The 144,179-nt window shown below is 45.9% G+C and overlaps 2 pseudogenes; both read left to right on the forward strand.

Annotated features, from left to right (window-relative positions):
- The first annotated feature begins 1,963 nt into the window (after nt 1–1,963).
- Nucleotides 1,964–80,751, forward strand: LOC124696810 (annotated as a pseudogene).
- Nucleotides 80,752–89,357: 8,606 nt separating this feature from the next.
- Nucleotides 89,358–117,306, forward strand: LOC124696811 (annotated as a pseudogene).
- Nucleotides 117,307–144,179: the final 26,873 nt, after the last annotated feature.

Raw genomic sequence — 144,179 nt, forward strand, 5'->3', positions numbered from 1 at the left:
CCCGAGCCTCAATGGAGAACTACTCCCTCTTCATGGGAGCAGCAGCGGTGATGAAGATGGCGGTGGAGATGGCAGCGGTGTCGATGGAGAAGCCTTCCGGGGCACTTCCCCGCTCCGGCAGGGTGCCGGAACGAGACTCCGTCCCCCAGATCTTGGCTTCGCGATGGCGGCGGCTCTGGAACTTTTCTCGTATCGTGGCTTCCTCCGTAAGGGTTTTCGATGCAGGGGCTTTAAATAGGCGAAGAGGCGGCGCAGGAGGGTCAAAGGGGCGACCACACCATAGGGTGGCGCGGGCCCAGCCCTGGCCGCGCCACCCTGTCATCTGGGCCCACCAGGGCCCCCTCCGCGGCTCTCGGGTGTTCCGGATGCTTCCGGGCAAAATAGGAACCCGGGCGTTGATTTCGTCCAATTCCGAGAATATTTCGTTACTAGGATTTCTCGAAACCAAAAACAGCAGAAAACATGAACCGGCACTTCGGCATCTTGTTAATAGGTTAGTTCCAGAAAATGCACGAATATGACATAAAGTGTGCATAAAACATGTAGATATCATCAATAATGTGGCATGGAACATAAGAAATTATCGATACGTCGGAGACGTATCACTGAGCGCCGAGGACCTCCTCTGCACCTACGTGGAGCGCCGGGTGATCCCGCTCCAGGGCCGTGTCCACAAGATCGGGCTTATGTCCGGCCGGCTGGATCCGACCCGGACGTCGAGGATAGCGCTCACCAAGGCCCAAGTCGCTCACCGGGTGAACAGCTTCACCAAGGCCAACCTGCCGGAAGACTGGGCGTGGGGGCTGCCGCCTTACGACCGGGCCGCGCCGCCTGAACGGGTAAGTTGTGTTTTTAGCTTGCGCTTTTCGACTTGCGGCTGCGTGGCTCGCTTGTTATTCATCTGTTGTTTTCTAGATCTTCCCCCGCCAAGAGATCGAGGACAGCGACTTGGCGCACAAGATCTGGACGGCGGATCTCGTGGATCCGGCTGACCAAGCCGGCGACCAAGCCGGCGATGACGACCTGCCGGCGGTGCCCGACCAGGGTGACCAAGGGGAGCACAACCCGCCGCCTTCGCCGGAGCAGCGGGAGGAGGAGGAGGCGGAGCCGGCTACGTCCACCACGGGGCCGACTCCGATCCGGGCGGTGCCTCTACGCATGAGGCCGCCTGCCGCCTCGGCGACTTCCGCGCCGAAGAAGAAGAAGCGGGCCGCCGGCGGTAGCACGGCCAGGCTGGAGGGCCAGGCCAAGAGACAGCGCCAGCAAGGGCCCAAGAAGGTCCCTGAGATGGCCGGGTAAGTCTTTTTTGTTTTCTTCGTTGTTTGATTCCTTTTCTTTCCTTGCTTTGCACTGAACTTCCTTTGTTTGTTCGACTAGGGCCGCCATAAAGTTCACCCAGGGCGGTGCCTCTGGGCCGGCTGCTCGTGTTGCGCCGCCGTTCCGTCGGCAGAGGGAGCCGACGCCGCCGCCTTCGACACGTGCGCGCACGCCGCCCGTTGTCGTCGTGCCGCCCGTGGCTACGCCGCCTCCCGCGGGGGCGTCTTCTTCGGCTGCGCCTCCTTCAGCGCCACGGCGGGGCGCCCAGGGCGAGTCGGTCCAAGGGCCTACCCTAGGCGACCTGTTTCCGCACCGCGCGCCGCTGCTGGGGCCGACTGCTGGAGCCGGCCGCGGTGTGCCACCGGCGGCAGGAGCTGGAGCCGGCGGAGCTGCGCCGCCTGAAGAGCCAGAGGTGGTTCCCACCGGGCCAGCCGCGCCGCCTCCGGCTTCGGAGCCGCCGAGGGCGGAGCCTGCTGGGAAGGGGCCGTAGCGGGAGGAGCCGGCGCGTGCCAGGGACGCCGACTCCCAGGCGTTGGTGAGGTCGAAGGGCCCGGCGGTGTCGCCCACTGGTCTTCACGTGGCCAAGGGTGCCCGGTTGGTGAGCGTGCCGTCCGCCTCGGACTCCAGCTTCGGCTCGGCTGGCACCATGGAGAAGGCCTGGAACCAGGCGGACTCCTGCGAGATAATCAGCCGGGAGGGGCAGCCTGGCACGGCGCCCTTGAAGATGCTTTACTCCGGCTACCGCGCCAGCCTCAAGAACAAAGCCGCCGAGGCCATGGCCCAGCTGGCGACGCTGGAGGAAGCTGATAAGGTGGGTGGCGTCTCAGCTTGTTTTCTACGATTTTGTTGTTATCTTGGTAGCCCTCCGAGGCATGGGCCGGCTGCTCGGAGCCGGCCCAGGTTTCGCCTAAACGATTGACTCTTTTTCCAGATGGTCGACGAGCGGCGCACCGTCTTGTACAACAAGGTGGTGACCAGCTACCACAAGGCCAAGATTGAGCGGGGCACCTTGGCTCGTGAGCTGGAAGCCGTCAAGGGTAAACTCTTGTTTCTTTTGGCTCAATGTTTTCCTTCTTTTGTCTCTGTTGGCTGACATTTCTTTCCGGCTGCCTCGCAGTTGAGGCCGCCAAGGTCCCGCAGCTGGAGAGGGACCTCCGGGTTGCTCGCGCTCAGTGCGCCGAGAGCGAGGAGGCGGGCCGCGCTGCAGCCGCCAAGCTCAAGGTAGCCGATGGGGAGTTGACGCGGCTGCGCCAGCTGGAGAAGAACCATCTCGCCGAGCTCGCCTCCCTTAGGACGGCAGAGAAGGAGAAGGTGGATGATCTGAGCCGGCGGCTGGACGAGGTGGAGAGGCAGCGGCTTGCGCTCCAGAAGGAGGTCACCGCCAAGTCCACGGAGCTGACGGCTACTGCCAAGCACTGGACGGACCTGATTGGCGCGATCGATCGCGGTTTTTCGGGTGAGTGTCTATGTTTCCTTCCCCTTTGCCGGCTTTCGGCTGTCGGCTGCCAGCCTCCGTTGGTAGCCGGCTGCAGAAACTTATCTTTTTTCGCTATCGCCATCTTCGGGCTGGGGGCAGTCGGCTCGTGCCGGCTGCCGCCAGTCTTTTTCTTTTATCCTTCGAAATCTCCATCTTCGGGCTGGGGGCAGTCGGCTCGTACCGGCTGCCGCCAGTCCTACCTTAGAGCTTCGGAATCTCCATCTTCGGGCTGGGGGCAGTCGGCTCGTGCCGGCTGCCGCCAGTCTTACTTTAGGACTTCGAAAATTTGCGTTTTTCAGCTTATTTCGGCCTTTATGACTTCTGACATGCTTCCTTCTTGCAGCGGCCTTCCCGGAAACGCAGGACGTGGCCTTGGAGGCCGTTGGCGCTGCGCGCGAGGCCAGGGGGCGGGCGACTGGCGAGGGCAGCTCGGAGAGCTTCACCATGGAGGACCACATGTCGTCCCTGGCTGCCCGCGTCGAGCCCATCACCAAGTTTGGCTGGGAGCTCCGGAAGGCGGCTGAGGAGCTGGTGCCGATGCTGTGGCCCGGCAAGGAGGCGCCGCAAGACATCTCCAGCCTCACCTCTTTTATCGAGCAGGCGCCGGAAAGCTTCATCGAGTGGAAGGGGTCTGCCACGCGCGTTGGCGCCGACATGGCGCTGTCTTTTGTCCTCTCCTGGTACAACGAGGTGGACCTGGGGCAGCTCGAGTATCGGCGAGCCGGCGTGGAAGAGGGGCTCTCGGCCGAACAGAAGGCCGCCCGGCTTGCCCGAGCCAGCGCCATCGCCGACTTCGTCGACAAGCGCGTCTTCATCGCAGATCCGAACCCTCACTCTGATGAGGAGGAGGAGCTTGAAGACGAAGGGGTCGAGATGGATTCTCCGCCGCCTGCTGTTGATCCGGCTGTTCCTCCTCCAGCCGGTGCCTAGGCTTTCCTGTTCATGTAGCCTTGCTTTTGCCAAAACAGATTATTAAATCCCCGGAATGCCGGGTGCTTATGTAAAGACAATATTATCGCCCTTTTTTATTATGATGCACTTTAGTGTGTTTGTTAATCATTTGTGTGCCGGCTTGCTTTCTTCCAACTTGTTCGCTTTTTCCCATCCGCCCCACTCTTTGGCTGTGCCCTTGCCGGTCGTACGTCCGACTTGCGGTCCGTCGTCGGATCAAGAGCGTGCCGCTGGGTGAGGCCGATAGTATTTCGGCCGAACGAGTCGATTTCGGCAGTCCGACACTTTTATGAAAGGTTGCAAGTCAACTCGCTTTTACTCTTTCCTTAGTCGTTTTTCGCGTGTTTGTTCCCTAGGCCTTACTCCCGCCAGCCGGACAGCCGGGTTGCGGTCTGTAGCTGGTCGGAAGCCGGCTGTCGGAAATCAGATCACGTTACTAAGCCGTCGCGTGAAAGGGTTCAAGCCAATTGGCGAAACGAAATAGAGTGCGCGAAAAACTTGTCGGAAACGGCGCTCTTGGCGCATGCCTTTTCATAGCTTACAAAAGGGATACAAGGGATACATACATTCCTGCTCTCAAGTGTAAAATGGTCGAAGCAACCTGACATTCCAGGGACGTTTTGTCTCCTCGTCGCCTTTGCTCGCCTTGTTCTTTTTGGCCTCTTGGGCATCTATGAGATAGTAGGAATCATTGCCTACTGCCTTGCTCACGATGAAGGGACCCTCCCATGGGGATGCTAGTTTATGCTGTCCGGCTGTCCGTTGGATCAGCCGGAGCACTAGGCCTCCTTCTCGGAATGCTAAGGACTTGACCTTCCGGCTGTGATAGCGACGGAGGCTTTGCTGGTATACGGCGGACCTGGATTCGGCCATCAGCCGGACCTCTTCAACCAGGTCGACTCCATCTTCGCGAGCTTCTTTGGCTTCAGCTTCTGTGTATAGCTTGATCCTTGGCGCGTCGTGCTCGATGTCAGTTGGCAGGACAGCTTCAGCCCCGTATACGAGGAAGAAGGGTGTGAAGCCGACTGAGCGGTTTGGTGTCGTGCGCAGGCTCCACAGTACGCTGGGCAGCTCTTCAATCCAGCAGCCGGCTGAGCGCTCAAGCGGCTCCACCAGCCGAGGCCGGATGCCGGCTAGGATCAAGCCGTTTGCCTTCTCCACTTGGCCGTTGGTCTCCGGGTGTGCTACGGATGACAGGTCCATTCGGATCCCCATCTCCCCACAATAGCGCTTGAAAATGCCTTCGGCGAAGTTGCTGCCGTTGTCGGTGATGATGCTATGCGGGTAGCCGTATCTCACGATTATCTCCTTGAGGAAGGTGACGGCTGTGGAGCCATCCAGCTTCTTGATCGGCTTGGCCTCGATCCACTTAGTGAATTTATCAGTCATCACCAAGAGATGTGTCATGCCGCCTCGGGCTGTCTTGAATGGGCCCACCATATCCAAGCCCCATACGGCAAACGGCCAGGTAATGGGGATGGTTTTTAGGGCGGAAGACGGCGTTTGCCTTTGCTTTGCGAAGCGCTGGCAGCCGTTGCACTTCTTCACCAAGTCTTCTCGCGTCTCTCGAGCGCAGTCGGCCGAAAAAACCGTGCCGGAAAGCTTTGGCCACTATGGCTCGGGAGGAGGCGTGATGGCCGCACTCTCCCTGGTGGATTTCCCGTAGGAGTTCAATCCCTTCAGCCGGCTCGACGCACCGCTGGAACACCCCACTTACGCTGCGTTTGTACAGCTCGTGGTTGATGATTGTATAGGCCTTGGCCCTTCTCTCAATCTGCCTGGCTTGAACCATGTTATCGGGCAGCACACCATCGGTGAGGTAGGAGAGCAATTCTTGTGCCCATGATGGTACGCATTTTATTTCAAACACGCTAACCACCAAGGCCTCCATCTTCGGAGCTTCCGGTTTCGACTGCGTGGTCGCCGGGTTCGGCCGTGAAGCCGGCGGGTTTGGCTGATAAGCCCCCGAGTTTGGCCGAGAAGCCCCCGCGTTGGACCGATAAGCCCCCGGGTTCGGCTGAGAAGCCGGCGGGTTTGGCTGATAAGCCCCCGACTTGGGCAATGAAGCCCCCGGGTTCGGCTGAGAAGCCCCCGGGTCAGCCGGCACGAATATGGAATCCGAGTCCGGTGACGCGTATGATGGACGGTTTCTTGAGAATCGCCGGGCAACGCCCGGCGGAATGGCTTGCCGGGTCGAGCCAATCTTGGATAGGGCATCCGCCGCCTCATTGTTTGCTCGTGGCACATGTTGGAATTCACAGCCATCGAAGAAGCCGGATAGCTGCCGGACGTGGAAGCGGTATGAGGCCATGTTGGCGTCCTTCGCGTCCCGGCCGCCCGATGCTTGCTGTATAACCAAGTCGGAGTCGCCGAAGCAGAGGATGCGACGCACGCCAATCTCCTTGGCCAGCTTCAGCCCATGGATGAGCGCTTCATACTCCGCCACATTGTTGGATGCGGCGAAGTGGATCTGCAGGGCATAGTCCAGCCGATCTCCCTTGGGGGAAGTGACGACGATGCCGGCTCCCAAGCCGTTTCGCATCTTCGAGCCGTCAAAGTGCAGCTTCCAGTGCGTGGAGTCAGGCACAGGCGGCATTGCATCTCGGCCCAGTCGACGAAGAAGTCCGCGAGGATCTGCGACTTGATGGCTGTACGTGGCTCGTAGAGGATGGTGTGGGCGGCTAGCTCCAGGGCCCACTTGGCAACCCGGCCGTTGGCATCCTTGCTGCCGATGATTTCCGCCAAGGGTGCTGTGGCTACCACCCTAATGGGGTGCTCTTGGAAGTAGTACTTGAGCTTCTTGGCCGCCATGTACACGCCGTAGGTGACCTTCTGGTAGTGGGGGTAGTTCTGCTTCGACTGGGACAGCACCTCGCTGAGATAGTAGACTGGGCGCTGAACCAGCCGCTCCCTCGTTGGCTGCTTCTTTGCGCTCCACCACCAGGACAACGCTAACCACTCGGTTGGTGGCTGCGATGTACAACAGCATCGGCTCCATTGAACCTAGCGTTGCAAGGATTGGCGCGGTTGAGAGCACGCGCTTTAAGTCACGAAAGGCTTCATCCGCCTGCGGTGACCAGACGAACTTGTCCGCCTTCCTCATCAATTGATACAGGGGCAGTGCCTTCTCCCCCAGCCGGCTGACGAAGTGGCTCAAGGAGGCCAGTGCATCCGGTGAACTTCGGACGTCCTTGAGGCACCGCGGCAGCTCCATCTTCTCAATGGCACCGATTTTCTCCGGGTTGGCTTCGATTCCTCGCTGAGAGACGAGGTAGCCCAGGAGTTGGCCGGCCGGCACGCCGAACGTGCACTTGGCCGGGTTGAGCTTCATCCGGAATCTTCGCAGATTGGTGAAGGTTTCTCTCAAGTCATCAAGGAGGGTAGGCATCTCCTTGGTTTTTACAACGACATCATCCACGTATGCGTGAACATTTCTGCCGATTTGATCCTGCAAACACTTTTGCATGCACCTTTGGTAGGTGGCGCTTGCATTTTTCAAGCCGAATGGCATAGTCGTGTAGCAGTAAGCCCCATACGGGGTAATGAACGAAGTCTTTATTTGATCAGCCGGATTCAAAGGAATCTGGTGGTAGCCTGAGTAGGCATCTAGAAAAGACAACAGTTCACAGCCGGCAGTCGAGTCTATAACTTGATCTATGCGCGGCAGGGGGAAAGGGTCCTTCGGGCACGCCTTGTTGAGGCTGGTGTAGTCGATACACATGCGCCAGGAGCCGTTCTTCTTCAAAACCAGGACCGGGTTCGCCAACCAGTCCGGGTGCAGCACTTCCATGATGAAGCCGGCAGCTAGGAGCCGGGCAATTTCTTCACCGATGGCCTTCCTTCGTTCTTCGGCGAAGCGCCTGAGAGGCTGCTTCACCGGCTTGGCTTCAGGCCTGACGTGGAGGTGGTGCTCAGCCAACTCCTCGGTACACCCGGCATGTCCCTTGGAGACCATGCGAAGATGTCCCGATTCTCACGGAGGAAGCCGGTGAGCTCGCTTTCCTATTTGCTGCTCAGCCGGCACCGATGGTGACGTACTTGTCCGGCTGGGCCGGGTCGAGCAGGATCCTCTTGGTGTTGTCGGCCGGCCGGAAGTGAGTCGTCCCAGCCGGGTTGCCCACAGCCCGGCATGTCCGCTCGCGCGGCCTTGGCTAAGGCAACGGCGTCGTGGATGAGCTGCTTCTCGGTGGCGATAACCAGCGTCTGGGCCATCTTGGAGCTCTGCGTGGCGCAGTCCATGGAGCGGCGGTAGTCGCCGACTACGGTGATGACCCCTTTAGGGCCAGGTAGCTTCATCTTCAGGTACCCATAGTGGGGCACCGCCATGAATTTGGTCAGGGCCGGCCTGCCCAGGAGCGCGTGGTAGGGACTCACGAGGTCCACCACCTCGAACTCGATGTTCTCCGTGCGGAAGTTGTCCGGCTTGCCGAACATGACCTCCAGGGTGATCCGGCCGATCGGCTGGCAGCAGTGGCCTGGCACGATGCCATGGAAGACGGTGGGGGTGGGGCGCAACTCGGCCTCCCGGATGCCCAGCTTGCGGGCGGTGTCGCGGTAGAGGATGTTGATGCTGCTGCCCCCGTCGATGAGGACACGCGAGAAGCGCACGCTGCGCCGGGTTGTGCCGATGGTGGGGTCGAGGACCATGGCGTAGCTGCCCGGCTTTGGCAGGACAGCCGGAGTGTCGCGGCGATCAAAAGTGATGGCCTGCTCTGACCAGTTTAGGTACTGGGGGACCAGCGGCATGACCGCGTTGACTTCGAGGGAACGGTGCTGCTGGCTCGTCTTGTCCTCGGGCTCGGAGGTGAAGATGATGTAGGTGGCATCCTCAGCCAGGTACCGGCCACCATGGTGCACTTGGTTAGCCTCGTGGTGCTCGAGGTTGTTGGCTTCTGCGCCGGCTTGGCCGCCCGGCCCGCCGGCTGGTGGAGGTGGGGGTGGAGGCGGAAGGGGCTCGCCGCTCATCAGCCGCTTCATGAAGTGGCAGTCGCGGGTGGAGTGGTTGGAGGGGTTCTTGCCGCTGTGGTACTTGCACGGCGAGTCGAGCATCTGCTCGAAGGTGGACTTCGGCTTCCTGTGGCCGGTCCGTCCGCTTCGGCGCCGGCTTCCGCCAGCCGCCGCGTGGTCTGACACGGCTGCCACGTGGGCCGAGCCGTACCGGCGGTCCGGCTGGTCGCTGTGCCTCTTGCCGCGGTAATTGTCCCGCCGGCTGCCATGGTGGCCGCCCTCGGCCGGCTTGTTGTTGTCCCTCCTAGATGGAGCCGGCGAAATCTCAGCCGGCGTGCTGCTGGTTCCTTCAGCCAGCGCATACTTGTCTGCGATGGCCATCAAGGCAGCCATCGTCTTGGGTTCACTGCGGCGCAGCTTGTGCCACATCATGGTGTTTTGCCGGCAGCCGGCCATGAAGAAGCCGACTCGCTCGGATCTCGTGCACTCCCTCGCAGGAGTTGCGCATCTCGCACCGGCCGCGTCGGTGCATGCACGGTCCGTCTCGTCCGCGCCCCGCTTGCACATCTCAAGCTGTTGGGGCGACCCGGCCGGCGGTAGGTGCCGGTGAAGTTGCTGATGAAAGCCGCCTCGAAGTCGAGCCAGCCGTTGATGCTGCCGGCTGGCAGGTTGTTGAGCCATGTGCGGGCGGAGCCGAGCAGCATGAGGGGGGAGTAGCGCACGGCCCAGCGCTTGTTGCCCTTGGCGATGTCGACTGCAGTGGAGTAGTCCTGCAGCCAGTCCTCCGGCTTGGCCGTGCCGTCGTACTTGGGCGTGTCACGGGGGAGCTGGAAGCCGTCGATCATGGGCTCGTTGATGATCCGCGGCCCGAAGCACTTGGGGCCGGCTGGCCCTTCTTCCTCCGCGATGCGGGATTCGACCAGCCGGTCGAGGCGATCCCTGGCGTCTGCCGGCTCGACGCGCGGGCCCAGCCGGGAGCGGGCCGGCTGGCGCTGGCCGCTGGCCTCTGGAGCCGCGCGATGCTTGATGGTCGATGGCCTCTCGTACTCGTACTCTTCGTCGTCGTGCCGGCTTGAAGGTAGCCGGCTGCGGCCGCTGTTGCCACTGGGCGGCCGGCTTGTGCGGCTGGAACTTGCGTGGGTGTTCCGGCTGTCGGCTCGCCGGCTTGGTGCGGGGGAGGTGGACTCGGCCGTGTCCCTCGGACCGTCTCGGTCGTTGCCTGCAGCGCCACGAGCATGAGAAGCTCTGGGGGCATGGGCGTACCTGGGGTCCTTGGTCAGCCGGTTGGCCGCCTTCAGCAGCTCAGTCACCCGCTCAGTTTGGCGGCGTAACTCTGCGCCTTCGAGGCGGTGCAGCTCTTCCGCGGCAGCTTCAGCCGCGAGCATGTTCTTGTCGGGGGTGTTGTAGATGGGTAGCTCCGCAGACGGAGCCGGCGATGCTGCGCCGTCCCGGGCGATCTCTGCGCCCAGGCCGCCTCCTCTTCGGCGGATCTGGCCGGCTCGGCTTGGGTTGTCGCCGGCGGGCGTGAGGCCGTGGGCGCGGTTGAACTCGCGCTGGGAGATCTCCCACTGGCGCTTTGCAGCAGCCAGCTCTTCTGTTTGCTTGAGGAGGAGCTGGCGGTGCTCCTCCAGGTCCTTCTCGATGGTGGTGGGGTCGGCGCCAGGCGTGAGCGGAGTGCTCAGCTTTGCCCGGACTTCCTCCAGCCGGGACGGTGGTGGTGGCGCCTTTGCGCCCGAGGCGGATGCGCCGGTCTCCTTGTTGCGCTCTAACTCAGGACCGCGGACGCGCGTGGACTTGCCTCCGGCGTCGTCGCCGGTGGCCATGACCTCCTGCATGATGCAAGGGCCGGCGGTGGTGAGGCTGGCGCCGGCTCCAGGGGGAGGGCTTGCACATCGCACGATCTCGCGCGGGTAGCGCGGTGGTGCGACGGTGGCGACGTAGACGTCGAAGCCGCCGAAGCTGATGATGTTGCCGCCGGCAGGGAATGGCCGGTCGGCGAAGCAGCCAGCATTGTCGCTGACGCAGTCGAGGGAGCCGAATCTCCAGACCAAGCCTGAAGCGACCCTCTCGCCGGTGGTGGTGAGGCCCGTCCGGATGGAGACACCGGCCGCGGACGCTGAAGGCCCCACGGTGGGCGCCAAATGTCGTGGTATCGTCATGACATATGCCATAGGGTGGCTAATCGAGGTGGTTCCTAGTGGTCTCACGGCGGTATCCGGATGCGGGTATGGGCACGAGTGACACAGCGACGTACCTGTGTTCGAGGCCCTCCGATGGAGGTAACACCTCTACTCCTCGCTATGAGTGTATATGATGATCACACAGTACAATGGTGCTCCTTGAGCTGTATGACCGGCTGCTCCGGGGAGGCTAAGGTAGACGAAGGTCTCTCTCACGCAGGCAGCTCTAAGACTAGTGAATGAGAACTGATCGATCGTCCCCCGCACGAGGGGGGTAGCCCGGCTTATATAGGCGCCGGTACTTTACATATAAGTCCCTAAGGTCTACTGGCCAGCATGGCCGGCTTCGGCTCCCGTCCCTTCCCGAGGCGCTGACGCCAGGGAGCCGTTGAGCGTAGTGGCACGTCCCATCCGCCTGCTCAGGTCAGCGGCGTGGGAGGTGCTGTCGTTGTCGTCATCATGCTCTGTAGCGCGTACGGCTCGACGTACGCCATGATGGCCTGTCTGGAGCGTGGCACTGCTGCTCCACAGTGCCCCGTACTTTACGGGAGATGAGGTCAGCGTGGACCTTTGAACCCGGCTCACCTACCCAGTTCCTTCCAGTGCAAGACTCGCCAGCCTCGAGTCGGTCTAAGGTACAAACCCCAGTCGGATATGGCTTGTGGAAGCCGGCCCAGCTACAGCGTCGAAGGCCGCAGCCGGACCGACTAGGACTTAGAGCCAGCCGGCTTCCGAGGCAGCCGGCCACGGCTCCAGCCGGCTGCTCCTCAGCCGGCCTTTGCCGCGAGCCGGCCGTCCTCAAGCCGGCCGCTCCGCGTCCATTGCCCTACCCGGGGTCTTCCCCCCGACACTGGATACTTGTACATACTTGTTTAGTCTCTAGAGTGGTTTTCTAATGAGAGGGAGATGATATTTGGGGAAGTGCTGTCCAAAAACAGATTCTGGGCTGTTACCAAAAAAATTCGTGCGCACAGCCAGAACGTTATTTTGAGTTGCCAATTTTTGAGCATGTTCCCCAGATTGTTATCTAACTTTCATTAGTTGAACACTTTTTGGTCTGAGCAATGGAAGATTTTTGTTAATTTCGATTTCTGTACTGCTGTCAGGATTTGGCAGATTTCTGTCATCCTGCTTTTCTGTGTTTCCGTTAGTTTGCATTCTTTTGTTTTCGCTTTGTTTCTTTCCTAAAACACAAAAATACCAAAAATATTTCTGTTGTTTCTCTTCACCATTTGTTTATTTGGTTCCTTGCTCTTAGTTTACTTTATTTGCTATCGTTAGTTTGCTATGAGAAATCCAAAAAGATTTTGCTTTGTTTTCTTGTTTCTTTTGTTCTTGTTTCCAATTCGAAAACACCAAAAATATTTGCTGTTCTTCTTTGGTTTGTAAAGTTCATCATGAGTTCAATGGTCTTCGGTGGCTGGAGCGCGGTTTTCATTTCATATTATCCAAGCTACACAAGTGAAAAGGCAATAATGACGATCTACGACAATCTGATTATGGTGAGAGGCTGGTATGAACTCTATTTGTTTTCATTTTTCTACATATACTCATCCATATGAGCATGCTTAGTTGGTTCATGTGAGGTATATGTTATTTGAGAAATTCTAGTAGTTCATGATCTCTCATGTTTAGTTCCAATTTATTAATATGAGTAGCATGTCATGGATGTTTGCTTGCATTGTTTTATTCATAAGTAAGTATGGCATTGTGGTATCCTCCTCTGAATAATTCATTTATATCGACTTGGCACATGCTCACGCATGCATATGACTGAACAAAAAGTCAATTAAGCCTCGATGATTTATATTGCTTCGCAGTTATTGTATCACTTTTATGCCTCCATTAATTTATTTTGCCGCAAGCATGATTATGACAATTCATCGCTCTCTTGATTTGTCGCTCCCTAGTCTTTTGCTAGCCTTCACTTGTACTGAGCGGGAACGCCGCTCGTGCCTCCAAACACCTGAAAACCAAGTTGTTCCAAAAGTGTCCACCATAAATACCTATGCATGGCATTTCGAACCATTCCAAGTAAATTCTCATGCGCTACCTTTAAAACTTTCAAAATGCTTCTCAATTTGTGTTAATGTTTCATAGCTCATGAGGAAGTATGTGGTGTTTAGCTTTCAACCTTGTCATTTAGTTTTGACGGACTCTCATATGGACTAGTGGCACATCCGCTTATCCAATAATTTTGCAAAAAGAGCTGGCAATGGGATTCCCAGTCCCGTATTAATTAACTTAAATAGACACTCCTCCATGGTTTGTGATTGTTGGACGGCACCCGAAGGATTCGGTTAGCCATGGCTTGTGTAAGCAAAGGTTGGGGGGAGTGTCATCATCATAATAAAACTTAAATAAAAAGGCACTCCTTCATGGTATGTGATTGTTGGCAGGCACCCGAGGATTCGGTTAGCCATGGTTTGTGAAAGAAAGGTTGGAAGGAGTGCCAACCAAAAATAAATAAAATGGGAGCCGCTCTTGGGAGTCCGGTTGATGAGGTAGTTAGTGTACCCATTACCATTCGTTGACAACAACAAACACCTCTCAAAATAATTTTACTCCTCGCTTTACAAATGAAAAGCTCTAGCGCATGTTAATCCCTCGCTTCCCTCTCGCGAAGGGTCAATCTTTTACTTTTATGTTGTGTCTCCATTCTTTCTTTGAGCACTATCTTGAGAGCACAACTGTCATTCTTAGTATAATATGCTTGTCTCAAAATATGATTGATTGTGGTATAACTTTGATGCTTTTATCTTTGACAATCACTACTTCTAGTCTTTCTATGAACTCCGTAGGTGCCTCGGCATTTATGTTTTGCCGATCAAATACGGGCAAGCAAGATACCACTTTATCATATTCTCTTATGAACATTGCAATCCTGCTTATATACATGATTCATGGTGCTTATTATTAATTGTTGGTACCTCTCCATGATTGACATAGCTGTTGGATGATCTTATTTGCATGTATCTCATTATGAACTGCTTAAGTATTAGCCATAGCATGAGAATATATACATCATATGAGCAAATGTGTTCGTGAAAGTTCTTTTATCGCTCGCTTGTTAACCGAATTGCTTGAGGACAAGCAATAAGCTAAGCTTGGGGGAGTTGATACGTCCAAAACGTATCTACTTTCCCGAACACTTTTGCTATTGTTTTGCCTCTAATTTGTGTATTTTGGATACAACTAACACGGACTAACGCTGTTTTCAGCAGAACCGCTCTGGTGTCTCGTTTTTGTGCGGAAATCCAACTTTCGGGAAAATCCTCGGAATTTATGCGAAGGCCCTATTTTACCAGAATATTGACGGAGCCGTAAGGGCAAGAGAGGTGGAGGCCCGAGGGCCCCACACCATAGGGCGGCGCGGCCCGGGGGGCCCGCGCGGCCCTATGGTGTGGCCCCTCGGCTGGCCTCCGACGCCCCCTTCGGACTACTTATCGGGTTCGACCTAAAAACGCACGGAGAGAAGTCGAAGTCGCCGTAAACCCTCCGGAGAGCCGCCACATCGCGAAACTCCGTCGCGGGAGCCGGAAGTCTCCGTTCGGGACTCCGCCGGACGGGGAATTGGAGGAGATCTTCACCGCCATCACCGCCAACGCCCCTCCATCGACCAGCCATGTTTCCCCCATCCATGTGTGAGTCATTCCCCCGCTGTAGGCTGATGGGGATGGTAGGGATTGGATGAGATTGGTCATGTAATAGTCATAAGATTGTTAGGGCATAGTGCCTAGTATCCGTAGATGTCACTTTTATGATATTGTTGCAACTTGTTATGCTTAATGCTTGTCACTAGGGCCCGAGTGCCATGATCTCAGATCTGAACATGTTATTGATTCATGAAGATATTCGTTGTTTATGATCTTACCCTGCAAGTTGTATACACATGTCGCTGTCCGGAACCAATGGCCCCGAAGTGACAGTAAATCGGGACAACCGGAGGGAATGGTAGCGATGTGAGGATCACATGTGTTCACGGAGTGTTAATGCTTTGCTCCGGTACTCTATTAAAAGGAGTACCTTAATATCCAGTAGTTTCCCTAGAGGCCCGGCTGCCACCGGCTGGTAGGACAGAAGATGTTGTGCAAGTTTCTCATTGCGAGCACGTACGACTAAATATGGAACACATGCCTATTGATTGATTATTACTTGGATACCATTTTATTATTATCTGCAAATCCCCTGCTTTGATTGTTACATGAGTTTCTCTCATCCATGCAACGCCCGTTAATCCGTCCCTGTGCTTACAGTATTTTAATCCTGCTGTTTACTATAATCACTACTGCTGTCTTTATTTCACCGCTGCTGTTATTTCACTATTCCTACCGCCATAAAGCTGTTACTACCTGATAAACTCTTGCGAGCAAGTCTCGTTTCCAGTGTGCAGCTGAATTGACAACTCCGCTGTTAAGGCTTACAAGTATTCTTTGTCTCCCCTTGTGTCGAATCAATAAATTGGGTAATACTTCCCTCGAAGACTGTTGCGATCCCCTATACTTGTGGGTCATCAAGTCTCCACTTCCAATCTCTTTACTTTGTTTTTGTCTTGCTTTATTTTATTTACTACTTTGTTTGCTGCACTTAAACAAAACACAAAAAAATTAGTTGCTAGCTTTACTTTATTTATTGTCTTGTTCTCTATATCAAAAACACAAAAAAATTAGTTACTTGTCTTTACTTTATTTGCCTAGTTTACTTTATTACTGCTATAATGGGTACTCCTGAAAATACTAAGTTGTGTGACTTCACTAGCACAAATAATAATGATTTATATGTACTCCTATTGCTCCACCTGCTACTACAGCAGAATTCTATGAAATTAAACCTGCTTTACTGAATCTTGTTCTGAGAGAGCAATTTTCTGGTGTTAGTACTGATGATGCTGCTGCCCATCTTAATAATTTTGTTGAACTTTGTGAAATGCAAAAGTATAAGGATATAGATGGTGATATTATAAAACTAAAATTGTTTCCTTTCTCATTAAGAGGAAGAGCTAAAGATTGGTTGCTATCTTTGCCTAAAAATAGTATTGATTCATGGACTAAATGCAAAGATGCTTTTATTAGTAAATATTATCCTCCTGCTAAGATTATATCTTTGAGAAGTAGCATAATGAATTTTAAACAATTTGATAATGAACATGTTGCTCAAGCATGGGAGAGAATGAAATCTTTGGGAAAGAACTGCCCAACCCATGGACTGACTACTTGGATGATCATCCAAACCTTTTATGCAGGATTGAATTTTTCCTCGAGGCCTATTGGATTCAGCTGCTGGAGGTACTTTTATGTCCATCACCCTGGGCACCGCGACTAAATTACTTGATGATATGATGATCAATTACTCTGAATGGCACACTGAAAGAACTCCTCAAGGTAAGAAGGTAAATTCTGTTGAAGAAACCTCTTCTTTGGGTGATAAGATTGATGCTATTATGTCTATGCTTGCAAATGGTAGATCTCATATTGATCCTAATAATGTTCCTTTAGCTTCATTGGTTGCTCAAGAAGAAAATGTTGATGTGAATTTCATTAAGAACAATAATTTCAACAACAATGCGTATAGGAATAATTATGGTAACAACAACTTTAGGCCATATCCTTCTAATAATGGTAATGGTTATGGTAATTCTTATGGTAATTCTTACAATAATAATAAGAGTGTACCCTCTGGTCTTGAAGTGATGCTTAAAGAATTTATTAGTACACAAAATGCTTTCAATAAAACTGTTGAAGAAAAGCTTAGTAAAATTGATATTCTTGCTTCTAAGGTTGATAGTCTTGCTCTTGATGTTGATCTTTTAAAATTGAAAGTTATGCCTGAAGAAGTTCAAGATGCTAGGTTTGCTAAAACAAATGCCATCCAAGTTCGAATTAATGATAATATTAGATTGTTGGCTGAATTGCATGCTAGGTGGGATAGAGAAGAAAAAGAAAAACTTGCTAAAGAGAATAATGTAGCTAAAGTATGGACTATTACCACCACTAGTAATGTTGATTCTTCACATGTTGCTGCACCTCCTACTATCAATGGTAAAATAATTAGTGTTGGCAATGTTTCTACTCCTAGTGCAAAGCGCACAAAATTGCCTGAAACTGCTGTTTGTGATAAAACTGCTGAAATTTTTCAAAATATTGGTGACAATGATTCCATTGCTGTAGAACATAATGGTTTAGACTTTGATGATTGTCATATTACTGAAGTTATAAAGTTCTTACAAAAACTTGCTAGAAGTCTCAATGCTAGTGTTATGAATTTAGCCTTTACAAAACATATTACAAATGCTCTCATTAAAGCTAGGGAAGAGAAATAAAAACTTGAAGCTTCTATTCCTAGGAAATTAGAAGATGGTTGGGAGCCCATCATTAAGATGAAATTTAATGACTTTGAGTGTAATGCTTTATGTGATCTTGGTGCAAGTATTTCTGTTATGCCTAAAAAGATTTATGATATGCTTGACTTGCCACCATTGAAGAATTGTTATTTGGATGTTAATCTTGCTGATAACGTTAAAAAGAAACATTTGGGGAGGATTGATAATGTGCGCATTATAGTTAACAATAACCTTGTCCCCGTTGATTTTGTTGTCTTGGATATCGAATGCAATGCATCTTGTCCTATTGTGTTGGGAAGACCTTTTCTTCGAACCGTTGGTGCTGTTATTGATATGAAGGAAGGTAATATTAAATATCAATTTCCTCTTACGAAAGGTATGGAACACTTCCCTAGAAAGAGAATGAAGTTGCCTTTTGATTCTATTATTAGAACAAGCTATGATGTTGATGCTTCTACTCTTGATGTTACTTGATTTGCACTTTCTGCGCCTAGCTGAAAGGCGTTAAAAAAAAGCACTTCTTGGGAGATAACCCATGTGTTTATTTTACTACAGAAATTTTTATTTTGTTGAGTCTTGGAAGTTGTTTACTACGGTAGCAACCTCTCCTTATCATGTTTTTGTGCCAAGTAAAGTTTCTATGCTAAAGTTGATGTTATATTTGGGATCGCTGCGCAGAAACAACATTGCTGTCTGTCACGAATTCTGGCACAAGTCTCTGTAAGAAAATCGAAAAAATCTGCAAATTTACGAGCGTGATCCTCAGATATGTACGCAACTTTCATTAGTTTTGAGTTTTTCCATTTGAGCAAGTTAAGTGCCTCGTCCAGATGCATCTTTACGGACTGTTCTGTTTTTGACAGATTCTGTCTTTTATTTCGCATTGCCGCTTTTGCTATGTTGAATGAGTTTCTTTGTTCCATTAACTTTCAGAAGCTTTGTGCAATGTCCGAAGTGTTAAGAATGATTGTGTCACCTCTTAATATGTGAATTTGTGGTTATGCACTAACCCTCTCATGAGTTTGCTTGAAGTTTGTGTGAAGGAAGTTTTCAAGGGTCAAGAGAAGAGGATGATATACTATGATCAAGAAGAGTGAAAGGTCTAAGCTTGGGGATGCCCCGGTGGTTCATCCCTGCATATTTTAAGAAGACTCAAACATCTAAGCTTGGGGATGCCCAAGGAATCCCCTTCTTCATCGACAACATTATCAGGTCACTTCTAGTGAAACTATATTTTTATTCCATCACTTCTTATGTTCTTTACTTGGAGCGTCGGTTTGTTTTTATTTTTGTTTTGTTTTGAATAAAGTTGGATCCCGCCATTTTTATATTGGAGATATTACGCTCCGCTTTTTCATATGGAACACTTGTGTTCTTAATTGTGCTTTAATGTTCATGGCAAAAGCTATTTGCTTCGTTAAATTTCTATTTGGTTGGAATTGGAAAATGCTGCATATGGTTTGGCAATTTGGCAATTGTTTGAGCTCTCATAGATCATGTTTAAGCTCTTGCATCATGTAGTTTAATCTATTAATGAAGAACTACTGTAGAGCTTGTTTAATTTGGTTTGCATGATTGATCTCTCTAAGTCTAGATATTTTCGGGTAAAATGTTTGAACAACAAGGAAGACAGTGTAGAGCCTTATAATGCTTGCAATATGTTCTTGTGTGAGTTTTGCTGTACCTGTTCATACTTGTGTTTGCTTCAAACAACCTTGCTAGCCCAAACCTTGTACTGAGAGGAAATGCTTCTCGTGCATCCAAACACCTTGAGCCAAAATCCATGCCATTTGTGTCCACCATATCTACCTACTATGTGGAATTTTTCTGCCATTCCAAAGTAAATTACTTGAGTGCTACCTTTAAAATTTCATTCCTCTACCTTTACAATATATAGCTCATGGGACAAATAGCTTAAAAACTATTGTGGTGATGAATATGTAGTTATGTGTCTTAATTTTTATAAGTTGCTTGTTGAGCGGTAACCATGTTTTCTGGGGACGCCATCAACTTTATCTTTGTTTGATATCATGTGAGATGCTATGCATGTTCGTCTTGTCTGAAGTAGTGGACTTCACGATCAAATGGTTTGAGTATGCATATGTTAGAGAAGAACATTGGGCCGCTAACTAAAGCCATGTATCATGGTCGAAGTTTCAGTTTGGACATACAACCCCAATCTCTTATGAGAATATTAACTATTGTTGAATGCTTAAGCATTAAAAAGAGGAGTCCATTATCTCGTTGTCTATGTTGTCCCTGTATGGATGTCTAAGTTGAGAATAATCAAAAGCGAGAAATCCAATGCGTGCTTTCTCCTTAGACACTTGTACAAAGCGGCATAGAGGTACCCCTTTGTGACACTTGGTTGAAGCATATGTTATGCGATGATAATCCGTGTTTCCGAGATAGTAGGACAAGGTGCGAGCACTATTGGTACTCTATGCATGAGACATGAAACTTGTAGGAAGTATTATGCATAGCACATATGAATTATTACTACCGTTGACAAAATTGTTTCTATGTTTTCAAAACAAAAGCTCTAGCACAAAAATAGTAATCAATGCTTCCCTCTGCGAAGGGCCAATCTTTTACTTTATGTTGAGTCAGTTTACCAATTCCCTTCTATCTTAGAAGCAAACACTTGTGTTAACTGTGTGCATTGATTCTTACATGTTTACTTATTGCACCTGTTATATTACTCTATGTTGACAAATATCAATGAGATATACATGTTACAAGTTGAAAGCAATTGCTGAAACTTAATCATCCTTTGTGTTGCTTCAATGCATTCTACTATGAATTTATTGCTTATGAGTTAGCTCTTATGCAAGTCTTGTTGATACTTGTTTGAAAGTACTATTCATGAAAAGTTTTGCTATATGATTCATTTGCTTAGTCATTATCTTTGTTAGCAATCTTTTGTTCAGATCACTCCATTCATCTCATATGCTTTACAATAATGTTGATCAAGATTATGTTGGTAGCATGTCACTTCAGAAATTATTTGTGTTATCGTTTACCTACTCGAGGACGAGTAGGAACTAAGCTTGGGGATGCTTGATACGTCGCAAACGTATCTATAATTTCTTATGTTCCATGCTACTTTTATTACAATACTTGAATGTTTTATACATACTTTACAACATTATTTTACATTTTCCCGGCACAAACCTATTAACAAGATGCCGAAGTGCCAGCTTGTCGTTTTTCTCGCTGTTTTTGGTTTCGTAAATCCTAGTAAGGAAATATTCTCGAATTGGACGAAATCAACGCCTGTGGGCCTATTTTTACACGAAGCTTCCAGAAGACCGAGGGAGGTACGAAGTGGGGCCACGAGGCGCCGACACAACAGGGCGGCACGGCCTGGCCCCTGGCCGCGCGGCCCTGGTGTGTGGGGCCCTCGTGCCGCCACTTGACCTACCCTTCCGCCTACAAATAGCCTTCGTCGCGAAACCCCCTGTACCGAGAGCCACGATACGAAAAACATTACTGAGAGGCCGCCGCCGCCAATCCCATCTGGGGGATTCAGGAGATCGCCTCCGGCACCCTGCCGGAGAGGGGAATCATCACCGGAGGGGCTCTACATCATCATGCCCGCCTCCGGATTGATGCGTGAGTAGTTCATCCTTGGACTATGGGTCCATAGCAGTAGCTAGATGGTTGTCTTCTCCGCTTGTGCTTTCATTGTATTAGATCTTGTGAGCTGCCTAACATGATCAAGATCATCTATTTGTAATGCTACATGTTGTGTTTGGCGAGATCCGATGAATAGAGAATACTATGTTAAGTTGATTATCAATCTATCATATATGTGTTGTTTATGTTCTTGCATGCTCTCCGTTGCTAGTAGATGCTCTGGCTAAGTTGATACTTGTAACTCCAAGAGGGAGTAATTATGCTTGATAGTGGGTTCATGCCTCCATTAAATCTGGGACAGTGACAGAAAGTTCTAAGGTTGTGGATGTGCTGTTGCTACTAGGGATAAAAGATTGATGCTTTGTCTAAGGATATTTGTGTTGATTACATTACGCACCATACTTAATGCAATTATCTGTTGTTTACAACTTAATACCGAAAGGGGTTCGGATGATAACCTCGAAGGTGGATTATTTAGGCATAGATGCATGCTGGATAGCGGTCTATGTACTTTGTCGTAATGCCCTGATTAAATCACATAGTAATCATCGTTGATATGTATTGAATCTTTATTTGTCAATTGCTCGCCTGTAATTTGTTCAACCATCATGTTAGTTATCTTATTGGAGAGACACCACTAGTGAACTGTGGACCCCGGTCCATTCTTTTACATCTGAATACATTCTACTTTACTGTTCTTTGCAAACAACCACCATCTTCCACTCGATACGCTTAATCCTTTGTTTTCAGCAAGCCGGTGAGATTGACAACCTCACTGTTACGTTGGGGCAAAGTATTTTGATTGTGTTGTGCAGGTTCCACGTTGGCGCCGGTTTCACTGGTGTTGCGCCGCACTACATTCCTCCACCAACAACCTTCACGTGCTTCTTGGATCCTACTGGTTCGATAACCTTGGTTTCTTTCTGAGGGAAAACTTGCTGCTGTGCGCATCATACCTTCCTCTTGGGGTTCCCAACGGACGTGTACATCTACGCGCATCAGCTCTCACCATTTCTATTTTGTCATACTAGCAAAGTGGCCCTCGCAAATGCGAGGGCATCATCTTTACCAGGTTAAAGATCATGTGATGATATAAATTTATGGTGTCATAGATAACAGAAATTTGAAATTGTCCCACAAAATTATATAAGGTAAAACATCACATTTGTGATATTATTTTTGAATAATTTTTGTTTGTCAAGAATAGATACCATGACATTTCCAATAATACCATGTCACATATTCTACAATTTCTATTTTTTTGGTAACTAAATGTCCACCGAATTTTTGAGTCGATATTGAAGGTTTAACCTTGCATTAGTAGATTTTTATCATGAGAATCAAACATATTGTTATTCCTCCTCTTACACTTGCATCATTGTTCTCTCTAATAATAGACCGACGAACCACCTCCATGTATATATTATTCTTACTATATTTTCTGTTTGATCAGACTATGCTAACGGATTTCTTATGTATCACTAAGTTTGATTCCAAATAAGAACTCCAACGTTCTTCACATGATCTTTCTAAAACTAACTCTTGAGGCACATGGATCACTTTTCTCTTGATTCTATATCATTACGCAAGTGTGGAAATTTTGATAAAACAACATAAATCCACGCAAAAGAATATTAAAATAATAATTAATGACAAATATGAATATAATAATTGTTTATTTTACTGCGTCATACGCTCTCACCCGAAGTCTGAACCAATATAACCATAAGTTTGTGTGGATGGGGCTTAGAAGTTGGACATGTCTATCTTGAAATTACCATGTGAATTTTTTTGTAACCAAACATAGGGGTGAGTTTTAAATCCAAAATCATAAAATAAATTATTTTTAATTATTTTTACAAAGCTTTTTTCTAACATGTTTCTTTGAAATATTGCAGTCTATCGAATATAATTTATCTAACACATGGCTTATCCACTCCTCGGAACCAATTACACACTTTCCTCATAATAACTGATAAACAATGAGTTGTGATAAACCCCATGGCATGTATGTGCATTGTACACACGGTATCAGGCACTCACCATGCATGAGTGTGTGCGCTTAGGGAAATGACCGATCGTATATTACCTAAAATTATGGAGAATGACTTGTATCCAACACTTCAAGCTAAGTAATTGCGGAGCAAGATTCGTGTGCGATATTTATGGATAATATTATTTTTGCATATTATATATACATGTGCTCTACTTTGCACTACCTCTATCCCGGAAAGGATGCTATAATTTTTTTCTAATTTTAAACATATCTATACACTATTTAATCTACAAATACATCCGAGTTTAGAAAAATATTCTACATCCTTCTCAAGAGGGAGGGAGTAATTTTTTCTTCCGATCAGTACAGTATAAATCACTTTACACTATTTATCATAATGTCCACCATCGTCTTCTGGGCTGCCGAGCTCAACGGCGGGACGACGGCAGCAGCTCGACGCACAACACGTCCTCCTCGCCGCACTCTCCCTCAGCTCCTGTGGCGTGGCCTATGACGCATGTGCTTACCAAAAAAAAAACTGAATTCTAATTTCAGTATGTTTCATGTCCTACTCTAAAGATAGTGTAATGCACGTATGCTTTCCTCAGAAATTTACACACGACACGTCTCTTGGATAGTAGACGAACAACTCATCTAAACTTTTTAAAAAATTGGTCTAAACGGGATAAGGAAATAGGCACGTACCAGACGTGATTAAATAGGACCCTTACAGGTTTTTCTTTAAAAGAAGCAACGCCATCTACTCGTATAGGAAAGAGACTCAGGTTTCATGTTTTTTCCTTAAGCTACAATTGTACGTGCCTTGACTTCCCGTGTTACTACTTTTTTTCCATAAAATCCCATCCATAAGTAACAAACCTAACCGTGGTGGTCTGGATATTTTGCCATGACAAAATAGATCGTGTCAAATTCACGTCCGTGTTACACATGTGCACGTTACATAAATACTCATCTCTTATTAAATCCTGACCATGCATTACATATCCAATGATATATAATAATTTAGATGATGTGGATTAACCTCGTGTCTCTATTTAACATCCCTTATTTTGCTTTTAGTATATAATAGATTCGAGTTTTCCTTTTTTTCCAAAGTAGCCCCCGAGCATTTGGGCAAAAACTTGTATTTGATCAAAGGCTCTCGAAATAATCAATAATCTTCTGCTGTCGACATTCTTATTAAGCTTCATAGTCGAGTTTTTCTCTTGCTAAGGTGACATCATTGCTGATGATAGCCACGATTACTGTATCGGGAACATGCGAGAACTGCTTCTCTCTCTGTCTCATGGGCCCAAATTTCCTATCAAGTTGACACGTCGTGCAAGTGGGGGACACACGTCCTCCACTTTTTCTGGCGCACGTACTGTAGGTCCTGTTTTTTCTCGTCTGAATGAAATTACTTTTTACCCCTTGTACACGTGTACACCATCTATTCCGCAATCTCTTCATCCAATGGTGCGTCGTTTCACCGCACCTTTATTTAAGGTCTTCGTCTTCCTCCGTCAATACTTTCACTCACGCCGCACCTATGTTCTTCTGCAAAAAATTCTCCACTGCTCCCATTGCCTCTTGCGCTCAACCACGCTCGTACCTTTCTTCTCCACTCTAGTTGATGCCACCACGCGCGCGGCTCACCAGGCATAGCACTCCAGAATCCAAGATGGCCACCGAAGATCTGGAGTGGGAGAGATCCAAGATCTCCAACCAGGATATGAACCTACTGAAGAAGATGGGGTTCACCAAGAAGGAGAACGCGCTGCGCTTCCCCAAGGAGGAGAGCTATCCATCACCTCCAATGGAGTACCGGGTCATTTTTGTTGACCATCTCATCCGCGGTCTTTCTCCCCCTAAACACGAGTTTCTTCGAGGTCTTCTCTTTGTCTATGGGCTTCAGCTTCATCAGCTGACGCCCAATTCTATCATGCACGTGTCGATTTTTATCACATTGTGTGAATGCTTCCTCGGAGTCCAGCCTAATTGGGCTTTGTGGAAGCGCATCTTCTGCCTCCGCCGTAATGGCTCCCACGGCGTCGCCTATAACATCGGCAGCGTTGTTATCTGTGTTCGTTCTGACATCGAGTATTTCGACGTCCAATTTCCCGACTCCGTCCAAGGGTGGCGCAAGAAGTGGCTCTATGTACACGAAGAGAGCTCTGATTCAGTGGAGTACAACATTGCTTCTTTTGATGGAAGAGCCAAGATTCTTCGCCGCCAATCCTGGGACGCTGAAGCTACCGAAGAAGAGAGATCAGCTACAGAAGCGCTGATGACTCGCATCCATGAGCTCCAGAACACCCGTGGCAAGGAATTATCGGGTATCCAGATCACAGCCTACTTTCTTAGGATTAGAGTGCAGCCTCTGCAAGCTAGCAAAAATCCCCTTTGGATGTATGCTGGTGATGAAGATGTCGAGAGGCTCTCCAAGGATCTCCCTGTGAAGGACTTGGAGAAGTTGATTCGAAGAATTTCAAAGCTTAACAAGAAGGACACCATTCCATCTTCTTGCCATGTTAAGCCATTTGGTAGCACCAATCCCCTTCCCGAGGTAATTTTTCCTCCTCCATATTAGGTGAGTTGGGGACACAAGAGACTTCTTGTATCTTAATTGCAGGGTTGCTTGAGAGGGATATCTTTGACCTCTACCTCCCTGAGTTCGATAAACCTTGGGTGATTCACTTAAGGGAAACTTGCTGTCTGTTCTACGAACCTCTCGCTCTTGGAGGCCCAATACCGTCTGACGTGGAATAGAAGCGTGTGTAGACATCAAGCTATATATTTTCTGGCGCCGTTGCCGGGGAGGTAAGGTAAAAGGTATTCACATCCTCCGACTACTAAGCTATTTCCTAGCACTGTTGCCGGTGTGTGAGTGCTCGCAGTTATTTCCTTTAGATTCTGCAATTGCATCTTTTTGTTTCTTGTTTTTATTTTTCACTAGTTAGGCTTAATGGAAAACAACAAAAAAATTAGAGATCTTTATGAACTTTATATTGAATTAGGACATGATGTGTTTGAAGAGAGAATTAAAAAAACCCATGGAACTTTGTTTGCAAAATAGTTGTAGCAATGTTTTTAGCATGAATTCTTTGAACACTACTATTTTTAATGCTATGGAAAAGTCAAAGCTTGGGGAAGCTGGTTGTGATATTTTTAGTCCTCCAAGTTTTGAGGAGAAAATTTTCTTTGATGATACTTTGCCTCCCATTTATGATGATTATAATGATAGTGGTATTTTGGTACCACCTACTATGGAGGATAAAGTTTATTATGATTATACCATGCCTGCAATTTATGATGATTACAATAATGGTTGTGATAGTTTTACTCCCACTATTACTAATAAAATTGATTATGCTTATGTGGAGAGTAATGATACTTTTATGCATGTGGATCATGATAAGCATGCTATATGTGATAGTTATATTGTTGAGTTTGTTCATGATGCTACTGGAAATTATTATGAGATAGGAAAGTATGGTTGTAGAAATTTTCATGGTACTAAAACACCTCTCTACATGCTGAAAATTTTGAAGTTACTCATGTTTTATCTTCCTATGCTTGTCACTTTGTTCTTCATGAATTTATTTTTGTACAAGATTCCTATGCATAGGAAGTGGGTTAGTCTTAAATGTGTTTTGAATTTGCTTCTTGATGCTCCTTTTGCTCCATTTTCTATTTTCATGTGAGCATCATTAAAATCTTCTGCGCCTAGCTGAAAGGCGTTAAAGAAAAGCGCTTATGGGAGACAACCCATCATTTTTATTTTCTGTTATTTTTTATTTTCTTTTTGTTTTGAGTCAATGTGCTTGTTACTTCTGTAGCAATACCTTTGTATCTTTATTTTCTTGCATTGTTGTGCCAAGTAAAGTCTTTGATAGAAAGTTGATACTAGATTTGGATTTCTGCGCAGAAACGGATTTTTAGCTGTCACGAATTTGAGCTTTTCTCTCTGTAGAAAAATCTAAAAATTCTGAAAAAATTCATGAGTAATCCTCAGATATGTACGCAACTTTCATTGAACTGGAGCTTTTCCATCTGAGCATTTTAAGTGCCTCGAAAAAATTCTTCTTTATGGACTGTTCTGTTTTGACAGATTCTGCCTTTTATTTCGCATTGCCTCTTTTACTCTGTTTGAGTGGATTTCTTTGCTCCATTAAATTTCAGTAGCTATGGGTAATGTACAGAAGTGTTGGTAATGATTGTGTCCATGCAGAACATGTGAATTTTTGATTATGCACTAACCCGCTAATAAGATTACTTCGAGTTTGGTGTGAAGGAAGTTTTCAAGGATCAAGAGAGGAGGATGATATAATATGATCCAGAAGAGTGAAGAGCCTAAGCTTGGGGATGCCCCCGTGGTTCACCCAAGCATATTTCAAGAAGACTCAAGCGTCTAAGCTTGGGGATGCCCAAGGCATCCCCTTCTTCATCAACAACTTATCAAGTCACCTCTAGTGAAACTATATTTTAATTCCGTCACATCTTATGCACTTTACTTGGAGCGTCTGTGTGCTTTTATTTTCGTTTTTTTATTTTCATTCTCTGAATAAATCGGATCCTAGCATGCTTGTGTGGGAGAGAGACACGCTCCGCTTTTTCATTTGAACACTTGTGTTCTTCGTTTTATCTTTCATGTTCATGGCGAAAGCTGAAAGCCGCATCACTTATACTTATTGTTATTTGGTTGGAAACAGAAAATGCTTCATATTGTCTTGAATAATTTGGTACTTGTCAATTGTTTTGAGCTCTTAAGTAGATTATGTTTAAGCTCTTGCATCATGTAGTTTAAACCTATTAGTGGAGAACTACTATAGAGCTTGTTGAAATTTGGATTGCATGATTGGTCTCTCTAAGGTCTAGATATTTTCTGGTAAAAGTGTTTGAACAACAAGGAAGACAATTGTACGGTCTTATAATGCTTGCAATATGTTCTTGTGTAAGTTTTGATGTACCGGTTTATACTTGTGTTTGCTTCAAACAACCTTGCTTGCCAAAGCCTTGTACTGAGAGGGAATGCTTCTCGTGCATCCAAAACCTTGAGCCAAAACCTATGCCATTTGTATCCACCATAACTACCTACTATGTGGTATTTTTCTGCCATTCCAAAGTGAATTGCTTGCGTGCTACCTTTAAAAAAATTCATTCTTTTTTTTGCAATACATAGCTCATGGGAAAGTAGCCTAAAAACTATTGTGGTAATTAATATGTCGCTTATGTATCTTAGTTCTTTTAAGTTGCTTGTTGAGCGGTAACCATGTGTCGTTGGTTAGTAGACGGTACCTCGGAGGAGGGATCCTCACGATGGGGGAAAGAAGTAGGGGCCATAGGGCGGAGTGTCCTCGGGACGGTAGTACGCGAGTTACCCAGCTTCGGAACACCTGCACGATGACAGGGCCTACTGCTGCTTGTCTGGAATTATCTGGGTGCTTGCGCGTTGTTACAATGGTTGTGGTTGTGCCTCTAGGGCTCCCGGGATCCGGCTTATATAGACGCACGGATCTAGGGTTTACATGGAGAGTCCTAGCCGGAATACAAGTTGCCTAACTACGGTACAATATCTTGCCGTGTACGTCAAGGATCCGCCTTCCATCTTGGTCGTGCTGGATCCGGATACTTTAAGGGCTTCCACGGATCCGGCCTCCTTCGTAGGTCGGTTGAGATCTGGCTCCTTGTTCCTGGGCTGGACTTCATCCTTCTCGATCAATAGCAACTGGGCCGCCCGATGGGCCACATGCCACCATCACCATCTGTGGGCCACCCGGGCTTGCCGGATCCAGGCCATGTTGTTGATATACCCATAAAGTATACCCACAACACCATGTTTCTGGGGACGCCATCAACCTGTCACACCTTTGTTGAATATCATGTGAGTTGCTATGCATGTTCGTCTTGTCTGAAGTAAGGGAGATTTTCCATGAGTTGAAATGGTTTGAGTATGCATGTTGTTAGAGAAGAACATTGGGCCGCCAACCAAAGCCATGTATCATGGTGGAAGTTTCAGCTTGGACATTAATCCTCGAATCTATTATGAGAATATTATTGTTGTTGAATGCTTAAAGCATAAAAGAGGAGTCCATTATCTGTTTTCTATGTTGTCCCGGTATGGATGTCCTCAAGTTGAGATCTATCAAAATCGAGAAATCAAATGTGATTTATCTCCTTGGACCTTTGTACAGGTGGCATAGAGGTACCCCTTTGTGACACTTGGTTGAAACATATGTAATGCGATGATAATCCATGGAAATCCGAGCTAATTAGGACAAGGTGCGGGCACTATTAGTATTCGATGCATGAGGCTTGCAACTTATAGGAAGTTTTATACATAACCCATATGAATTATTACTACCGTTGACACAATTGTTTCCATGTTTTCAAAATAAAAAGCTCTAGCACATGAGTAATCCCTGCTTCCCTCTGCAAAGGGCCTTTCTTTTACTTTATGTTGCGTCAGTTTATCTACTCCTTTCTATCTTAGAAGCAAACACTTGTGTCAACTGTGTGCATTGATTCTTACAAGCTTGCTTATTGCACTTATTATATTACTTTGTGTTGACAATTATCCATGAGATATGCATGTTGAAGTTGAAAGCAATTGCTGAAACTTAAAACTTCCTTTGTGTTGCTTCAAAACCTTTTATTAAGAATCTATTGCTTTATGAGTTAACTCTTATGCAAGACTTTTTGATGCTTGTCTTGAAAGTACTATTCATGAAAAGTTTTTGCTATATGATTCAGTTGTTTAGTCATTATCTATTTGTTAGCAAACTATAGACCATTGTTTTGAGTCACTTCATTCATCTCATATGCTTTACAATAGTATTGATCAAGATTATGTTGGTAGCATGTCACTTCAAAAATTATTCTTTTTATCGTTTACCTACTCGAGGGCGATTAGGAACTAAGCTTGGGGATGCTTGATACGTCTCCAATGTATCTATAATTTCTGATGTTCCATGCTAGTTTTATGACAATACCTACATGTTTTGTTCACACTTTATATCATTTTTATGCATTTTCTAGAACTAACCTATTAACAAGATGCCGCAGTGCCAGTTCCTATTTTCTGCTGTTTTTGATTTCATAAAAGTTAGTTTACAAATATTCTCGGAATTGGACGAAACAAAAGCCCACGGCCCTAGCTATTTTCCACGGAGTCCTCTGCTGGCGTGTAGTCGACAACTTCCTTGTGATGGTAAAGCACACGTCCGTTGGGAACCCCAAGAGGAAGGTATGATACGCACAGCGACAAGTTTTCCCTCAGAAAGAAACCAAGGTTATCGAACCAGTAGGAGCCAAGAAGCACGTGAAGGTTGTTGGTGGAGGAGTGTAGTGCGGAGCAACACCAGTGAAACCGGCGCCAACGTGGAACCTGCACAACACAATCAAGATACTTTGCCCCAACGTAACAGTGAGGTTGTCAATCTCACCGGCTTGCTGAAAACAAAGGATTAAGCGTATCGAGTGGAAGATGGTGTTTGTTTGCAAAGAACAAGTAAGAACAAGTAGAATGTATTCAGATGTAAAAGAATGGACCGGGGTCCACAGTTCACTAGAGGTGTCTCTCCAATAAGATAACTAACATGCTTGGGTGAGCAAATTACAAGCGGGCAATTGACAAATAAAGATTCAATACATATCAATGATGATTACTATGTGATTTAATCAGGGCATTACGACAAAGTACATAGACCGCTATCCAGACATGCATCTATGCCTAAATAATCCACCTTCAGTGTTATCATCCGAACCCCTTCCGGTATTAAGTTGTAAACAACGAGATAATTGCATTAAGTATGGTGCGTAATGTAATCAACACAAATATCCTTAGACAAAGCATCGATGTTTTATCCCTAGTAGCAACAGACACATCCACAATCTTAGAACTTTCACGTCACTCGTCCCGGATTCAATGGAGGCATGAACCCACTATCGAGCATAATTACTCCCTCCCGGAGTTACAAGTATCAACTTGGCCGAGCCTCTACTAGCAACGGAGAGCATGCAAGAACATAAACAACACATATATGATAGATTGATAATCAACTTAACATAGTATTCTATATTCATCGGATCCCGCCAAACACAACATGTAGCATTACAAATAGATGATCTTGATCATGTTAGGCAGCTCACAAGATCTAAACAATGATAGCACAAGCGGAGAAGACAACCATCTAGCTACTGCTATGGACCCATAGTCCAAGGATGAACTACTCACGCATCAATCCGGAGGCGGGCATGATGATGTAGAGCCCTCCGGTGATGATTCCCCTCTCCGGCAGGGTGCCGGAGGCGATCTCCTGAATCCCCCGAGATGGGATTGGCGGCGGCGGCCTCTCAGTAATGTTTTCCGTATCGTGGCTCTCGGTACAGGGGGTTTCGCGACGAAGGCTATTTGTAGGCGGAAGGGTAGGTCAAGTGGCGGCACGAGGGCCCCACACACCAGGGTCGCGCGGCTAGGGGCCAGGCCGCGCCGCCCTGTTGTGTCGGCGCCTCGTGGCCCCACTTCGTACCTCCCTCGGTCTTCTGGAAGCTTATGTAAAAATAGGACCCTGGGCGTTGATTTCGTCCAATTCCGAGAATATTTCCTTACTAGGATTTCTGAAACCAAAAACAGCAGAAAATATCAACTGACACTTCGACATCTTGTTAATAGGTTAGTGCCGGAAAATGTATAATAATGTTGTAAAGTATGTATAAAACATTCAAGTATTGTAATAAAAGTATCATGGAACATAAGAAATTATAGATACGTTTGCGACATATCAAGCATCCCCAAGCTTAGTTCCTACTCGCCCTCGAGTAGGTAAACGATAACACAAATAATTTCTGAAGTGACATGCTACCAACATAATCTTGATCAACATTATTGTAAAGCATATGAGATGAATGGAGTGATCTGAACAAAAGATTGCTAACAAAGATAATGACTAAACAAAGAAATCATATAGCAAAACTTTTCATGAATAATACTTTCAAACAAGTATCAATAAGACTTGCATAAGAGCTAACTCATAAGCAATAAATTCAAAGTAGAATGCATTGAAGCAACACAAAGGATGATTAAGTTTCAGCGAATGCTTTCAACTTGTAACATGTATATCTCATGGATATTTGTCAACATAGAGAAGTATAACAGGTGCAATAAGTAAACATGTAAGAATCAATGCACACAGTTAACACAAGTGTTTGCTTCTAAGATAGAAAGAAGTGGGTAAACTGACTCAACATAAAGTAAAAGATTGGCCCTTCGCAGAGGGGAAGCATGGATTACTATTTTTGTGCTAGAGCTTTTGTTTTGAAAACATAGAAACAATTTTGTCAACGGTAGTAATAATTCATATGTGCTATGCATAATATTTCCTACAAGTTGCAAGTCTCATGCATAGAGTACTAATAGTGCTCGCACCTTGTCCTACTTAGCTCGGAAAACACGGATTATCATCGCATAACATATGTTTCAACCAAGTGTCACAAAGGGGTACCTCTATGCCGCATGTACAAGTGTCTAAGGAGAAAGCACGCATTGGATTTCTCTCTTTTGATTATTCTCAACTTAGACATCCATACCGGGACAACATAGACAATAGATAATGGACTCCTCTTTTAATGCTTAAGCATTCAACAACAGTTAATATTCTCATAATAGATTGAGGTTGTATGTCCAAACTGAAACTTCCACCATGATACATGGCTTTGGTTAGCGGCCCAATGTTCTTCTCTAACATATGCATACTCAAACCATTTGATCATGAAATCGCACTTACTTCAGACAAGACGAACATGCATAGCATCTCACATGATATCCAACAAAGGTAAAGTTGATGGCGTCCCCGGAAACATGGTTACCGCTCAACAAGCAACTTATAAGAATTAAGACACATAACTACATATTCATCACCACAATAGTTTTTAAGCTATTTGTCCCATGAGCTATATATTGCAAAGATAAAGGAATGAAATTTTAAAGGTAGCACTCAAGTAATTTACTTTGGAATGGCAGAAAAATACCACATAGTAGGTAGATATGGTGGACACAAATGGCATGGGTTTTGGCTCAAGGTGTTTGGATGCACAAGAAGCATTTCCTCTCAGTTACATCTGGGCATGGGCAGCCCGGCCCGGACGACCTGGCCCGACCCGGCCCGAAAATCCCGGGCCGGGCCGGGTCGGGCTTGCACTTCGGGCCGGGTTCGGGCCTGTATTTTGAGCCCGAACGTCGGGCCGGGCCGGGCTCGGGCTTGAAATTTTTGCATTTTAGGCAGGTTCGGGCCAGGCTTCTCGGGCCGGGCCGGGCTTTTTACCTATTCGGGCCGGGTTCGGGCTTAATTTATAGGCCCGACGGCCGGGCCGGGCCGGGCTCGGGCTTGGCATTTTACGTTCGGGCTTTTTTGGGCTTGGCCCGAAGCCCGGCCCGGCCCGAGTTTTGCCCAGGTGTACTCTCAGTACAAGGTTTGGGCTAGCAAGGTTGTTTGAAGCAAACACAAGTATGAACAGGTACAGCAAAACTTGCACAAGAACATATTGCAAGCATTATAAGGCTCTACACTGTCTTCCTTGTTGTTCAAAACACTTTACCCGAAAATATCTAGACTTAGAGAGACCAATCATGCAAACCAAATTAAACAAGCTCTACAGTAGTTCTTCATTAATAGATTAAACTACATGATGCAAGAGCTTAAACATGATCTATGAGAGCTCAAACAATTGCCAAGTTAATCCAAACCATATGCAGCATTTTCTGATTCCAACCAAATAGCAATTTAACGAAGTAATTTCAGCCTTCGCCATGAACATTAAAGCACAATTAAGAACACAAGTGTTCCATATGAAAAAGCGGAGCGTAATATCTCCAATATAAGAATGGTGGAATCCAACTTTATTCAAAACAAAACAAAAATAAAAAGCAAACCGACGCTCCAAGTAAAGAACATAAGATGTGATGGAATAAAAATATAGTTTCACTAGAAGTGACCTGATAATGTTGTCGATGAAGAAGGAGATGCCTTGGGCATCCCCAAGCTTAGATGCTTGAGTCTTCTTAAAATATGCAGGGATGAACCACCGGGGCATCCCCAAGCTTAGACCTTTCACTCTTCTTGATCATAGTATATCATCCTCTTCTCTTGACCCTTGAAAACTTCCTCCACACAAACTTCAAGCAAACTCATTAGAGGGTTAGTGCATAATTACAAATTCACATATTCAGAGGTGACACAATCATTCTTAACACTTCTGGACATTGCACAAAGCTTCTGAAAGTTAATGGAACAAAGAAACTCATTCAACATAGCAAAAGCGGCAATGCGAAATAAAAGGCAGAATCTGTCAAAAACAGAACAGAACGTAAAGATGAATCTGGCAGGGGCACTTAACTTGCTCAAATGGAAAAACTCAAAACTAATGAAAGTTGCGTACATATCTGAGGATCACGCTCGTAAATTTTCAGATTTTTTTCGATTTTTTTACAGAGAGCTCTGCGACAATTCGTGACAGACAGCAATGCTGTTTCTGCGCAGCAATCCCAAATATAGCATCAACTTTAGCATAGAAACTTTACTTGGCACAAAAACATGATAAGGAGAGGTTGCTACAGTAGTAAACAACTTCCAAGACTCAACAATACAGTAAATAAAATAAAACATGGGTTATCTCCCAAGAAGTGCTTTTCTTTAACGCCTTTCAGCTAGGCGCAGAAAGTGCAAATCAAGTAACATCAAGAGATGGTGCATCAACATCATTATTTTTCTTACAAACACCATTTATTGCAGAGGGTACCTTAGATGCTCCATTATCTAAATTTCCTATGGTGGTGCTAGGGGTTTTATCAATTTTAGGCCTATAATAATTCTTTTGTTTAGGCATCTTAGAGGCATACATGAATTTTTGCTCTTTACCCACCATAAGCTTTCTCCTTATACTTAAGAGAAGAAAAAGTTGAACCCAAGGTTCCCATAACTTTTTCAAGTTCATCAATCCTATTGGTTTGATTATCACGGACAACACAAGTTCCTAGGACACTAATTCTTTCATCAATTCCTCCTAAGGATTTATCAAGTTCATTAGTTTTATCAAGTAACATTTCCAATTTAGTTTCAATACTTGGAAAAATTTTCTCTATGGTTTCCAATTTTTTCATAACATCCTCAATAGAGATTTCAATTTTAACTTCATTAACAGGTGGTATTCCAACTAGACTCTCAATGATGCAACTAGCTTCTAAAGCGGGAGTACCTAGGAAATTCCCTCCCGAAAGAGTATCAAGAACATACCTATTCCAACTAGATAAGCCAACATAAAAGTTCCTAAGAAGGATAATAGTGGAGTGTTTCTTAATGCACCTATGATGAGCATTACTAATTCTGTACCAAGCATCTTTAAAACTTTCTCCACCTTGTTGCTTAAAAGAACGAACTTCAACTTCAGGATTACTCATTTTAGTAGTAGTAAAGTAAACTAAGCTAATAAAGTAAAGACAAGTAACTAATTTTTTTGTGTTTTGATATAGAGCTAGTAAATAAGACAATAAGTAAAGTAACTAATTTTTTTGTGTTTTTAGTATGAAGCAAACAAGACAGTAAATAAAGTAAAGCAAGACAAAAACAAAGTAAAGAGATTGGAAGTGGAGACTCCCCTTGCAGTGTGTCTTGATCTCCCCGGCAACGACGCCAGAAAAAGAGTTGCTGGCGTGTAGTCGACAACTTCCTTGTGACGGTAAAGCACACGTCCGTTGGGAACCCCAAGAGGAAGGTATGATGCGCACAGCGACAAGTTTTCCCTCAGAAAGAAACCAAGGTTATCGAACCAGTAGGAGCCAAGAAGCACGTGAAGGTTGTTGGTGGAGGAGTGTAGTGCGGCGCAACACCAGTGAAACCGGCGCCAACGTGGAACCTACACAACACAATCAAGATACTTTGCCCCAACGTAACAGTGAGGTTGTCAATCTCACCGGCTTGCTGAAAACAAAGGATTAAGCGTATCGAGTGGAAGATGGTGTTTGTTTGCAAAGAACAGTAAGAATAGTAGAATGTATTCAGATGTAAAAGAATGGACCGGGGTCCACAGTTCACTAGAGGTGTCTCTCCAATAAGATAACTAACATGCTGGGTGAACAAATTACAGGCGGGAAATTGACAAATAAAGATTCAATACATATCAATGATGATTACTATGTGATTTAATCAGGGCATTACGACAAAGTACATAGACCGCTATCCAAGCATGCATCTATGCCTAAATAATCCACCTTCAGGTTATCATCCGAACCCCTTCCAGTATTAAGTTGTAAACAACAGATAATTGCATTAAATATGGCGCGTAATGTAATCAACACAAATATCCTTAGACAAAGCATCGATGTTTCATCCCTAGTAGCAACAGCACATCCACAACCTTAGAACTTTCACATCATCGTCCCGCATTCAATGGAGGCATGAACCCACTATCGAGCATAATTACTCCCTCTTGGAGTTACAAGTATCAACTTGGCCAGAGCCTCTACTAGCAACGGAGAGCATGCAAGAACATAAACAACACATATATGATAGATTGATAATCAACTTAACATAGTATTCTATATTCATCGGATCCCGCCAAACACAACATGTAGCATTACAAATAGATGATCTTGATCATGTTAGGCAGTTCACAAGATCTAAACAATGATAGCACAAGCGGAGAAGACAACCATCTAGCTACTGCTATGGACCCATAGTCCAAGGATGAACTACTCACGCATCAATCCGGAGGCGGGCATGATGATGTAGAGCCCTCCGGTGATGATTCCCCTCTCCGGCAGGGTGCCGGAGGCGATCTCCTGAATCCCCCGAGATGGGATTGGCGGCGGCGGCCACTCAGTAATGTTTTCCGTATCGTGGCTCTCGGTAAAGGGCGTTTCGCGACGAAGGCTATTTGTAGGCGGAAGGGTATGTCAAGTGGCGGCACGAGGGCCCCACACACCAGGGCCGCGTGGCCAGGGGCCAGGCCGCGCCGCCCTGTTGTGTCGGCGCCTCGTGGCCCCACTTCGTACCTCCCTCGGTCTTCTGGAAGCTTCGTGTAAAAATAAGACCCTGGGCGTTGATTTCGTCCAATTCCGAGAATATTTCCTTACTAGGATTTGTGAAACCAAAAACAGCAGAAAACAGCAACTGGCACTTCGGCATCTTGTTAACAGGTTAGTGCCGGAAAATGTATAATAATGTTGTAAAGTATGTATAAAACATTCAAGTATTGTAATAAAAGTAGCATGGAACATAAGAAATTATAGATACGTTTGCGACGTATCATCCTCCAGAACACCGAAGGAGAGACGAAGGGGGGGCCACGAGGCGGCCACACCATAGGGGGGCGCGGCCCCACCTCCTGGCGCGCCGCCCTATGGGGTGGGCCCCTCGGGACTCCACCGACGCCGCCCTTCCGCCTATATATTCTCCCAGAAGTAAAAACCCTAGAGGCACGAGTCATATTCCACCAAGGGTTCCGCAGCGCCGCCGCCATCGATGACAAGTTTCGGGGGACAGAATCTCTGTTCCGGCACGCCGCCGAGACGGGGAATTGCCCCCGGAGTCATCTCCATCGACACCACCGTCATCGCCGCTGCTGACTCCCATGATGAGGAGGGAGTAGTTCTCCCCCGAGGCTGAGGGCTCTACCGGTAGCTATGTGGTTCATCTCTCTCTCCCATGGTGTGATCTTTATGTGATCATGAGCTTTGTAATCTAGTTGAATATGTAGATTTTACTCTTGTCTATTATGCACTCTAGAGGTTACGTTAATATGAACTCCGCAGTCACTCTCCACGGTGTGATGGTGACAGTGTGTGCATCGTGTGTGATTCCTTTATGAAGTTGTGGAGCTTGTTTACTCCGGCTTGAGGTGTGCTTTTGCAGACCTACAGAATGAATGGTGTTTGTTATCCAACAAGAGAGTGTTTGAGAGTAGCATTTATTTATTCAATTATGTGACCATTGTTGAGAGTATCCACTAGTGAAAGTATGATCCCTAGGCCTTGTTTCTAAGCATTGAAACACCGTTTCCAACAAGTTCTGCTACATGTTCGCTTGCTGCCATTTTTATTTTAGATTGCAATTGCTACTTATAATCATCCATATTACTTGTATTTCACTATCTCTTCGCCGAACTAGTGCACCTATACATCTGACAAGTGTATTAGGTGTGTTGGGGACAAAAGAGACTTCTTGTATCTTAATTGCAGGGTTGCTTGAGAGGGATATCTTTGACCTCTACCTCCCTGAGTTCGATAAACCTTGGGTGATTCACTTAAGGGAAACTTGCTGCTGTTCTATGAACCTCTGCTCTTGGAGGCCCAACACTGTCTACAGGAATAGAAGCGTGTCTAGACATCAGTATTGAGCATCAAATTGAATTGATCCCCGGCGCCTCGCTGCCCAACAGGGCGCCATATAGGATGAACCCTGAAGAGACGAAGTAAATTCAGAAACAAGTACAAGCGCTACTCAACAAAGGTTATATCCGCATAAGCCTTAGTCCTTGTGTTGTTCCTGTTATTTTAGTTCCTAAGAAAGATGGTAGCGCATGTGTGTAGATTGTAGAGCGATAAACAATATTACTATTCTGTATCGTCATCCTATTCCCCGCCTAGAGGATATGTTAGATGAATTGAGTGGTGCTGTTGTTTTCTCTAAAATTGATTTGCGTAGTGGTTATCATCAAATTAGGATGAAAGAGGGCGATGAATGGAAAACAGGCTTTAAAACAAAATTTGGTTTATATGAGTGGTTAGTAATGCCTTTTGGTTTGACTAATGCACCTAGCACTTCCATGAGACTGATGAACCATATTTTGCGTGATTTTATTGGAAAGTTTGTGGTTGTGTACTTTGATGATATAATAATCTACAGCTGCAATGAATCTGATAATACTATACACATTCGACATATTTTGCAAGTGTTGCGTGATAATAAACTCTATGGTAATCTTGAGAAGTGCACATTTTGCAAAGATAAGGTCATATTTTTGGGTTATGTTGTCTCTAAGATGGAGTAGAAGTAGATGTGTCTAAAATTGAAGCAATTCAAAATTGGCCTACTCCCATGAATGTGAGTCAAGTAAGAAGTTTCCATGGTCTTGCTGGGTTTTATCAATGTTTTGTGCCCAATTTTAGTACTATTGTTGCACCTTTGAATGAACTGACTAAAAAGGGTGTTGCATTTGAGTGGGGCGTCGCCCAAGATCATGCTTTTGATGAACTAAAAAGATTGTTAACTTCTGCACCGTTGCTTGCACTTCCTAATTTCAATAAGCAATTTGAGATTGAATGTGATGCTAGTGGTATTGGAATTGGTGGTGTGTTGATGCAAGAGGGTCGCCCAATTGCATATTTTTCTAAGAAATTTTCTGGTGCTAAGTTGAACTATCCTATCTATGATAAAGAATTGTATGCTTTACTCTACTAGAAAACAGGCAATCAGTGGCGCACCACTTTTTGCTATCAGTGGCGCACTAGTGGTGCGCCACTACTATCACGCCACTGCTAACTATTAGCAGTGGCGCACTGCTGGTGCGCCATTGGTAATCCAAACACTTGTGGCGCACCCCTGATGCGTCACTGCTAACAATGACATGTGCGCCACTGCTAACATAACATGTGCGCCACTGCAGTACACTTAGGGATGCGCCACTGCAGTACAGTTAGGGTGCGCCACTGCTCGTTGAATAAAATAAAAAATAAAAAACGGACCACATGGGCCTGGATGTGGCAGCCGGCGGATTTGACCATCATTTATTACACAACCTTAAAGGAATACAAGTCCCTAACTCGGAGGATTTGACCATTATTACCAGAGTTATTACAGAACCTTAAAAGAAACAAATCCCTAACTTTACAACTAAAACCCTACAAAAAGTAAAAAAAGCAATCGGGTCCTTCATCGGATGGAGCCGCCAGATCCTGCAACCGCCGGCCGCCACCGGAGCATGCGCTTGACGGTGGCGTTGCTCTAATCGCAGACCGCCGCCACTGCGTTCATCGCCGCCATCTCCTCCTTCATGCAGGTCGCCGAGGGGATGCGCTGCATGAAGTAGGGTGGCACGGTGACGACCCTGTCCCGCACGGGCAGGCCGACGTGCGCGTCCTCGACGAGGTCGTTGTCGGCGGATCTCCTCGACGAAGTAGGCCTGGCCATTGTCTACGCGAACCGCGGCAGCACGGCACGCAACCTCGACGAGGTCGTAGGGTAGGAAAAGCGGATCCACAGAGGACAAACTCGGAAGAAGGCGAGGAGGCCGGCATGGTGAAGATCTGAGGGAGGCGGCGCAGGGATTTGAGGGAGGAGACGAGCGGGTGGTCGGCGGCGGCTCGCGGGTGGCGCAGGCTGCGGCGCATGACGGCGAGTACCGTGCTGGCCTCGGTGGAGATGGCGCAGGCGAGGGCGGCGGGGTCGTGGTAGGTGGCGGCGGCGCGCGGCGGGTGCGGCTCCTCGGCGATTGGGTCGATGCCGCCGCCGGCGCTGAGCATCCTGGGGCGGCCCATTCTGGGGGTGGGGGGAAGGCCGGGTGCAGGGGCTAGGTAGGGCCCGGCATGGGCATGGGAGGTGGATCTGGGGAGGAGATCGGAATGGCGGAGGCAGGGAGGAGACGGCGATAAGAGGGGGAGTGAGGAGTTCGTGCGTGCGTGCCTGTGTGAGTTGGATGAGTTGGGAGCTGTGTGGGGATTTTCGGAGGAGATGTGTGGTGGGTGGGGACAGGGGACGTAGTGCGTGTGCTGGTGGAGGGTGTACTGGCGGTGGATGTACTGGTCGAGGGGGTCAGGATACACAAACTCGTGTCCAACCCGCGTGCACAGTGGCGCACCGCATGCACTGCGCCATTGCAATTTGCAACAAGGTGGCGCACCACATATAGGTGCGCCATTGCTATTTAAATAGCAATGGCCACACATATATGTGGTGCGCCACTGTTATCCCTACATCTATCTATAATTCAGTTCCAAAATTAGTAGTGGCCTACCAGTATACTAGTGCGCCACTGCTATGTTTTTATCAGTGGAGCACCAGTTTTTGGTGCGCCACTGCTAACTAGTAGTGGCGCACCAAAAAAGGTGTGCGCCACTGATAGCAATCTTACGGCTAGGCTTTTTCCTAGTAGTGATTAATTAGAGTTCTTGAGGTTTGGCAACATTATTTGTGGCCAAAAGAATTTATCATACATTCTGATCATGAAGCTTTGAAATATCTGAAAGCTCAATCTACCTTGCATAGGCGTCTTGCTAAGTGGGTTGAGTTCATTGAGTCTTTTCCATACATTATTAAGCATAAGAAGGGAAAAGATAATATTGTTGCTGATGCTCTATCTAGGAAAAATATGCTCTTAACTCAACCTGATGTTGAAATTCCTGGATTAGAAGTACTATGTGATTTGTATGCCACTAATCATGATTTTATTGAACCATATCGCTTGTGTGCTATTGGTAACGCATGGGAAAAATATCACATACATGATGGATTCTTGTTTAGAGCTAACAAACTATGTGTTCCAGAATCGTCTGTGTGTTTGCTCTTATTGCAGGAATCACATGCTTGAGGTTTAATGGGTCACTTTGGGCGTGAGAAGACGCTACTCATGCTCGCTGATCACTTTTATTGGCCAAAGATGAGGTGGGATGTGGACAGGTATGTGAAGAGGTGCATTACTTGCAACAAGTCCAAGTCCAAGCTGAAGCCTCACGGTTTGTATACTCCTTTACCGGCACCTACTACACCATGGGTAGATATTAGTATGAATTTTGTGTTGGGTTTGCTGCGTACTAAAAGAGGCCATGATTCTATATTTGTGGTAGTGGATAGATTCTCTAAGATGTCACACTTTATTGCCTGCCACAAAAGCGACGATGCGTTGCATATTGCAAACCTGTTTTTTAGGAAGATTGTATGTCTACATGGAGTCCCGAAGACTATTATTTCTGTTCGTGACGTGAAGTTTATGAGCTACTTTTGGAAGACACTTTGGGGAAAGCTGGGGACAAAGCTACTTTTCAGCACTACTTGTCATCCCCAAACTGATGGTCAAACTGAGGTGGTGAATAGAACATTGTCACAACTATTGAGATCCATGATCAAGAAGAACTTGAAGAAGTGGGAAGATTGTTTGCCGCATGTGGAGTTTGCTTACAACATGGCGGTACATTCTACCACAGAGCTGTGTCCGTTTGAGGTGGTGTATGGTTTCAAACCCATTACTCCTCTTGACTTGTTGCCTCTACCCATACATGAGAGAGTCAATATGGAGGCATCAAAGAGGGCAGATTTTGTACGGAAGATACATGTGAAGACTAAAGAGCTGATCGAGAATAAAGGCAAGAGCAATGATGCAACGGTGAACAAGAAGCGCAAGGAGATGTTGTTCAAGCCTGGTGATATGGTCTGGGTTCATTTTCGCAAGGACAGGTTCCCGAAGCTACGGAGGTCCAAGTTGCTTCCTCGTGGTGTTGGTCCTTACAAAGTGCTTGCCAAGATCAATGATAATGCCTACTCTATAGATCTTCCAACTGATGAGTTTGGTGTCAGTAATTCTTTCAATGTGGCCGATTTGACACCATATGACGGAGAAGACCTTGGAGCGTCGAGGTCGACGCCTTTTGAAGGGGGGAGATGATGAGGACATCCCTACCGAACCACTACCTCCGTCATTACAACATGAAGACGATGCTGCTGTAAAGCTCAAGTCCAATGAAGTTAGGATTGGACCTATGACAAGAGCTCGTGCGAAGCTACTCAAACAACAGGTGAACTTGTTCCTAAATGATACTTTTATCGATGAGAACTTTATACTGCCTAAGTCCTTCTACTTATGTATGATCAGGTACGAAGAGGGATCTAGCATCGCACGAGGAGAACATGAGCAGCTGGACGTGAAGCTGTACATGGAGCTTGATACGTCTCCAACGTATCTATAATTTCTGATGTTCCATGCTAGTTTTATGACAATACCTACATGTTTTGTTCACACTTTATATCGTTTTGATGCATTTTCCGGAACTAACCTATTAACGAGATGTCGAAGTGCCAGTTCCTGTTTTGTGCTGTTTTTGGTTTCAGAAATCCTACAAAGGAAATATTCCCGGAATTGGACAAAATCAACGCCCAGTATCTTATTTTTCCCGGAAGCTTCCAGAGCACCGAAGAGGGGCCAGAGGGGAGCCAGGGGGCCCCCACCCCACAAGGCGGCACGGCCAAGGGGGGGCGCCCCCCTATGGTGTGGCTGCACCAGGACTCCCCCGAGGCTGCCCTTCCGCCTATATAAAGTCTCCGTATCGAAAACCCTAAAAACATAAGCCACGGGACGAGAAAAGTTACGCAGCCGCCGCCATCGCGAAGTCAAGTTCGGGGGACAGAAGTCTCTGTTCCGGCACGCCGCCGGGACGGGGAATTGCCCCCGGAATCCATCTCCATCGACACCACCGCCATCTTCATCGCCGTTGCTGTCTCCCATGATGAGGAGGGAGTAGTTCTCCCTCGAGGCTGAGGTCTCTACCGGTAGCTATGTGGTTAATCTCTCTCTCATGTACTCCAATACAATGATCTCATGAGCTGCCTTACATGATTGAGATCCATATGATGAGCTTTGTATGACTATTAATATATGTGCTACTCTAGTGATGTTAGTAAAGTAGCCTATTCCTCCTTCATGATGTGATGGTGACAGTGTGTGCATCATGTAGGACTTGGCATAGGTTATGATTGTAATCTGTTGTAGATTATGGAGTTAACTATTACTACGATAGTATTGATGTGATCTATTCCCCCTTTCATAGTGTAATGGTGACAGTGTGTATGCTATGTTAGTACTCGGTCTAAATTACAAAGATCTATTATGCTCTAAAGGTTACTTAAATATGAATGTTGAATGTTGTGGAGCTTGTTTACTCCGGCTTGAGGGAGCTCTTGTAGCCCTACACAATGAATGGTGTTTGTTATCCAACAAGAGAGTGTATGTAGCACAAGTGAGGAGAAGTTATTAATTTATTATGTGATCAATGTTGAGAGTGTCCACTAGTGAAAGTATGATCCCTAGGCCTTGTTTCCAAATACTGCAAACATCGCTTGCTTACTGTTTTACTGCATCTTCACTTCCTGCAATATTACCACCATCTATACCACCTGTGTTTCACTATCTCTTCGTCGAACTAGTGCACCTATACATCTGACAAGTGTATTAGGTGTGTTGGGGACACAAGAGACTTCTTGTATCTTAATAGCAGCGTTGCTTGAGAGGACTATCTTTGACCTCTACCTCCCTGAGTTCGATAAACCTTGGGTGATTCACTTAAGGGAAACTTGCTGCTGTTCTACAAACATCTGCTCTTGGAGGCCCAACACTGTCTACAAGAATAGAAGCACACGTAGACATCAAGCTATTTTCTGGCGCCGTTGCCGGGGAGGTAAGGTAAAAGGTATTCACATCCTCCGACTACTAAGCTATTTCCTAAGACTCGTTGCCGGTGTGTGAGTGCTCGAAGCTATCTCCTTTAGATTCTGCAATTTTATCTTTTTGTCTCTTGTTTTTATTTTCACTAGTTAGGCTTAATGGAAAACAACAAAAAAATTAGAGATCTTTATGAACTTTATCTTGAATTGGGACATGATGTGTTTGAAGAGAAAATTAAAAACCCCATGGAACTTTGTTTGCAAAATAGTTGTAGCAATGTTATTAGCATGAACTCTTTGAACACCATTATTGCTAAAGCTATGGAAGAATTTAAGCTTGGGGAAGCTGGTTGTGATATTTTTAGTCCCCCAAGCATGGAGGAGAAAATTTACTTTGATGATACTTTACCTCCTATATATGATGTTTGCAATGATGAATATGATATTTTCAGTCCACCTACTATTGAGGGGAAAATTAAATATGATTACAATATGCCTCCTATATTGTTGGAGATATGCCCAAGAGGCAATAATAAAGTGGTTATTATAATATCTTTGTGTTTATGATAAATGTTTATATACCATGCTATAATTGTATTAACCGAAACATTGATACATGTGTGTTATGTAAACAACAAGGAGTCCCTAGTAAGCCTCTTGTATAACTAGCTTGTTGATTAATAGATGATCATGGTTTCGTGATCATGAACATTGGATGTTATTAATAACAAGGTTATGTCATTAGTTGAATGATATAATGGACACACACCCAAATGAGCGTAGCATAAGATCAAGTCATTAAGTTCATTTGCTATAAGCTTTCAATACATAGTTGTCTTAATCCTTCGACCATGAGATCATGTAAATCACTTACACCGAAAGGGTACTTTGATTACATCAAACGTCATTGCGTAAATGGGTGACAATAAAGGTGGGATTAAGTATTTGGAAAGTGTGAGTTGAGGCATATGGATCAACGGTGGGATTTGTCCATCCTGATGACGGATAGATATACTCTGGCCCTCTCGGTGGAATGTCATCTAATTAGCTTGCAAGCATATGAATAGTTCATAAGAGATCACATACCACGGTACGAGTAAAGGGTACTTGTCGGTAACGAGGTTGAACAAGGTATGGAGATACCGATGATCAAACCTCGGACAAGTAAAATATCGCGAGACAAAGGGAATTGGCATCGTATGTAAATGGTTCAATCGATCACTAAGTCATCGTTGAATATGTGGGAGCCATTATGGATCTCCAGATCCCGCTATTGGTTATTGCTCGGAGAGGAGTCTCGACCATGTCTGCATAGTTCGCGAACCGTAGGGTGACGCGCTTAAGGTTCGATGTCGCATAAGTAGATTTGAGTATGGTATGGAGACGAAGTTTGTTCGGAGTCTCGGATGTGATCCAGGATGTCACGAGGAGGTCCGGAAGAGTCCGGAGAATAAGATTCATATAAGGGAAGTTGATTTCTGGGTTTTCGGAAATGTTCGGGACTGTTCCGGTGTTGACTGGAAGGTTCTAGAAGGTTCTGGAAGGTTCCACCATGGGGCCCACGACCCGGGAGGCCCACCGTGGGCCGAGGGGATGCTCCCTGGCCTAATGGGCCAGGGGCACTTGGCCCCCAAGGCCCAGGCCGGCCAACCCCCTAGGGTTTCCCTGGGGGGGGATCAACTTGGGGGAGGGGAAGCCCCTCTCCCCCTTGGCCGCCGCCCCCTAACCCTAGATGGGAAGGGGGCCACCCTGGCCGGCCAGCCCCCTATATAAAGAGGGGAGGGGGTGGCCGGCCACCCCATCCTCCCATTGCCTCCTCCTCTGGCCGCCTCTCCCTCCACCATACGCTGCCCGGGCTTAGGCGAAGCCCTGCAGTTTTCTTCCTCCACCACCACCACCACGCCGTCGTGCTGCTGGACGTTGGAGGAGATCTACCACACCTCCGCTGCCCGCTGGAACGGGAGAGGAAGGAGCTTCATCGACACCGTACGCGCGACCGAGTACGGAAGTGCTGCCGGATTGCAGCACCGGGGACGATCGTCTACACCAACAACGAGATTAATCTCGTAGGCTTTGGAATCTTCGAGGGTTAGTCTCATCTCCATCTCGTTGCTTAGATCTAGTAGATTGGATCTTGGGTGTTCCATAGATTAGATCTGTTGGTTTTATTCGCTTTGCGGTAGGAAAATTTTTGTTTTCTATGCAACGAACCCCATCGAGTGGTATCAGAGCCACGTCTATGCATAGATCTGTTGCACGAGTAGAACACAATGGTTTGTGGGCGGTGATGCTTTTGTTGCTTTAGTTTGTGTACTTTGCTTCTTGCGGGATGGTGGGATGAAGCGGCCCGGGCTAACTTTACATGACCGCGTCTCATGAGACTTGCTCCACGCTTGACATGCAACTTGTATTGCATAAGTGGCTTTGCGGGTGTCTGTCTCTCCCACCATAGTGAAGATTGTAATTTGCACTTCTATTGTCAACACTAGTATCACCGTTGTGGTTCATGTTCGTAGGTAGATTGGATCTTACTCGAAAACCCTAAACCACGTAAAAGATGCAAACCAAATTAGAGGCGTCTAACTTGTTTTTGCAGGGTTTGGTGATGTGATATGGCCATTATGTGATGATGATTATATTCGATGTATGAGATGTTCATTGATGTATTATGGCAACCGGCAGGAGCCTAATGGTTTTTTTTTAATTTTTGTTAAAGACCTGCGTGTCTATTCATCATGTAATAGCTTTATTCCAAGTAGTTGTTATAGTAGCTATAAGTGATGGACAACCATGAAGCGGCGCCACTGACCTTGACGCCATGCTGGTGATGATGGAGATCATGTCCGTGCTTTGGAGATGAAGATCAAAAGCACAAGAAGAAAGGCCATATCATATCACACATTATGAATTGCATGTGATGTTAATCCTTTTATGCATCTTATTTTGCTTAGATCGCGACGGTAGCATTATAAGATGATCCCTCTCACTAAATATCAAGATAATAAAGTGTTCATCCTTAGTATGCACCGTTGCTAAGACTTGTCGTTTCGAAGCATCTCGTGATGATCGGGTGTGATAGACTCTACATGTGCATACAACGGGTGCAAGCCAGATTTGCACACGCGGATACTAAGGTTGCCTTGACGAGCCTAGCATGTACAGACATGGTCTCGGAACACGGGATACCGAAAGGTAGAGCATGAGTCATATGAATGATATGATGAACACTTTGAGTGTTCGCCTTTGAAACTACATCTTTTCTCGTGAAGATCGGACTTGGTGTAGTGGATTTGGTTCGTGTAATCACTAAGACAATGCGAGGGATGTTGTTTTGAGTGGGAGTTCACCTAGTTAATCTAAGAATTAAAACTGAACTCATTTTATCATAAACTTAGTCTAAACTCTTTGCAAATATGTTGTAGATCATGGCGCCCCCCTCCATCAATTTTAACCAGTTCCTAGAGAAAGAAAAGCTTAAGGGCAATGGTAGCAACTTCACTGACTGGTCCCGTCATGTGAGGATTTTCCTCACTGGCGTGAGCAGGCATTTTGTGCTCGAAGCACCGCTAGGTCCCCCACCACCTCCTGCAGTGTCCGAGGACATAAAGAATGTTTATGAGACTCGGGTAACTCAGTACTCCGAAATTCAGTGTGCCATCCTGTGCAGTTTAGAGGCAGAGCTCCAAAAGCGTTTTGAGCACCACGACCCATGTGAGATGATGCGTGAGCTCAAACTTATCTTTGAGACTCATGCAGCCGTGGAGAGCTATGAGGCCTCGAAACAGTTCTTTAACTGCATGATGGAAGAGGGTAGCTCCGTTAGTGAGCACATGTTCGCCATGTCCGGACATGCGAAGAAGCTCAGTGACTTGGGGATTGTGATCCCTAACAAGCTGGGTATTCATCGTGTCCTCCAATCACTGCCACCAAGTTACAAGAACTTCGTGATGAACTACAACATGCAGAACATGAACAAAGAGTTACCCGAACTCTTCTCCATGCTCGAAGTCCGTCGAAGTAGAAATTAAGAAGGAGAACCAAGTGTTGATGGTCAACAAGACCACCGAGTTTCAAGAAGCAGGGCAAGCCTAACAAGGGCAACTTCAAGAAGGGCGGCAAGAAAGTTGCAGCGCCTCCGAGAAGCCTAAGGCTGGTCCTAAGCCTGAGACTGTGTGCTACTACTGCCAGGGGAAGGGGCACTGGAAGCGGAACTGCCCCAAATACTTGGCCGATCTGAAGAGCGGCCATGCCAAGAAGAAAGGTATATTTGATATACATGTTATAGATGTCTATCTTACTGGTTCTCGTAGTAGTGCCTGGGTATTTGATACTGGTTCGGTTGCTCACATTTGTAACTCGAAACGAGAACCGCGGAATAAACGAAGCCCGGCAAGGGACGAGGTGACGATGCGCGTTGGAAATGGATCCAAGGTCGATGTGATCGCCGTCGGCACGCTCCCCCTACATCTACCTTCGGGATTAGTTTTAAACCTCAATAATTGTTATTTGGTACCTGCGTTGAGCATGAACATTATATCTGGATCTTGTTTAATGCAAGACGGTTATTCGTTTAAGTCTGAGAATAATGGTTGTTCGATTTATATGAATAATGTCTTTTATGGCCATGCACCTGAGATGAATGGTTTATTCTTGTTAAATCTCGATAGTAGTGATACACATGTTCATAACATTGATGCTAAGCGAATTAAATTGAATGATAATTCTACTTATATGTGGCACTCGTCGTCTTGGTCATATTGGAGTGAAGCGCATGAAGAAACTCCATTCCGATGGACTTCTTGAGTCACTTGACTTTGAGTCACTTGACAGATGCGAAGCATGTCTAATGGGAAAAATGACTAAGACTCCATTTTCTGGCACAATGGAGCGAGCTACAGACTTATTGGAAATCATACATACCGATGTGTGCGGACCAATGAGTGTAGCATCGCGCGGTGGTTATCGTTATGTTCTAACCTTCACGGATGATCTGAGTAGATATGGGTATATTTACTTTATGAAACACAAGTCCGAGACTTTTGAGAAGTTCAAGGAATTCCAAAGTGAAGTAGAAAATCAACGTAACAAGAAGATTAAGTTTCTGCGTTCTGATCGCGGAGGCGAATATCTGAGTTATGAGTTTGGCATGCATTTAAAGAAATGCGGAATACTTTCACAGTTGACACCGCCGGGAACACCACAGCGCAATGGTGTGTCCGAACGTCGTAATCGAACTCTCTTAGATATGGTTCGTTCTATGATGTCTCTTACCGATTTGCCATTATCGTTTTGGGGCTATGCTTTAGAGACAGCCGCATTCACTTTAAATAGGGCACCATCTAAATCCGTTGAAACGACACCGTATGAATTATGGTTTGGGAAGAAACCTAAGCTGTCGTTCCTTAAAGTTTGGGGTTGCGATGCTTATGTAAAGAAGTTACAACTCGACAAGCTAGAACCCAAAGCGGAGAAATGCGTCTTCATAGGATACCCTAAAGAAACAATTGGGTATACTTTCTATCACAGATCCGAAGGCAAAATCTTTGTTGCCAAGAACGGATCCTTTCTTGAGAAGGAGTTTCTCACTAAAGAAGTGACTGGAAGAAAAGTAGAACTCGACGAGGTTGATGAACCTTCTCTCATAGATCAGAGTAGCGCAGTACCGGAAGAAGTTCCTGTGCAGCCTACACCGATAGGAGAGGAAGCAAATGATGATGATCATGAAACTTCGAACGAGGAAGCTATCGAACCTCGCAGATCGACGAGGGAACGTACCACTCCCGATTGGTATGATCCCTCGTCTAAATGTCATGATTGTGGACAACAATGATGAGGACCCGCGACGTATGAAGAAGCGATGATGAGCCCGTATTCCAACAAATGGCAAGATGCCATGAAATCCGAAATGGGATCCATGTATGATAACAAAGTATGGACTTTGGTAGACTTACTCGATAGCCGCAAGGTCAGTCGAGAATAAATGGATCTTCAAGAGAAAAACAGATGCTGATGGTAATATTACTGTCTATAAAGCTCGACTTGTCGCAAAGGGTTTTCGACAAATTCAAGGAGTTGACTACGATGAGACTTTCTCACCTGTAGCGAAGCTAAAGTCTGTAAGGATTTTGTTAGCAATAGCTGCATTTTTCGATTATGAGATTTGGCAGATGGATGTCAAAACGGCGTTCCTTAATGGTGACATTGAGGAAGAGTTGTATATGGTACAACCCAAAGGTTTTGTCGATCCTAAAAATGCCGACAAGGTATGCAAACTTCAGCGTTCCATTTATGCATGGACCGAAGCAAGCATCCCGGAGTTGGAACCTACGCTTTGATAGAGTGATCAAAGATTTTGGTTTTATACGGACTCATGGTGAGGCCTGTATTTACAAGAAAGTGAGTGGGAGCTCTGTAGCGTTCCTAATATTATATGTAGATGACATATTATTGATTGGGAATGATATAGAACTTTTAGGCAGCATTAAAGGTTATTTGAATAAGTCTTTTTCAATGAAAGACCTCGGTGAAGCAGCATACATTTTAGGCATCAAGATTTATAGAGATAGATCAAGACGCCTAATAGGCCTTTCACAAAGTACATATCTGGACAAGATTCTAAAGAAGTTTAGAATGGATGAAAGCAAGAAAGGGTTCTTGCCTATGTTGCCAGGTAAGGTCTTGAGTAAGACTCAAGGTCCGGCTACGACAGATGAAAGAGAGAGGATGAGCAAGATCCCCTATGCTTCGGCGATAGGGCTCTATCATGTACGCCATGCTCGTGTACTAGACCGGATATCGCACATGCTCGTTAGTTTGACCAAGCAGATATCAAAGTGATCCAGGAATGGAACATCGGACAGCGGTCAAGAATATCCTGAAGTACTTGAAAAGGACTAAGGATATGTTTCTTTGTTATGGCGGTGACCAAGAGCTCGTTGTAACCAGTTACACCGATGCAAGTTGGAACACCGATCCCGATGACTCTAAGTCTCGGTCCGGGTACGTGTTTATATTGAATGGTGCGGCGATAAGCTGGAGCGAGTTCCAAGCAATGCACGGTGGCGAAATCTTCAACGGAATCTGAATATATAGCGGCTTCGGAGGCTTCATCGGAAGCGGTATGGATGAAGAGGTTCATTGTTGAGCTTGGTGTGGTTCCTAGTGCATTGGACCCGCTAGTCATTTACTCGTGACAACACGGGTGCCATCGCCAATGCAAAGGAACCAAGGTCACACAAGAAGCTGAAGCATATCAAGCTGCGTTTCCATTCGATTCGCGAGTACATCGAAGATGGTGAAGTAGAGATTTGCAAAGTACACACGGATCCGAATGTTGCGGATCCGTTGACTAAAGCTCTCCCAAGGGCAAAGCATGACCAACACCGGAATGCCATGGGTGTTAGGTACCTTACAATGTAATCTAGATTATTGACTCTAGTGCAAGTGGGAGATCTGTTGGAGATATGCCCAAGAGGCAATAATAAAGTGGTTATTATAATATCTTTGTGTTTATGATAAATGTTTATATACCATGCTATAATTGTATTAACTCGAAACATTGATACATGTGTGTTATGTAAACAACAAGGAGTCCCTAGTAAGCCTCTTGTATAACTAGCTTGTTGATTAATAGATGATCATGGTTTCGTGATCATGAACATTGGATGTTATTAATAACAAGGTTATGTCATTAGTTGAATGATATAATGGACACACACCCAAATGAGCGTAGCATAAGATCAAGTCATTAAGTTCATTTGCTATAAGCTTTCAATACATAGTTGTCTTAATCCTTCGACCATGAGATCATGTAAATCACTTACACTCGAAAGGGTACTTTGATTACATCAAACGTCATTGCGTAAATGGGTGACAATAAAGGTGGGATTAAGTATTTGGAAAGTGTGAGTTGAGGCATATGGATCAACGAGTGGGATTTGTCCATCCCGATGACGGATAGATATACTCCGGGCCCTCTCGGTGGAATGTCATCTAATTAGCTTGCAAGCATATGAATAGTTCATAAGAGATCACATACCACGGTACGAGTAAAGAGTACTTGTCGGTAACGAGGTTGAACAAGGTATGGAGATACCGATGATCAAACCTCGGACAAGTAAAATATCGCGAGACAAAGGGAATTGGCATCGTATGTAAATGGTTCAATCGATCACTAAGTCATCGTTGAATATGTGGGAGCCATTATGGATCTCCGGATCCCGCTATTGGTTATTGCTCGGAGAGGAGTCTCGACCATGTCTGCATAGTTCGCGAACCGTAGGGTGACGCGCTTAAGGTTCGATGTCGCATAAGTAGATTTGAGTATGGTATGGAGACGAAGTTTGTTCGGAGTCTCGGATGTGATCCAGGATGTCACGAGGAGGTCCGGAAGAGTCCGGAGAATAAGATTCATATAAGGGAAGTTGATTTACGGGTTTTCGGAAATGTTCGGGACCTGTTCCGTGTTGATTGGAAGGTTCTAGAAGGTTCTGGAAGGTTCCACCATGGGGCCCACGACCCGGGAGGCCCACCGTGGGCCGAGGGGATGCTCCCTGGCCTAATGGGCCAGGGGCACTTGGCCCCCAAGGCCCAGGCCGGCCAACCCCCTAGGGTTTCCCTGGGGGGGATCAACTTGGGGGAGGGGAAAGCCCCTCTCCCCCTTTTGCCGCCGCCCCCCCTAACCCTAGATGGGAAGGGGGGCCACCCTGGCCGGCCAGCCCCCTATATAAAGAGGGGAGGGGGTGGCCGGCCACCCCATCCTCCCATTGCCTCCTCCTCTGGCCGCCTCTCCCTCCACCATACGCTGCCCGGGCTTAGGCGAAGCCCTGCAGTTTTCTTCCTCCACCACCACCACCACGCCGTCGTGCTGCTGGACGTTGGAGGAGATCTACCACACCTCCGCTGCCCGCTGGAACGGGAGAGGAAGGAGCTTCATCGACACCGTACGCGCGACCGAGTACGGAAGTGCTGCCGGATTGCAGCACCGGGGACGATCGTCTACACCAACAACGAGATTAATCTCGTAGGCTTTGGAATCTTCGAGGGTTAGTCTCATCTCCATCTCGTTGCTTAGATCTAGTAGATTGGATCTTGGGTGTTCCATAGATTAGATCTGTTGGTTTTATTCGCTTTGCGGTAGGAAAATTTTTGTTTTCTATGCAACGAACCCCATCATATATATGATGATTATGGTGATGAGAATAATAATGATAGCTATTTTATTGAATTTGCTCCCACTACAACTAATAAAATTGATTATGCTTATGTGGAGAGTAATAATTTTATGCATATAGCTCATGACAAGAATGCTTTATGTGATAGTTATATTGTTGAGTTTGTTCATGATTCTACTGAAAGTTATTATGAGAGAGGGAAACATGGTTATATGCATCTTAATAATATTCAGTTTCCCCTCTTTATGTTGAGAATCTTGAAATTGCGCTTGTGTAGCTTTTCTATGCTTGCCACTTTGTTCTTCATGAATTTATTTGTGTACAAGATTCCTTTTCATAGGAAGTGGGTTAGGCTTAAATGTGTTTTGAATTTGCTTCTTGGTGCTCCTTTTGCTTCATTTTCTATTTTCATGAGAGCATCATTGAAATTACTGAGCCCATCTTAATGGCTATAAAGAAAGCACTTCTTGGGAGATAACCTATGTGTTTATTTTGCTACTGTTTTGTTGAGTCTTGGAAGTTGTTACTACTTTAGCAACCTCTCCTTATCATGTTTTTGTGTCAAGTAAAGTTTGTATGGAAAAGTTGATACTAGATTTGGATTACTGCGCAGAAACAGATTTGATGTCTGTCACGAATTTGCGTAGATCTATCTGTAGAAAAACCAAAAAAATCTGCCAATTTACGTGCGTGATCCTCAGATATGTACGCAACTTTCATTAGTTTTGAGTTTTTCTGTTTGAGCAAGTTAAGTGCCTCTGAAAAATTCGTCTTTACGGACTGTTCTGTTTTGATAGATTCTGCCTTTTATTTCGCATTGCCTCTTTTGCTATGTTGAATGGAGTTCTTTGTTCCATTAACTTTCAGTAGCTTTGTGCAATGTCCAGAAGTGTTAAGGATGATTGTGTCACCTCTGAACTGTAGGTATTCGTAGCATAGAAAACAAAAAATTTCCTACCGCAAGAACGAAAACACAAGCCAAGATCTAATCTAATAGATGGTAGTGATGGCGTGTAACTCACACGTTCGTTGGGAACCCCAAGAGGAAGGTATGATGCGCACAGTAGCAAGTTTTCCCTCAGAAAGAAACCAAGGTTTAATCGAACCAGTAGGAGCCAAGAAGCACGTTGAAGGTTGATGGTCGCGAAATGTGATGCGGCGCAACACCAGGGATTCCGGCGCCAACGCGGAACCTGCACAACACAACCCAAGTACTTTGTCCCAACGAAACAGGTGAGGTTGTCAATCTCACCGGCTTGCTGTAACAAAGGATTAAACGTATCGAGTGGAAGATGTTTGCAAAGAAAACAGTAAAAACACAATTGCAGTAGATTGTATGCTATGTAAAGAATAGGACCGGGGTCCACAGTTCACTAGAGGTGTCTCTCCCATAAGATAGAAGCATGTTGGGTGAACAAATTACAGTCGGGCAATTGACAAATAGAGAAAGGCATAACAATGCATATACATGATATGATAAATATAGTGAGATTTAATTGGGCATTACGACAAAGTACATAGACCGCCATCCAACTGCATCTATGCCTAAAAAGTCCACCTTCGAGGTTATCATCCGAACCCCTCCAGTATTAAGTTGCAAAGCAACGGACAATTGCATTAAGTATGGTGCGTAATGTAATCAACAACTACATCCTTAGACATAGCATCAATGTTTTATCCCTAGTGGCAACAGCACATCCACAACCTTAGAACTTTTCGTCACTCGTCCCAGCATTCAATGGAGGCATGAACCCACTATCGAGCATAAATACTCCCTCTTGGAGTTAAGAGTAAAAACTTGGCCAGAGCCTCTACTAATAACGGAGAGCATGCAAGATCATAAACAACACATGAACAATAGATTGATAATCACCATAATCATAGTACTCTCTATCCATCGGATCCCGACAAACCCAACATATAGTATTACATATAGATGATCTTGATCATGTTAGGCAGCTCACAAGATCCAACAATGAAGCACAACAAGGAGAAGACGACCATCTAGCTACTGCTATGGACCCATGGTCCAGGGGTGGACTACTCACTCATCACTCCGGAGGCGACCATGGCGGTGTAGAGTCCTCCGGGAGATGAATCCCCTCTCCGGCAGGGTGCCGGAGGCGATCTCCGGAATCCCCCGAGATGGGATTCGCGGCGGCGGCGTCTCAGTAAGGTTTTCCGTATCGTGGCTCTCGGTACTGGGGGTTTCGCGACGGAAGCTTTAAGTAGGCGGAGGGTCAACGCGGGGGGCCACACGAGGGGCCCAGGGGGTAGGTCGGCGCGGCCAGGGCTTGGGCCGCGCCGGCCACCCTCCTGGCTGCCTCGTGGCCCCACTTCGTTATCTCTTCGGTCTTCTGGAAGCTTCGTGCAAAAATAGGACCCTGGGCGAAAGTTTCGTCCAATTCCGAGAATATTTCTTTACTAGGATTTCTGAAACCAAAAACAGCAGAAAACAGCAGAATCGGCTCTTCGGCATCTTGTTAATAGGTTAGGTCCAGAAAATGCATAAATATGACATATAATGTGCATAAAACATGTAGGTATCATCAATAAAGTAGCATGGAACATAAGAAATTATCGATACGTTGGAGACGTATCAGCATCCCCAAGCTTAGTTCTGCTCGTCCCGAGCAGGTAAAACGATAACAAAGATAATTTCTGAAGTGACATGCCATCATAATCTTGATCATACTATTTGTAAACATATGTAATGAATGCAGCGATCAAAGCAAAGGTAATGACATGAGTAAACAACTGAATCATAAAGCAAAGACTTTTCATGAATAGTACTTCAAGACAAGCATCAATAAGTCTTGCATAAGAGTTAACTCATAAAGCAATAAATCAGAGTAAAGGTGTTGAAGCAACACATAGGAAGATTAAGTTTCAGCGGTTGCTTTCAACTTATAACCTGTATACCTCATGGATATTGTCAACATAAAGTAATATAATAAGTGCAATATGCAAGTATGTAGGAATCAATGCACAGTTCACACAAGTGTTTGCTTCTTAAGGTGGAAGGAGATAGGTAAACTGACTCAACAATAAAAGTAAAAGAATGGTCCTTCAATGAGGAAAGCATCGATTGCTGTATTTGTGCTAGAGCTTTTATTTTGAAAACATGAAACAATTTTGTCAACGGTAGTAATAAAGCATATGAGTTATGAAAATTATATCTTACAAGTTGCAAGCCTCACGCATAGTATACTAATAGTGCCCGCACCTCGTCCTACTTAACTTGGACTACCGGATCTTCGCATGCCATGTTTCAACCAAGTGTCACAAAGGGGTACCTCCATGCCGCCTGTACAAAGGTCTAAGGAGAATGCTCGCATTTCGGATTTCTCGCTTTTGATTATTCTCAACTTAGACATCCATACCGGGACAACATGGACAACGAGATAATGGACTCCTCTTAAATGCATAAGCATGTAGCAATGATTATTATTCTCATATGAGATTGAGGATATATGTCCAAAACTGAAATTTCAACCATGGTTCATGGCTTTAGTTAGCGGCCCAATGTTCTTCTCTAACAATTTTGCATGCTCCAACCACTAAAATGATAGACCTTCAGACAAGACGGACATGCATAGCAACTCACATGATATTCAACAATAGTTGATGGCGTTCCCCGAAGCATGGTTATCGCACAACAAGCAACTTAATAAAATATAAAGTGCATAAGTACATATTCAATACTACGATAGTTTTTAAGGCTATTTTGTCCCATGAGCTATATATTGCATAGGTGGATGATGGAATTTTAAAGGTAGCACTCAAGCAATTTACTTTGGAATGGCGGAGAAATACCATGTAGTAGGTAGGTATGGTGGACACAAATGGCATAGTAGTTGGCTCAAGGATTTTGGATGCATGAGAAGTATTCCCTCTCGATACAAGGTTTAGGCTAGCAAGATTATTTGAAGCAAACTCAAGGATGAACAAGTGCAGCAAAACTCACATAAAAGACACATTGTAAACATTATAAGACTCTACACCGTCTTCCTTGTTGTTCAAAACTCAATACTAGATATTATCTAGACTCTAGAGAAACCAAATATGCAAACCAAATTTTAGCAAGCTCTATGTATTTCTTCATTAATGGGTGCAAAGCATATGATGCAAGAGCTTAAACATGAGCACAACAATTGCCAAGTATCACATTATCCAAGACAGTTTAGAATTACTACATGTAGCATTTTCCAATTCCAACCATATAACAATTTAACGAAGAAGAAACTTCGCTATGAACATTATGAGTAAAGCCTAAGGACACATGTGTCCATATGCAACAGCGGAGCGTGTCTCTCTCCCACAAAGTGAATGCTAGGATCCATCTTATTCAAACAAAAACAAAAACAAAAACAAACCGACGCTCCAAGTAAAGAACACAAGATGTGATTGAATAAAAATATAGTTTCGGGGGAGGAACCCGATGATGTTGTCGATGAAGAAGGGGATGCCTTGGGCATCCCCAAGCTTAGACGCTTGAGTCTTCTTAAAATATGCAGGGGTGAACCACGGGGGCATCCCCAAGCTTAGAGCTTTCACTCCTCTTGATCATAGTATATCATACTCCTCTCTTGACCCTTGAAAACTTCCTTCACACCAAACTTCAAGCAAACTCATTAGAGGGTTAGTGCACGATTAATAATTCACACATTCAGAGGTGACACAATCATTATTTTCACTTCTGGACATTGCATAATGCTACTGGACATTAGTGGATCAAAGAAATAAATCCAACATAGCAAAAGAGGCAATGCGAAATAAAAGGCAGAATCTGTCAAAAACAGAACAGTCCGTAAAGACGAATTTAGAAATGGCACCAGACTTGCTCAAATGGAAAAACTCAAAACTAATGAAAGTTGCGTACATATCTGAGGATCACGCTCGTAAATTGGCAGATTTTTTCGAATTTTCTACAGAGAATTGTGCCCAGATTCGTGACAGACAGCAATGCTGTTTCTGCGCAGCAATCCCAAATATAACATCAACTTTGACATAGAAACTTTACTTGGCACAAAAACATGATAAGGAGAGGTTGCTACAGTAGTAAACAACTTCCAAGACTCAACAAAACAAAAAATTGCTGTAGGTAAAAACATGGGTTGTCTCCCATAAGCGCTTTTCTTTAACGCCTTTCAGCTAGGCGCAGAAAGTGCAAATCAAGTAACATCGAGAGTAGAAGCATCAACATCATTACCAGGGGTGTTGGGAGTTTTCTCAACCAAGCATAGTATATTTGATATATAAGTTTTAGCGTCTCCCTTTTCATTAGTCTTAGGCATGCTACTCTCATCGAACAAATTTTCAGGAACAAGCCAAGCATAGTTATCTTCTAGTGCATCATTCATAGCTAGGAGTTTACATGGTATTGGTGCTTTGATTTCCCCACCATCATTAATGTTATTAGTGTACCTTATTCTATCCATGTCCATTTTTTCAAGGAGACCAATAAAATTGGTATGAGAACCTAGCATATTAAATTTAGCAAAAACCTTTCTAGCCTCTCTTGCTAGACCACCAAATTCTCTAAGAAGGGTTTCTAAAACAAAATCTTTCTTTTCCCCTTCTTCCATATCACCAAGTGTAAGAAACATGTGTTGGATTATAGAATTGAGATTAACAAATTTAGTTTCCAACATGCGAACTAAAGCAGCAGCAGCAATTTCATAGGTAGGTGCAAGTTCTACCAAGTGTCTATCTTCAAAATCTTCGATGATACTAACATGATTGAAAAATTCTTCTATATTATTTCTCCCAACTATGGACCCACGTCCTACCGGTATGTCTTTTGTGGTAAAATTAAAAGGAAACATGATGCAATAGGCAAAAAGTAAACTAGGCAAACAAAGTAAAGACAAGTAGCTAATTTTTTTGTGTTTTTGATATAGAGAGCAAAACAGTAAATAAAGTAAAACTAGCAACTAATTTTTTTTGTATTTTGATTTAGTGCAGCAAACAAAGTAGTAAATAAAATAAAGCAAGACAAAAACAAAGTAAAGAGATTGAGAAGTGGAGACTCCCCTTGCAGCGTGTCTTGATCTCCCGTGCAACGGCGCCGAAAAAGAGCTTGATGGCGTGTAGACTCACACGTTCGTTGGGAACCCCAAGAGGAAGGTATGATGCGCACAGTAGCAAGTTTTCCCTCGAGAAGAAACCAAGGTTTAATCGAACCAGTAGGAGCCAAGAAGCACGTTGAAGGTTGATGGTCGCGAAATGTGATGCGGCGCAACACCGAGGATTCCGGCGCCAACGCGGAACCCGCACAACACAACCCAAGTACTTTGTCCCAACGAAACAGGTGAGGTTGTCAATCTCACCGACTTGCTGTAACAAAGGATTAAACGTATCGAGTGGAAGATGTTTGCAAAGAAAACAGTAAAACACAATTGCAGTAGATTGTATGCTATGTAAAGAATAGGACCGGGGTCCACAGTTCACTAGAGGTGTCTCTCCCATAAGATAGAAGCATGTTGGGTGAACAAATTACAGTCGGGCAATTGACAAATAGAGAAAGGCATCACAATGCATATACATGATATGATAAATATAGTGAGATTTAATTGGGCATTACGACAAAGTACATAGACCGCCATCCAACTGCATCTATGCCTAAAAAGTCCACCTTCAGGTTATCATCCGAACCCCTCCAGTATTAAGTTGCAAAGCAACGAGACAATTGCATTAAGTATGGTGCGTAATGTAATCAACAACTACATCCTTAGACATAGCATCAATGTTTTATCCCTAGTGGCAACAGCACATCCACAACCTTAGAACTTTCTCGTCACTCGTCCTGCATTCAATGGAGGCATGAACCCACTATCGAGCATAAATACTCCCTCTTGGAGTTAAGAGTAAAAACTTGGCCAGAGCCTCTACTAATAACGGAGAGCATGCAAGATCATAAACAACACATGAACAATAGATTGATAATCACCATAATCATAGTACTCTCTATCCATCGGATCCCGACAAACACAACATATAGTATTACATATAGATGATCTTGATCATGTTAGGCAGCTCACAAGATCCAACAATGAAGCACAACAAGGAGAAGACGACCATCTAGCTACTGCTATGGACCCATGGTCCAGGGGTGGACTACTCACTCATCACTCCGGAGGCGACCATGGCGGTGTAGAGTCCTCCGGGAGATGAATCCCCTCTCCGGGAGGGTGCCGGAGGCGATCTCCAGAATCCCCCGAGATGGGATTCGCGGCGGCGGCGTCTCAGTAAGGTTTTCCGTATCGTGGCTCTCGGTACTGGGGGTTTCGCGACGGAAGCTTTAAGTAGGCGGAGGGTCAACGCGGGGGGCCACACGAGGGGCCTAGGGGGTAGGTCGGCGCGGCCAGGGCTTGGGCCGCGCCGGCCACCCTCCTGGCTGCCTCGTGGCCCCACTTCGTTATCTCTTCAGTCTTCCGGAAGCTTCGTGCAAAAATAGGACCCCGGGCGAAAGTTTCGTCCAATTCCGAGAATATTTCTTTACTAGGATTTCGAAACCAAAAACAGCAGAAAACAGAGAATCGGCTCTTCGGCATCTTGTTAATAGGTTAGTTCCAGAAAATGCATAAATATGACATATAATGTGCATAAAACATGTAGGTATCATCAATAAAGTAGCATGGAACATAAGAAATTATCGATACGTTGGAGACGTATCAGGTAGCAACGAGAAGATCATGAGACTAACCCTCGAAGATTTCCAAAGCCTAACGAGATCAGATCTCGTGGTGGATGTAGTCGATCACTTGCCTCTTGCAAAAGCGCGTAGAAGATCTTGACCGCTTGCAAAAGCGCGTAGAAGATCTTGACCGCTTGCAAAAGCGCGTAGAAGAACTTGACGGTGCCACAAACGGGCAGCACCTCCGTACTCGGTCACACGTAGGGTGTTGATGAAGACGACGTCCTCCTCCCCGTTCCAGCGGGCAGCGGATGTAGTAGATCCTCCTCGGAATCCCGCCATCACGACGGCGTGGTGACGGTGGTGGTGGAGATCTCCGCAGGGGCTTCGCCGCAAGCGCTGCGGGAGAAGAAGTTAGAGGAGGGAGTAGCTAGGGTTTGGGCGCAGGGTGGTGCTGCGACTTGGGGAGCTAGGGCTGCGACTTGTGGTGCCCTTGGGGTGCCCCTTGGCCTCTTTAAATAGGTGGCCAAGCCCCTTGGGTCGTCCAAAAACCTGCCCCCAAGTTTGACTGAGTTCCGATAGGTTTCCGGTTCAAAACCTAGTCCTACTCGGACTCTTTTGCCAATTCCGAAATTGCATTAAGGAAAGACTCCTTTTCCCTTAAGGCAACGTGGTTGCACCTATTATGGAACCCTCCGGACTTCCTTAGACATCCCGGGTCGTCCCGACACTTCCGAACCTTCCATAATATTCCGGACTATTCTGGTCCTTCTAGAACCTTCTAGAAGCTCCGGTCAAAACACCGGACTTTTTCCGAACCCCGAAAAATGACTTCCCATATATGAATCTTATTCTCCGGACCATTCCGAACCTCCTCATGATGTCTTGGATCCCATCCGAGACTCCGAACAACATTCGAGCTCCATTCCATATTCCATATCTACTTAAAACGACATCAAACCTTAAGTGTGTCACCCTACGGTTCGTGAACTATGCAGACATGGTTGAGAATTTTCTCCGACCAATAACCAATAGCGGGACCTGGAGATCCATAATGGCTCCCACATATTCAACGATGACTTTAGTGATCGATTGAACCATTTACATACGATACCGATTCCCTTTGTCTCGCGATATATTACTTGTCCGAGGTTTGATCATCGGTATCACGATACCTTGTTCAACCTCGTCTCGACAAGTACTCTTTACTCGCACCGTGGTATGTGGTCTCTTATGAACCATTCATATGCTTGCAAGCCATTTAGACGACATTCCACCGAGAGGGCCCAGAGTATATCTATCCGTCATCGGGATGGACAAATCCCACTGTTGATCCATATGCCTCAACTCATACTTTCTAGATACCTAATCCCACCTTTATAACCACCCATTTACGCAGTGGCGTTTGATGTAATCAAGGTACCCTTCCGGCATAAGTGATTTACATGATCTCATGGTCGAAAGGACTTGGTAACTATGTATCGGAAAGCTTATAGCAAATGAACTTAATGACGTGATCTTATGCTACGCTTAATTGGGTGTGTCCATTACATCATTCACATAATGATATAACCTTGTCATTAATAACATCCAATGTTCATGATCACGAAACGATGATCATCTATTAATCAACAAGCTAGTTATACAAGAGGCTTCACTAGGGACTTCTTGTTGTTTTCATAACACACATGTATCAATGTTTCAGTTAATACAATTATAGCATGGTATGTAAACATTATCATAAACACAAAGATATATTATAATAACCATTTTATTATTGCCTCTTGGGCATATCTCCAACAGTCTCCCACTTGCACTAGAGTCAATAATCTAGTTTACATTTGTAAAGATATAACACCTTGGCCTTTCTGGTGTTTTATCATGTTTCGCCTTCGGGAGAGTTTTTAGTCTACGGATCTGACATGCTCAGAAACGTATGTATTTTGCAATTCATTTGCGTCTCAACGCATCACTCATTTTCCAAATGAGTCGGCATATATGCTTAGTCCTCTGGTGGAACCTTAATTCCGCGGTCTGAAATATGTCACTAATATTGTCACACACAATATAGCTTCAAAGTTCTGACAATATCGGAACTACACCAAGTTCTTAAAGAACTTTTTGACTTAACATCTTTAGTCATTGTCAAAACAATGACATATTCTACCTTCGTTTGTAGAATCCGTCACAATATTTAGAACTCTTCTAAATCTAGCATTGTGCTACCTATTAAACAACACTTAGCCTAATTGAGATTTGAAATTAATTCTTATATGTGACCAAACTAATATCGGTGCAACACCTTACAGCGATTTGTTTGTCATTACTCCATATAAAATTATATATATCCTTGGTTCTTCTGAAGCACACATGGATATTCTTACTGTTTGTCCAATGATCATCACATGAATCATTCTGGTATATGTTCCTAACCTTTTAGAACACAGGACATCTGATTGTGTACATATCATTCATGATTTATAATCACTCATGTGTTTTTACTCATTGAGTGTCAGATACACTCAAGTCTTGTTAAACCTTCACATGACAAGAACATTTTCTTAATATTTCTTATATTGAACTACTTCAATATCCATTCTATGTACTTTGACTTAAACTTATTATGTGTTTCAATCTATCTTCATAGATCTTGACACTAAATATGTTTCAGTCCATATCCTTTCATTGAAGCTAATTCTCAATGAAACCTTTAAATCAATTATATAATTACAATATTTATAATCAACGATATGTCAGCTACATAAAGTATTACAAATATGTCTCAGCGCTCCCACTTAATTTCTTGCAAATGCAAGCATCTTCATCGTTTCTGATGAAATAAAAAACTCTTTGACTATTTCATCCGGTGAAGATTCCAACTCCGCAATACTCACTTCATCCAATTGAAGTTCGTATTCCTATCTAGTATTCTACGGACTAGCAAAACTCTTAGTTGTATCTTGTACACACCTTTAATACACACTTCTGTTAAGTAATATATTTTGCCATCCTACTAACATATCTCATAAAAGAAATATGTACCGATTACTAGAATAATCCACATAGACTATAAGCATTGCTACGGAAGATCTTAATCTTATCGTAGTCAACTCCTTGAACTTTGTCGTAAACAACTTTTCGACAAGTAGAGCTTCTTTCAAGGATATTACATCCAAGTCCATCAATTTCATAGATCAATTTACTTTCAAAAAGTATTCATCTATCTTGGATTTCATGGCGTATAGCCATTTTAACGGAGTCAGGGCCCATCATAACTTCTTTGTTTGTAGTTGGTTTATCATTGTTCAAAATCAATCCTTTGTCCACAAATCATTTATTTGATAACAAAGTAAACCATACCAACAAGGTTCAACATGTACTTCGATCTCCATGGCTAAAACACTTTGTAGTCATGGGAGCCATGATCGTCGTGGCCGCTTCCGGAACCAATTCCGATGATGCGCTACTCTGATCATTATGCTCAGGTTCATAAACCTTATCAAGTTCTATTGTCCTCCCACTCAAATACTTTGCTAGAAACAATTTCTCGGAAATAAGAAACATTGACGAACACTTTTGTCTTTGTCTCGTGGGAAGAATTCCCAATCAAATCTCTAGGATAACCAACAAAGACATTCATCCGATTTTGGTTGTAAACTTATTTACTTTATGCTATGTATACCAAAATTTAAGAAAGGACTATTAGGGTTCATACCCATGCCATAACTCGTATGGTGTCATTTCAACGGATCATGATGACGCTCTATTCAGTGTAAAAGCGGTAGTCTCTAAAGCATAATCCACAAAAATATAATGGCTTTATTTCATCATTAATCCAACATGGTTTGGATACATCTCTCGGATACTCCATCATCATTATGATACTCCAAGAAATGTGAGTTGTAGAACAATTTCATAACTCTCTTAGATGTTCGGTAAAACTCGTAATTCAAATATTTCCACCATGATCCAATCATAGATATTTGACTTTTCTATTACGATGATTTCCACTTCATGCTGAAATTTATTTGAATCCATTTAAATGTTTCAAACTTCTTCCTTATCGAATATATCCACATATATATACTCAAATCATTATTGGAAGTTTTCATGAAGTAGAAGAATCTCCCGCACACAACTATGCCCAGTGAACCACATACATCATCATGTATGTTTCCATTAAGTTAGTTTCCCGTTCAACTCTTGGCCTATGAACGGTATTTTAGTCATTCCGATTTAGAAAAGATTTGCAAGCGCCAAATGATTCAAAAATCAAATGACTCCAAAAATCCATCTGCATGGAGTTTCTTCATGCATTCCTTTCTAACATGACCTAAATGGCGGTTCCACAAATAAGTGGAATTCAAATCATTTGCCTTATGGCATTTTAGCGTCAGTGTTATGTATGTGTGTTTCACCATTAAAATTTATAATAACTTATCCATCGTACATGGAGTAATGTCATAATTTGAACAACTTATTGTTTTCATTTGACTAGAGCAAAATAACAATTATTAAGTTCTTTATTATAAATTCTAAAGGCTAGATAGAATACCAATGACAAACATAATAACACTTTATTTTTGTTCCAGACGTGTATTCCTATCATATTCCTTGTCAGTCACTTAGGCCATTGTATTCTTGTATTGTGTTGTTTTGCATGACACTTCATACCAACCAATATGGTACAAATACCCAAGAATTTCATTGTGTGACAAAACAAGGAATACATCCATAACATGTATATCATGTATATACACCTGAGCTAGACTTTCTAGTCTTTTCTTTATTTCTGCCAAAATATCTCTTGTAGTTTCTCTTTTAGTTTTCCTCATTCTCAGAAAACACTTCACCTTCAAAAACTTCTAGGTTTGTTGGTCAAATACCAATAACCTTGAGGTTCTTACTTTGAAGTTGATCATCATATGACAAGTGTTCCAGATTTCACTATTAGTAACTTTGTAATATGATGAACAATATCACTCATAATTTTATCCATCATGACGACTTTCCGAGACCATGTCTGTACATGCTAGGCTCGTAAAGTTTAACCTTAGTATTCGCATGTGCAAATCTGGCTTGCACCCGTTGTATGCACTCGTGGAATCTATGACACCCGATCATCACGAGATGCTTCGAAACGACGAGTCTTAGCAATGGTGCATACTAAGGACGATCACTTCATGGATATGCGAATATCGTTAGTGCCCCAATAGTTGGAGGATTGAGACGCCTGGCGTCTTCAACCTTCGTACATTCCCATAAAACTTATGAGTTTATGTAGTCTCACTAGATTATATTCTATCATCTTGCAGTAAGGTCTTAGATATCGCATATATCTCATACCTCGGTTCTTTCTGAAAACAAAACTTTTCAGCTCCTTACTTTTCAAACAAATTTGAACATCAAGTTTCACGGAGACAAGATAATTGTAGGTACTAATTGAAACCATAGCTCTTTGAATCAACAATGTGAGGTTTACTAAAAGTTTGCAATAGGACTTAATTATTTCTTGATTCTTTAACAATACGGTACTCGATCCGTAAAGTTAATTGTCAGACTTAACAGTATTTCAATCTCAATTACAAGACTAACGCATGGTAGAAAAACGGATGCCAATTCTACAAATTTAATTCAAAATACTATTCAGACTATGTTCATGATAATTAGTTCAAGTTTTAATCTAATTACTAATGAACTCCCACTTAATACAACATCCCTCATAGTTGTTAAGTGGTACACGATCCACATCCACTACACCAAAACCGATCATCACGTGAGATGATGCAGCTTCAATGGTGAACATCAACATGTTGATCATATCATCCATATGACTCGTGTTCAACCTTTCGGTTTCCGTTGTCCCGAGGCCATGTCTGTACATGCTAGGCTCGTCAAGCAAACCCAAGTATTCCGCGTGTGCAAACATGGCTTACACCCGTTGTATGTGAACGTTGAGTTTATCACATCCGATCACCACGAGATGCTTCGAAACGACGAACTGTAGCAACGGTGCATACGAGGGGAGAACACTTTATTATCTTGATATTAATGTGAGGGATCATCTTATAATGCTACCATCGCGATCAAAGAAAAATAAGATGCATAAAGGATTAACATCACATGCAATTCATATGTGATATGATATGGCCCTTTAGTCTTTGCGCCTTTGATCTTCATCTCCAAAGCACGGACATGATCTCCATCATCAACGGGCATGATCTCCATCATCGTCGGCGTAGCGTCAAGGTCCATGGCGCCGTCTTCATGGTTGTTCACCGCATGTAGCAACTATTACAACTACTTTGAAATAATACTCAACATGAAATTTAAAGACAACCATAAGGCTCCTGCCGGTTGCCACAATACAATAATGATCATCTCATACATATTCATCATCACATCATGGCCATATCACATCACCAAACCCCTGCAAAAACAAGTTAGACGCCTCTAATTTGGTTTGCATATTTTACGTGGTTTAGGGTTTTTGAGTAAGATCTAATCTACCTACGAACATGAACCACAACGGTGATACTAGTGTTGTCAATAGAAAGAGTAAATTGGATCTTCACTATAGTGGGAGAGACAGACACCCGCAAAGTCACTTATGCAATACAAGTTGCATGTCGAACGTGGAGCAAGTCTCATGAACGCGGTCATGTAAAGTTAGCCCGGGCCGCTTCATCCCACTATGCCGCAAGATGCAAAGTACACGAACTAAAGACAACAAAAGCATCAACGCCCACAAAACAATTGTGTTCTACTCGTGCAACCAATCTATGCATAGACACGGCTCTGATACCACTGTAGGGATTCGTAGCATAGAAAACAAAAATTTTCCTACCGCAAGAACGAAAACACAAGCCAAGATCTAATCTAATAGATGGTAGCAACGAGAAGATCATGAGACTAACCCTCGAAGATTTCCAAAGCCTAACGAGATTAGATCTCGTGGTGGATGTAGTCGATCACTTGCCGCTTGCAAAAGCGCGTAGAAGATCTTGACCGCTTGCAAAAGCGCGTAGAAGATCTTGACCGCTTGCAAAAGCGCGTAGAAGAACTTGACGGTGCCACAAACGGGCAGCACCTCCGTACTCGGTCACACGTACGGTGTTGATGAAGACGACGTCCTCCTCCCCGTTCCAGCGGGCAGCGGATGTAGTAGATCCTCCTCGGAATCCCGCCATCACGATGGCGTGGTGACGGTGGTGGTGGAGATCTCCGGCAGGGCTTCGCCGCAAGCGGCTGCGGGAGAAGAAGTTAGAGGAGGGAGTAGCTAGGGTTTGGGCGCAGGGTGGTGCTGCGACTTGGGGAGCTAGGGCTGCGACTTGTGGTGCCCTTGGGGTGCCCCTTGGCCTCTTTAAATAGGTGGCCAAGCCCCTTGGGTCGTCCAAAACCTGCCCCCAAGTTTGATCTGAGTTCCGATAGGTTTCCGGTTCCGAAAACCTAGTCCTACTCGGACTCTTTTGCCAATTCCGAAATTGCATTAAGGAAAGACTCCTTTTCCCTTAAGGCAACGTGGTTGCACCTATTATGGAACCCTCCGGACTTCCTTAGACATCCCGGGTCGTCCCGGACACTTCCGGAACCTTCCATAATATTCCGGACTATTCTGGTCCTTCTAGAACCTTCTAGAAGCTCCGGTCAAAACACCGGACTTTTTCCGAACCCCAAAAAATGACTTCCCATATATGAATCTTATTCTCCGGACCATTCCGAACCTCCTCATGATGTCTTGGATCCCATCCGAGACTCCGAACAACATTCGAGCTCCATTCCATATTCCATATCTACTTAAAACGACATCAAACCTTAAGTGTGTCACCCTACGGTTCGTGAACTATGCAGACATGGTTGAGACTTTTCTCCGACCAATAACCAATAGCGGGACCTCGGAGATCCATAATGGCTCCCACATATTCAACGATGACTTTAGTGATCGATTGAACCATTTACATACGATACCGATTCCCTTTGTCTCGCGATATATTACTTGTCCGAGGTTTGATCATCGGTATCACGATACCTTGTTCAACCTCGTCTCTGACAAGTACTCTTTACTCGTACCGTGGTATGTGGTCTCTTATGAACCATTCATATGCTTGCAAGCCATTTAGACGACATTCCACCGAGAGGGCCCAGAGTATATCTATCCGTCATCGGGATGGACAAATCCCACTGTTGATCCATATGCCTCAACTCATACTTTCTAGATACCTAATCCCACCTTTATAACCACCCATTTACGCAGTGGCGTTTGATGTAATCAAGGTACCCTTCCGGCATAAGTGATTTACATGATCTCATGGTCGAAAGGACTTGGTAACTATGTATCGGAAAGCTTATAGCAAATGAACTTAATGACGTGATCTTATGCTACGCTTAATTGGGTGTGTCCATTACATCATTCACATAATGATATAACCTTGTCATTAATAACATCCAATGTTCATGATCACGAAACGATGATCATCTATTAATCAACAAGCTAGTTATACAAGAGGCTTCACTAGGGACTTCTTGTTGTTTTCATAACACACATGTATCAATGTTTCAGTTAATACAATTATAGCATGGTATGTAAACATTATCATAAACAAAAATATATATTATAATAACCATTTTATTATTGCCTCTTGGGCATATCTCCAACATGAACATGTGAATTTTTAATTATGCACTAACCCTCTAATAAGTTTGCTTGAAGTTTGGTGTGGAGGAAGTTTTCAAGGGTCAAGAGAAGAGGATGATACAATATGATCAAGAAGAGTGAAAAGTCTAAGCTTGGGGATGCCCCCGTGGTTCATCCCTGCATATTTCAAGAAGACTCAAGCATCTAAGCTTGGGGATGCCCAAGGCATCCCCTTCTTCATCGAGAACTTATCAAGTCACTTCTAGTGAAACTATATTTTTATTCCGTCACATCTTATGTTCTTTACTTGGAGCGTCTGTTTGTTTTTATTTTTGTTTTTGTTTGAATAAAGTTGGATCCCAGCAATCCTTGTGTGGGAGAGAGACACGCTCCGCTTTTTCATATGAACACTAGTGTTCTTCGTTGTTACTTTTAATGTTCAATGGCGAAAGTTGATCGCTTCACTTGTTGTTATTTGGTTGGAAACAGAAAATTCTTCATGTGGTAATTGGTATATTGTCTTGAATAATTTGATACTTGACGATTGTTTTGAGCTCTCATAGATCATGTTTAAGCTCTTGCATCATGTAGTTTAAATCTATTAGTGGAGAACTACTGTAGAGCTTGTTGAAATTTGGTTTGCATGATTGATCTCTCTAAGGTCTAGATATTTTCTGGTAAAAGTGTTTGAACAACAAGGAAGACAGTGTAGAGTCTTATAATGTTTGCAATATGTTCTTGTGTAAGTTTTGCTGTACCTGTTCATACTTGTGTTTGCTTCAAACAACCTTGGTAGCCAAAGCCTTGTACTGAGAGGAAATGCTTCTCGTGTATCCAAACATCTTGAGCCAAAACCCATGCCATTTGTGTCCACCATATCTACCTACTATGTGGTATTTTTCTGCCATTCCAAAGTAAATTACTTGAGTGCTACCTTTAAAATTTCATTCCTTTGTCTTTGCAATATATAGCTCATGGGAAAATAGCTTAAAAACTATTGTGGTGATGAATATGTAGTTATGTGTCTTAGTTCTTATAAGTTGCTTGTTGAGCGGTAACCATGTTTCTGGGGACGCCATCAACTTTTTACTTTGTTGGATATCATGTGAGATGCTATGCATGTTCGTCTTATCTGAAGTAAGGGTGATATATCATGATCAAATGGTTTGAGTATGCATATGTTAGAGAAGAATATTGGGCCGCTAACCAAAGTCATGTATAATGGTGGAAGTTTTCAGTTTGGACATACATCCTCAATCTCTTATGAGAATATTATCTGTTGTTGAATGCTTATGCATTAAAGAGGAGTCCATTATCTGTTGTCTATGTTGTCCCGGTATGGATGTCCTAAGTTGAGATCTATTAAAAACGAGAAATCAAATGCAATTGATCTCCTTGGACCTTTGTACAGGCGGCATAGAGGTACCCCTTTGTGACACTTGGTTGAAACATATGTTATGCAATGATAATCCATGTAATCCAAGCTGATTAGGACAAGGTGCGGGCACTATTGGTATTCTATGCATGAGGCTTGCAACTTGTAGGAAGTATTATGCATAGCACATATGAATTATTACTACCGTTGACAAAATTGTTTCTATGTTTTCAAAATAAAAGCTCCAGCACAAAAACAGTAATCCATGCTTCCTTCTGCGAAGGGCCATTCTTTTACTTTATGTTGAGTCACTTTACCTACTTCTTTCTATCTTAGAAGCAAACACTTGTGTTAACTGTGTGCATTGATTCTTACATGTTTATTTATTGCACTTGTTATATTACTCTATGTTGACAAATATCCATGAGGTATACATGTTACAAGTTGAAAGCAACTGTTGAAACTTAATCATCCTTTGTGTTGCTTCAATGCATTCTACTAAGAATTTATTGCTTTATGAGTTAACTCCTATGCAAGACTTATTGATGCTTGTCTTGAAAGTACTATTCATGAAAAGTCTTTGCTATATGATTCAATTGTTTAGTCATTATCTTTTGTTAGAAATCTATTGCCTTGAATCACTCCATTCATCTCATATGCTTTACAATAATGTTGATCAAGATTATGATGGTAGCATGTCACTTCAGAAATTATTGTTGTTATCGTTTACCTACTCGAGGGCGAGTAGGAACTAAGCTTGAGGATGCTTGATACGTCTCCAACGTATCTATAATTTCTGATGTTCCATGCTAGTTTTATGAAAATACCTACATGTTTTGTTCACACTTTATATCGTTTTGATGCATTTTTCTGAACTAACCTATTAACGAGATGCCGAAGTGCCAGTTCCTGTTTTGTGCTGTTTTTGGTTCCAGAAATCCTACAAAGGAAATATTCTCGAAATTGGATGAAATCAACGCCCAGTATCTTATTTTTCCCGGAAGCTTCCAGAGCACCGAAGAGGGGCCAGAGGGGAGCCAGGGGCCCCACCCCACAAGGCGGCGCGCCCAAGGGGGGGGGGCGCCCCCTATGGTGTGGCTGCACCAGGACTCCCCCGAGGCTGCCCTTCCGCCTATATAAAGTCTCTGTATCGAAAACCCTAAAAACATAAGCCACGGGACGAGAAAAGTTACGCAGCCGCCGCCATCGCGAAGTCAAGTTCGGGGGACAGAAGTCTCTGTTCCGGCACGCCGCCGGGACGGGGAATTGCCCCGGAATCCATCTCCATCGACACCACCGCCATCTTCATCGCCGTTGCTGTCTCCCATGATGAGGAGGGAGTAGTTCTCCCTCGAGGCTGAGGGCTCTACCGGTAGCTCTGTGGTTAATCTCTCTCTCATGTACTCCAATACAATGATCTCATGAGCTGCCTTACATGATTGAGATCCATATGATGAGCTTTGTATCACTATTAATCTATGTGCTACTCTAGTGATGTTATTAAAGTAGTCTATTCCTCCTTCATGATGTAATGGTGACAGTGTGTGCATCATGTAGTACTTGGCATAGGTTATGATTGTAATCTCTTGTAGATTATGGAGTTAACTATTACTACGATAGTATTGATGTGATCTATTCCCCCTTTCATAGTGTAATGGTGACAGTGTGTATGCTATGTTAGTACTCGGTCTAAATTGCAAAGATCTATTATGCTCTAAAGGTTACTTAAATAATATGAATGCTGAATGTTGTGGAGCTTGTTTACTCCGGCTTGAGGGAGCTCTTGTAGCCCTACACAATGAATGGTGTTTGTTATCCAACAAGAGAGTATATGTAGCACAAGTGAGGAGAAGTTATTAATTTATTATGTGATCAATGTTGAGAGTGTCCACTAGTGAAAGTATGATCCCTAGGCCTTGTTTCCAAATACTGCAAACATCGCTTGCTTACTGTTTTACTGCATCTTTACTTCCTGCAATATTACCACCATCTATACCACCTGTGTTTCACTATCTCTTCGCCGAACTAGTGCACCTATACATCTGACAAGTGTATTAGGTGTGTTGGGGACACAAGAGACTTCTTGTATCTTAATTGTAGGGTTGCTTGAGAGGACTATCTTTGACCTCTACCTCCCTGAGTTCGATAAACCTTGGGTGATTCACTTAAGGGAAACTTGCTGCTGTTCTACAAACCTCTGCTCTTGGATGCCCAACACTGTCTACAAGAATAGAAGCACACGTAGACATCAGAGCTGTACATGAAGCTGGACATGACGACATCCCATGGACGCGCGAGGGAGGAGAGGGAGGCATGCTCGAGGGAGGAAGATCAAGTACAGGCCGGTGCACAGCCCGGTCAGACCGGCCGCTACGCCGGCCTGCCCGGTCCCAGGCTCGGTCCGACCGGACCCCACGCCGGGAGCGCCCGGCGCCCGTCGGATCCAGCGCTGGTGCCATCCGGGTGGGTGTACTGAGCCACCCGTCCCACGCCCGGTCACCACCCGGTCCCTGGCCCGGTCGACTGGCCAACTGACCGGTCGAGTCCGAGTCAGTCTCGACCAGATCCCGATCTGGGTCAGTTTTTAATGTATTTTCTCGACTTCTGGTCATCCTGAACCCCTATATAAGTGCCCAGGACGCCCCCAAATTAGGTTTATACCACGTTTAAGATAAAACCTAGTTCATCGTTGATTGCTTTGCAACTCTATTGAATCTATACACCAACTCGCATCGATCTGGTGTTTTGCTACTGAAAGTCTTGTGTGATCTGTTGTTCCATTGGGAATTAGACGGTTGCAACTTACCGCTTCGTGGTCGGCGGCTACGTGGGCAAGTGTGTGGAGGTACGAATATATTGCAGGGTTGAGAGTTGTTGCATTGGCGACAGGAATCGATCGAGAGACTTCGTCGACATCATACAAGTTATCTCCACCTCCTCATCGTGTTATCTCCGCTGTGTTCATCACGTGTTCGTCACCACCTCCGTCGCTTACTGAGAAGATCGGGAAACCCCTTATCAAAAGTTTAACGCGTTGCAAAACTCTAGCCCCAGTCCCTCTCTGTTCGTCAGTGTTTGAGTGCAGGGAAAAGTTCAGAGGGACGAACTCATAATTCTACCAAAAATCCACGAGATCGTTTAGTATTCAAGGCATGAAATCAAACATTTGGTATCAGAGCCTCTGGTTCTTGGAGGCGATCGTAGCAGCGCTGCCAGTTGTTGGCGTAGAGGCGGCGGTGATTGAAGATGGGAGACAAAACTCCGCCGAGCAGCGGCGAAAAGTACACGTCGCCGAGCAAGAGGCGGGGCGGTGATGCCGGAGCCAGCGGGAGCGTCGTGGTGGTGCACTCGACGTCGAGAGGAGGTGGCGTCCCGATCCACTACCCGCAACTCACCGACACAAAGTATTGCTTTTGGGCGGTGAAGGTGAAGATCATCCTCCCATCTCTCTGTTGTTGGAGCGCAACAGAGGGAAAGGGTGAGCACGATCCGATGAAGGCCAAGGACGTTTTTGCGGCCATGTCCCAGTGATTTGTCCCAGATCAATAGATTCTTGATGAGTCTGGAGCTGGCCTCTTCGAGCGACACCTCATTTTTGGAAATTTATTGATGATTATGTTGTAATCATTTATACTGAATTTGTATACTTCTAACAAAATAATATCAATTTATACATTTATTGATCCCCTACTTATCATAGTTGACCACATCAGAAAATTGCGTAATATATATATTTTTCTTATATTGTTCTCATGTATTCAATTGAAGACCATACATTTAGATATATTTATAGGAAGTGTTATGCTAAAAAAAATTACATTTTGAGACATTATCCCTTATATTTTTTTACATAAATGGAGGACCTTAAACGTGAAAACTGGAAGGAGATGGGACCACTAGACTTTGTGGACTAAATTATAGCACTTGCATGATCGGTATATATACTTGAATATTATAGTATCAAATAATGTATCTTTAGGGTTATCTAAAACATAATATCTCAGAAGTATCTTAAAAAATTGGGAGTGGGAGGAAATGTTGTATGTTGGACTTACTTTTGATAGCCCAACTCATCTTTTTCTCCCTCCTATAAACACGTTCAACTTTGTCTAGACATGAAAATTATATAGACGATACATATACATTCGTATTTAGCCAAAGTAGAGTAAGTTATTTTTAAATAGAAGTAGTAGTAGTAATAATCATATTAAGTTCGTGTTCTCTTTTGCAAAACATAATACAGATATAGACGCTCACAAATTCGCACATACACTCACCTCTATCTCTATGAAAACACTTCCTATAAACACAACCGAGAAACCTTAAATTATCTTTTGACAAGTGAACATGTCCTGCTAAAAAAATTCACATTTTCGACTTTTGTGTAAAATTTTATCAAATTTTGATACTAGCGGTGACACACCTTAGAAAGAGCGCGCGAGCAAACGAATCAAACGCTGCGGGACAAAAGCCGCCGCGCTGGCTATCTCACCCGGCGTGAGCAAGTTGGGCTACAAACGACATGGGAAGATCGGAGGCGGTACGACGCGGGAAGATAGGAGGCGGCCGCCAGGCGGCTGCAAACGACACTCAGCTCAGAGCAACTCTAACAGAACTTGTAAATGCCACTGGAACTGAATATTTTCGGCGGATTTACGGATTCGGGCCGAAGACGTCGTAGAACAGAGCCCGAATCGGTGGCCTGGTCCATCAAAGTTTCTCGGGGGACGAGAAATGTGAGGCTCGCCCCGTATATATATAGGCCGCAGAGTGAAGTAGGGTTCCAAAACCCTACTCCCCACCCTCGTGTCCGCTTCCTCCGCCGCGCGCGCTTCCACTTCCGCGCCACCGCGACCGCATGGCTGTCGCCGGCAGCGGCGGGAGCAACTCGCACCCCCCCCCCCCCCCCCCCTCCCCCCCGTCTTCTACTCCGAGACCGAGCGGCGGAAATGGAACCGCTCGGAGGGCGTGCGAAAGCGCAGCGCGCGCCACTGGACCAACTGGGGCCTGACGCTGCCAGGGAAACTCACCCCCTACACCAATAGCGGCGAGGGGTCTTCATCCAGCGTGTCGGGCCGTGCGCTTGCGCTGCCAGTCACCGACAACATCAGCGACGAGGAAGAGGAGGAGGCGCCGGCGCGTACCGTCCTCCAGTCGGCGGATTACGTCCTCAACGATGAGGAGGAGGCGACGGCGATCCAACAATTCACCGTCATCTCGGAGGCCGAGGCGCGCGCTTCCGCCACGAGGAGGCGGAAGCCGTCTGTGCCGTGAGCGCATACGAGGCGGCGTAGAAGGAGTCGGCCGTCCGCTGCGTGAAGCAGGAGGTCATCGACCTCGACTCCGAGTAGGCCGCCGACGGCGTCGTCCTCCGCTGCACGTAGAGTAGGTCTCCGACGGGCGAAATTTAGCTAAGTTAGGAGTTGGTCGCCGACGGGCAGAATATATGTGAGCTGAATTTGCGATCGCAACTATACAAATATGCAACTATCTCATTTGAATTTCACTTTTCTAAACTTGTTTGCCATGATCAGTTACCACCAAATTTGAATTTGTGTTTTTCGATTCCGAATAGGGCTGCTGTTGTGTGCCACCTCCTAATGCGCTCAAAAATTGATTTTCGAAAAACTGAACTACACTTTTTCAGTCGCTCGAATAAAGGCTCCCACACACGTCGTCTCACGGGAAGGCGGCTGCCGAACAAAGTAGCAAGATGCGGTGTAAATGTAAGGGTCGTCGCGCCCTTTTAGAGCATGTCTAACAGACTCCGTATTTTTCTGCCCCTTAAAACACGAGTAAATGGCCCTGTATTCACTTTTCGCTGGCCGAAAACTCGTCCGAGCTAGCAGACCCCGTATCCCCATCCCGTAAAACAGAATCCTACGAAATATTCTGTTTTTAGCGGCGGCGCGCGGGTGACTATGGCGGCGGCGCGGGAAAAACGGTTGGGAATTCTGAAATATCCGCGCGCCCTAGTGAAATGGAATGAGGGGTTGGTCCTGTATTCAGCATCCCGCCCCGTACAAGTAAGGGGCGAAGAGCCGCCCCGTAGCCAAAACTGTAAAAAATCGATGTGGGGGGCCTATTTTACGGGGTCTGCTAGACGGCGGGTAGCGTCCAACCCCTTATTTCGGCAGTTATTATACGGATTTGGCCCTTTTAAGGAGTCTCTTAGACATGCTCTTATCTCTCTCGGTGGCTGCATGCCGATCGCCGCTACCTCTTCTACTTGCAGCGCCGCCGCCCGCAACCGCCACCGGCAGAGCCCACCGACAGCTCCCCGCGCCGCGACTTCCCTGCTACCGCCTGCCGTTAGGTTCACCCCTCCATGGCCCCATTCGCTCCGCGCACCACAGGAGGGTAAGATCGATGACCAATGGACCATATATATCACAGTCGCATCTGCCTCTGTCTCTTCTCCCCTTGCGAATTTGCGATGCGTGCGGCCGACTCTTTGTGGTGTCTGGCGACTGGGTAGTCGTTTTGGGGGTTTGCGGTGAATGCCCTCCGTAGAAACTAGGGAGTGGAGGGAGCACTCTGTTTCGTATAATCCAGCGTACGAGATGCGTGTCTTGTGTTTGATGAAATGGTACACTTGAATCATTACGTGGCGATCAGCAAGAGCATAGCATGATCCGTCCTTTGTGCGCCCAAAGGGGCCCTGGGGACTTGTGGGACAAGAAATATGGCGCGCGCTGGCCGTCGGTCGGCCGATCCGCGCGTGGAGATCGGTCGTACCAGCGCCGTTCGATCGTAATCCGGTGTCCAGAATTAGCAGCATTTTAATTTTTGTATTTTGCCCCCTGGTTTTTAGAAAATCAATCCGTGGTCCTAAGCCTATCAGTTTAAACCGAACACGTGTTTCCCATTGCCCCCAAACTTTCAGATATTTATAACAAAACCCGCTGTTTAGTATAGCAACAAAAACCCGCCGCTTTGTGTACAAAAAATAAAAAGTATTTCAACAAAATTTTCACAGTAAATCTTCACATATATGTACAACAAATTATCAATATATTTACAATAATAATTAACAACAAAAACAATATTTTTTTTATTTGGGTGTTTACAATAATAGTCAGTTTCCATGCAATAATATCTTTACAACAAATCGGAAACATACTTACAACAATAATTAATAACAAAAACCAACATTATTTTATTTGAATGTTTACAATAAAAATCTGCTTTCATTCCAGAAATATCTTTAGAACAAACCAGTAAAATATTTACAACAATAATTAGCAACACAGGCCACAAATAATTTGGGTGTTTACAACAAAAGTCGCAAACATCATCCACAAAAACCACAGACTATTTACAACTAAAAAATATATTTTTGCAAATAATTCAAAAGTTGTTAAGAAAATAATTTACAACTAAACATTACAACATCTTTGACATGCTTTCTCTATAACTTTTATACGCATTTGTTACAAAACTAACGAACATATACAACATCTCTAAGAAAAAAAGTGTCCATGACTAAAACAATTACACCAAAAATCACAAATAATTACAACAAAAAACTCATCCGTTTACAACGTATCAAGAAACACACATTTTCGTAACATATCACTTAGAAAAATCTTACAAATTAAGTCGTGTGAGTTTAGAACAAATTTCTTATCTAATTGTTACAAATCTGGAAACAACACGGTATATTTCTTAAAAAAAAGCAGCACTCCAGTTTGGGCCAAAAAACCAGGCCCATATAGGGCCGCGCGGGAGCGAGGGACGACGACCGATCGCTGGCGAGCGATCGGTCGCCGGATGGAAAGCGTTTTCCCAAGAAATAAGGGTTTCTAGTTGGTTTTAGTAGACAATGCTTCCTCGTGGGTGGATGTTGTACAATACACTGAAATAGGAAACGGAGATTCCGCTGTTTGAAACAAATAATGAAACAGAGACCAAAGGTGCATTCTTGTTCGATTGATTACTGCAGAGGTTTAGAGTATTATTAGTTATGCATAACAGATTGTCGGTGTTCAGAATGGTCCCTTATCCTCATCGGGCTGAACAGTTCATGTCCTCACAGAAAAAGGAGAGGTTTCAGATGCTACTCTTAATCGACGACTTGTAATTTATGTCAAATTACATTGGTACAGAGCTACCCAGCAGTTTGTTTCTGCTGATATGGTCGATTTTGTTTGGTCAACATTTTCAAGTAAAGAAACCATTTCAGTCTGATGCTTAATCCAGGAGAGGAACCATTTTAGCCTGATGCTTAATCCAAAACTAGTCATGTGTTTACCTTTCATTGTGTTAAATTACACCGAAATGCCTAACGCCGCCCTGTCTTAAAACAAGAGGGGAAAGAAACTGTGGCAATCTGATGCTTAGTTCAAAACTGGTCATGTGTTCCAAAGTGTTAATTTACTGACACCAGATGCCCCGGTGTCGGCAAACAAGAAGGTGCCACATTATATTTATGGAAAATAAAATAACCAGAATACTAACAAGGGTCAAATTGAAGTGTGCGTTTAGTTAAGTTACAGTTTTGGCCTTTTTACTGTTGATGTGAGTGTGCCCACTGACTAGCTTGTGACAATTAGAATTGAACTAACTGCAAATGTTTGCAGCATGCTTCTATGAAAAAGGTTTACTTGTTGTAAAATCTTCCGTAGAAAAGTTTTACATTAGACCTGAAAAACCACGCCGTTCCGCAGATTGCAAACAGCATTTTTTGTCATTTTATTACTCTGAAATTGCGTACATATCCTCTCTCGTCTTTTTATGTAAAATTGGTAAAAAGAAATGCATGATTACATGATCATCTCTTATACGAGATGCAGTACAAAAGTCTGAACGTTTTCCAAATTCAGTTTGTCTTACCGTAACAACTTTTGTGAAGAAACGATAATTAGTATAAACTGGATTGTTGATTTCTCATCTGTCAATTTATATATGAAGTTGCTCGGGTTAGCTAGAGAGATTGTGGGGGTTCAAGCAAATGCATAATTGAACCCACAAGGAACATTATCTTCAGCTCAGGATTGAGCACCAACACGTCAACTGACCGATTTCCTGATGCGGTTCAGCAAGCAAAGGAGAGGCTTCATCGGAGACTCCGGAGTGCAGACTTATTTCCGGGCAGAAGATCTGTGTCAACAATTCAGCTCACACTGTTGGTTTATTTTGAGCACTAAATCTATGTACTACAATATTCGGAGTTCTGCATTGATCCACATTTTCCAGTGGTTTCAGGCAGACAACATCAACAGTAGGAACCATTCGGGCTGGGCCTCATCTCTCTTCTGAAACTGATATCTGCACATCAAAGGGCGGCAACCTGGATGGCCAAACTATTCTCCTCAACCCGGCACCTCCCTTTCAACCCACAAAGTTAAACAAACCACAGCAGAGCCTTGCAGCGGCAAGGCAGGGGTAGTGGCACATCGAAGACCTTTCTCCAAACTAGGACGAGAAACTATCCCCGGAACAATCGAAGACGACGATGCCGAGTCCACTGTGGACTACTCGATATGCCTGGAAGGATGCCGTGGTGCCGCAGAAGGGCTGGTACAGCTGCAGTGAAAACACATCTTCCATTCAGCATGCCTGGAACGAGCCGATTGTCCATACTGTAGGGCCAGCGTAGCGTTAGCCTACCACGGAAAGAGTGACCTAGTGTTAGAAAAGGTGGCACCGCTTCAGTGAAAGAACACTTGGAGTTGCTGTGTTTTTTTATGTATATATCAGTAATGTGTCCCTGCATCGCAACAGAAGAATGAATAATATTTGTAGACGAATTGGTCAGAGTAGCTATATGCGTGACCCATGGGTCTCTCTCCCTTACCACCATCTAGCTCCTACTCTTCACATACATATTGTTTGCCCTTCGGATCCGGTGTCACATGAAGTGGCATAGATGCGGCAACTGGCTTCGGCTTTGCTTGGTGAATGGTGACGGACTGACAGTGTCCTGGCAAGCCTGCATTCCACCACTCTCTCCTGCACGCACAAAGCCACTTCCCACAAATCAAAGACACGCCAATTAGCTGCTCAAAGAGACCACTTTATGTAAACAAGGAACAATTGTTGCTTTATATATAAATGATTAATAGTGTCATCATAAGCACCTACCTATGAACAATTAGGAACCAACAGGTATCTTACGCCAGAAATAGTTTTGGCTAATTATAAACACCGAGCTTCTGTGCTCATCCAGAAATACCCTGTCATACATTTTGCACAGGGATTTGAAACCGATTTTATTTTGTAAGAGAACAAAAAAATTTGAGTTGGTGTATACATACCTGAAAACATCCTTGCTTAATACCCGGTCAAAGAGTCCTTGGTTCTCCATCATTATATTCTGTATGTCACCCTCAAATAACAACTGATTGTTACCCGCAAAAAAAAAACTGATTGTATCGTCATCAAATATTATACCAAAGCTTGTGTGTTCCCGGTTTTCTAGATGCACATATGTGCTCATTCATGTACTTGCAGGTATAATGCACCCGTCCATGTATTTCCATGCACACAGGAATGTGCATGTTGTATTCGGTAGCACCACATTACCACTTCTTGTTGCCACATGGATTAAGATCCTAAACAAAATAATGTATCTCTCCTACAGATGCATACATGAACCCATACTAACCATCCCTAATTTGTCTTTGATGTTTTGATTGCAGGTTTGAAGAACATTATGAGAAGACCAAGATAAGTATTACGTATTTTCTATTTCATTTTTTATTTTGTTCACTTGTAATTATGTCATTTGGGTTTTATCTTCTGATTCAAACTGCATTTAAATTATACGTTCCAACCGTGTACATGTATTCTAGTTTGATTTAATAATATTCTGCTATGTTTTTCAAGTACTGAGTTAAGGTTCAGATCTAAAATTTGATCTTAGTTAGTTGTGTTTGTGCATGTAAGTCATTTATTTCTTGTTATTTCCCACGTGTTCCAAAATAGCAAAATAAGCAAAGGTCATGCTCATGCCCGATTTAATAGCTTATTGCCAATCACTTTGATTACTAAAAGAACTTCTATTCCTTGTCCTTGTTAATAAACTATGGCTTCTCATTTGGATCTTTGTTATACTCATGTTTTACAAAATAAAAAATCCCGGTAGCATACCAGGTTCACTCTTTGTTTTATTTTGCTACTTTACATCACCCATGTAGTCCAAAATTTCCATGCACTTATGATATTCACGATTAGCATGCAACCATATATTAGTGAATTAGACATCTTTACTTCGTGGCTGGTGAGGCGGTGATCCACTTGAGTCCAACAACTAGATGAAAAAAACGAGAATAAGCTGCATCAGAGTTCACATATGTAGCGTGCAGATTATACCATGGTGGAATAGTTCATTCACACGGGTACGATGCTAGCTACGAGAAAATGTTGTGGTCTGCCTAGTCTAATGCAGAATGTTGTCAATCGAATATGCACTTTGATCTCTCGGGTAATCAAATAATAATGTTTATAAATGCACAGTGAGAAATCCTTCCGTTTTTGTCAAAATGTTGAGAGACGTTTACTCATCCTTATCCTATCAAATTTCAGTTTATATTGTCGACAAGTGCAGGAAAGGAAAGAAACATTTGGAATATATATACTCTGAACATATTTTTGCCTGGAAGAATTTTTATTGATGATGATAGGAATTAAAGGAAAGAAACACTAATCAACTATAGACTATACCAAAATATGGCTGGTAAGTTTCCAAAAGAATGCAAGCAATCTGGATTGCATTTTCTGCCTATTCTGTAGGAGACATGGTTTCACACCAACAATGGCTTCTATAACATTCTAATTTCCAGGTTATACGTGTCAATTGATCTTTAATTATCTCTTTCCACGTCCCCTTAATCTGAACCCATTCTGAAAGAAGAATTGGTATGTGATATTTACAAGCACTAGTGGATACCCCGCGCGTTGCTGCGGAAATTTCTTGTGGTTTTTCAGAATGGTACCCATGTAGAAGAAAAAGAGAAACTCCATTGTTCTGTGAAGTTAGCATGGTATACAACCCATTGGCCTGCATAATAGAAGAAATAGAAAATGTAAGAGCAGAAAAAAAATAACGGGAGATTGAGCAATTGTCAATGCGTAAAGAATTTAGCTGAGACGACTGATAAGGCCATACCTTTTTGCAAGGAAATCAAGTGGCTATTGTCCAAATAAGCTAACTTCCTTGATCATAAATCATATTACAAACGTGAGGAGGTAAAGAGCACAAAGCATAAAACATTGCATGCATGAACTAATCCTTCAAATTAGTTCTATCGTGCTTAAAATAACCCTCCTATTCTACTTACTATGAAGAGCTTACAAAGAATAAGGTCTACCACTTGTAATTCTATTGAAATAAGGGTACTCTTATAAATGTGCAGATGGCGAAGGAAAATCATGCCTTCTTTCAGATTTGGCTTTCATTTCGTGCTTCACTTCATAAATAAATAAAGAGCTCTTTTACGGTGATTGGCATGGAACTTTGGTTCCGTCTAATCGAATTTTGGTTCCGTCTATTGTAATTTTTCGTGACCGTTGATTAAATCCGTGATAAATTTTCTGAAAGTTCTATAATAATATGACAGCATAAAAGATCTCTGGAACGGACGTTTTAATCATTGTTCAGAAAAAAAAATCAGAATCAGATCGGAGGATTCGATACATCTCGATAGAGGTGTGATACATCTCGAAAGAAACCAGGAGCGCCCGTCGCCCACGCAGCCGCCGCGCAGCCGCCGCCGCCGCCACGCAGCCGCCGCCCCGCTGCCCCGCAGCCGTCGCCCCGCCGACGCCGCTGCCACGCAGCCGCCGCCCCGCAGCCGACGCCGCCGCCCCGCAGCCGACGCCGCCGTCCCGCCGCCGACGCCGTCGTCCGGCCGCCGACGCCGCCGCCCCTCCCCGACGCCGCCGTCCCGCAGCCAACGCCGCCGCCCCTCCCCCGTCCCGAGTCGCCGCCCCGTCGGCCCGTCGCGGGGGCCGTGCTCCGTCGCCGCCGCGAGTCGCCACCCATCGGCCCGCCTGCCTTCAGGTATGAATCACTAGTACACAAGAAGAATTTGTGAGCCCGCACTCTAAATGACATGCTTAGTCGGCAATGTTAACTTCCTACTGTTCTTTGGACTTCCTGGATGGTGATGTTCATACACTAGTGTGTCACCTAAATGCCTCCATGTGTCACTGTACTTGATATGCATGGATACCATTTTCTTGTAGCTAAACTCTACGTAAACGGAGCTTCTGTGGGGCAATTACTTATACAGTCACCTGCAGCTAACCTCTGTTATGACATGTTCTTGCTGAGGCAGCTCAGAGGTATCTGAAATATGCGCAATGCACATAAAATTATTAAACGGCATACATTTTATATAATTCAAAATGTAATATTAACTATAAATGGAACTCCCTTGGAATATTTTGTTCTTTGTAGTATTTAAGACGACCCTTCCATTACAAGCATGACTACAATTGCAGCACATAGTAGGGCAAACATGAGAACCAAAAGTTAAACCATGCTCTATAGTAGGAATATGAATCTTAACTTTGTGATAATCTAAAGCAGTAAAAGTGTCCCTTTACAAGAAACAATTTCAAAATATCAGTGGATTACTTAGGTTCTCTGCGATGTACACCAAACATCTGTATTTTGTCATCGAAAAATATTTTATAAGAATGTACTAGTGGATAGATAACTTAGATTGAACTGTACCGCTATTAGGCCACATATATTCAGAGTTTCATTGTTGTACCTGATTAAAAAAATGAATTGTTAGTTTGTATGTGATATGCAGGAAGATATGGCTGATATGAGCAGGGATTGTAGAGAGTTCCATGAGATCGTTATCAAGACGTTTGCTAGCGAGGATGACGGATTCAATTTCTACAACAGTTATGCTCTTGAGAAAGGATTTAGCGTGCGGAGAGGCTACGTTGAGTGGGATGGAGCCAACAAGGAGATAATTTTGAGGAAATTTGTGTGTAGTCGCGAAGGTTGTCGTGAAGAGAAGCACATAAAGAGGAAGAGAGAAGATATGAAGAGGAGGCCACGGAATATCACTCGTGTTGGGTGTAAAGCCAAACTTGTCATTGCAAGAGCCGAGGAAACAGGGCAGTGGTTTGTGAAGGATTTTATCCATGTACACACCCATGATCTGGCCCTAGGGGATCTTGCTTGCCTGTTGCGTTCACACAGAAAAATTAGTGCCGAGCAGAAAGCGGACATTATAGAGATGGAACTACAAATTGCAATATACTCCCTCCGGTCCTTTTTAATTAACTCGAATTTAGCACAAAATTGTACTAAATCCGAGTCAAATAATAAAGACTGGAGGGAGTATGTCTCTACAGATGGTCGAGTTCCTTGTTTCCCTGGTTGGCACGCCGGCTTCATCTAGTGCAAGTAAGCTCGACTCGGATCTCCACCACTGAAGAAGACGTCGCTAGTGGCAGTGATCTCCACCACTAAAGAAGACGTCACCAGTGGCACCGTCTAGCAAAACTGAAGCACTCCCTAAATCACCATAAAATTAGTAGACTGATGTTTGTAATCAACCTAATAAGAAGATCATCTCATAATTGGCACAGCTTCTGCCGTATCATGTTGATCAGGGAGGAATTTCACATAGCTCAAACTGTTGAATATGAATGCATTTTGATGGTGATATGATCCTAGAAACATAGCAGCAAAGAATACTGAAAAAACGTATGCAGTACCGCGTGCTAGCCATGAAGAGCTTCAGCGAGAGAGGACATACTTACAGGATATGGTAGCCGAAACCCAAAAATTGTCGCCACCGCTCCTCCCCTCGCTGGTCATGTCCAACGTCACAGCCGCCGCTCCTCCCCTAGCTGGCCTCGACCAACGCCGAAGCCGCCGCTCCTCCCCACGCTGGCCTCGACCACCATTGTTCTGAAACATAATAGTGCACGTCTAACATGATATGGGACTGCTCTATTCTGAAAACGTTACAGAACTTATCAGGGACACGACCATATGGTATAAAAAATACCGTGTAGAGCAGTGAACTGAAAAAAAAAAATGCGTGTACAACAATAATAAAAGGAGTCCGTCTCTTGGACTAACAAGAAAGATTCACGGATGAGCTGGTTATCCTCGTCCTAGACCTGCACCAGGTACAGGGAATCGAATCCCAGTCTGAGCATCAGTTTTTAGAACACGAGGAGTTGAGCCGGTCAAACCGATTTCTGGTTTAATGTCTAAAACCGGAGGTTGGACCGCGGTTTGGCCGGTTTATTCCAGCTCACTGGCGCGTCCGGTCCAGTGCGCCTAAATAACCGGTGGAGGCACTGGTTCCGGTTTTTCCCGGTTCAATTGGTGGTCTGGTCCGGTTTTTAAAACTATGAGTGAGAGATAAATCAGTTCTAATTTTTTTTTGGTGAGAATAGTACGAGCTTCATATGTGCATATATGATTAATTTTTGTTGCTTTAAGATTTGATTTGTGTATTATCATTGGATGATTTGACCGTTGAAAAGGACGGTTGTTTTTTATAATATTCGCAAAACATATATCAGGTTCCGGTCCCACAAATTTTGGTTCCGGTCCCGCGGTTCCGGTTCCGTCAGTTTGGTTCCGTCTAATTATCACCGTTAGATGGGGGCAGATGGACGGATATTAAAAATGCCAATCACCCTAAAACTTGTAATAAATATAAGGTTATCCCACATGTTAATAATGATACAGCAATATACGAATTGAAAGCTTGGAAATATAATTGGGGTGATGTGGAATTGTTGTCATCGCCCCGGTACAAATTGGCATCATGTTCAATAACCTGACAGAGTCCACTTCGTTAGACAGCACACAGTAGTAGAGTAAGCAGAGATAGTATAAAATATAGTACAACAACAACTGGTTGTGATTTCATACAAAAATCATCTTACAATGTAATCACGGACACTCTGACCGTATGGAAGAGGCGGGCAGTAAAATTAATCCATTGCATTCCTGCAAAGCTAAAACAAACAGAGATTGAGAGAGGTGCTTGCCTCTACGAAAAGCACAATCATGCTCATACATATTCACTTGATCCAAAAAAAAAGGAAATCGATTTTATATTCATTTGGGGTATGTGTATAAAATGCCTACCTGCCAAATGAGATAATTTGATACATTAACAAATCAAAAAGGAAGAGAGCTTGTACCTATGGGGCTATGGAGAGATCAAGGACTAATAAATACATCGTGAAGGTATGAGAACTCATTGGAAAGGACAATATACATAAAGGTGCACACGATGGTATCCTGGTGTATTCTCGAGTTTCGGTAGTCACCTACACTGGAGAACTCAACTGGGTTTGGCGCAGACCTGGACAATCAGGAACGGCACGGCTGCCATGCAGGACGTCATCTTCCTTGAGGATGACTGATGCGAGCTGCAGCAGCAAAATGAAGTAGAGGTAATCAACTCGTGGAGAAGGAGAGGTCTGAAACAACATCTATGTACCGAGTTTGAGGGGCGCAACAATGACGATAGGTACCAAAAGGGAGATCGGATCAGGGAGAGGAGCGGCTAATATAACTGTTGGAGCTAGCATTAGAGGATGCACTAAAATTAATTGCGGCAGCAACCATTAGAATAATGGAAACCAAATCACCGGCGTTTCTGTCCGATGCGCTCCCCGTAGGCACAATGAATTTTTCTTTTGGTGGACGATGTACTACACAGAAGACGATGGGACATGATGGATCATTGATACAACACAAAAGGCAGCAGCGCCGTTGCATGTAGACGGGAAGCCAGGCCGCATGAGACGATGGCTCGGCAAGCCCTACGAACAAAGTTGCAATCCAATGGAACTACACCATTGATTTTAAATCTGACGAATAGGAATAATAGGAGTGACGTGGATGCATCAAATTTCAGCTTGCAAACATTAAATGCATTTTAGTGGGGATGAACTTTATAGATATTATAGATATATATATATGCCATATGCCTCGTATACGTGACTATCTCATTCACAGAGTCATTCAGCTAGCAAGCAAACATATACCTCTTCATATTCTAAGTCTCCTAGCCTACCACTGCACCCCTTCCCACAACTTCGCCAAATCTTGTATTTGCAATGGAGAATGTAGTGGTGCTGATTGTTGGTGCTGGGCTAGCAGGCCTCGCAACAGCAGCATGCCTTACCCAATTATCCATTCCTATGTCATCGTCGAGCGTGAGGACTACAGTGCGTCACTTTGGCGCAACCGTGCATACGATCGTTTGAAGCTGTCGAGTACCACGCCGTCATCGTCTCATCCAAGGTGGCTTTGCCGGGCGATGGCATTCATGGCCGCGGGAGCTACAACAACGCAACGGCGTGCCGGCCAGTAGGCACAGCCAGGGGTGATTGCCAGCACGATCAGGTTGTACGGTGGCGTGGTGATGACTGGCGGCGCACAGTAACAGTGGCCTGGTGGTGTGCAGAAACTACGTCGGCGCGCGGTGGTCCGACGGACTGTCTGGCCACCCACTCGCCGGACAGTCTAGGCTGTTGAGAACGAAGCCCGACGGCCAGCCTTGTGTTTATATTGACGGACATTCCAAAAACGTTTTATGCAGCGACTATTCTACACATTGCATCTCTACTCTCATGCTGCTACACAAGTTGATTACGCTGTAGATGATGCAGTCACACGCTGCCAAACCCAGCGCTTATACAATTGCATCAGGATTGATTGGAAAATTCTTAAACACACACAAACACACACTGTCGTCATCAGTAGAGTGCATGTTTAAGCACAACAGTCCACGAACGCAAGATAGTGTCTGGAGAAATGGCGGGACTTAGCAGATGTGTTGGGTCTACGCCGGATATGTAGACGGCCTGTCCGGCCATGAAGTTACGAAGATGACCGGAGGTGACGTTGGCGGGCGGTCGGATGTGGTCTGCAAGGATTTGGAGATGTGAACATGGAGATCGGCTGGACAGCGGCAGGCAGATCCACAAACATGGAGATGGAAATCGGATAAACGTGGAGATCGCGGAGTTGTTGGTGCCAACTAAAAATACACGGTATCCATACATAGGTGTATACTGGGATTGGACATGGGTTTGGATTTGGGCTTACGGGCCCAAACTGTGGGGGGGGGGGAGGTTGTACTGGAGCAGATCCCATCCAGCAGATGCACCAACATACATACCAAAAGCCCTATTTGTCAAGTTTCGTAGGTGACTATATTGAGTGTTTTAATATTCAACCAAAGTATCTCACTAGTGTGGAGTCATCAACATACGACAGTGATAAAAAAAAAGTTTGGTCCATCGTGGCTCATGACATGGCGGAGTGCAAAAGAATAAATTTCACGGCAAAGTTTCTTGTTGTGGCAAGTGGTGAGAATAGTGCAGAGAATATTCCGGTGATCCCTGGACTTCAAAATTTTCCGGGTGAGACCATCCACTCATCAAGATACAAGTCAGGCAAGAGCTTCTCCGGTAAGAGTGTGTTGGTCATTGGATCTGACAACTCCGGGATGGAAATCTCTTACGACCTTGCGACACATGGTGTCAATACTTTAATTGTTGTAAGAAGCCCGGTATGTGGTAATGGGATACAATTTCTTAGTATAACTACCACCAGAATGATATTTTAATTTATCTTGTATGCTGCTAAAGATGTACAAGTCAGGCAAGACCTTCTCCGGTAAGAGCGTGCTGGTCATTAGATCTGGCAACTCCGGGAGGGAAATAGCTTATGACCTTGCGAGTTGCGACCCATGGTGTCAATACTTTGATTGTTATAAGAAGCCTGGTAAGTGCACTATATATTTTTATTTGGTAATAGGGACACAATTTCTTAGTATAATTACCACGAGAATGATATTTTAATTTATCTTGCATGCTAGAAAATATGTGTGACCCATTTTGTGGATGCAGATTCATGTAATGACAAAGGAGCTAATTCAGTTGGGGATGACACTAGCCCACCATCTTCCCCTGAATCTAGTAGATAAACTCCTTGTTACGGCGACAAAATTCATATTTGAAGACCTATCAAGGCATGGCATCACAATGCCAAACATGAGTCCAATGATGCTCAAGTCAAAAACCGGTCGATCCACTGTGATTGATGTTGGCACCGTTGGTTTAATAAAAAAAAAGGGCATCATCCAAGTAAGTATATCCTAAGACATGATATAAACCGTTAAATATAATGATATGTTGATTTATCTTCTTTACCAATCTGTAGGTTCAAGGAAGCATTAGTGAGATCATGGGCAATATAGTTAAATTTCAAGCGGAGGTGAAATCTTATTTGACGCAATCGTATTTGCAACTGGATAAAGAGCACAGGGATTATGTGGCTCAAGGTACTAACATTTTTTTTTGAACTTGCCCCAATCTAGTTAGACTCCCTATAACAATTACTATTTTTAAACCAATTTTATATGTTATTTATGAGCGCAGAATGGTGAGAGCATGTTAAAAGACAATGGGCTGCCAACCAAAGAATATCCGAATCATTGGAAAGGTGAAAATATGCTCTACTGTGCTGGGTGGCGAGGAGAGGATTGGCCGGTATCACCGCAGATGCCAAGAAAATCTACTCCCAACCGAAAATTTTGGGCCATCTAGCGTTTGTTAGATCGGGTCAGCGTATCTGGGCAGTGCCCACCTCATACGAAAAATGGCCTTTAGCCCTGCCCGGTTGCGAAGCCCGAATCGAGAAACACCTCAGCTCGGTTGAGCTCGCCCCGCAAAAATCTGTAGCAGACCGCTGCCCCACGCCCGCACCCCCAGACCCCCACCCGCTCTCCTCATTTCCCCATCCTCCTCTCGCTCCTGCTGCGGTCGATCTAGCGCTGCCGGGGAGCGCCATGGGGACGAGGCGCCGCCTGCGAGCTCGACCAGCCACGACCCGATGCGCCGGCGCTCCGCCTCGGCCCGACGCGCTCGTGTTCCGCCTCTGCCCGACGAGCCCGAGATCCCCCTCAGCCCGACGCGCCCGAGCTCCGCCTCGGCCCGACGCGCCATTACTCGCGCGCGAGCTCCGCCTCAGCGGCGCTCTAGCTCCGAGACCAGCGCCGCTGCGGACACCTCCTCGCGCGACTTCCACGGCCACGACCAAGCGCCACCACTACAACTCCGAGACCAAGCACCTGCACTCGCGGCCACGGCGCCCACTCTTGGCGAGATGCGGTTGTCCTTATTTCAAGGACCTGATTGCTTTTTTATTTTTCTATTTAGGGACCTCTGTGTAAATTTTGGATGTTCTTGTTATTTTATATCAACCCTAGTATGTAGATTGCAAGGAAACATATCTCAGGTCATACGAGTGCTACCAAACAACATCTTACCAGAGCATCTCTCAACATATACGGGCTACCAAACATTGATAAAATCTCACCTCAACGTATCTGAGCTCGGCATGTCTCTGGTGGGAAGGAGATGTTGGGGTGACCCGGGCTACCAAACACACCGTAAGTCTATGATAAGCTCTATGTCCGGCTAAATTAGCCTCTATATGTAGTTCAACATGCCAAGTGTGTCAGCTATTCATATATTTGGGACATCTTCATGTATAGGTACATATTTGTTAGGGAGTATGCTCTACTCTTGTATGCTATATCATCAAGGGTCTTTAGGTCTACTCTTGTGTAAAGAGCTTCATTTTTTTGTTGGACTTACGGTTTTCTACAGTATTCTATTTGCTTCAATTTCTATATGCAGAAGCCGTGGGATCACTAGTGTATTAGAGCAAATCCAACCCAGTAGCTATCTGGGTCACCAAATTGAAATTAGATGAATTTAGGCATGAAAAAAAACTCAGACCAGGCACCAAAGCGCACAAGTCTATAAATAGAGAATCGCCTAATTCCCCATCGCATGTGCCAAATTTACGAACCTGGGGAGGAATAGAAAAATCGCTGAGCTGGTGGCTTAAGCTGCTCAGAAGGCTCTTCCTCTTCTTCCTTCGCTGCGCCGCCGCCGGAAGGAAAACCCCTGTTTTGTTTTGCATCCCAACGCCATCACCTTGATCTGGAAAAATGGTGTACGGGCATGCAGATATGGAACTTTACTGGGCCCAGGCTCCGCTCCACATCCGCTGGAGGTATTCCATTCGTTTCCGGACCTGTGCTGTGTGCGCCGCTTAGGTCTAGGCTCACTTGCGTGTGACGCGCAAGTCAGCCTGCCCTGGTCTGAGTTTCATACGCATGCGAAATGCTCGGTTCCACGGAATTCACTTTTTATTTTTTTATTTTGGGTGCTAGTGTTCTGCCGCTGGAAAAAAATATTTTAAAATAGAGGCATATACAGTTTTAGTCCCACAACTTGCATTCCGGGTGCATTTTAGTTCCACTTCTTGCACAAATATAAAACGAATTTGCACAAAAGAATTACGCGTACATCTCAACATTATCAGTGCACACGCCAAATTTAGTGGAAAAACACCATTTTCATGACCTATGTAAAATAATAAGGAAATGTTTGGTGAAGAGTTTTTATGACACCAAATTTTGTCTTTTTTACACATGATATAAACTATATCAATTTTTTGTCAAGCGACTTTGCAAGCACAGAGAAAATCGAGATGTATGTGCTATACTTTTTGTCAATTTTTTGAACATTTTTAAATACCTATAAAATTCATTTTAAAGAACGAAGAGCATATTCTCCCGAGATGTAAAAACGCTTGTCCTCGGTTACGGTATTTTGCTCCCGAAAGGTAAAAGACGGAAGTTTTACCCATGGTGGATACACGTGATAGCTTGACAGAATTGTGATATTTTGATTGATCAAAGAATATCATTACAAATAGACTACAATCTGGGATAGAGTTTCTAAAACAAATAGAAACAAAGTGCTCCGCAAAGCGCGCTAAAGTATGTACCGCAAAATTAGACTCACAGAAAATATGTGAAAATGATACTGCAGTGAAATTAGCAGCTAGGAGCTTGACATCTTGCACCATAAAGCCAATCGGACTCCAATCCACTTCTGAAGATTGAAGCATGTGGATCAAAGATAGGCAGCCAGAGACCACCATGAGCTTGTCGATATCTTCACCGCCGACCAGGGAGACAACCCGTGGAAGAGCTAGCTCTTCAGCCATTTCCGGCATTGTGACCTTCTTAGGCTCGTTCAGTTACACCTTAGTTGGCCAGTATTAATATGTAATGGTAGGGAAGGCAGGTCAATTCTAGGAGAAGCTGAATCTTTATGGTGGTTACAAAGTTAAATAAGCTAAACTAAAGAATTTCTTCCATTAGCTATCTTATTTAAAAATACCCGGATCCATGCATACCCGATGAGGCTGAATCCCGCCACTTCTATTCGAGTGACACCCCATTATTTGGAAGTTGATGAATGATTATGTTGTAATCGTTTATACTAACCTTGTATACTTCTAACAAATGTAATATCGACCTATATTCTTTTGCATTCCTTAATTGTCATAGTTAACCACATAGAATTTTTTTAATATATGTGGCATTTCTTATATTTTATTGAATTGAAGAATACAATTGAAACCATACTAAGTATATTTACATGAAGTGTTATGTTATTATTATTTTACATTTTTATACATTGTCCTTTTATTTTCTACCTAGATTAAGCACCTTAAATGTAAGGAAAACTAGGAAGAGACAGATAACAATACTCTATGAACTAAATTATGTCACATGCATGATGTGTATACATGTTTTATATTGTAATATCCAAAAATATACTTTTAGGGTAATCTAAAACATAATATCTCACAAGTATCCTGAAAAAATTGAGTGTGGGCAGGAGAATGTTGTTCATTTGACTTACTTTTGATAGCCCAGCGCATTTTTTTCTTTCGAAAACTATCATGCACTACTAGAAAACGGGACTTTAGTCCCGGTTGGTAAGGGGTTTTAGTTCCGAATGTGCAACCGGGACTAAAGAATAGTGACTAAAGCCCCCTCCCCTACCCCTCCCCCCCGCTTTAGTACCGGCTATGTTGTGAACCGGGACTAAAGGACATCCACGTGGATGTGCCTGGACGCTCGGGGTGGAGGAGCTTTAGTCCCGGTTGGTGTACTAAAGTCCTCCACGCGTCAAGCGCGGGGTGTGCCCGTTTCTCTGCCGCGACAGCGAAAAGGGTCGTTTCTCTGCTGCGGCAGAGGTTTTGGGTTTTATGTTTTTCATTCAAATCAACGGTATTACATGCAGCAATAAAGAAAGCATTACACAACACCGTCATGAATACATACATTGTCATCAATATAGTAATACATATGCAATACAAGTATCCATATAATGGACGGTATTACTTAGGATCCCTATGTTCTAAATACATATTTTCGATGGTATTCTCCTTTTGCGTATATGGCCTCCGTAAGTAAGAATCCCGCCAATTCCTTTTAAATTGCTCGTACGGGATCCTTGGACGTCCGATCTAATATAAAGAAGGGGATCAATATATATGAATGAAACTCAACACAATTGATTGACAATAAAATAAGATTGTGAATATTATTTCCGTACATGAAGGCTTTGTAGAATTCTTCCCCCCCCCTGACAACAGGTCATCTCATGGATGTACTCGCAAACGTAGTATCCACATAAATTATTTCCGTCTTCCTGCGTCAAACACTTTACGAGAATAGAGTTCAATCAAAATAATAATAAAGCATGATAATGATATTGAAATAAGAATCAAATTGATGTGCGGACCTCGCTATAGAACTACTTACATCGTAATCTCGAAATGTAAGCTCCTTTTTCCATTCACCCCTTGCAGCCTTGATGAACCGTTTCCAAACCCTGCTCGGCAAAAAAAAATAAGTAAGGGGCGGTGGCCCCGTACGCAGCCCCGCCGCTCGAACCGGGACTAAAGCTCACATTAGTCCCACTCTAATGCGACAGAGACTAATATTACAAGCCATTTAGCAAAATAATTTAATTTTTTAAAACAGTTTATAATTTGAAATAAAGTGATATCTAATACTTTCTTTGATCTTTTTTAATTGACATAAATTTAGTATAAAGTTATACTAAATTCAAGTTAATTAAAAGGGATCGAAAGGAGTACATATTAATAAAATATTTAAAAGGTATTACTTTAGTGAACAAGGTAATAGTCGCTACGTCCTGTCTGCTGCGGAAAAAAAGTAGCAAATTGAGGTGGCTGCATGCCGATCCCCACTAATCTCTTCTACTTGCAGCGCCGCCACCCGCAACCGACGCTGGTTGAGCCCACCGACGGTTCCCTGCGCCGCGACTCCGCCGCCCCCGCCAGGTTCACCCCATTCGATCTGCGCACCACAGGCCGTTGATCGATGACCATTAGACCATATCACAGTCGCCTCTGCCTCTGTTTCCTTCCCTTGCGAATTTGCGATGCGTGCGGCCGACTCTCGGTGAGTGGTGACTCGGTAGTAGCTTTGGGGGTTTGCGGTGAATTCCCGCTGTAGAAACTGGGCAGTGGAGGGAGCGCACCATTACGTACAATCCAGCCTAGGAGATGCGGTAGTGGCTTTGGGGATGCCAGGCTATGCCTGGCGGATAATCTGCAGCTCCCGTTTTTTAGGTCTTTTTCTTTTTTCCTCCTTGTCCCTCGGGGCGTTCCAGCAAAAACAAAACGTTGTTCCGTTATCTTCTGACATGGAACCCGGAGCATGTTATGCTTCGTAAAAAGAAAAGAATTGAAGACAGAGGTGCATTCCCGTTTGATTGATCACTGCAATATTTCATACCATGCCATTAGCTATGTTAAATAAATTCTGGGATCGGTCTAAACAGTTTAATTGCTTATTCTTTTGACAAGGTTCTCTTAAACCAAACATTTTGACAAGGAAACATAAGCTATGTCTTCACAGAAATAGGGAGGTTTAAACCAAACATTTTGGCAAGGAAACATAAGCTATGTCCTCACAGCGGGGTTGCAGATTATTAACACTCGATCCAAATGATACTTTTAATTGATGATTTATAGTATGTCATTTTACATTTTGTAAAGACCTACCCAAGAATTTGTTTCTGCTGACATGGTGAGTTTGTTTGGTCAACATTTCAAGGAAACAAACCATGTCACTCTCATGCTTAATCCAATACTGTTCATTTGTTTCAGTGTTAAATTACTGATAGCAAATGCCTTTGGGTCTTAAAAGAAGACGGTGCCTTACATTATATTTATGGAAAGACAAAATTATCTGGGCTGTAACAAGAGCCAAAATGTAGTGTGCATTTAGTTTGGTTACAGATTTCGCCTTTTTGGAGGTGATGTGAGTGTTCCCAGCTTTGAACCTGTGGCAATTAGAATGATGCTAACTGCAAATGTGCCGTGTGTGCAGCCTCTTTGTTCACTTATTGTTCTACAGAACAGTTTAACTTAGACCAAGAAATCCACAGAGTTCCAAGGATTGCAAATGACATTCTTAGTCATTTTATTATTCTGAAATTGCTTACATAGGTTCCCTTGCTTTTTTACACAAATTTGGTAAAAAACAAAGGAACTGCATGATTACATGAGCATCTCCTATACGAGATGCAATACAAAAGTCTGAACGTTTTCCAAATTCAGCTTGCCTTACAATACCAACTTTTTGAAGCATTGATAATTACAGTATAAACTGGACTGTTGATTTCTCATCAGTCGATCTATAAAACGCAGGCTATGAAGTTACGAGCCACAAAGATTGTGGGGCTTCAAGCAAAAGCATAATTGAACCCACAAGGAACATTATTTTCAGCTCAGGATTGAGCACCAACACATCAAATGACCGACTTCCTGATGCGGTTCATCAAGCAAAGGAGAGGCTTTATCGGAGACTCCAAAGTGCAGACTTACTAGAAGGACCTGCCGCGCCTTGCTGCACCGACCTTCTCTGTTGGCATTCCATTTTTCCCGTGATGATACGTACATTGGGCTTCACATGTGCCGTTTGCTGGCTGGCGCTCAGTAGGGAGGCAATTTTGTATTGAGTTTTATTGTCAGCTATGAATGTTTTCTCCATGTATACCAAAGCCGAAGAAGAAATTGAGGTATTTGTTTGCTGAAACAAAAGTATAAACCTGATCAAAATATTATATAGTCAAAATTTGTAACAAAAGAAAACAATAGCTGATAACAACTGTCACGCTCAATAGCTTTTCCAATCTTGGTTATTCTGAGCATCATACTAAATTCTACTCTAAAAAAGTTGAAAGGGTTCTAACAGTTTTCCATTTGCTTCCCTATAAGATTAACACTATAATATACAGAGTATATCAAATTAAATGATAATGGTTCATCAGTCGAAATTAATTTGTTGCCCTTGGTGATAACATAAGGATGCTTTCAACAGAAAATCTAGCAACCCTTTCAGCCACATGCCACACCCCATCTTCATTTCTCCATGTCATTACTTAAACACATTCAATCAGATTAAAATGAATCAGCGAATGGTGTAACATTTTGAATAATTGTTCGAGCATATAAAATGTGTATAATTTCCATGTATCAATGCTTTAGCTGAAGATAAGTTGGAGCCAAACGTGCGGTCATTTTCTGTCTACTCTAAGACAATGAGAGGCATCGTCAAATTCGCAAAAAAAAAGAAGAAGAGAGGCATCGTCAAGAGAGTAACTTATCTAATCTAACATTGACATGCAGAAAATACATATAGGCTGCACTATGTTTTTCCTAGCACTATTCAGTTTAGTGGTGATGAATATCTTTTTTTCTAAAACTGTAGCAAGCTACTATGCACGCAGCAAGCTAGCTCTCTTTGTTGAATAATGAGCATGATCAATGTGCATCTGCCATTTATGTGCTTACTTCCAAGTAGTGGTCAAAGATTTCAAGAAATGAAGATTGACGTGTGACTTAATCTCCTTTTCATGATAATGCAAAAGCTTTGCACAACGATGTTAGCAAAGTTTAGCCAAGGGCTGGTCATAGCTAAAGTGTAATGAAAACAAGGAAATAGCACCTACCGGTAACTTAGATGGACAATTATGATATTTCCTATATTGTTAGCAGATGAAAGAATGACCTAACTGCAAATAGAGGTCATCGAAATAAGAAGATCCGCAAGTAAAAGTTGCAGATGTAACATGCGCTCAATTTTGTAATGAAATAAATAATGCCACGGACCAATCTTCACTTAAGACATTATATTTTGAGGACACAAGACACCTGAGCTACAACTGTTTTGAAACTTCTGCCCTCACTCTGCAAGTAGGCATGTTAGTCCTCACTACTCATTAGAAAGGACAACATAAGCGAATGTCACCTACCCTGAAGAGGTGGTGGGCAGCTCAACTGCAATTACTAATTAGAAAGGATAATAGACGCTAATGTAATCTCCCCTAGAGATGGTGAAAAACTTAACTTCAATTCCAGTTGCTACAAAGCATTCGTCAGTACTTGTGTCCAATTTCCAACTACAATTACCACTTATTAGAAAGGATAATAAAAGTGAATGTAATGTCCCCTAGAGATGGCAAACAACTTAACTTCAATTCAGTTGCTATGAAGCATTCCCCAGTACTTGTCTACAATTCCCAACTGTAGATAACTGAAAGAAATCATAGCCTTCTGTTATAGATCTAACCAAATTGTTGAATGTGTTCTAAATTGGACTGGTGCATGGAACAACAAGTAAAGAGCAACAGTAGGAAGTAACATGACAGGCTTCGCCTTCTAGGCCGTTTTTCTTTTGTGAAAGAAGTTTTCATACACAAACATAAACCTGTGATTAACACACCAACGACCCACTTATCATTAGTAGATTTTGGAGGCACGACCAAAATTTTACACTGAACATTTCATAAGTCTAATGTAGTTTTCTAGGTCTAAATTTTCACAGGCCGTGGAGAGATCAATCTCATTTTGCTCTCATCCATAAAAAGATGTAACATTACATCTTGGCCATAAGATCGTGGCACCACTCAGAGCAGACACATTTGGCTGCATTTCAGCAGGTTCCTAGAAGGACTAACAATAACATGATGGCTTTGTGCCATTGTGTAGTGCAGTCTGCTGGATCTTAAACATGTTGTCTACACTTGAATATATATGTGAAATATCAGTTCATCTCGTCAGAAAATACGTAAGTTCACGAGCTGAAAACAATATCGGACTGCAAAAATGTACTGAACGTCAAACTGGCAGCTACAAAATACTATCATGTTAACTGAACTGACCCATTCGTTATGAATACTTCACACCTCCAAGGTTTAATGTGCCTAGGCTGTGAATGCAGCCCGAACTCTCACCACACAGAAGTATCTTAGTTCATAGTGGTTACTATGATTCAGGAAAAAAAATAGATTCTGGAGGTTGATCATATAATTGTGCAACCAATTACTTTCTCTGCATGAAAAATCAAGAGGGTATAGCAGAGCTAAAGCTGTGATATCCAGATGTTAAAGAAACCGTACAACAATAACTGCTTGTAAAAATCTGCTGCCATGAGCATAAATGCAGTCAAGCTAACATGCTCGAAAGTTAACACTGCCAGCCTTCTGAAAAACACGTAGAAAGTGTGCAAATCAAACAAGAACACTCAAAACAAAACAGTGTAACAAAATTTGCTAGAAATCAAACGGAATCAAGAAAATAAGTGGGTGAATTGTACTGTCTTAGTGTATAGAACTCATCTTGGCTGTTAGAGAGAGAGAGAGAGAGAGAGAGGTTATAATTCTGCCTAACAAATAACATCACAGTTGGTAGCTAAACTAACCATTCTGTGAGCTCTCTTCCATTGCTAGTTAAAGGAGACGATTCCTTGGTAGTTTCTCCACTTGTATACTATTGGATCCTTAACGTCCCTTTGACCCTAAAGTCAATATTTTTTTAGCAAATTAATTAACTCCAATAACTAAGGATGAAAAAGAGGAAGCAAATAGTAATCTGCAGAATCCGCTCATCGGTTGTCCCCGAGCAAAAGAATCTGTTGTTTCTGCGATTTACAGACTTCTTTTGCGAGAAAATATTTGCAAGACTAACAGTAACAGATCAAAAACTTGTTCGTATTACAAATAAGAGCGGGATTGACTATCTATTTGCTTGCAGTCTGAACTTGCCATTAGATTCACATAGTTATGTAATGGTTGGAGAAGCACACTTGATTCTCCAACGAAGATTCAAACAGGAAAATGATTGCGGGAGTGACTGCAGTAGGCGTGGTTGCGTCGGCGGCGATCAGTGAGGAGCAGAGATGGCGGCGCTGCCTAGTTTTTCTAGGGGAGGCTACCAACACGTTTCCAACGACGCCGGCATCGCGCGGACTGCCCAGCGTTTTTTTTTTTTGCGATGAAAGAGAGCTTTATTAAACTGAGATAGAATTACAATCAGAAGCAATGGCCTCGGCGATCTCCTCAGGGAATTGCCCAGCCCACACTTGTGTTCTAGCCTGAATTCTACCTATCTGTGCTAAACCGTGACTCGCACTATTTGCAGTCCGGTCAATTTTCACACACCTGCACTCTCTTTCCTTAAACAAATCTCTAATCCTTAGAACTTGGAAAGCATACGCTGAAGAATTCGGTGTACTGCCCTTTATTAGTTGCACTGCTGTAGCGCAATCTGTTTCAACGACGACTGGTCGAGTTGTCCATAATAGTGTAAGTTTCATGCCTTCCTCCAGCGCCTCCAGTTCGGCCTCCGTCGCATCTTGGCATGCCTGTAGAGATTTGCAGGCTGCAGCAATGACTGCCCCTGTGTGATCCCGAATAATCATTCCAGCGCCGGCCGTTCCCTGAGAGGACCATGACCCATCAACATTGAGCTTTACTTCACCCGGCCGTGGCGGGAACCATTTCTTGCAAGGCTTCTGGCGTCCGTTCTCCACATCCTTATCCCGTTTGAAGCCCGAGTCATAAGAGACAACCATCTTTCCTTTAGCCAGGTCCATCTCAGGATGTTGCTTGATCAGGAGAAGGGACTCCAAATAGCCTAGCAGGAACCTCCAGGAGCCTTCCACCGGGGGAGCTTGTTTTTGGTGGGTGATCTCATTATGCACATACCAGATCCTCCACAATAGCAAAAAAGTTTTTGCCCGTTGCATTTCCGACAGTTCAGGGATTAAGTGCAGTAGCCATTCCACTCCAGTATTACACAGGGACTCATCCGCTGGAATATCCCATGTTTCCCGCATTGCATTCCACAGATCCCTGGCATGGGGACATCGAACAAAAACGTTAAAGGTGTCCTCATCCTCCTGTCCACAAATGAGGCACGTTGGTGGAGTTCTGATCCCCCGCCGGTGCTTGTTTACTTGCGTGGCCAGGGCATTGCAGCCTATTTTCCAAGCTAGGTGTTGAACCTTTGGCGGTACAGGGCACTTCCAGATCAGCTGCCAAATCGGTCTCTCTCCCTGTGGTCTTGTGCTCGTGGATTCCAGACCTTTCATTTGCATCTGCTCCTCCAAAGCTAAGCGATAGGCGCTGCGTACTGAGTATATGCCTTGTTTCTCCGGGGCCCAGGCTAGGAAGTCCGCGTCATTTCGCGTGGATGCCTTAATCTTCAGGATTTCAGTGGCATCCTCCACCGCGAAGAAATGTGTCACCCGCTGCTCGTCCCATGTGCCGTCTGGACGCAAGAAATCTGAGACCCACCTGTACCGACAACACCGTCTTGGTGCTACTGCCTTGTAGTCGCCCTTTGGGATCCACGGATCACGCCATGCTCTGATTTGTGCACCGTTCCCTACTCGCCAGATAAGTCCCTTCTTTAGCAATTGTAGTCCATGCTCGATTGCTTGCCAGGTTGACGATGCATTCCCCGCAAAGACAGTATCAATTAAATTTCCATTAGGGTAGTACTTGGCCTTTAGTAGCTGCGCACAGAGGGACTCTGGGAACTGAATAAGTCGCCACGCCTGTCTCGCCAGAAGGGCCTGGTTGAAGAGGCGCAGGTCTTTAAACCCAATACCACCACGATCTTTGGGTCGCAGCAACTTCTCCCAAGCAATCCAGTGTGCTTTACGCTGCCCATTCTCCGCTCCCCACCAGAAGTTCCGTATCATCTTGGTAAGCTCATCGCACAAGCCATAGGGCAACTTAAACACACCCATCAGGTACACTGGTAAGGCCTGCGCGACTGCTTTGATCAAAACTTCCTTTGCAGCTTGTGTCATAAAGTTCTCCTCATAACCTATAAGACGTTTTCCGAGCTTGGCCTGGATGCTTTGTAGCTTCTCCTTATTTATTTTACCATCTGGTGTGGGTAGGCCTAGGTACTTTGTGTCAAAGGCTTCTGTTGTGAGTTGCAAAACTGCCATCACCTCATCTCTCACTTCTTGAGGACAAGTCTTCCCAAACATAATGGAACATTTCCCAGGATTGATTAGCTGGCCTGTGCTCTTCTCATAAGAGTCTAGCACAAGTCTAACTCTATTGGCCTGTGCCGCTGTTGCTTTAAAAAATAGGAGGCTGTCATCTGCAAATAACAAATGTGACACACTTGGAGCTCGTCTACAGATTCTGATGGGCTCGATATCCTGATTACCCACTTCCCTTTGTAAAAGCGCCGACAGACCATCTGCTACAAAAAGGAATAGAAAGGGTGACAGGGGATCACCTTGCCGGAGACCCCGGGAAGGCGAAAACGCATCAAGAAGGGTGCCATTGAACTTTACCATGTATCTCACCGTGGTCACACATGACATTATCCAGTCGATCCACCGGTGTGCAAACCCCATTCTCTGCAGCGTTTTCCGTAGAAAATCCCAGTCAACCCTATCATAGGCCTTTGAGAGGTCCAGCTTGTAGGCACAAAATTGCTTCTCAGGGTTAGTATTCTGCTCCATGAAATGTAAGCATTCGAAAGCCACTAGTGCATTATCGGTGATCAGTCTGCCAGGAACAAATGCACTTTGATTGATAGAGATAAGCTCACCCAATATTGGTCGTAACCGATTAACTATACATTTTGCAAGAACCTTGTACATGACCGTGCATAGACTTATAGGGCGAAAATCTTTCAGTGTCTCCGGCTGGTCCGTTTTGGGTATCAGAACTATGGCTGTGTCGTTTACTCCTTCCGGCATTCTTCCTGTCACAAAAAACACTTTAACTGCGTTAATTACCTCTTCCTTAAGGGTGGCCCAATTTCTCTGATAGAATCTCGCCGGCTCCTTGAAGTAGGAAGTAGCCATTCTCTCCATTTCAGTAGGTGTAGACTGCCAGCATCCCTCGCCATCCTTAAGCTGTTTGATTCTATTCTTCCGTGCTCGTGATACGTCTCCAACGTATCGATAATTTCTTATGTTCCATGCTACTTTATTGATGATACCTACATGTTTTATGCACATTATATGTCATATTTATGCATTTTTTGGAACTAACCTATTAACAAGATGCCGAAGAGCCGATTGCTTGTTTTCTCGTTGTTTTTGGTTTCAGAAATCCTAGTAAAGAAATATTCTCGGAATTGGACGAAACTTTCGCCCAGGGTCCTATTTTTGCACGAAGCTTCCAGAAGACCGAAGACCTAACGAAGTGGGGCCACGAGGAGGCCAGGGGGTGGCCGGCGCGGCCCAAGCCCTGGCCGCGCCGACCTATCCCCTGGGCCCCTCGTGTGGCCCCCCGCGTTGACCCTCCGCCTACTTAAAGCTTCCGTCGCGAAACCCCCAGTACCGAGAGCCACGATACGGAAAACCTTACGGAGACGCCGCCGCCGCGAATCCCATCTCGGGGGATTCGGAGATCGCCTCCGGCACCCTGCCGGAGAGGGGATTCATCTCCCGGAGGACTCTACACCGCCATGGTCGCCTCCGGAGTGATGAGTGAGTAGTTCACCCCTGGACCATGGGTCCATAGCAGTAGCTAGATGGTCGTCTTCTCCTTGTTGTGCTTCATTGTTGGATCTTGTGAGCTGCCTAACATGATCAAGATCATCTATATGTAATTCTATATGTTGTGTTTGTCGGGATCCGATGGATAGAGAGTACTATGATTATGGTGATTATCAATCTATTGTTCATGTGTTGTTTATGATCTTGCATGCTCTCCGTTACTAGTAGAGGCTCTGGCCAAGTTTTTACTCTTAACTCCAAGAGGGAGTATTTATGCTCGATAGTGGGTTCATGCCTCCATTGAATTTGGGACAGTGACAGAAAGTTCTAAGGTTGTGGATGTGCTGTTGCCACTAGGGATAAAACATTGATGCTATGTCTAAGGATGTAGTTGTTGATTACATTACGCACCATACTTAATGCAATTGTCTGTTGCTTTGCAACTTAATGCTGGAGGGGTTCGGATGATAAAACTGAAGGTGGACTTTTTAGGCATAGATGCAGTTGGATGGCGGTCTATGTACTTTGTCGTAATGCCCAATTAAATCTCACTATATTTATCATATCATGTATATGCATTGTTATGCCTTTCTCTATTTGTCAATTGCCCGACTGTAATTTGTTCACCCAACATGCTTTTATCTTATGGGAGAGACACCTCTAGTGAACTGTGGACCCCGGTCCTATTCTTTACATAGCATACAATCTACTTGTTTTACTGTTTTCTTTGCAAACATCTTCCACTCGATACGTTTAATCCTTTGTTACAGCAAGCCGGTGAGATTGACAACCTCACTTTGTTTCGTTGGGGCAAAGTACTTGGGTTGTGTTGTGCAGGTTCCGCGTTGGCGCCGGAATCCCTGGTGTTGCGCCGCATCACATTTCGCGACCATCAACCTTCAACGTGCTTCTTGGCTCCTACTGGTTCGATTAAACCTTGGTTTCATACTGAGGGAAAACTTGCCACTGTGCGCATCATAGCTTCCTCTTGGGGTTCCCAACGGACGTGTACATCTACGCGCATCAAGCACTTTTTCTGGCGCCGTTGCCGGGGAGATCAAGACACGCTGCAAGGGGAGTCTCCACTTCTCAATCTCTTTACTTTGTTTTTGTCTTGCTTTATTTTATTTACTACTTTGTTTGCTGCACTAAATCAAAACACAAAAAAATTAGTTGCTAGTTTTACTTTATTTATTGTCTTGCTCTCTATATCAAAAACACAAAAAAATTAGTTACTTGTCTTTACTTTATTTGCCTAGTTTACTTTTTGCTTATTTCATCATGCTTAATCCTAAGTTTACTTTGGAAGAGATACCGGTAGGACGAGGGTGTATCATTGGAAGAGATAATATAGAAGAATTTTTCACCCATGTTAGTATGGATGAAGATTTTGAAGATATACCATTATCAAAAACTGCTCCTACTTATGAAAGTGCTTCTGCCTGTTTGATACACATGTTAGAAACTAGATTTGTTAATCTCAATCCCATAATACAACATATGTTTCTTACACTTTCGGATATGGAGATGGGGGAAAAGAGAAATTTTGTTTTAAAAATCCTTGTTAGAGAATTTGAGGATATAGTTAAAGAAGCTAGAAAAGTTTTTATTGAGCATAAGAGGCTTGGTTTCTTTCCTAATTTTAAACAAATACTTGAAAAGATGGATATGGATAGAATTAAGTATACTAATAATGTCAATGATGGTAGGGAAATTAAAGCGCCAATACCTAGTAAACTACTAGGGATGCATGAAGCTTTGGAAAATAACTATGCTTGGCTTGTTCCTGAAAATTTGTTTGATGAGAATAGTAAGCCTAGGAGCAATGAGAGAGGAGTTACTTATATAGACCAGATACAATGCATTGTTGAAAAAACTCCCAACACCCCTGGTAATGATGTTGATGCTTCTACTCTCGATAATACTTGATTTGCACTTTCTGCGCCTAGCTGAAAGGCGTTAAAAAAAGCGCTTATGGGAGACAACCCATGTTTTTACCTACAGCAATTTTTTGTTTTGTTGAGTCTTGGAAGTTGTTTACTACTGTAGCAACCTCTCCTTATCATGTTTTTGTGCCAAGTAAAGTTTCTATGTCAAAGTTGATGTTATATTTGGGATCGCTGCGCAGAAACAGCATTGCTGTCTGTCACGAATCTGGGCACAATTCTCTGTAGAAAATTCGAAAAAATCTGCCAATTTACGAGCGTGATCCTCAGATATGTACGCAACTTTCATTAGTTTTGAGTTTTTCCATTTGAGCAAGTCTGGTGCCATCTCTAAATTCGTCTTTACGGACTGTTCTGTTTTTGACAGATTCTGCCTTTTATTTCGCATTGCCTCTTTTGCTATGTTGGATTTATTTCTTTGATCCACTAATGTCCAGTAGCATTATGCAATGTCCAGAAGTGAAAATAATGATTGTGTCACCTCTGAATGAGTGAATTATTAATTGTGCACTAACCCTCTAATGAGTTTGCTTGAAGTTTGGTGTGAAGGAAGTTTTCAAGGGTCAAGAGAGGAGAATGATATACTATGATCAAGAGGAGTGAAAGCTCTAAGCTTGGGGATGCCCCCGTGGTTCACCCCTGCATATTTTAAGAAGACTCAAGCGTCTAAGCTTGGGGATGCCCAAGGCATCCCCTTCTTCATCGACAACATCATCGGGTTCCTCCCCTGAAACTATATTTTTATTCAATCACATCTTGTATTCTTTGCTTGGAGCGTCGGTTTGTTTTCGTTTTTGTTTTTGTTTGAATAAGATGGATCCTAGCATTCACTTTGTGGGAGAGAGACACGCTCCGCTGTTGCATATGGACACATGTGTCCTTAGGCTTTACTCATAATGTTCAAGGCGAAGTTTCTTCTTCGTTAAATTGTTATATGGTTGGAATTGGAAAATGCTACATCTAGTAATTCTAAAATGTCTTGGATAATGTGATACTTGGCAATTGTTGTGCTCATGTTTAAGCTCTTGCATCATATGCTTTGCACCCATTAATGAAGAAATACATAGAGCTTGCTAAAATTTGATTTGCATATTTGGTTTCTCTAAGGTCTAGATAATATCTAGTATTGAGTTTTGAACAACAAGGAAGACGAGTGTAGAGTCTTATAATGTTTACAATATGTCTTTTATGTGAGTTTTGCTGCACTTGTTCATCCTTGAGTTTGCTTCAAATAACCTTGCTAGCCTAAACCTTGTATCGAGAGGGAATACTTCTCATACATCCAAAATACTTGAGCCAACTACTATGCCATTTGTGTCCACCATACCTACCTACTACATGGTATTTCTCCGCCATTCCAAAGTAAATTGCTTGAGTGCTACCTTTAAAATTCCATCATTCACCTTTGCAATATATAGCTCATGGGACAAAATAGCCTTAAAAACTATCGTAGTATTGAATATGTACTTATGCACTTTATATTTTATTAAGTTGCACTGTTGTGCGATAACCATGCTTACAGGGAACGCCATCAACTATTGTTGAATATCATGTGAGTTGCTATGCATGTCCGTCTTGTCTGAAGGTCTATCATTTTAGTGGTTGGAGCATGCAAAATTGTTAGAGCAGAACATTGGGCCTCTAACTAAAGCCATGAACCATGGTGGAAGTTTCAATTTTGGACATATATCCTCAATCTCATATGAGAATAATAACTTTTCTACATGCTTATGCATTTAAGAGGAGTCCATTATCTGTTGTCCATGTTGTCCCGGTATGGATGTCTAAGTTGAGAATAATCAAAAGCGAGAAATCCGAAATGCGAGCATTCTCCTTAGACCTTTGTACAGGCAGCATGGAGGTACCCCTTTGTGACACTTGGTTGAAACATGGCATGCGAAGACCCGGTAGTCCAAGTTAAGTAAGACGAGGTGCGGGCACTATTAGTATACTATGCGTGAGGCTTGCAACTTGTAAGATATAATTTTCATAACTCATATGCTTTATTACTACCGTTGACAAAATTGTTTCATGTTTTCAAAATAAAAGCTCTAGCACAAATACAGCAATCGATGCTTTCCTCTTTGAAGGACCATTCTTTTACTTTTATTGTTGAGTCAGTTTACCTATCTCCTTCCACCTTAAGAAGCAAACACTTGTGTGAACTGTGCATTGATTCCTACATACTTGCATATTGCACTTGTTATATTACTTTATGTTGACAATATCCATGACATATACATGTTATAAGTTGAGAGCAACCGCTGAAACTTAATCTTCCTATGTGTTGCTTCAACACCTTTACTTTGATTTATTGCTTTATGAGTTAACTCTTATGCAAGACTTATTGATGCTTGTCTTGAAGTACTATTCATGAAAAGTCTTTGTCATATGATTCAGTTGTTTACTCATGTCATTACCTTTGTTTTGATCGCTGCATTCATTACATATGTTTACAAATAGTATGATCAAGATTATGATGGCATGTCACTTCAGAAATTATCTTTGTTATCGTTTTACCTGCTCGGGACGAGCGAGAACTAAGCTTGGGGATGCTGATACGTCTCCAACGTATCGATAATTTCTTATGTTCCATGCTACTTTATTGATGATACCTACATGTTTTATGCACATTATATGTCATATTTATGCATTTTCGGAACTAACCTATTAACAAGATGCCGAAGAGCCGATTCTTTGTTTTCGCTGTTTTTGGTTTCAGAAATCCTAGTAAAGAAATATTCTCGGAATTGGACGAAACTTTCGCCCAGGGTCCTATTTTTGCACGAAGCTTCCAGAAGACCGAAGACCTAACGAAGTGGGGCCACGAGGAGGCCAGGGGGGTGGCCGGCGCGGCCCAAGCCCTGGCCGCGCCGACCTATCCCCTGGGCCCCTCGTGTGGCCCCCCGCGTTGACCCTCCGCCTACTTAAAGCTTCCGTCGCGAAACCCCCAGTACCGAGAGCCACGATACGGAAAACCTTACAGAGACGCCGCCGCCGCGAATCCCATCTCGGGGGATTCTGGAGATCGCCTCCAGCACCCTGCCGGAGAGGGGATTCATCTCCCGGAGGACTCTACACCGCCATGGTCGCCTCCGGAGTGATGAGTGAGTAGTACACCCCTGGACCATGGGTCCATAGCAGTAGCTAGATGGTCGTCTTCTCCTTGTTGTGCTTCATTGTTGGATCTTGTGAGCTGCCTAACATGATCAAGATCATCTATATGTAATTCTATATGTTGTGTTTGTCGGGATCCGATGGATAGAGAGTACTATGATTATGGTGATTATCAATCTATTGTTCATGTGTTGTTTATGATCTTTTCATGCTCTCCGTTACTAGTAGAGGCTCTGGCCAAGTTTTTACTCTTAACTCCAAGAGGGAGTATTTATGCTCGATAGTGGGTTCATGCCTCCATTGAATCTGGGACAGTGACAGAAAGTTCTAAGGTTGTGGATGTGCTTGTTGCCACTAGGGATAAAACATTGATGCTATGTCTAAGGATGTAGTTGTTGATTACATTACGCACCATACTTAATGCAATTGTCCGTTGCTTTGCAACTTAATACTTGGAGGGGTTCGGATGATAACTCTGAAGGTGGACTTTTTAGGCATAGATGCGGTTGGATGGCGGTCTATGTACTTTGTCGTAATGCCCAATTAAATCTCACTATATTTATCATATCATGTATATGCATTGTTATGCCTTTCTCTATTTGTCAATTGCCCGACTGTAATTTGTTCACCCAACATGCTTTTATCTTATGGGAGAGACACCTCTAGTGAACTGTGGACCCCGGTCCTATTCTTTACATAGCATACAATCTACTTGTTTTACAGTTTTCTTTGCAAACATCTTCCACTCGATACGTTTAATCCTTTGTTATAGCAAGCCGGTGAGATTGACAACCTCACTGTTTCGTTGGGGCAAAGTACTTGGGTTGTGTTGTGCAGGTTCCGCGTTGGCGCCGGAATCACTGGTGTTGCGCCGCATCACATTTCGCGACCATCAACCTTCAACGTGCTTCTTGGCTCCTACTGGTTCGATTAAACCTTGGTTTCATACTGAGGGAAAACTTGCCACTGTGCGCATCATACCTTCCTCTTGGGGTTCCCAACGGACGTGTACATCTACGCGCATCAGCTCGCCAGACCGCTTTTTGGTGGAAAAAACGTGTATTGCGATCGCCCTCTTCAGCCATGTAACACGTGACCGCTGCATCCAGAGTAGTTCTTCGTGATACAGTAGCTCATGCATATGGTCAGTGGCCCGTCGAATTTCTTGTTGGCTCGCGTTTTGCAACATAAGGCGCTCCAATTCCTTTCGTGATTTGGCCAGCTCCCGAAGTATATTGCCAAACTTTATTTTACTCCAATCCTGCAATACATCCATGACCTTGTCCAGCCCACGTCGTATATCTCCAAGGTCTCCTTTCGACCAGCCTCCTTCCGGGCGTTCGATACCCGCTCCGGGAGGTCGGATGCTCTTTCCCAAAGGACCTCATACTGTCGTTTCGTTGGTCTCCAGTTGCTTCTTTCTTCCTGCACCAAAGATACTAGAATAGGGCAGTGGTCAGATACTGGGGATACAAGATGTTGTACACGTGATTCAGCGAACAACTCTCGCCAATCTGGTGTAGCTACGGCCCTATCAAGGCGGACCTTCACATTCGCCTCTCCTTTCCTCTTATTATCAAAGGTAAAAGGTACCCCAGTAAAACCTAAGTCCTGAAGAGAACACACACTAAGCACTTCGCGAAAGGCCTCCATCTGCCAAACCGGCCGTGGTGTGTTAGAGATATGCTCTTCCGGCCACATCGCCTCATTAAAATCCCCCATAACTAGCCATGGGAGATCTGATTCTAATTTTAGAGCCCGAAGAGTATCCCACATGTGATGACGATTTTCGACCCTTGGCTCACCATAGAAACACGTCAAGTGCCATTGTGGATCAGTGGGAGACACACGCACATACGCATCGATAAATCTTTCATTGATAGTTTTAACTTCTACAACCCACTGTTCATGCCAAAATAAAGCTAATCCTCCACTTAAACCATCACTACTATGACCTGCAAAGCCTTTTAAACCTAACCTATGACGCAAACGACGCATCTTATTCTTATTTTGCCTAGTTTCACAAATAAAAAACAAAAAAGGACGCCAAACTTGGGAAATAGCTACAAGTTCACGCACTGTCGGGGCATTCCCTGCTCCCCGACAGTTGAACGAAACACAATTCATTGCCCCTGACGAGACCACACATTTGGTCTCGCCAGGTTACCGGGAGGCTTATGCCCGGTTGCCGGTCTCGCCAGGTTACCGGGAGGCTTATGCCCGGTTGCCGTTTGCTTCCTGTTCCTCCTGTAGAACAACTCCACCTCACGCCGTCCCTCTTGTCCATGTGCCGAGCCTTGTATCTTCCCCTTTTTGGATGTGCCCCCTTCTTTCTGGCCATCGTAGTCTCGTCCCCTAGCCATGTCTAGGCGGTCACCCTGCACCTCAGGCTCCTCTGCATTGCGCTTCCCCAGGATCGTGTCTGCTGGGTACATCGCAACATCGCTCACCGAGCCGAAGGAGACCTGCAGGTCCGATAGTCCATGTAGCGCAGGAATCATATCGCTCGACCGTGGCCCGCGCGGCCAGGAACTGCTCCCAGATCCAGCCCCTTGTTGGACCTGCATGCGATACATATGTGCTAGCATGTCGGCCGTCATGCCAATGTGAGTATGCTGGTTTTGCGCTACGTCCGCCTCGTGGCTGTCTTCGTCAGGAAACTGGATAATCGGTTTCGAGGCATCCCGTTCACTCTGATTTGTCTGTGCTCCCACCTCAGTGGTGACCAGCATTGCATCCACTTGTGCCGCCAGGCTCGACTCCACTTCTACCTGCATCGAGCCATCTGCCTCTTCCGGGACTAAACCATCTTGCAGGGGATCCTCCATCAATGGTGGCATGCTATTATTCTCATCCACATTCTCATCCACCGAGTCAGCTTGCGAGGGTACATAATCTGGGGTCATACTGCTTCTTCGACGCATCATTGTCACGTTCTGATCAAAGTGCTTAAAGGATCCCGCACTCCCAAAGCTTGAGAAGCTTAAACCTCTTTTCACCTGAGCAGTCGGTGGTACATAGTAGGTTCTGTGCTCAAACTTTTTGTAGGGGCTGCACCTGAGCTTGTGGGCATCATAGTCTAAGGAGAGTGTCCCCACCCTTCTCTTCTCGCAGTCATCTTTTCTGTGTCCCATGAAACCACAGTGGGAGCAGTAGTAGGGTACTCGCTCATACTTCAGCTTAAAGATCTTGGCCTCCTGTGGTCTGCCCTTCACCCCCGCAGTAATTCGTGTCTGCAAGCGTCGATCATATGGCAAGTTAACTCTCACCCGAAAGAACTCCTTTTTCTGCTGCTCGCTAGCCGGTACGTCCACCTCCAGGGTTTTTCCCAAGCCATCACCATATCTATAGCCCCAGGTTTCATTCTGCTTGCCCCATGGTACATCATAGATGCGCACCCAAACTGGCATTGCGTTCAAGGCTGTTTGAGATGGTTGCAAAGATTCATCTAGGTCAGTGACAATCAGTGCGTGCTGGTTGAAAATCCACGGGCCTCCACGCTTCACGAAATCATAGTCGCCCCGAGAAAACAGGGTGATCATGTAGTAATTCTTTCCCTTCTCCGAATACTCAATGCCGCTACGGAGATGCCAGACTTCCTCAATGAGCCGTTTAAACATGGTCTTTGTATGCGGTTTGAAGTTTGCCATGTACCTTGCTAGGAGCTTCCAGGACGTAGGTTCTGAGCTTCAGTGCCTTGTGTGGTAGCCCCATCTCCTCCAACACATATGCATCATCCCAGTTACCGTCCTCTTCCAACTGTCGATCTGGTGCCAGTATCGCTCTACGTCGCTGCCTTGGGTCTGCCGAGCCACCACCAGCAGGCTTCGGGTGGGTAGGCTTCTCAACGAGGCCCCCTTTTTCACCCCCACCTGCCGGCGGCGCCATCAGCAGTCCCATCGGCTTTTGCGACGATCGCACCTGCACCGTCTGACGGCCGCCGTGTATTGCCGCCGTGCCACGACCATCTTGAGCCGGTGTAGAAGAGCCCACAACCCGTCCATCCTGGCCTGAGTTGGCATCTACCACCGCCGGCTTCCCCCCCTTTGGCGTCGACATCGCCCAGGGACCTTGAACAGCGTCTCTTCCCAGCCCAGCCCTCGATCGATTGGAAATCCTCTGGTTTTGGCGATCGAGGTTTTCCGGTACAGAGGATTTTAACAGGCGTCCTACCGCCTCTCCGGAGTCGTCCCGTGCCTGGATTCCGCTCACGTACACCGTATCCTCGCGCCGCATGATGCGCGCAGACTCTCTCAGCGCCCTTCGGCGATCTGACGGACTCTCGTAAGGTTGGGGCGGCGGCGGCTGGACGGAATCGCCCATATCGCCAAAGCGCCTTGACCTAACAGAGCCAACCGGATACGTAATCTCGACTCTGCCCAGCGTTCATCAAATGAAGAAACAAACAAACGACCGTAAGCACACACGCCACAGATGTACCGCGAACACCGAAAAAATTCAGAGCACACAGCTGTCGACAGAGACACGACACACTGAGCGAAGCGCAAACAGCCCCAGCTCCCAGTCGACCACCGCACCGACGGCCGCCTCAAATCCAAAGAAAGCCCACACAGGGCGCCCCACGACCCGCTCCACCAGACGCACCTTCACGCAAATCTCTAATCGAAGGCGCATATAGAACAGATGCTAGAAGGAACAAACCGGATCGAGTGGGTAACAAGCCCCGATGAAAACCGCACGCGCCGACGACGCTATAAACAACAGCATACAGGTCTGGACCAATCCTCGAGCGGCGGCCACACACACGCCCACCACAAATCCAGGGCACAAAGCACACACCAGCAAAATCTCCACACAAACCACTCCACCAGAGCGGCCGGCGCGAAAAAACATTCAGAGAAGAGAGAAGGGGAAACGAACCAACGCGGAGAAGCAGTCGCGACGGGGAAGAAAGGCGGCCACAGAGGCGCCGCCCACTAACCGCTGGCACCGCCGCAGATGGCCCGACGAAGAGGCAGATCGAGGCGAGTAGAACTGCCGCCGCAGCGAGAAGGAAGAACACCCCCGGTCAAAAGAACTCCGAACCGACCCGCGCGACCCCTTTGCTGAACGACACGTCGACCACATGCCCAGACACCGCTTCAGAAAAACACGCACGCCACGGGCAAAAACAATCCTGGCCGACTTGTGGGGTAAATGAAGGCCCATCACCGAAGGGACGAATAGCTAGCAGTCTAGCACACAGCCGGCAGGAAAGGGAAAAAAACGATGACACGGTTTGAAGCAGGTGGGGCCAGCGACAATGACAGCCCAATCGCTCAGGAGAGCTCGGAACCCTGGGAGCTTAGGGCATCTCCAACCGGACGACCCATCCCGCGCCCGCGCGTCCGGATGGGTCGAAACGGACAAAACCGCGGCCCAGCGCGCGGACCCATCCCTAAAACGGATGGCCGGGTCGTCCGGGACGACCCAAACCGGGCCCAAATCTTGGACGAGTTTGCGTGGCCGCGGACGCGAAAGGCTGGTCGCTCGCGTCCTCCCCTTGTCCGCCCCTGCCCGCCTGTCTGCCTCCCACAACAGAAACAGTCCACTCCACTCCCAAAACCTAGAGATGGCCGACGAAGAGACTGCCGCCGCCACCGCCACCACCGCCACCATCGGAGAGGAAGCACTGGTCGCGGCCGTTGCCGCTCCTGCCGTGGAGGCGGCTCTCGAACTCGGACGCTCCGGTGGTCGTGGAGCCCGGGCCGCCGACGAAGAAGGCGAAGCCCGAGCTCACCGCGGAGCAGAGGGCGATGGAGTCCAAGAAGCGGGCGGACCGGCGCAGGGCGTCTGATCAACGGAAGATGGAGGCCACCGCCGAGGAGGAGCGGGTGCGGGCGGCGGAGCATCTCCTCCAACTCCAAACACAGGCGAAGAACAGTGTCATGCAAGAGCAGCAGGCGCAGGCCATGCTCTTTTACGGCCACGCAGCACTCGGCCGGCACATGCTCATCCCCGGCACCGGCACGGCCTCGGGGGGGAGCTCGGCCTCGTCCATGACCCTGCCCCTTCCTCCAAGATCAACTGGCCCACCGTCTGCCCCGTTTGGGCACGAATTGGGGGCGCATTCAGGGCGGCACGCGTACCAGTCACGGGATGGGTCACCGGAGGTGGGCGAGTCCGCTACGGGGCCGTCACCTTCGTCCATTGACCTCAACCGTGCGCCGGCGAACTCCAAAGGCCCCAAGAACCTGGGAGCAGCTGCCATGGCCGGTGCACGCAACCTGTTCGATGATATGTCGGCCGCGCGCGTGCAGGCCCCTCCGTCTTACGCGCAGACAGTGCCGACCACCCTGCCATATCCTTCGACACAGCAGGCTCCCCAGCCACCTCCCATTGACACACAGGAGGGCACAACTACCTGTCCCGGCAGCATAAACATCGAGGAGGAGCCGTTGTTCGTTGAGGTCCTCACACAAGCCGCAGCTGCACAAGCTAGATCTCGCCGGGTAAGCAAACGAACCGCCAACTACACGGAGAAGGAGGACAAGGTGATTGTCCAAGGATGGTTGACCATCGGGCAAGATGCGTTGACAGGTGCCGAGCAGAAGGGGACCGCATTCTGGCGCCGGATCTATGAATACTTCCATGAACATCGCAAATATGGACAGGAGCCATTTGAGAGCGACCGCAGCGAGGTATCGCTCCAAAAGAGGTGGGGAACAATTCAAACGGAATGCAACAAGTTCCGGGCGGCGTATGATCACGCGAAGCGGCTCCCCGTTAGTGGCATGGGTGTGAAGGACTTGGTATGATTCTTAACCTCAACTTAATCATCCGATGTTCGCACATATGTTTATCGTTGTTGTCTCGCTTTGCTCTAGGTGTGGCGAGCTTTGGAATTCTACAAAGTCAGCAATGGAGACAAGACCTTTGCCTTCCCTCATTGTTGGAAGGAACTCCGGGGCACCCCCAAGTTCCGGGAGGGGTACGAGGGGTACATGGCGACCTTGATCGGCAACAACCCCGCCAAAGATGCCACGGTCATTGACCTTGATGGTGGGCAGCCTTGCGGTAGCTCCGCTTCTCGTGCAAGTCGTCCACGCGGCCACAAGTCAACCAAAGCCGACATGAAGCGTGATGCTTCGTCCATGCTATTGTATGGCACTTTGAAGGAGATGCATGCGGACAGAGAGGTGTCCACGGACAAGAGGGATGAGAGGAGGCGCCGGGAGAAAGAAGAGGACAGGAAGAAATTCTTTGATGTCCAGCAGAAGAAGCTTGAGATTGAAGAGGTCAAGGCCCAGGCCAAAGCTAAAGAACTTGAGCTCAAAGAGAGAGAACTTGAGCTCATAGCAATGGCAAGGGCCAAAGAGGTGGAGATGAAGGCGAAGGAAATTGAGCTCAAAGCAATGGAAAGGGCCAAAGAGATGGAGGTGAAGGCGCAGGAAGTTGAGCTCAAACGCCAAGCCGAGGACAACCTCATCATGAACGCCGACTTGACCAACATGAGTGAGGCGAAGAGAGCTTGGTTCGAGAAGAGGCAGAAGGAGATCCTCGAGCGCCCAAATTGAGTTAGACAATCTCAATTGTAATTTTTATATTTTTCTCAAACTATGGCACATTTTAATTGATTTATCATGCTACATTTGATAATATTTTATGCTATTTGCTATATTTTATGTTTGTTATATATTATTCTATGTTTATGAGATATTATTCTAGGTTTATACATTGTTTTATAAAGTATCTGTGGCCAGATGGCCTATTTCCCAAAGAAATAGGCCAAATGGCCAAATTGGGTGGCCGCTGCGTTGGGCGCAGCGTGCGACCCAAACGGACACGCGGACGCGGGGCGCTGTCCGGGTGTCCGTTCAGCCACCCAAACGGCCCAAAACGGACGGCCCAGCGCGTCCGTTTGGGTCGCCTGGTTGGAGATGCCTTAGTGCTGTTTAGGGATTTCCCGGCAGGTCAGTGTCAACAATTTAGCTCACACTGTTGGTTTATTTTAAGCACCAAATCTATGTACTACAATATTCGGGGTTCTGCATTGATCTGATCCACGTTTTCCAGTTGTTGCAGGCAGATAGCACCAGCTGTAGGAACCATTCGGGCTGGGCCTCATCTCTCTTCTGAAACTAATATCTGCGCGTCAAAGGATGGCAGCCTGGAAAGCCAAACTATTCGCTTCAACTCAGGCACCTCCCTTTCAACCCACGAAGTTAAAGAAACCACAACAGAGCCTTGCAACGGCACGGCAGCGGTAGTGGCGCATCCAAGACCTCTCTCCAAACTAGGACGGGAAACTTTCCAAGGAACAATCGAAGACGGCGATGTTGACTCCTCCGTGGACTGCTCGATATGCCTGGAAGGATGCCATGGTGCCGCATAAGGGCTGGTACAGCTGCAATGCAAACACATCTTCCATTCAGCCTGCCTGGAGCAATGGCTCTAGTCCTGCGCTGATTGTCCGTACTGTAGGGCCAGCGTTAGCTTACCACGGAAAGAGTGACCTGGAGTGTTAGCAAAGGTTGCACCGCTCCAGTGAAAGAAAACTTGGAGTTGATGTGTTTTTTGATGTATATATCAGTAACAAAAGAAGCCTGGTGATCGGGTGCATACGTGAGCACGTATCCAGGAAGTGACATGTGGCTAACGGGCGTCAGTTTCTCCGTGAGGTGATGTACTACTAAAAAATTATTTCACATGATTCCTTAGACCCTGTACACCTCCATCGTACGGCAAAAAAATTTATAAATATCTCCACAGATCAAGGTGTACGGGGAGAGGAAAAAAATAATCAGTCAAGCCTCTATCAGCTACATCGACGGCCTCCCCAGATACGCGCTCTGCGTTGGCTGCCTGCCAAGATGCAGCGAGGCCTCGGCGATTTGTGGTCGTCGGCGTCAGCATTCACGGCGTCGCGCCTCCTCGTGGTCGCCGGCGGCCTGGTGGAGCCCTCGCTGCGCCGCGCCTCCCCTCCCTCGTCGTCGGCGCCTGGTGGAGCCCTCGCTGCACCGCGCCTCCTCCTCGGGCCGGGACAGGGCCATAGGGGTCGCAGGACGGTCCTGGGAGAGAGAGGCGTGGATCCGGCCGCTCCCTCGACCATCTCCTAGCGCCTCGCCCCATACAAGATCCTGCTCACCGCCGCCCTGTCTCTTCCGTCCGGGCGCAAGCATCAGAGCTCCGCTGCTCCCGGAAAGCCAAGCGCCACCACCCTGGTCCCTAAACGCTGCCGCCGCCGCTGCATCACTTGAGGCGAGATGCTCCGGTCGCGCCTTCCGATTCGCCCCCAAAATGTCGAGATCCTCCTGTTTCGGTGGGTTGCAGAGATTGGGGTGGGCGCGACGGGGTCTTGTGCAGGTCGCCTCATCAATCCACGCGTTGGGCGTGGCCATGATGGGAGGCCATGGTTCTCGAATTCCAGTCATCGAGCTTGATTGGGAGGCATGGCTCTCCAATTCCAGTCAGCGCTAGCCCAATTTCGAGTCAACACGCGTTGAGCGCCTTTAGTAGTTCACCAAGCGGAATCGAACAAGATCACGTCAGCGGACGAGAGATCTTGTGCTCTCCGGCCGGCGGACGACGTGCAGCGGTGGACGGCGTCGAATCGATGGAGGCATGCCAGAAGCTTGGACACGGTCGAGCAGAGGAGGAGTGGACTAGCTCGGGATCTTGGGCCGCTTCGCTTTCTTTGTACAGGTCAGCTCGCGGTTTGATTAGAAGGACGTCCGGATTAGAGAGCTTGGCCTGAAAAGTGAGCCAATGCAAGTAGAAAAGTACCCATGGATTAGTAGTTGTTTGTTGTCTACCCGTGACCCACAAACAGTTCAGGTCGTGTCGTGCATTAAGACAAAATTAGGTTGAAAAAGGAGAACATATCTTCTCGGTCAGAGTAGCTATATGCATTAAGACAAAATACGTTTTTTGTACGGTAGCACGGTAGCATGCAAAGAGGTGGTAGTACTAGATATTTTCTCGGTCAGAGTAGCTATATGTGTGCCGTGACAGACACTGATGTGTTCTGCAACGACCCGTTGGTCTCTCTCCCTTGCCACCATTTGGCTCCTCCTCTTCACATACATATTGTTTGCCCTTCGGATCCGGTGTCACATTAAGCAACGATGGCACAGATGGGGCAACTGGCTTCTGCTCTGCTTGGTGAATGGTGACGGACTGACAGTGTGCTGGCAAGCCTGCATTCCACCTCTCTCCTGCACGCACAAAGCCACTTCCCACAAATCAAAGACAGCAATTAGCTGCTCAAAGCCTCAAACAGACCACTTTATGTAAACAAGGAACAATTGTTGCTTCATATATAAATGATCAATAGTATCATCATAAGCACCTACATATGAACAATTAGAAACCAGAGGAAATATCTTATGCCAGAAAATAATTTTGGCTAATTATAAACACTGAGCTTCTGTGCTCATCCAGAAATACCCTGCCATATATTTTGCACAGGGATTTGAAATCGAAAAAATAGTAAGAGAACAAAAAATTGAGTTGGTGTATACAGACCTGAAAACTTCCTTCCTTAATACCTGGTCAAAGAGTCCTTGGTTCTCCATCATTATGTGCTGTAGTCACCCTCAAATAAGACCTGATTGTAGTCATCCAATATTAGACCAAAGGTTGTGTGTTTCCGGTTCTCTAAATGCACATAAGTGCTCATTCATGTACTTGCAGACACAATGCACCAGTTCATGTATTTCCATGCACATGCAGTTGGTGCAAACAGGAATGTGCATGTTGTATTCAGTAGCGCCACATTACCACTTCTTGTTGCCACATGTTTTTGATTGCAGGTTTGAAGAACATTAGGAGAAAAAAAGGACAAGACAACGATACGTATTAAGGATTTTATATTTCATTGTTTACAGTGTTCACTTGTAATTATGCCATCTGGATTTAATCGTCTGATTCAAACTGCATTTAAATTATACATTCCAACTGTGTACATGTATTCTGTTTGAGTTAATAATATTATGCTTGTTTTCAAATACTGAGTTAAAGTTCTTATCTAAAATTTGATCTTAGTTGTGTTTGTGCACGTGTTATCACCAGTATTTGACCAAGCCAGAGGTGGGCCGCGATCAAGACGAATTTGAAGATATATGCGTGGAGAGATATGTAAATCGGCCTTGTGTATCAAGTTTGGGCTAGTTAGCCCGTGTATCTTTACTTAGTAGGTTACGTAGAGTTTGTCTCGTGCACGGTTTAGTGCACGCCCGCATTAGAAAGTCCCCTGGACTATAAATATGTACCTAGGGTTTATGGAATAAACAACAACCAACGTTCAACACAAACCAATCTCGGCGCATCGCCAACTCCTTCGTCTCGAGGGTTCCTCCGGTAAGCATCATGCTGCCTAGATCGCATCTCGCGATCTAGGCAGCACAAGCCTGCCTAGTTGTTCATGCGTTGCTCGTACTGAAGCGTTTTTGATGGCGAGCAACGTAGTTATCGTAGACGCGTTAGGGTTAGCATCGTTCTTAGCATCATATGCTCGCGTAGTGCAACCCTTGCGCGTCTAGCCGTCCTTGTGCCTCATCATGGGTGCAGGGCGGCACCCCGCTTGATCTTTATTTAGTAGATCTGATCCGTTATGGTCGATCCTTGATTCATCAAGGATTAGTTTAATATCTGCAATAGTTAGGCCTTACAAAGGGTTGGAGGATCCAGCGGCATGCAGGGTGTAGTTTGCTGCCCCTAGACAGGACGTTCCGAGAATCAACCTAGTGTTGGTTTTTAGGCCTTGTCTAGGGCTGGCTTACGTTTACCGTGCGTGAGCGCGAGGCCCAATCGTGAGTAGGATGATCCGATTATGCGGTGAAAACCCTAGATCGTCGTGGATCTCATACGCTTTATATTGATCAAGCGGGACCACCATATATTCGGCCACCTTGGACGAATCATGGGTGAATCGGCTCCCTGAGCCGATTCACAGGACAACCTGAGAGCCGATCGAGGCTCGTATTTAACGTGTACGTGTGTGCCCTGCAGGAAACTAAGCGAGGCATCATCCACACCTTCCTGACCAGGTATAGGTCAGGTGGCACGCCCTTGCGACCCAGCATCGGCGCGCGACCAGGAGGCTTTGCGGGCCGTCGCTCTGAGGGACTGGGGCCAGCCGCAGCCCTAGTCATTCCCGGCTCTACCGTGTTGGCCAGTCGCTGCCCGCCGGTGGGTTTCTGACGCCAACACATTCTGGCACGCCCGGTGGGACCAATCTTCAACGACAACCATCTCGCTATCCACATCAGAGATGGCGAAAGACACCATACCGTCTTCATCAGAAGTGGCAGAAGAAACTCCGGTCACGTACGGGGATCTCACTGGCGAGCTCAAGAAGAAGTACGACGAGATCAAGTCTGCCCTCGAAGCCGACCTAATCGGCTCTTTCCACAGGACCCGCTCCCATGGCATCAGATGGAAGGGGTTCACACCTGAAGGCGCGCTTGATGGAGTGGACCTGTCCACCCCGTCCGAAGAACGCACCAGGTCGCTGCGTCAGGAGATCAACTTCATGGTGGCTCATTCGCTGCACCGCCATTCTGAGAGCCTGGTGAATACGTTGGAGCGCGTCGCGCTGCGCGTGATCCAGGAGATCATGAGCCATCAGTACTCTCCGTCAGGACCAGCCCTAGGGACTCACCAAGGGGAAGCGCTGCTCCATTCCCGTCCCCCGCTGCCATTCGCATTGGCAGCGCCCGAAGCGCCGAACTCATCGGCTTTTGTCGTCTACAAGATTGGTGGTGACCCCAGTGACTACCAGTTCCTACAGGACGCGCCCAAGGAGATCCCGCACGGATACGCATGTGCATACGTGCCAGACTGCAGCACCTGGGCACCCTCGAACCAGGTGGCTATAGCAGGGACTTCTGGGGCAGCAGGAGGAACGTCGGAGGCAGACCCTGTTGACTGCCAAAACCCACCGGCGGGCAGCGGCCTTGTCAACACTGTAGAGCCGGGGGGAGCCTAGAGCTGCGGCTGGCTGAGACCCCTCCGAGCGACGGCCCGCAATGCTCTTCTGGTCACACGCGGCGTTGCGAAGTGCAAGGGCGTGCCACCCGACCTATACCTGGTCGGGAAGGTGATGAGATTGCCTCGCTTAGTTTCCTGCAGGGCATACATGTAAACGTTAAATACGAGCCTCGATCGGCTCTCGGGTTATCTCGTGAATCGGCTCAAAGAGCCGATCCACCCATGATCCGTACGGGGTGTACGAATACTTGGTGGTCCTGCTTGATCAAGATGAAGCTAATGAGATCTACGACGATTTAGGGTTTTCACCACATAATCGGATCATCCTACTCCAGTGTTGGGCCGGATGGCCACGCACGGTGCTCGTAAGCCGATCCTAAACAAGGCCGTAAAACCAACATGAAGTTGATCCTAGGAACATCCCGTTTAGGACTTGCGAACGCCACCCTACGTGCCACAGGATCCTCCCCCCTTTGTAAGGCCAAACTATTGCGGATATTAAACTAATCCTTGTAGAACAAGGAGCAATCGTAACGGATCAGATCTACTAAATAATGATCAAGCGGGTGCCGCCCCACACCCGGGATAGGCATGAGGACGGCTAGATATGCAAGGGTTGCACTACGTAAGCATGCTTAAACGAAGAACAATGCTAACCCTAACACATCTAATGATAACTACGTTGCTCGCCATCAAAAGCGCTTCAAGTACGAGCAACGCATGAACAACGTGGGGCTTGTGCTGCCTAGATCGCAAGATGCGATCTAGGCAGCATGTCGCTTACCTGATAGAAACCCTCGAGACGAAGGAGTTGGCGATGCGCCGAGATTGGTTTGTTTTTGGGGTTGAACGTGAGTTGTTGTTTATTCCATAAACCCTAGGTACATATTTATAGTCCCGGGGACTTTCTAATGAGGGCGTGCACTAAACCGTGCACGAGTAAGATTCTATCTAAAATAATAAACTACTAAATAAAGATACACGGGCAATTCAGCCCAAAACCTTTCGTGCCAGGCCGCTTTAGAAATCTTCCATGTAATCTTCCAAGCCCGGCCCACCTCTGGATTTGTTTAAAATCTGGTGATAACACATGCCCCCCTGGTTTTGGAAATAACATTTCCAAAATCATTATGCTTTCCCCTCGAAGAGTCATGTCGTGGCAGAGCATAGCCGTTACAAGCATCCGTCATCATTATGCCCCGTCTTCTCAGCCTTCTCTCAAAAACTCGACAGCCTGTAGCATCAATCCCTTGGAAGCTGTAATGGCATCAAACCTTCACCAGATTTCTCATTATTTAACCCCGCCGACCGGTTAGCTCTCTTTATCCTCTATTCCATCCCAGCCATCGGCACCAAAAACCCCCTCCTCCTCGTAGCAATGTCTTCCTCTTCCTCTTCCTTCTCAAAGTTCTTCCCCCAATCTTCGCCGAAGAAGAAGAACGAGGACAGCCTCCACCCCGCGAGTGAATCCCTTCTCCTCCGACAAGGAGGAGAAAGAAGGAGAAGCAGCGAAGGCCAAAACCTCCTCCTCCGCCAAGCTCCCGCCGAAGAAGCGCTCCCGCATGTGGGCGGACAGCGAGGACGACGATGACGACGAGGAAGAAGACGAGGAGGAGGAAGACGATTCCTCCGCCTCCATCGGGTATCCTCCAACGAAACGCTTCCGCGGCTGGGCGGATAGCGAGGACGATGATGATGATGAGGAGGAGGAGGAGGCTCCAGCGAGCGGCTGGGGCAGTGACGACGAGGAGCTCCTCGGGAGCGGCGCCGACGACCTTGACGACGGCGACGATGAGGACAGCGACGACTAGTAGAATAGGACTAGTAGTAGCAAGTGCACTAGGCACCGGATCCCTCTTTTGAGAGCCATCGGCTCTTCTTGTAAAGCTGCTCCTTTGAATTAATGAGAACTCGTTCTTCCAATTTCTCCTTTCATTAATCCAATCTCCATCCCTCCGCTCGCCACACCAAGACCGATACTGACGAATCGGGTCATTATTGATTTTCTCAATCGCGGCGTTTTGCAGCCCCGCAGCCGATGACTACTCATCGGCTAATTTGAGGAACTAATCCCCCCTCTTTTTCTCGCAGCACCAGCACGGTCCAAACCACGTACCAGACGACGGCTTTTCCTTCCCAGTTTCTCCCTAAGACGATCATGCCAAAATAACAACCGAAGCAACTCCCATCGGCTTTCAAGGACGAGGCATTCATAGGCCTCGTTGCCCCCGAGTCTCAGCCAAGGCAAAAACAGAGACGAGGATACGCCAAATAGCTGCTCGGACCTGGTCTTGATCATGTCCGAGGGAGCTTCTTACGCAGAGCCAGCCGATTCGAACACAAATCGGCTTCTCAAAGCGAGAGAGCCTCCAAGGCGAGCTGCCCCCGAGCTTCCTTAGTTCTTGCAGGCCGGATAGGCTCCTTCCCTATGGTGGACCCGATGCAATCCACCCTTGACCTGATCCGCACGCCCATGCTGCTCCCGACATTATTCCTGAAGAGAGGACCTCCAGATGAAGGTGTTTCCTCTTGAGTCGATGGCCATGCATCGGCTTTCATGTCCTTAAGTCGATGCCTGCTGCATCGGCTATTTCGAAAATTTTCGAATTTTCACTTTTTTTTTTTTTACAGCCGACCTGTGCATCGGCCCCCATATCTCAATACCCGTCAACAAAAGATGACGCTTCTGTTGTATACCCTCATATTTCTATATACCTGGGCGCCCCCGAGCCGATCCTCGTCAAGAAAATTGATGGTATCGGCTCGTTGGATAACATGTTGAACCCAGGCAGAGAGGTAGGTGAGGATAATTTTGGCCGATTGCTGGAATCGGCCTCCACGTTGCTTGTTCGTTGCAGGTTTTGGAAGTTCCCTTCGTAAATTTTTGGGGCCGATCACAAGGATCAGCCTCTACTAGTTTGCCCATTGGTTTGGTCTTGCTACTTGGTCAAGCTGGATGAAACCAACCCAACCTCTGACTTGATGCGCCTGCTGTCGCCCACCTTGTGTGCTCCGTAGAGTCGTGGAGCGCTACGCTCCGTCGGCAAGACGAGTACCATGTTTGTGCCAGCCGATGTCTCATCATCGGCTTTCCTCTGTTTAGGGCGCCACTCCATTTTCCGTGGACGACCCTCTTCATCCAGGGTTCGCCGAACCTTTGCAGCCGGATCGGGCCGTGCCTTTCTTAGCGTATGCAGGTACAACCTTTCGGCTTCCTCCAGTGCCGCGCAATCGCTGAACCCTCGCGCTTCGGGAACGGCTGAGTCCGTCGTGGGCACCACCTTGGCCGGTGGTACCTGTCTTCTTCCACTTCTCCCTCGTCTTCCGAATCTTCAAGATCTGCCCAACGAGGTGACTCGGCCGCGTTTGCTTTGTGGTGGGAGAGGCCCTAAGCGCTCGAACACGGACACGTTGGCTGCCTCCTTCTTTTTCTCGATTGCATTCGGGCAATTGCCGATTGTGGGCAATCGGCTCATTCCTCGAATCCCAGCGAGTGTCCGAAGAAGGGGCAGTCCCAATGCCTGGCGTTGTTGTCTTGCTCCCTTGATGCTTCCGTGGCATAGCGCTCATGCTCCTCCTCATCGTGATCCTCGCCGACGATATCTTCTCGGCTTCTCTAGCCAAACGATCTTCTCTCGTAATAGGGTTGCCGGCGTTGACCATATTGATTAACATATTTGTTGAGGAGGTGATCGGAGAGGGGTCGCCGATATCTTATATTCTTCACCTCTCCCTCTCGTGACATAGCGCTTGCCATCATGACGGAGCCGATCGCATGGAGCGGCCTCATCTGTATCCTTGCTGTGAGAGCAGCTGCCCTCATCTCGATCTTTGCCAGAGTGGTTTCCAGGCCCTACCATATTGATGCTGAACGAGGGGCCTGGCTGGCAACCTTTAGGGTAGGTGATTCCTACCATGTTAACGGCGGGGAAGGGTTGGGTGTCGACCTTCATGGCGTACTGGTTGAAAATTAGTCGCCCCTTCTCTATCGCCGCTTGGATGTGCTGACGCCACACCCGGCAGTCGTTGGTGGCATGGGAAAGCGAGTTGTGGAATTTGCGAGTACGGCTTTCCGTTTAGCTCTTTCGCCGTGGGGAACTTGAGACCTTCGGGAACCGTCAACTCGTTTCTCCTTGAGCAGGAGGTCGAAGATTTGTTCAGTCTTGGTCACGTCAAAATCAAATCCCCTGGGCGGCCCTGGCGGCTTTACCCATTTGCAGGCCACAGGGGTTCCTCCCTGCGTCCACTCAGCCACTGCTATCTCTTGGCCTCCCGCGGGCACTTCATCCTCCTCCGTATCGACCATGACTACTGCACGTTTGAACTTGTCTTGGTACAGGTCGGGGTGGCGCTGTTCATATGCCGATAGTTTCCGAACCATGTGCGCCGGTGAGGGATAATCCGCTTGGGAGGCCATGTCCTTGAGCTGTGTTGCAAGTCCCGCTACTGCCAACTCGACCGCTTCCTTTTCAGTTATACGAACCGAATAACATCGGTTCCTAAGATTCCCGAAGCGCTGGATGTATTCTCGTCACCGTTTCCCCGCGCTTCCGACGTAGTTGTGCTAGATCGGCAATGCCGCACTCGGAAGCTTCGTATGGTATTGCATATGGAACTGTTCTTCCAATTGCTTCCAAGACTCGGATGGAGTTCGCTGGTAGAGAGGTGTACCATCCAAAAGCCGATCCCGTGAGGGACCGTGAAAAGAGCCTCACGCGTAGCTGATCCGACACCGAAGCCGGTCCTAGTTGAGCCAAATATCGGCCGACGTGCTCGATGGAGCTGGAGCCATCCGATCCACCGAATTTGGAGAAGTCAGGGAGCCGATATTTTGGTGGCAGCGGGATCATCTCGTAATCGTCCGGGTACGGCTTGGAATAGCCGACCGCCCTTCTTTTCGGCATCATGCCGAACTGGTCTCTCAGCATGGTACTCGATCCGATCCGCTGTGCTGGCCGTAGGAGTTGCACTCTGAAGATTCGCCGGGGTGGCGTACTTGGCCTGCCACGTTTGCTTTTCCAGCTCTGAGCCAGCTGCAGGAGCTGGGCTCGGGAGTTTCGTCGGTGTGGCGTATTTAGTCAACCACGTCTGCTCTGCCGCCGACGTTCCTCCTGTCTTCGCCGGAGTCCCCGATGTTGTGGCCTGGTTTGTGAGTGCCCAGTCACCACAATCCGGCACATACATGCATGCGTACCCATGAGGGATCTCCTTAGGCGCCTCCATTAAGAACTCGGTAGTCACCGGGGTCGCCACCACTTCGTAGACGAGGAATGCCGGTGTAGTCGGCACTTCAGCGGGTGCTGCCAACGCAAATGGCAGCGGTGGACGGGACCGGAATGGCAATTCTCCTTGATGCGTCCCGAGAGCTGGTCCCGACGGCGAGTACCGGTGGCTCATGATCTCCTGGATCACGCGCAGAGCGACACGCTCCAAGCACGTTAACCAAGTTCTCGGAGTGACGGTGTAGCGAGTGAGCCACCGGGTAGTTGATCTCCGCCGCGGCACCCTCGGTGCGTTCCTCCGACGGGGAAGAAAGGTCTATCCCATCGAGTGCACCTTCGGTGAGAACCCCTTCCATCCGATGCCACCGAACGGGTTCTCCGAAAAGAGCCGATGAGGTCGGCTTCGAGGGTAGCCTTGATCTCATTGTATTGCTTCTTGAGGTCGTCGAGCAGATCCTCGTAGGTGACTCGGCGTGCCGTCCGCCATCTCGGATGTAGATGGCGATGTGGTTGATGTAGACGATTGTCCCACCGGGCGTGCCGTAATGTGTTGACCGCCAAAACCCACCGGCGGGCAGCGGCCTTGTCAACACCGTAGAGCCGGGGGAGCCTAGAGCCGCGGCTGGCCGAGACCCCTCCGAGCGACGGCCCGCAATGCTCTTCTCGGTCACACGCGGCGTTGCGAAGTGCAAGGGCGTGCCACCTGACCTATACCCGGTCGTGAAGGTGATGAGATTGCCTCGCTTAGTTTCCTGCAGGGCATACATGTAAACGTTAAATACGAGCCTCGATCGGCTCTCGAGGTTATCCCGTGAATCGGCTCAAAGAGCCGATCCACCCATGATCCGTACGGGGTGTACGAATACTTGGTGGTCCCGCTTGATCAAGATGAAGCTAATGAGATCTACGACGATTTAGGGTTTTCACCACATAATCGGATCATCCTACTCCAGTGTTGGGCCGGATGGCCACGCACGGTGCTCGTAAGCCGATCCTAAACAAGGCCGTAAAACCAACATGAAGTTGATCCTAGGAACATCCCGTTTAGGACTTGCGAACGCCACCCTACGTGCCACAGGATCCTCCCCCTTTGTAAGGCCAAACTATTGCAGATATTAAACTAATCCTTGTAGAACAAGGAGCAATCGTAACGGATCAGATCTACTAAATAATGATCAAGCGGGGTGCCGCCCCACACCCGGGATAGGCATGAGGACGGCTAGATATGCAAGGGTTGCACTACGTAAGCATGCTTAAACGAAGAACAATGCTAACCCTAACACATCTAATGATAACTACGTTGCTCGCCATCAAAAGCGCTTCAAGTACGAGCAACGCATGAACAACGTGGGGCTTGTGCTGCCTAGATCGCAAGATGCGATCTAGGCAGCATGTCGCTTACCCGATAGAAACCCTCGAGACGAAGGAGTTGGCGATGCGCCGAGATTGGTTTGTTTTTGGGGTTGAACGTGAGTTGTTGTTTATTCCATAAACCCTAGGTACATATTTATAGTCCCAGGGACTTTCTAATGAGGGCGTGCACTAAACCGTGCACGAGTAAGATTCTATCTAAAATAATAAACTACTAAATAAAGATACACGGGCAATTCAGCCCAAAACCTTTCGTGCCAGGCCGCTTTAGAAATCTTCCATGTAATCTTCCAAGCCCGGCCCACCTCTGGATTTGTTTAAAATCTGGTGATAACAGACCCTGAGAAGCAAACGTGGCTAGCTAAATACGCCACCCCGACGAAACTCCCGAGCCCAGCTCCTGCAGTTGGCTCAGAACCAGAGAAACAGGCATGGCTGGTCAAGTACGCCACTCCTACGAATCTTCAGGGTTCGGCACCTGCAGCCATCACCGCGGATCAAATTTGTACGATCCTGAAAGATCAGTTCGGCATGATGCCGAAGAGAAAGGCGATCGGCTATACCAAGCCGTACCCCAATGAGTACGAATTGATCCCACTACCACCCAAATATCGGCTCCCGGACTTCACAAAGTTCAGCGGATCAGATGGCTCCAGCTCCATCGAGCATGTGAGCCGATATTTGGCACAACTGGGCATGATCTCAGCGTCAGACGAGCTGCGCGTGAGGTACTTCTCGCAGTCCCTCACAGGATCGGCTTTCGGATGGTACACGTCGCTGCCACCGAACTCGATCCAGACCTGGAAGCAGTTGGAAGAACGGTTCCATGAGCAATATCACTCAGAGGCTTCCGAGGCTGGCATTGCCGATCTAGCCCAAGTACGACAGAAGCGCGGAGAAACGGTGTCCGAATACATTCAGCGCTTCAGGACCGTTAGGAACCGATGCTATTCGGTTCATGTAAGCGAAAAGGAAGCAGTCGAATTGGCGGTGGTGGGTCTATCATCATCGATCAAGGAAGTGGCCTCCCAGGCGGACTATCCTTCATTAGCACACATGGTGCAGAAGTTGTCAGCATATGAGCAACGCCACCCGGATATCTACCAAGATAAATTCAAGCGCGTGGTTACCATGGTTGACGCAGGCGAAGATGAAGGTCCTACGGGAGAGCGAGAGGTCGCAGTAGCTGAGTGGACTCGAGCTGCAGGCCCAGTAACCTGCAAATGGGTAAAGCCACCAGGGCCTCCAAGAGGGTTTGACTTCGACGTGACGAAAACCGAGCAGATTTTCGACCTATTACTCGCGGAGAAGCACATAAAGGTACCCGAAGGCCACAAGTTTCCTACGGTGCAAGAGCTGAACGGAAAGCCATACTGCAAGTGGCATAACACGTTCACCCACACCACCAACGACTGCAGGGTGTGGCGTCAGCAGATCCAAGTGGCGATAGAAAATGGGCGGTTAATTTTTAACCAGTACGCCATGAAGGTCGACACACACCCCTTCCCCGTCAACATGGTGGAGTTTACCCACCTTGGAGGGTGCCAGCCTGATTTCTCAGCCAATATCAGTATGGTAGAGCTTGGACACCGCTCTGAGAAGGACGGGGATGAGGACAGCTGCTCTCAGAGCAAGGACACTGAGGGGGCCGCTCCATGCGATCGGCTCCGTCAAGATGGCAAGCGCTACGTCACAGAGGGGGAAGTGAAGAACATAAGATATCAACGACCCCTCTCTGATCACCTCCTCAACAAATATGTTAGTCGATATGACCAACGCCGGCGGTACAACCACACTGATGAAAGAGGTCGTCTGACCGGAAACGACGAAAGGCATCGCCGGCATAATCATGATGAGGAGCGACAGGAGCGCCACGGCAGGGAGCAGGACGATACGGACAGGCATTGGCACTGCCCTTTCTTCAGACACTGCTGGGATTCAGGAATGAGCCGATTACCAACAATCGGCAACTGCCCAGAATGCAACCGGAAGAAGAAGGAGACAGCCAACGTATCTGTGTTCGAGCGCTTAGGGCCTCTCCCACCGCAAAACGGACGTGCTGAGACCCCTCCGTTGGAAGATCTCGAGGATTCAGAAGACGAAGGGGAATGCGAAGAAGACAGGTGCCACCGTCCAAGGTGGTGCCCTGATGGTCTCAGCCATTCACAAAAACGCAGGGTTCAGCGGTTGCGCGGTCTGGAGGAAGCCGAAAGGATGTACTTGCATACGCTGAGGAAGGCACGACCTGACCTGGCTGCAAAAGTCCAGAGGACCCTGGATGAGGAGGGACTGCCGCAAAGAAAAGAGTGGCGCCCCAAGCAAAAGAGAGCCGATGATGACACATCGGCTGGCACAAACATGGTGTTCATTCGTCCGGCGGGGTGTAGTGCTCCACGATTACACAGTGCACCCGACATGGATAACAGCAAGCACACCAACGTGCTAAAGTCAGAGATTGGGCTGGTTTTATCCGCCGACATGGACGAGTAGCAAGACTACGTCAATAAGCAACATGGCGAGGCCGATCCTTGCGATCGGCCCTCCGAAACTGATGAAGGGATATTACAAAACCTTCACCGAGCAAGCAACGTGGAGGCCGATTCGAGCAATCGGCCAAAATTGTCCTCACCATCTGCTTTGCCTGGGATCAACGTTTGACCCAACAGGGACTACCTAAGAGCCGATACCATCAATTCTCTTGACAGAATCGGCTCGGGGGGCACCTAGATGGATAAAACACTAAGTATGGAGGCCGATACACAAGTCGGCCTGAAATTTTTAAATTTTTCATAGCCGATGCATGGCCATCGACTCAAGAAATACAACTGTCAACCAGAAGGTCAGCCCTAGTGAATTATGAAGAGAAGCCACAATGAAAGAACTCCTCAAGAGAGTAGTTTAACGGCTCAGATCTTCTCTTCAAGAGCAATGCTAAGGGCAGCTTGGGTGTCCAGATCAGGTTAAGGGTGGGTCGCATCAGATCCACCAAAGGAAGGGAGCCGATCTGACCTGCAAGGACGAAGAGGCGCACTGAGGAAACTCGGGGGGGCAGCCCACCTTGAAGGCTCTCTGCAAGCCGATTTACGTGCAAATCGGCTGGCTCTGCATGATCAAGCCCAGGCTAGTTCGGCTAAGTCTCGCCTCGAGTAAGGCTCGGGGGGCAGCAGGCCTGGTGGATGCTTTGTTTTTGCTCTGTTTAAAAGCCGATTGGGATACCAACGGTTGGTCCTTCATTGCAACCTTCTTCACAAATGATGATTATTAAAGAACATTATTAGGTTTGGTTGGGAAAGTTCAAAGGTTTCCCTGAAGATACTGCATTTTCTGCCAAATTTAGAAAATCATCGGTTGGAGAAGGGAAGGGCGAATCTTGAAGGACCGATACGGTGCTATCGGCTCATTATGCATTGGCAAAGGGGACGAATCGGCAAGGTCAGTGGGAGAGGAAATCGGCAAATCAAATTGGGGAAAAGTTCTTCATTAATAAGAAAGATTTCTTACATAGTAGAACTGATTGCCCTCGAAAGGGGATACATTGCCCCGCCTACTTCTACGGATCCTATGCTAAGGGCCCTATCTACGGGCCGTTGCTGCCCTCGTCGTCGCCATCACCGCCGCTGTCGGCGTTGCTCCCGGCCGGCTCGTCGTCACTGCTGCAGCGGCCGCCGGCAGGACCTTCATTGTCCTCGTCCTCCTCGTCGTCGTCGTCGTCGCTGTCAAAGTCACTCAGATTTCCCGGCCAGGGGCAATGGCGCTTGGCCGGCGGCTCGTCGGGGGAGCTGTCGTCGTCGTCGTCCTCCTCTTCCTCCTCCTTCACCTCCTCGGAGGTGGCCCCATCCCAGGGGAAGTGATCATCCTCGCTTTCTTCCACCGCTTCCTTATCAGCAAGGAAGCAGAGATCGCTCTCCCCGTCAGTCAGGGACCTGTCGTCCTCTGACCAGATGGAGAAGTCGTGGTCTGACTCCTCCCCGGCCGCAATGGCGCGGCGGATGTTGGCCGCGTGGACTTCTGCTGGGTTGTACTCCGGCGTCGGCTCGCGGGATCTGGAGGACTGGCTGGAAAGATCCGATGGAGCAGAGGAAGAAGAAGACATCGTGGCGCAGGAGGGCTTTTCGAGAGGCTAATGCGAAGAAGATGCAGAGGAGAACTGTTCGTAGCAGTTAAATAAAAGGGGACATGATAGAAATTCAATGCCACAGCAGTTTCCGAGGAAGTGGTGCCAAAACTGTCAAATCGTGCGGAGAAGTTGAGAAGGCAAGTTGTCATGATGAGGGACTCTGCGACGGTTCTGCTCTGCCACGACATGACCCTATGAGAGAAAAGCATAATGATTTTGGAAATGTCATTTCCAAAACCAGGGGGCATGTGTTATCACCAGTATTTGACCAAGCCAGAGGTGGGCCGCGATCAAGACGAATTTGAAGATATATGCGTGGAGAGATATGTAAATCGGCCTTGTGTATCAAGTTTGGGCTAGTTAGCCCGTGTATCTTTACTTAGTAGGTTACGTAGAGTTTGTCTCGTGCACGGTTTAGTGCACGCCCGCATTAGAAAGTCCCCTGGACTATAAATATGTACCTAGGGTTTATGGAATAAACAACAACCAACGTTCAACACAAACCAATCTCGGCGCATCGCCAACTCCTTCGTCTCGAGGGTTCCTCCGGTAAGCATCATGCTGCCTAGATCGCATCTCGCGATCTAGGCAGCACAAGCCTGCCTAGTTGTTCATGCGTTGCTCGTACTCGAAGCGTTTTTGATGGCGAGCAACGTAGTTATCGTAGACGCGTTAGGGTTAGCATCGTTCTTAGCATCATATGCTCGCGTAGTGCAACCCTTGCGCGTCTAGCCGTCCTTGTGCCTCATCATGGGTGCAGGGGCGGCACCCCGCTTGATCTTTATTTAGTAGATCTGATCCGTTATGGTCGATCCTTGATTCATCAAGGATTAGTTTAATATCTGCAATAGTTAGGCCTTACAAAGGGTTGGAGGATCCAGCGGCATGCAGGGTGTAGTTTGCTGCCCCTAGACAGGACGTTCCGAGAATCAACCTAGTGTTGGTTTTTAGGCCTTGTCTAGGGCTGGCTTACGTTTACCGTGCGTGAGCGCGAGGCCCAATCGTGAGTAGGATGATCCGATTATGCGGTGAAAACCCTAGATCGTCGTGGATCTCATACGCTTTATATTGATCAAGCAGGACCACCATATATTCGGCCACCTTGGACGAATCATGGGTGAATCGGCTCCTCGAGCCGATTCACGAGACAACTCGAGAGCCGATCGAGGCTCGTATTTAACGTGTACGTGTGTGCCCTGCAGGAAACTAAGCGAGGCATCATCCACACCTTCCTGACCAGGTATAGGTCAGGTGGCACGCCCTTGCGACCCAGCATCGGCGCGCGACCAGGAGACTTTGCGGGCCGTCGCTCTGAGGGACTGGGGCCAGCCGCAGCCCTAGTCATTCCCGGCTCTACCGTGTTGGCCAGTCGCTGCCCGCCGGTGGGTTTCTGACGCCAACAGCACGTAATTCATTTAATTACTTGTTATTTACCATGTGTTCCAAAATAGCAAAATAAGCAAAGGTCATGCTCATGCCCGTTTTAATAGCTTATTGCCAATCACTTTGATTACTAAAAGAACTTCTATTCCTTGTCCTCGTTGATAAACTACGGCTTATCATATGGCATCTTTGTTATACTCATGTTTTACAAATAAAAAATCCAAGTAAAATACAAGGTTCACTCTTTGTTTTATTTTGCTACTTTACATCACCCATGTAATCTAAAATTTCCAAGCACATAAGACATTCACGACTAGCGCGCAACCATCAACTAGAAGCAAAAAAGCGATAATAAGCTGCACCAAAGTTCACATATGTAGTGTACAGATTATACCATGGTGGAATAGTTCATTCACACGAGAAAATGTTGTGGTCTGCCTAGTCTAATGCAGAATGTTGTCAATCGAAGATGCACTATGATCTCTTGGGTAATCAAATAATAATGTTTATAAATGCACAGTGAGAAATCCTTCCATTTTGGTCAAAATGTTGAGAGACGTTGACTCATCCTTATCGTATCAAATTTCAGTTTATATTGTCAGCAAGTGCAGGAAAGGAAAGAAACACTTCGAATATACATATACTCTGAACATATCTTTATCCTGGATGAATTTTTATTGATGATGATAAGAACTAAAAGAAAGAAACACTGATCAACTATACACTATAGCCAAATATGGCTGGTAAGTTTCCAAAAGAATGCAAGCAATCGGGAAATAGAAACGACCAAGTCCCCCTCGCGAAAAGGCCATCCTCAGCGCTCCTCCGCCTCTTCCTCCCCGTGCACCAACCCCCTGCCACGAAGATGCCAAAGTAACGCGACAGAATTGCCAAGCATCGGCCCAAGTACGGTGATTCTACATCTAACGCAGCCCTCAAGGAAGTCGGCGGGGAGTCGGCGCCGTCGTGATGCCGGCGGGGAGTCGGTGCCGTCGACTAATTCTGGCACCTAGGGGTGGGAGCCTTCCTGCTCCAACGATCGGATACGCGTTTCATCTCCTCCACGGCGAGGATGACAACGACTTTGGGGAGGACTCGGATGCGGAGGTTCCCTTCGAATCGGCGCTTCGCTCAGAGAGGGAGGAGGTCCGACGAGGAACTAGTGCAAGATTTCTGGACGGAAATTGGGTTCCCTACGCCGGCGTCGAGATTCTGGGAGGCTCGCTCCGCTTCGCCGGGCTCAGGTATGTGTGATGATGATGTTCGTGCATGCAGGGGTGGATCGCCGGTGGAGGAGCAGAAGAGCGGCTCCCCCACGGTCTTGGCGCCCCAGGCTCCACGCGCCGCCGGAGGGGAGGGGCCTGTGGCCGGGGCGGTGCGCTCGGCCGGGGGCTTCTCCATGCATCGTAGGCCGAGGGCGGGATCGTGGCGAGGTCCGTGCCCGCCCTAGCGCCATACGCCGCTGCCGGTTCTCGGAGACTTCCTGCAGGAGGCGGGTCGGCCACCGGCGTCCGTGGGCGCCATGGCGTCGCTGCAATCGGAGCAGGCGGTGGCTCAGGCGGATTCCACGCGACAGTTACAAGTCACGGTGCATGGGGATGGGCCCCAACGGCATGATCCTCTGGATCGACTCGCGATCGCGTGTTCGTACGCCTGAAGCCACCGCCTCGCACCGTTCCTCGTCAGCCGCCGCCGCCACTCCGCCATCATCGACCACAGCTGCTACTCCGTCCATCGCGCTATCTACAGCGACGCCGGCTGGTGCTCCCTCCGCTGCTACATCTTCTTCAGCTTCAAGGTCTTCATCTTCTTCCCAGAGTCCATCGACGACTGCTCCACGTCATCATCGTCGGCCTGGTGCGCCGATGTGGCCGGTCCCGGCCCGTTCCGGCTGTGGGGCTTCCTCAAGCCGCCGTCCATCCTTCGCAGAAGTCGCGGCGAGGCGACCCTCCCCCATGGCGGGTGCTCGTCCGCCGCCGAGGGGTGCGTTTCCAGGGAATGGAGCCGGGGCTGCTCCCCCGCCTATTGGTAGCAGGCCGCCGTTCACGCCGCCGGGTCCTCGCCCCGGTTTCCCCGCCGGCGCTCCAAGGCAGCAGCAGGCACCGCTCCGCCCGCCGCCTGCGATGTTCCGTCCGCAGCCACCTCCGCCGGGCTTCGCCGCGTCCGGTTACCACTTCTTACAGCAGCGCCCGCCTGCTGCACCGGCTTCTCAGTTTGCCCCGACGCAGTAGCATCTTGGGGTGGTAGGCGCTATGCAACAGCTGCCTCCAGCCGCTGGTGCCACGCAACCGCAGCACGCAGCGTTTGCTCCGGGCACTTCTACTAAGCCAAAGAAGAATATGAAGAAACGAGCCGTGCCGCCGATGGTGCAGGGGTCTGGTTATGACGCTGGGGTTGTGCAGCAGCAACATGTTGATTTCGCTTCCGGGACTCTGATGTCTACGGGAGCTTCTATTCTTGTAGACAGTGTTGGGCCTCCAAGAGCAGAGGTTTGTAGAACAGCAGCAAGTTTCCCTTAAGTGGATTACCCAAGGTTTATCGAACTCAGGGAGGAAGAGGTCAAAGATATCCCTCTCATGCAACCCTGCAACCACAAAGCAAGAAGTCTCTTGTGTCCCCAACACACCTAATAGGTGCACTAGTTCGGCGAAGAGATAGTGAAATACAGGTGGTATGAATAAGTATGAGCAGTAGTACGGCGCCAGAAAAGTGCTTGCTGGCGTGCAGTTGATGGTAGTAATATTGCGGGAAGTAAACATGCAGTAGTAACGCAGCAGTAGTAACGCAGTAAAACAGTAAACAAGCAGCGATAGCAGTATTTAGGAACAAGGCCTAGGGATTAGACTTTCACTAGTGGACACTCTCAACATTGATCGCATAATAACTCTTTCTCATATGTGCTACATACACTCTTGTTTGATAATGAACATCATTCGTTGCGTAGGATTACACGAACCCTCAATGCCGGAGTTAACAAGCTCCACAACATTCGATATTCATGTTTAAGTAACCTTAGAGCATAATAGATCATTGCAAAATAAACCAAGAACTAACATAGCGCACGCACTGTCCACATTACACTATGAAGGAGGAATAGATCACATCAATACTATCATAATGACAATTAACTCCACGATCTACAAGAGATCATGATCATAGCCTACGACAAGAACCACACGGTGCACACACTAGCACCTTTACACCATGCAGGAGGAATAGACTACTTTAATAACATCACATGAGTAGCACATAACTAGTAGCGATACAAAGCTCATCATATGGATCTCAATCATGTAAAGCAGCTCATGAGATCATTGTATTGAAGTACATAGGAGAGAGATTAACCGCATAGCTACCGGTACAGCCCCGAGCCTCGATGGAGAACTACTCCCTCCTCATGGGAGCAGCAGCGGTGATGAAGATGGCGGTGGAGATGGCAGCGGTGTCGATGTAGAAGCCTTCCGGGGGCACTTCCCCGCTCCGGCAGGGTGCCGGAACAGAGACTCCTGTCCCCCAGATCTTGGCTTCGCGAGGGCGGCGGCTCTGGAACTTTTCTCGTATCGTGGCTTCCTCCGTAAGGGTTTTCGATGCAGGGGCTTTAAATAGGCGAAGAGGCGGCGCAGGAGGGTCAAAGGGGCGACCACACCATAGGGTGGCGCGGGCCCAGCCCTGGCTGCGCCACCATGTCATCTGGGGCCCACAGGGCCCCCCTCTGGCGGCTCTCGGGTGTTCTGGATGCTTCCGGGCAAAATAGGAACCGTGGCGTTGATTTCGTCCAATTCCGAGAATATTTCGTTACTAGGATTTCTGAAACCAAAAACAGCAGAAAACAGGAACTGGCACTTCGGCATCTTGTTAATAGGTTAGTTCCGGAAAATGCGTAAATACGACATATAATGTGCATAAAACATGTAGGTATCATCAATAAAGTAGCATGGAACATAAGAAATTATCGATACGTTGGAGACGTATCAGCATCCCCAAGCTTAGTTCTCGCTCGTCCCGAGCAGGTAAAACGATAACAAAGATAATTTCTGAAGTGACATGCCATCATAATCTTGATCATACTATTTGTAAACATTTGTAATGAATGCAGCGATCAAAACAATGGTAATGACATGAGTAAACAAGTGAATCATAAAGCAAAGACTTTTCATGAATAGTACTTCAAGACAAGCATCAATAAGTCTTGCATAAGAGTTAACTCATAAAGCAATAAATCAAAGTAAAGGTGTTGAAGCAACACAAAGGAAGATTAAGTTTCAGCGGTTGCTTTCAACTTGTAACATGTATATCTCATGGATAATTGTCAACATAGAGCAATATAACAAATGCAATATGCAAGTATGTAGGAATCAATGCACAGTTCACACAAGTGTTTGCTTCTTAAGGTGGAGAGAGATAGGTAAACTGACTCAACAATAAAAGTAAAAGAATGGTCCTTCGCAGAGGGAAGCATTGATTGCTGTATTTGTGCTAGAGCTTTTATTTTGAAAACATGAAACAATTTTGTCAACGGTAGTAATAAAGCATATGAGTTATGTAAATTATATCTTACAAGTTGCAAGCCTCATGCATAGTATACTAATAGTGTCCGCACCTCGTCCTACTTAGCTTGGACTACCGGATCTTTGCATGCCATGTTTCAACCAAGTGTCACAAAGGGGTACCTCCATGCCGCTCTGTACAAAGGTCTAAGGAGAATGCTCGCATTTTGGATTTCTCGCTTTTGATTATTCTCAACTTAGACATCCATACCGGGACAACATGGACAACAGATAATGGACTCCTCTTTAATGCATAAGCATGCAGCAACAATTATTATTCTCATATGAGATTGAGGATATATGTCCAAAACTGAAACTTCAACCATGATTCATGGCTTTAGTTAGCGGCCCAATGTTCTTCTCTAACAATTTTGCATGCTCCAACCACTAAAATGATAGATCCTTCGGACAAGACGGACATGCATAGCAACTCACATGATATTCAACAATAGTTGATGGCGTTCCCCGTAAGCATGGTTATCGCACAACAAGCAACTTAATAAAAGATAAAGTGCATAAGTACATATTCAATACTATGATAGTTTTTAAGGCTATTTTGTCCCATGAGCTATATATTGCAAAGGTGAATGATGGAATTTTAAAGGTAGCACTCAAGCAATTTACTTTGGAATGGCGGAGAAATACCATGTAGTAGGTAGATATGGTGGACACAAATGGCATAGTAGTTGGCTCAAGGATTTTGGATGCATGAGAAGTATTCCCTCTCGATACAAGGTTTAGGCTAGAAAGGTTATTTGAAACAAACACAAGGATGAACCGGTGCAGCAAAACTCACATAAAAGACATATTGTAAACATTATAAGACTCTACACCGTCTTCCTTGTTGTTCAAACTCAATACTAGAAATTATCTAGACCTTAGAGAGACCAATTATGCAAACCAAATTTTAGCAAGCTCTATGTATTTCTTCATTAATGGGTGCAAAGCATATGATGCAAGAGCTTAAACATGAGCACAACAATTGCCAAGTTTCACATTATTCAAGACATTATACCAATTACTACATGTAGCATTTCCCGTTTCCAACCATATAACAATTAACGAAGCAGTTTCAACCTTCGCCATGAAAATTAAAAGCTAAGAACACATGTGTTCATACGAACCAGCGGAGAGTGTCTCTCTCCCAAACAATCATTTATTCAAACAAAAATAAAAACAAAAGCATACAGACGCTCCAAGTAAAGTATATAAGATGTGACAGAATAAAAATATAGTTTCAAGAGAAGGAACCTGATACTTTGTTGATGAAGAAGGGGATGCCTTGGGCATCCCCAAGCTTAGATGCTTGAGTCTTCTTGAAATATGCAGGGATGAACCACCGGGGCATCCCCAAGCTTAGACTTTTCATTCTTCTTGATCGTAGTATATCATCCTCCTCTCTTGACCCTTGAAAACTTCCTTCACACCAAACTTCAAGCAAACTCATTAGAGGGTTAGTGCATAATTAAAAATTCACATGTTCAGAGGTGACACAAACATTCTTTTCACTTCTGGACATTGCATAAAGCTACTGGACATTAATGGATCAAAGAAATGAATCCAACATAGCAAAAGAGGCAATGCGAAATAAAAGGCAGAATCTGTCAAAAACAGAACAGTCCGTAAAGACGAATTTAAAGCTGGCACAAGACTTGCTCAAATGGAAAAACTCAAAACTAATGAAAGTTGCGTACATATCTGAGGATCACGCTCGTAAATTGGCAGATTTTTTCGAATTTTCTACAGAAAACTGTGCCCAGATTCGTGACAGACAGCAATGTTGTTTCTGCGCAGCGATCCCAAATATAACATCAACTTTGACATAGAAACTTTACTTGGCACAAAAACATGATAAGGAGAGGTTGCTACAGTAGTAAACAACTTCCAAGACACAAATATAAAACAAAGTACTGTAGTAAAAAAACACATGGGTTATCTCCCAAGAAGTTCTTTCTTTATAGCCATTAAGATGGGCTCAGCAGTTTTAATGATGCACTCGCAAGAAATAAGAGTTGAAGCAAAAGAGAGCATAAAGAAGCAAATTCAAAACACATTTAAGTCTAACATGCTTCCTATGCATAGGAATCTTGTAAATAAACAAGTTCGTGAAGAGCAAAGTAACAAGCATAGGAAGATAAAACAAGTGTAGCTTCAAAAATTTCAGCACATAGAGAGGTGTTTTAGTAACATGAAAATTTTTACAACCATATTTTCCTCTCTCATAATAACTTTCAGTAGCATCATGAGCAAACTCAACAATATAACTATCACATAAAGCATTCTTATCATGAGTCTCATGCATAAAATAATTACTACTCCCAACATAAGCATAATCAATTTTATTAGTTGTAGTGGGAGCAAATTCAACAAAGTAGCTATCAAATATAGGAGGTATATTGTAATCATAATCAAATTTATCCTCCATAACAGGTGGTAACAAAAGACTACTATCATTATAATCATCATAAATGGGAGGCAAAGTATCATCAAAGTAAATTTTCTCCTCAATGCTTGGGGGACTAAAAATATCATGCTCATCAAAACCAGCTTCCCCAAGCTTAGAATTTTCCATAGCATTAGCAACAATGGTGTTCAAAGCATCCATAGTAATAACATTCCCATTAGCATGCATATAAAGTTCCATGGGTTTCTTAATTCTTTCTTCAAACACATCATGTCCTAATTCAAGATAAAGTTCATAAAGATCTCTCATATTTTTGTTGTTTTCCATTATGCCTAACTAGTGTAAACAAGAAACAAAAAGATGCAATTGCAGAGTCTAAAGGAAATAACTTCGAGCACACACACAATGGCGCCAGAAAAGTACTGTTACCTGGAACCGGAGTGTGAGTACCTTTTACCTTTCCTCCCCGGCAACGGCGCCAGAAAAGTGCTTGATGTCTACGGGAGCTTCTATTCTTGTAGACAGTGTTGGGCCTCCAAGAGCAGAGGTTTGTAGAACAGCAGCAAGTTTCCCTTAAGTGGATTACCCAAGGTTTATCGAACTCGGGGAGGAAGAGGTCAAAGATATCCCTCTCATGCAACCCTGCAACCACAAAGCAAGAAGTCTCTTGTGTCCCCAACACACCTAATAGGTGCACTAGTTCGGCGAAGAGATAGTGAAATACAGGTGGTATGAATAAGTATGAGCAGATAGTACGGCGCCGTAAAAGTGCTTGCTGGCGTGCGGTTGATGGTAGTAATATTGCGGGAAGTAAACATGCAGTAGTAACGCAGCGAGTAGTAACGCATAGAAACAAGTAAACAAGCAGCGATAGCAGTATTTAGGAACAAGGCCTAGGGATTAGACTTTCACTAGTGGACACTCTCAACATTGATCGCATAATAACTCTTTCTCATATGTGCTACATACACTCTTGTTTGATAATGAACATCATTCGTTGCGTAGGATTACACGAACCCTCAATGCCGGAGTTAACAAGCTCCACAACATTCGATATTCATGTTTAAGTAACCTTAGAGCATAATAGATCATTGCAAAATAAACCAAGAACTAACATAGCGCACGCACTGTCCACATTACACTATGAAGGAGGAATAGATCACATCAATACTATCATAATGACAATTAACTCCACGATCTACAAGAGATCATGATCATAGCCTACGACAAGAACCACACGGTGCACACACTAGCACCTTTACACCATGCGGGAGGAATAGACTACTTTAATAACATCACATGAGTAGCACATAACTAGTAGCGATACAAAGCTCATCATATGGATCTCAATCATGTAAAGCAGCTCATGAGATCATTGTATTGAAGTACATAGGAGAGAGATTAACCACATAGCTACCGGTACAGCCCCGAGCCTCGATGGAGAACTACTCCCTCCTCATGGGAGCAGCAGCGGTGATGAAGATGGCGGTGGAGATGGCAGCGGTGTCGATGGAGAAGCCTTCCGGGGGCACTTCCCCGCTCCGGCAGGGTGCCGGAACAGAGACTCTGTCCCCCAGATCTTGGCTTCGCGAGGGCGGCGGCTCTGGAACTTTTCTCGTATCGTGGCTTCCTCCGTAAGGGTTTTCGATGCAGGGGCTTTAAATAGGCAAAGAGGCGGCGCAGGAGGGTCAAAGGGGCGACCACACCATAGGGTGGCGCGGGCCCAGCCCTGGCCGCGCCACCATGTCATCTGGGGCCCACAGGGCCCCTCCGGCGGCTCTCGGGTGTTCCGGATGCTTCCGGGCAAAATAGGAACCCGGGCGTTGATTTCGTCCAATTCCGAGAATATTTCGTTACTAGGATTTCTGAAACCAAAAACAGCGAGAAAACGAGAACCGGCACTTCGGCATCTTGTTAATAGGTTAGTTCCAGAAAATGCGTAAATACGACATATAATGTGCATAAAACATGTAGGTATCATCAATAAAGTAGCATGGAACATAAGAAATTATCAATACGTTGGAGACGTATCAGACTCCTTTTGTGCAAGGTCAATCATCGGTTGGACAAGGACATGTTCCTTTTGGGCAGGGGCAGCAGCAGCCTTTTCAGTATGGGAATGTTCCGTTTAGTCAGTACCAGCCTCAGGCGTCTCTTTTACCTCAGCAGCAGCCTCAGTTCACTCCGCGACCTCTAGTCACAGCTCCCGTGGTTCTTGCTCAGGGCGCAGTTTTGGGGCCATCGGAGGGGCAAGGGGCTGTTGCGGCTTCAGTGGGGGATCAGGCTTTGCCAGCAGCCAAGGCGAAGAAGGCATGGTGTTGGAAGTGTGCGGACCATTCACATATGACTAGGGATAGCAGAGTTCAGCACTATTGTTACATCTGTGATAAGATTGCTCACCCGACTGTCAGTTGTCCGGTTCTTAAGGCGCCGAGGCCTTCTGCTTATGTTACTGGTTCTGGGTTGTTAGAGACCTTTTTTACAGCTATTCCTGATTCAGTGGTCCGTGAGGAGTTGGCACCAAGCAGCTCTCCTGTGGCTCGGGTGATAGTTTCGGGAGATGTGGTGTCGGCTGATATTGTGGCTCGACATGTGGCCAGGCGTTGTTCGGATTCTCCTGGGTGGAAGTGGGAGGCTGTAGCCTATGGTGAGAAGGAGTTCCTAATCAGTGTTCCGTCCTTCGATGATCTGAACATGATGGACGGTATCCAGGTGGGAGTTCCAGACTCTTCTTCGACTCTTAGTATCACCGCTTGGCAGTCCTCTGAGGTTCCTCACAAGGCTGAATTAGAGAAAGTTTGGCTTCATGTTGAAGGTGTTCCCCACACTCTCAGGCACTTCTTGGGGTTATGGGCTGTTGGCTCTCGCTCTTGGGCAAGAGTTTGGATGTTGACCTTTTGAGTCTACGGCGTCGTGGTGTTGTTCGTGTGCTGGTGGCTATGCTTAATCCTTCTGTTCTTGACAAGACTGTATCTGAGCCTGGGTCTTATGCTATTTCGGATGTGGTTGTGAAGCTGAAGTCTTTCGAGATCAGTTTTCGTAGGGAGCCGACGGACTTTGTCCCTGATACGTCTCAAACGTATCTATAATTTCTTATGTTCCATGCTACTTTTATGACAATACTTGAATGTTTTATACACACTTTACAGCATTATTATACATTTTCCGGCACTAACCTATTAACAAGATGCCAAAGCGCCAGTTGCTGTTTTCTGCTATTTTTGGTTTCAGAAATCCTACAAAGGAAATATTCTCGGAATTGGACGAAATCAACGTCCAGGGTCCTATTTTTCCACGAAGCTTCCAAAAGACCGAGGGGGAAAGGAAGTGGGGCCACGGGGCGCCGCCACACTAGGGCGGCGCG

This window comes from Lolium rigidum, chromosome 3 (genome assembly GCF_022539505.1).
Source record: "Lolium rigidum isolate FL_2022 chromosome 3, APGP_CSIRO_Lrig_0.1, whole genome shotgun sequence".
NCBI classification, from domain to species: domain Eukaryota; kingdom Viridiplantae; phylum Streptophyta; class Magnoliopsida; order Poales; family Poaceae; genus Lolium; species Lolium rigidum.